This window comes from Pelophylax lessonae, assembly GCF_965119305.1.
Source record: "Pelophylax lessonae genome assembly, chromosome: 5".
NCBI lineage: Eukaryota > Metazoa > Chordata > Amphibia > Anura > Ranidae > Pelophylax > Pelophylax lessonae.
Window position 1 is genome coordinate 442,141,515 of NC_138772.1, and position 144,179 is coordinate 442,285,693.

The 144,179-nt window shown below is 43.2% G+C and overlaps 2 protein-coding genes across 4 annotated transcripts in view; both read right to left on the reverse strand.

Annotated features, from left to right (window-relative positions):
* Positions 1 to 23,121: 23,121 nt before the first annotated feature.
* Positions 23,122 to 85,470, reverse strand: PPP1R42 (protein phosphatase 1 regulatory subunit 42). Of its 3 annotated transcripts, XM_082259536.1 has the most exons (9): positions 85,401 to 85,470; positions 78,179 to 78,376; positions 71,925 to 72,091; positions 71,685 to 71,823; positions 68,556 to 68,672; positions 58,989 to 59,106; positions 58,677 to 58,805; positions 53,679 to 53,850; positions 23,122 to 23,355 (listed from the first exon to the last, which is right to left on the reverse strand). In XM_082259536.1, exons 2-9 carry the CDS (start codon positions 78,308 to 78,310, stop codon positions 23,271 to 23,273), a joined length of 1,059 nt encoding a protein of 352 aa, XP_082115662.1. In that variant the 5' UTR covers positions 78,311 to 78,376; positions 85,401 to 85,470; the 3' UTR covers positions 23,122 to 23,270. The 3 variants fall into 3 exon arrangements, with proteins under 3 accessions (XP_082115662.1, XP_082115663.1, XP_082115664.1); XM_082259537.1 differs by lacking the exon at positions 68,556 to 68,672; XM_082259538.1 differs by lacking the exon at positions 53,679 to 53,850.
* Positions 85,471 to 115,072: 29,602 nt separating this feature from the next.
* COPS5 (COP9 signalosome subunit 5) overlaps positions 115,073 to 144,179 on the reverse strand; it is a 38,889-nt gene continuing 9,782 nt past the window's right edge. Inside the window, exons 3-8 of the mRNA XM_082257288.1 lie at positions 141,278 to 141,406; positions 139,667 to 139,732; positions 137,130 to 137,215; positions 136,763 to 136,874; positions 118,541 to 118,689; positions 115,073 to 115,394 (exon numbers count right to left, since the gene is read on the reverse strand). Coding sequence (XP_082113414.1) covers positions 115,310 to 115,394; positions 118,541 to 118,689; positions 136,763 to 136,874; positions 137,130 to 137,215; positions 139,667 to 139,732; positions 141,278 to 141,406 — 627 coding nt within the window. The 3' untranslated portion in view covers positions 115,073 to 115,309. The remainder of the gene's footprint in view (positions 115,395 to 118,540; positions 118,690 to 136,762; positions 136,875 to 137,129; positions 137,216 to 139,666; positions 139,733 to 141,277; positions 141,407 to 144,179) is intronic.

Sequence of the window (144,179 nt, forward strand, 5' to 3'; positions counted from 1 at the left end):
TCACATGGGCTGGAGAGGTAACCGGTAACAATGGCAGACCCACATCAGGCCCAATGCCTGGAAAACCTGCTACACAGCTTACAATCTAAGAGGACAACATTTAAAATTACTTGGATGGTCCAGGCAAAGGCCACTGTAAGCAGCTTGTAAGGAAGACTACGATTGGGCAGATGTTGGCACCACGCAGTACAATTCCCTGCCCCGCTTCTTCTCAGATAGGATAACCACCCACCAGTTGTTGAATTAAACTCTCCTCCATATTAGTTCATACTCCTGGCCTGAGGCCTGCTCACGACATCCCTGGCCAGAGGCCCTAATATGTAGAATAAAGGAACGTCCACACATGTCCGCACTTTACTGTAACTTTTCCGTGACATATCACATTGACATTCTAGCAGTATATTTGACATGGAACGCCACATGCAAGTTTACACATTCTATAGCAGTCATTTCAGCACAGGGTGCACGTACACACCTTTAAGCCATCTTTCCTTTAAACCTCCATTCCATTCCTTGTGAGCACCACACATTGTCCTATATATTATAAATCCATAGCATTAAGCTTTCATCACCAAGTCACAGGACCTTCAGCTGAGGGTCAGGGGGATCAGGGTGCTTCCTTTACCATTCTCTTTACAATGTCCCTTCCATAGCTCTGCCCAGCCGGGAATGCTCCCAGATGGCACACACATTCCCATGCTTAAACATTACTCACATCAGAGGACTCTGTACAGGCCTCCAAGGCCTTATGCACCCTACAGCCGCACCTTTAGAAGAAGGTCAGGGGAGACAGGGCAACTACAGCTATTCCTCCTATGCCCTGTACCACCTTGCCTGCGACTTCAGTGCTACAAGGGGCCCTATAGATCAGTTCTGCAGAAGGCTACATCTTAGAAGCTCTGGGTTGTCTTTCTCCCATGCCTTGTCTGCCCAGGCTCCTCCCATGCTGGGATTTATATGGGCACTAACTACATCCATGTCATCACCAAGGAGGGACCTTTCTAAAAGGGAATCTAACTCCTAATTACAGCTTTCCCTTTCCCATACTATAATGGGAACAGAGCCAATTAGTGGCAGGAAAGCTAACTGCACCTGCCAACAAGATATCAAAGAAGAAGGCTAAGAAGATGCGCAACACACTTTGAGGAGGGAGATCAGAGATCTCTTTAGGACACCTAAACAGAAAGATAAGATCAAGAGACATTCAAACAGTCCCGAAAGAACCTTTCTTGTCTTCTATTTCAAGAGAAACACTGATTTGGAAAGACATGCAAAACAACCAGAGAGAAGGAAGAAGGCCAAGACCCTTCTGAACAATTAACAGCTGCAGTCCCTAAACCTGAACCTGTCATCTTGATTCAAAAATAGAAGATAGACAGGGGCCAAAGTCAGTCTTTCACCACTCAGTGGACAGATAGCTGCCACGACTGCCATAACAGCTGTACAAAAATGTATTTTTCCATGGTGTACTTGGAGAAGGGGTTTTAAAAAGTTCTATTGGCAATGGTTCATTTGTAAGGGGAAAAGGTGGCTGTAAAAATATCAAAAATACCAAAAAAAAAAAACACCTCATGATTGAGCACAGGGTCTTACAACTGTCAAATGAATGCCCCTTCCCAATTCATGGCTAAGGGGCATTCCACACACACAGCTATGTGCGTAATGTCATGGAACTGGCCAGATGTGGAACCCTACTTCAGTTAGTTTGTGAGAACAGATATCTGAAGATTGAAGTGGTAAGACATCATGGCGGAAAGAGTCTGTAGTATTAAGTTCATACACATTAAAGGAATCATCCATACGCATCTGAAGAGTGAGAACATTTAATTCACAAATGGCGGTCATGTAAAAGTCCCATATTTCATCCTTGCTGTGAAAAATGTTTTCGGAAGAGTGAAAAGGTACAGAATAACTGGGACATTGGGGTATGTGGCCCTGTAGATCCTAAAATGTTTGCTGTACAATGAGTGTGCAAACTGGCTTTCATTGAGTGTCTTGCTGTATGAGTTGATCCTTTGGGAGAAAAGGTGTAGTAGAAAAGATGATCAAGAGGATCCTGACTACAGAGCCTACAGAGAAGTTACAAGGCTCTTGACCAAAAAAAGGTTGATCTTTTGAAAGGGCTGCTGTGCAAAGACCCATCTCAACAGTTAAGGGGTTAATGGAAACATAAGGGGTCAATCATTTTTACATATATTTTGCATACACCACCCAGATCAGAGTACTTTAACATCATCCAGCACCTTTCAGAAGTACTAAAAAGAAAGGAACAGTACCTCCAACATCCATTAGTGGTAGAGAGCTCACTCCTGTGAATCATAGTAAATCCCCTCTGCCTCAGAGATCTCACTTAGACAGTGCAGTCATCACTGCGCCATAACCCCCCCCCCCCCCCCCGTAGGATTCAGCATCTGTGCACCAGCTCTGCTCACTTGTTCTAGCAAGGCCGTCTCTGGGAAGATATCAGCTTCCACTCACTAGTACTGTCTTCTCTTGGCCTAACCCTGGCTCCAATCCACATATCCTACTACCTGGGCCGTTTGAAGAAATTTGGGGGCCCCAAGCAAAATGGACATGGAGGCCCCCCCGACCCCCCGCACAAACGCAAAGCCTTTTTTTTTTATCAGCTAAAAGGTATAATGCATATATATTTCCATGGTGTCCTGTGTGCGGGGACGTGTCGGCGTCGCATACTGACGATCCCTGGCGGTTTCTGTTTGATTGTGAGTAGTTCTTGTAACATCTGGCCTCTATGTGAAATCCAGCTCAACTCAATGGTCTCTCCTGTGAGGAATGATGTGTACATACATTTGCATTATCCCACACAATTTTAATAAAAATATATGAATCATATATTTTTATTAAAATTGTGTGGGATAATGCAAATGTATGTACACATCATTCCTCACAGGAGAGACTATTGAGTGCAGCTGGATTTGAGGCCACAAGAACTACTCACAATGAAACTGCTGCCATGGATGGATGGATGAAGGGCTTGTTGAAGAAGACAATCGCAGGAATCCACTGAAGTTCTGTACTGGATCGTCGTACCCGATGGAGGCGGGGCACGTCAACGTCACGTCAGTATGCGACGCCGACACGCCCCCGCACACAGGACACCATCAGCAATGGAAATCCAGAGCTAGCCTGGGCCCCTCCTCCTCTCACTAAAGCAGCAACGGCCGCCGGGCCCCTCCCCACCTCACACAGAAGCAGCGCCGCCGCCGCCAAGGCCCCTCCCCAGCTCCCCTCCTCACACTGAATCAGCGCCGGGCCCCTCCCCTCCATCCACTACTTATTGCCGGCCGGGTGAGCTGATTTTATACTGGGCGGCGGGCCCCCTTGCCAGCCAAATAGATACAAAGTAAGTGACTGACCAGTCGTTGTCTTGGGGCCCCAGGCCAGCTCGGGGCCCCAAGCAATTGCTTGGTTTGCCTGCCTTGTTGCGACAGGCCTGCCTACTACCTCTGTTTTTTTTAGGGTTTATGCACTTTGTTAGTTACTATAACCCCTCCCACAACCACTGCGCCTGACTCTCACTACATCCTCCAACCTGACCTCCAGGTTGGGGGGATTCATCCATCCACTTTGTTTGTGTGGATGGCATAATTTGTTTTTGTTTTGTTTTTTGCTCTGCTCACTGGCTGAATTAAAAAAAAAACACTAAACCATGTAGGGCTAGCTTTAGACAGTACTCACTGGAACAAATGTCCCAATTGGACGGTTACCCCTATTTTCATTATACAACTCAACCTCAATCCCACCTAGTCCAATATGTTTAAAGCAACCAGGGATGGAGACGCCTTGCTTACAGCTTGGTGCCTCATCTAAAGTCCCACCGTGCGATTTTCGTGCGTTTTTGGTGGATGCAGTTTTGATTTGACCCTAGTGTTTTCCGTATACAGGGATGGAGACCAATAGCATGACCTGCTTGTCTCATATAAAGTCCCAAAGGAAATTAGGGATTTCAAAGGCAGTGTGCTTTACAGGCCATGCCCCATACATAAAATCCCTTCCTATCCATATACTGCATCCACCAAGGGGATGGAGGTGTAATGCTTTTCAGCTGGTCTTTTCCAGTTTGCACCATGGTTATATTATAACCTAATTATTTGAGCTTTTGAGACAACAGCCAGTCGTGCATGGGGATGGGTTGGGGGAGGTTGGGCTGTCTCCCTCTCACCTGTTCCCCATCCACCCATTAGCGGCCATGTGCCTCCAGTGTGAGGACACTAAATTAAGAGTGTAGGACTGCAGATTTAAACAGGGTGCCGTGAAGTGGCTCTGCAGCTTTCACATGCCTTTGCAAATGTGTGTCAACTAAACCCCTGTTCTTTGTACCAAGAGACAGGTTTTATTTGGTTGGTGACAGACTGGAGGGTAAGTACATCAGACTGGGGGCTGGCTGACTTTCATGCACCTCTTACAATCCTTCAACCTCATTTTACAACTCAAAATGTGTAGACAGTAGTCCCTAGAACAAGTGTCTCTACTAGAAGGTTACCCATGTTTTCATTATACAACTCAAAGGGTTGTATTTTTAGTCCTTTTCAGTTTCAGTGACAACGATCACCAGACCAAATAGAGAGAGTGAATCTCCCTAGTAGAGACAAAATATTGAAAACTGTATGGCTATGCATGCAAGAAACTGTTTGCTTCCTTGAGTTCATCAGCTGCACAAAACCACCAGCCACAGTATGCAATGATGTCCAGTACATAGTCAGCTCATATCTACAAAAACTGCAAGAACTATGGGGAATCAGAAAACCAAATATTTTGCTAAACGAATTCTGGTGTTCTAGGAGATTGCTCATACCAAACAATAAAATGATTGCAAATAGATTTGTGCTGTGCAGTGATCTATGACTAGACTTACACTCAAGTGTATGTAAATTTATTACAGGAAGAATTTAGTCCCAATGTAAATTTTATTGCTGCATTAAAAAAAACAATAAAATGCTAAAGTACAGTCATTAAACTATGTAGCACAATCAATCACAGAAACTCCTATTTATTGTTCCTCTTTCACGCTTTCCAGATGATCTAAATATTTGCAGGATGGATGTAAATGAGCAATAAGACATTATACTTACATGAAAAAAATGTGTTTGTGTTCACTGCAGAGTGCTCACAGAGGGAACTGTCTGCAGTCTACATTCATTTATGTCCGTACCCAGCAATACATGGGTTGATATGAAGAAAGTTCAATGTCCCGAGACATATGCACATCCTAATTTATTTTATATTTTTAGCAGCCAAGATAACCATTGCAAGTGCAACAGTGTGGCAGAGCCCTGTAGTCGACCTGGCCCTATTGAAGCGCAAGTTGACCTGGATTATGCTTAAAGTAGCAGTCCAGGCAAAAACCTAACTAATGCTAACCCTACTCTGTACCACATTCTAAATCTAATCTATCTAACCCTGTAAAGCATAAATCACTGTACTTACCTATTCTGCAGCCGATCCGGTGCGGTCCCAGCATCAGCTGTCAGCGGCGGTTTCAGCGTGGAGGTGGGTGCAGGAGAGACATTGGACAATGGAAGCCCCATAGTAAGTCTATGGGTGACATCACTTCCCAGGCATTTCCCAGCCGTTGTCGGTCCTCTCCTGCATAGAGCTTCCGCCAAGGGAGACCGAACCCGATTGGGTGCAGAAAATGTAGGTACAGCGATTTTTTCTTTGCAGGGTTAGATACTGTATATTAGGTTTGGAATGTGGCAAAGAGCAGGTTTAGCGTTAGTTAGGTTTTGCCTGGACTTATCCTTTAATGATAAGATACAGAAGCCCTGGCTTTCTTATTTATACAATGGGTAATGGCAATAGGATATGTGGTCAATGGGGAGCTTCTGGATGGCCAGTATTCTTTCCTTTTCTTTTACTTCTCTTTTCTCCTCTCCTCTTCCTCTTCCTCTTTTCTCCTCCCTCCCCTCTTCTTTTTCTCCTTACTTTTTATTTACCAACAATTCTGGATATTGTGTAGTCTTATGGTTACACCTTTTTGATGGATGAATATAATTGCTTTAAGTATATCTGTTATTATTGTCTTGTTTTACCATTTTTAATAAAACCTTTATTTAAAAAAAAAAAAAGTATATCTGTTATTGGTAGTTTTTGTTTTTCATTTATTTTTCTGCAAAAAGATGCCCTAATTTGGGCCTGGTGTCATGGTTAGCTACTCCCACTGGACTACTTTATGTTTCTTCAGCATGTTTTATGTTTATTGTTTTTCTTTTATATGTTGACCATTACATTGTCAATCAGTTTAAAATAATGGAAGACTGTTGTATACCTTTGACCCTTTTTTTTATTTGTTTTTTTATAATGGGTGTAAACTTTGCCTACTCATAACTATAAGCCCCCATTCACACTAGCGCGACTTGTCAGGTGACTTGGTTGCCTGACAAGTCGCGGTGGGTCGCTCGCCATTGAATAGTACAGGACCCGTTCTAATAGGAGCGACACAAGTCGCTCCGACTTAGAAAAAGGGTCCTGTACTACTTTGGGGCGACCTGGAGGCGACTTGCATTGACTTCAATGATATGAAGTCCGTGCAAGTCGCGCCGAGGTCGCCCCACCAAGTCATGTCGCCCCTGTCTGAATGGGGTCTAAGGGTGCTTTTCTTTTCCAGTTCTCCTACTAATATTTCCAGAATGTGCTGGATGTAAATAATAATATTATAGTTGGTTTTCTATTTTGTAACTCTTTATGATATAAAAATGATCGAAACAGAAGAAAGTTCAATAATTTTTCTGATAATGGTAGACAAAGTATTCTCCCTGACTGTTCATTCAAAAGCAGAGTTACCATATAGAAAAGTTTACCCTGTTAACCAAATTCGGCATCCTTTTAAGTTTCAACATAGTAAATTTATGAAGAACAATTCACTTGGTGGACATCAGTATGGACAATTCATCTTTAAGATAAAGGAAAGCATTTCAATACACATTTAGCCTAAGGCGAAAAAACTGAACACCAGGCAGGTATTAAAAAGACCACAGAATCTACATGTCCATTTATTAAAAAAAATAGAAGCATTTGCATTTAATACAGTTTGCCTGGATATCAGCCTCTTATATACCACTACGCAATAGAATTCAGGCTGTAAGGGGCATTAATAGGAGCCATGTTCTAGGAGACACGCATGCACTTGTATGGACATGACATAAGACAGGACACAGGAGAATTGAGCAGATGGATGAGCTTATCAGTCTGCTGTTGCTCCTTTACTGTCCAATCACAGGTTAGGGGGGGGGCAACCTGAATTAGAGTAGAGAAAAATCAGGTCACTAACAAAGCTGTGCTGTGTGGCAAGGCTGTATAAATCTCAGAGTGACCTGAGGAAGAAGGCTACGCCTTCCGAAACGCATTGTCATGGCAACTTTGTGACATCCCCACTCTCTTCCCCCCTCTATTCTGTTTGTGCGGGTTTGTGTGTTCTTGGAACACAGCGCCGGCTGGACTGGGCGCATGAGCAATAGGATCCGCACATCTATATACGTATATACTGCCAGGATGTAGGCAGCTAGATTGAACGTCCACAGCTCCCCCCTCCCCTGTCAGGATATGGAGGTGGTTTTAGAGTGTAACCACAGTGAAATCCTTATCCTGTATCTTCACACAATGTGTGTTTGACCATTGTAGTGCTTTTAACTTTAAAGCCAAGTTACCCTAGAGCAGCTTTGTGCTCTCTTCTTTTGTGTTTTTGTCTAGATGTGTTTATGCCACCCAGATGATTCATAGAGAGCAGCAGCACCCTTTCACTTGTCTAATTATCAATAGCCAGCTGGAGGGCTATACTAAACTGTTGATCAGCGCACTTGCTAGTTTTTTCTTTTGTGTGTATTTTAAATCTCAGGATTGGATGGAGATACAAATACTTTTGTGGGTAAAGCCACATATTCATATTTAAACTGGACATCAGCTGGTGTTCAGCATTTACAGTATGTGCTTACACATGTAAACTGTAAGTAAGGTACCTACAGCTGTTAGAGGATCTGGTTGTTAGGGGTCAGACTCAAGAAAGTCCTTACATCTCTAGGACATCTATGCTGTAGAAGCCTTCTTCATAGGTGAAGAAGCAACTGGGATAGCTTTTTCTGGCTAAACCCTGTTCATTAGTTCATGTAGCAAACTGACTCCTGGAGGGCTCTCCTTTCCTTCTCTATAGGCACAAACATGCCCAATGGCAACTGGAACATACATGTTGCCATTATCTTGTGTCAGGAGATACCTTTAGAATCACTACAGGATTACTTTTGATCAAAAATCCAAAAAAATCACATGAGACAAATGTTATAAATTGAGTTGCAGTTCAGTGAGTAAAATGAGTATTTGATCCTCTACCAACCAACAATAATTCTGGCTCCCACAGACTGGCTACAGTATGTGCTCATGTGGTACACAGATTGGTCCTGTCAATTTAAGAAGGTGCTCCTAAAGACAACTTGGTATGCGTATAAAAGACACCTGTCCACAGAATCTCTTTCTTCTATTCAAACCTCTCCATCATTGGCAAGACGAAAGAGGACATCAGGGAGAAGATTTTAGACCTGCGCAAGCTAGAAGACCATTAGCAAGAAGCTTGGTGAGAAGGAGACAACTGTTGGAGTGATTATTCGCAAATGGAAGAAATACAAAATAACCATCAATCGCCCTCGGTCTGGGGGAACTCGAGATGCGAGATTTCGCCTTATGGGGTAAGGATGATCATGAGAAACATGAGGAATCAGCCCAGAACTACACAGGAGGAGCTTGCGAATGATCTCAGGGCAGTTGGGACCACAGTCCCCAAACAAACCATTGTTAACACAATAAGCTGCTAAGGATTGAAATCCTGCAGCACCTGCAAGGTCCCCCTCCTCAAGAAGGCACATATACAGGCCCGTCTAAAGTTTGTCAGTGAACATTAAATGATTCAGAGAAGGATTGGGAGAAAGTGCTGTGGTCAGATGAGACCAAAATTTAGCTCTTTGGCATTAACTTGACTCGCCATGTTTGGAGGAAAAAAAATGCTGACTATGACCTTAAGAACACCATCCCCACAGTCAAGCACAGAAGTGAAAACATGATGCTTTGGGGCTGTTTCCCTGCTAAAGGAACAGGGCCACTTTGCGCATTGAGGGGAGAAAGGACAGGCCATGTATTGAAAAAAAAACGGATGAGAACCTTCTTCCCTCAGCCAGAACACTGAAGATGGGTCATGGATGGGTCTTCCAGCATAACAATGATCCAAAAAATGCCACCAAGGCAACAAAGGAGTGGCTCAAAAAGATGCACATTAAGGTCATGTAGTGGCCTAGCCAGTCTCCAGATCTTAAAGCATTTGTTACCCCAAAAAAAAAAAATATGAACCTGTTCCTTGAAAGCATGTTATACAGCACAGTGCTTGTGCTGTATAATTTGGCCCCTTCTGTTACCTAAAAAACCTGGCTGATCCTGCCTGGCTCTGCCCCTCCCTATGTAAACTGACCACGGTATATCATGGCTGCTGAGCCCTGACACCGTGGTCAGTTTACGTGCCTCCTTCATCTGCAGCCCTCCACTGTCCGCTCCCCTCTCCCCTCCCTGCATGTCAGGTCCTGTGTGTTAGCCCTGTCCTCCCTGCCCCTCCCCTACTAAGTACAATAACTATCTCTACTAACTAGAATCCCATCTGTTATATCAGGTTATATCGCTTAGTGCCTTTGTTTTATATAAATTATGCAGCGCAATAACTTATTGAAGACTGCAGCTGAGTGGTCACGTGATCACCCGAGCACTCCTCCTGGTGACGTCAGAGGGAAACTTAGCTCCTCCCTTTGCAGTCCTCAGAGTGGGGCAGGAGAGCGCTGCTACATCAGCTGACTGACAGCGGCGCTGCAAAATGAGGTATTGCCCTGCATCATTTTTAAAAAACAAAGGCACTGAGCGATATAACCTGATATAACACAGGGGATTCTAGTTAGTGACTTTACAACCACTTTAATCCTGTAAGTATGGAGGGAGATGAAACTTCGAGTTGCCAAGCGACAGCCAAGAAACCTTAAGGATTTACATAAGATCTGTAAAGAAGAGTGGACCAAAATCCCTCCTGAGATGTGTGCAAACCTGGTAACCAACTACAAGAAACGTCTTACCTCTGTGCTTGCCAATAAGGGTTTCTCCACCAAGTACTAAATCATGTTTTGCTTGGGGATCAAATACTTATTTGATTCACTGAACTGCAACTCAATTTATAGCATTTGTATCATGTGTTTTTTTCTGGATTTTCGGTTGATATTCTGTCTCTATCATTTACAATGCAACTATAATAAAAATTAGACCCTTCATCTCCTTGTAAGTGGACAATCTTACAAAATCGACAGGGGATCAAATAATTATTTTTCCCACTGTATTGGCCTTTTCTTTGTTGTGGTGGCAAATTAAACAGATAACTTACCATACGGATAGAGAATTAGTCTGACTGCTGCTCTCTTGGAAATAATTTCCTGGTATGGAGTGTTATCAGCATTTGTTAGAAATCCAAATTGGCAAGATAAGATTTTCCACAGAGTCTCAACATTAAGAGATATTGTGCTGATGTATTGAGAGCTGGGAATTAAACAACTTGCTGGATTACAGCCTGTGTCAATAAACTGGTCAACTTCATCAACATTATTACTCACTTTCCACTTGTCACTTTACATATAAGACAAAGACTGAGGCGCATTCTTTGGAGAAGCACTCTGGTCTAAACAAAAACTTTTCATACTTGGAATGACATAGCCGTTTAGGTTTCTAAATACAACCTATTAAGAGATTTGTCTCTTCTGGGATGGCTGCTATTTTTAAAATTCTGCTGATCTGCCAAACCAGACTTCCAGAATATCTTGTAGTCCATGCACGTCCTTCTAGACCAACTGCATTTGCATCCCCCACCCCCTCTAACACCCTCCTCTAACACCTACTCAAATGCCCATTATACTTACCTGAAGCCACGACCATGTGACGATCTTTCTCAATTTTGGGGTTCTTCTTCGGGTATCCACATCACTGCTGTACAATGTGTACACCTCCTCTTGATGGAGGTGACACTCCCAACACACAGCTCCCAAATGTCCCTGATTTTGGGGGACTGGCTGTGATTTGGAACAAAGTCCGTCTGTCCCTCATTTTAGGCTGATCTGTAAAATTGCATAAAAAATGCACTTTTACGCTTTCAAAAAGTGTTCCCCAGTGCTAAACCTTTTATCCAATTTCTAAATTGCTGCATTTCAAAAGCAGATATAGCGGAATAGAAGCAGGGAAAAAAGCACTTGTGAGTTTAATTAATCATATTTTTTTGGACAATTCTCCTTTAGGAGGCATGGCAGGGGTGCAGGGCCGGTGCTAGACTATTTTACGCCCTAGGCAAGACCAGCTACTTGCGCCCCCACCTCCAAAAAAATAAAATAAAAAGGGAAGGGGTTAAAAACTCCTTTATGTCATACCCAGTGACCCTGATCTGATGGCTCCTCTATGTTATGCTGTCATACCTAGTGACCCCCATATTCCTCCATGTCACACCTGGGGACCCTAATGTCCCTCTATGCCACACCAAGGGACCCTGATGATCCTCCATGTCACACCAGGGGCACCTGATGTACCTCCATGTCATACCCAGAGACCCTGATGTTTTTCCATGTCCCACCTGGGGACCCTGATGTTCCTCCATATCACACCTGGGGACCTCAATCCCCCATGGCACACCCAGGGACCCCAATTCCTCATGGCACACCTGGTGACCCCGAAACCCTGTTACACCCGGTGACCCCTATCCCCCATGGCACACCTGGTGACCCTGATTCCCTTTCACACCAGGGAACCTCCATGTCACACCCAGGGACCCTGATCCCCTGTTCTGGGGATACTCACTGGGCGGCATGAAGAGAGTGGCCCGCACTCTGCCCTCCTTCACGGTGATCCTGCTGATTCCTTCTCCTAGGATGCTCCTCTTCTGAACCACAGTGCACACCACAGCTCCAAACGGCTCCTGGTGAAAGGAGAAGCAGCACTTCCCTAATCCCCAACCTCCTCAGACCATTCCGGTGCCTCGTCGTTTCTGCTTTAGTAAAGGTGCCACCCTCCAGTGCCAAGCTTCGGGTCAGGTTCAGCTCTCCTCCGCTCCCTGCTTAATACCGACCAAGGGAAATGAACGGCTGCCCACCAGCTCAGTGCAGAGAGTCACTTCCTGCCCAGGGTTTACACCACTCAGCTCCAGCCAAAGAGGATCAATCATGCAGGCAGTACTCCTGTGGGCTCCCTTCCTGCCTCTTGGGCCCCCCCCAACAGTGGTGGAAAGCCAGGGCCTGGTAGTTCAGCCACTGCCCCAGACACCTGGCATCTTCCTCTGCCCATTCTTCCTACCCCACTGCTGCCCCCTCCCCTCAGCTCACTTTGCTTCAGTTTGCCTAGTGGAAGCACCGGCCCTGCAGTCCTATGCCTATAAAAACTTTTGCTAATAGGTGTCCCTTGTTCCCATCTCAAAAAGTTTGGAGGTATGCCAGTTCCACTTTCATAGGCTCCAGAGGCAGGGGAACTCATGAACACAGTGAGAGGGCCCAGTGTCCAAGGAGATAAGAAAAGTGCTTGGTCTTTTGGGCAGGAAATTAGCTTCGCTCATAGAGGACACTCTATGATCCATTATACTGGAGGATGGCTTAAGCTTGTCATAGATGGAGTGATTTTCTTTCCTGCAACCAAGGGTTGCAGAAAAGAAAATTGCTTAAATGATGGGGGAATCCTTCCCACTGAGCCATTGTGTTGCCCCCTGTGGGTGGGGGCAGGGGGAGCCGTTCCTGCCCGGAGAACACAGTGATTACCACTAGCTATAATAGCCGCTAGCAATAATCGCATATAAAATCTGACAGTCTGGGTACTTTCTTGGGTACATTCAGCATGCCCATACATTGTTTGAATCTCATCTGGTCCCTGCTGAACCCGCCGAGATTTGAACCGTCTATGGCTGGTTTGAAATCAAGACTGAGGGGTAAGGTAATTAACAGACAATGCACTATTTAACCACTTCTGGACCGGAAGGTTTTCCCCCTTAATGACCAGGCCATTTTTTGCGGTTCGGCACTGCATAACTTTAACTGACAATTGCACGGTCGTGCAATGCTATACACAAATAAAATTGATGTCCCTTTTTTCTCACAAATAGAGCTTTCTTTTGGCAGTATTTGATCACCTCTGCGATTTTTATTTTTTGCGCTATAAACAAAAAAAGAGCGACAATTCTTAAAAGAACAATATTTTCACATTCATAGTTACATAGTTACATAGTTACATAGTTGGTGAGGTTGAATAAAGACAAAAGTCCATCCAGTTCAACCTGTGTAGATGTGTGTGGCTGTAATCATCTTGCATACCCCTGAATGTTCTGATCCTTGAGATGTACGTCTAAGAGTCTTTTGAAAGCCACCATACTACCCGCAGAAACCACCTCATGTGGTAGAGAATTCCACAATCTTGTAGCCCTAACAGTAAAGAACCCCCCACGTTGCCTGAGGTTAAAACGCTTCTCCTCTAATCGCATTGTATGCCCCCGAGTTCTCATGCAATCCCTTCGACTGAACAGCTTTTTTTCTAAGCCTAGATCCCCATTTAGATATTTAAAAATTGCTATCATGTCCCCCCTCAGGCGTCTCTTCTCCAGGGAGAATAAATCAAGCGATTGCAGACGCTCCTCATAATCAAGGTCCTCCAATCCCCTAATTAGTTTAGTTGCCCTTCTCTGGACTCTCTCCAGCTCCAACACATCCCTTCTGAGGACTGGTGACCAGAACTGGACCGAATACTCCAGATGAGGTCGGACCAGAGTTTTATAAAGTGGAAGGATTATAGTCTTATCTCTGGAATACATCCCTTTCTTTATGCATGCTAATATTCTGCTAGCCTTGGCAGCTGCCGCTTGACATTGCATGCTGTTGCCTAGTCTATCATCAACCAAGACTCCCAGATCCTTCTCCATTTTTGATTCTCCCAAGGGTTCCCCTCCTAACGTGTATTGTGCTTTTATGTTTCTAGTCCCCAAGTGTAAAACCTTACATTTCACCACGTTAAACCTCATTTGCCATGTCTTTGCCCACTCCGTTATTTTGTCCAGGTCATTCTGTAGGATATCTGCTTCATGCTGTGCTGTTATTGCCCTGCCTAATTTTGTGTCATCTGCAAAAACTGATATTGAACTACTGATCCCGTCCTCAATGCTGTTTATGAATAAATTGAACAAGGTTGGTCCTAGGACTGAGCCTTGGGGGACCCCGCTTACTACCTCAGACCAGTCTCAGTACGCGCTGTTTATTACCACCCTTTGGACATGCCCTTTTAGCCAGTTCCGTATCCAAGAGCAAACCCTGCTGTCGATACCTGCAGACCTTAATTTATAAATTAAGCGCTTATGGGGAACTGTATCAAACGCCTTAGCAAAATCTAGGTACACCACATCCACTGGTCTGCCCCTATCTAGCTCACAGCTCACCTCCACGTAGAATGTTAAGAGATTGGTTTGACAAGAACGCCCATTTGTAAACCCGTGCTGGTTACTACTGATGATGCTGTTGTCCTTAGCAAACTCTACGATATAGTCCCTTATCATCCCCTCCAGAAGTTTACATACTACTGATGTCAGACTGACAGGCCTATAATTTCCCGGTATATGCCTCTGACCCTTTTTGAATATCGGAATCATGTTAGCTTTCCTCCACTCCCCTGGTACATCTCCTGTCCTAATACTGTCCGCAAAGATCAGGAACAGTGGTCTGGATATAACCTTACTGAGTTCCTTGAGTACTCTCGGATGTACGCCATCCGGGCCTGGTGATTTGTTAGTGTTGAGTTTATCCAGCCTTTCCCTGATTTCACCCTCTGTTAGCCATAGTGGCAAGTCCTTTGTATTACTACTAACCATACAGTCATGGTCAGTGTACCCCTCCGATTCCTGTGTAAAGACTGATGAGAAAAAAGCATTCAGCACGGTTGCTTTTTCAGTGTCCTCTGTAACCATCCTCCCATCATTGTTAATTATGTGTGCAATATGCTCTGCCCTAGTTTTTTTGCTGTTGATATACTTAAAGAATTTCTTTGGGTTTTTTTTGCTATCCTCCGCTATTTGTCTCTCAAAGTCTATTTTAGCCATCTTGATTTTGTGTTTACACTTCCTATTTGCCTCCTTGTATTGGTCGAAAGCCAATACTGTGCCCTCTGATTTATATTTCCTGAAGGCCAATTTTTTTCCCCTAATAAGTTTTTTAACGCTCCGGTTTAGCCAGCCAGGTTTGGCTTTGTCCCTTCTAAATTTATTTCCCATAGGAATGCACTGCAAGATGCCTTTGCTTAATATGTTCCTAAAGCATTCCCATTTTTCCTCTGTGGTCAGGGATCCCAGGGTTCGGTCCCAATTTACCCTTTCCATCAACAAGTACAATTTTGGAAAGTTTGCCCTTCTGAAGTTAAGGGTTCTTATGTTCCCCACTTGCCTTGCTATATTGTTATTTACGCTAAATGTGATCATCCTGTGATCGCTAGAGCCCAGGTTGTCCTGGACTCCTACCTCCGAGATAAGGTCTGGGTCATTAGTGATCAATAGATCCAGGATTGTGTTTTCTCTGGTAGGGGAATCCACCAACTGTGACATGCAATTATCCTGTAAGGTTTCCGTGAATTGACGGCCCTTATGTGAGTGTGTAGTCCCCTCTCCCCAGTCAATGTCGGGATAATTGAAGTCCCCCAATATGATGACTGATCCTAGCTTTGCCACTTTACCCAAAAGTGCTAAAAATTCCAGCTCTACCTCCTCCATTCTGCTATATAACATTACCAAAAAAATAAATAAAAAAAATTGTCATCATTTTAGGCCAATTTGTATTCTGCTCCATATTTTTGGTAAGAGTATATTGATTGGTTTGCGCAAAAGTTACAAACTAGGGGAAAGATTTATGTAATTTTTATTTATTTATTTATTTATTTTTTTACTAGTAATGATGGCGATCAGCGATTTTTAGCAGGACTACAACATTGTGGTGGACAGATGGGACACCTAACTGACATTTTTGACACTTTTGGGGGGACCAGTGAAATTACTACAGTAATCAGTTCTAAAAATATGCACTGTTACTGTAATAATGGTACTGGCAGGGAAGGGGTTAACACCAGGGGCGATCAAAGGGTTAAATGTGTCCCTAGGGGGTGCTTTGTAAGTATGTGGTGGATGTACTTCTATTTAGGAACACAGGAGCCCTGTGTTCATTCCATAAGGAACACAGGAACCCTGTGTTTACTGCTGACAGAACAGCGGACTGTCGTGTTTACAATGGCAAACCGCCGTTCTGTCTGCACAGGGGGCGACTGCGGATGCCGGCGGCCGCCGGACCTGCAGATCTGCTTCCCCTGTGGAGGTGGGGCAGGTGACCCTACTCACGGTCCCGTGAAGCGACGTACAGTTACGTAGTTTCGCGGGACAGAGCCGACCTGCCGCAGTATATGTACGGCTGGTGGTCGGCAAGGGGTTAAATTTCATTTTTGACTATAGATGGGCTTTAGGATCACTGGGTCTCAGTGAAACGTTTGTTGTGTATGTGAATACCTTCAACTCTGACAGTTATGGCATGCTAAGGAGGAGGAGTCGTCACAGCTCCTATGTTTTGATTTGCTCCACATGAGCTCTGACTGTTACAACAATGGTGATTCCATACATACCAAGGCTGCAGTTTATTAAGGTTGAGCTCATGCTTCTAGTAAGAAAGAGTAGGAGTGAATAGTATTATCTCTCCCTCTTCAGCAAAACAATACTTCAGTGGGCCCAGGGGGAGCCAATCAACGGGTCTGGCGGTCGCGATGTCCACCGGGCATCCGCGATCGCTCCACGTGGAGTAAGAACGTCGGTCTGCCGTGTTTACTGTTCTGTCAGTGATGAACACAGGGATCCTGTGTTGCTTCTATTTAGGAACACAGGTCTCTGTGTTCATCCAGCAAGTCCATCCCCCACACAGTAGTTAGAAAGCACCCCCTAGGGACACATTTAACCTTTTGCTCGCCCCTGGTGTTAACCCCTTCCCTGCCAGTGTCATTAGTACAGTAACAGTGCATTTTTCAGCAATGATTACTGTAGTAATGTCACTGGTCCCCCCAAAAGAGTCAAAAATGTCAGTTAGGTGTCCGATCTGTCCACCGTAATGTTGCAGTCCCACTAAAAATCACTGATCGCCGCCATTAATAGTAAAAAAATAAATAATAAATAAATTACATAAATCTGTCCCATAGTTTGTAGACGTGATAACTTTTGCGCAAACCAATCAATACACACCAATTGAGATTTTACCAAAAATATGTAGCAGAATACATATAGGCCTAAAATGATGAAAAAAACATTTTTAAAGGGAATGTTTTATAGTAGAAAGTAAAAAATATTATTTTTTTCAGAATTGTCACTTTTATTTTGTTTATAAAGCAAAAATTAAAAAAACGCAGAGGTGATAAAATACCACCAAAAGAAAGCTCTATTTGTGGGAAAAAAAGGACATAAATTTTATTTGGGTACAGCGTCGCACAACTGCGCAATTGTCAGGCAGCATGCAGGCCACGCTAGAACTATAAGTGAATCATGACCTGGAAGGACCCAGTACAGAAGGACTGCACCCTGTGTGCTTGGAACCAGACAAGTTGCGTTGCAAGTAGGAACCTTGGGTATTCAAAAACTGGCTGCTGAATTAGGAAAGATTCAAATGGCTGAAGGTGACCAGATCACTGTAGGTGGCAACAACAACCAACCAAGGTGGAACTGCTTGTCTCTTTGGAGCAGTGGCGGGAAGGTACCAGCTCACTGTGAATGGTGAAAGCATCAAATGATGCAGCACTCAGTTCCTCAGTGTTTAAAACCTTTCAGTAGAAAAAAATGACACTTAATGGTTCTAATACAGATTTTGTCATTAATTCAGGATACAGGATTCAGAGACAATTGAGTTATAGTGGCATACAGGAGAATTTGAACCATTCCCACCCGCAGTAGGCCCCGGCTTTTGCTGCGGTCCTGGGTGGATGTGTATAAAATTAAATAAGTGCGCAGGATCAGTAATGTGAATAGCTGCAACCTTCGAACCAAATGGTGATAAAAATGTGTAGAAAAGAAATCAGGTGCGCTAAAATTCACTGGTGTCACAAATCAGGAAAAGGTGTGACACATCCTGGGTGGATGGACTTGTTTTCTCTACTGAGAAAAATTTAACCATTTTTACTAGCCATTTTTTCCAAGATTATTTTCTCTGCAATAAAGTCTTCTCTACACCATTTATTGGATGCCACAGCACTTGCCACTTTGATAGATTTTTTACTTGATGCTTTAGCACTTTGTTACTTTGATTGATTTATTTATATATTTAATACCTTAGACTAGCGCAGCACCTTGGCTTTTACATGACTGTTTTATGTGACATAGGAATCTGTCATTTTGGTGTATGCAGCAATTCTTTATTTGGTGTCAATATTTTACTTCTGGAGCCAGAGAGCCCGTGGGTCCCCCCCCCCCCTTTTATTTATTCTTCTCTACATGCTATTTAAGCTGGTCTCTTTCTGTACCTTTCTGTATCAGTGTATCCTCAGCAGTAGTTTTGGGGGCCCTACCCAGACCCCGATGGACCGGACGATTGAGGGGCCTGCTTGGACTCTGACCTCCAAGCTTTGGGTTCCGCATTGTGGCACTATCCAGACCTTTGTGTACTGTGTTAGTTAGCCATGTGCTGTTTTCCAGGTCTAGAACTGTGGCACAGCCTCTGGAGTGATCTCTTCTCTAAAGACTCACTTTGCCCCCGTAGCTCCTTACACAGTTATATACAGCAGTTGGTAAGTTTGAATAAAGACACCGGCCCATCCAGTTCAATATGAAACTGGGTTTTTTCTACTGCCTACATGCCTATTTAATGAGTGAATAAGAACGACACCATAAAAATATGAGTTAACACTGAAATAATAATTAAGAAAAGCGATAACAGATCATTTTAGTATTTTATAAATACAATATTTATTTTGCTGCATAATGCACTGCACATCTTCAAACAGAAGCATTTAAGAATGCAACTTAACATGAAAATCCTGAAAGTAAAATAAACATGTTACAAAGTACTAAAGCTAAGAAAATTATTCTTTTTCCTTTTTTTATACTCTATTATTTACAGAAAAAGCTTTTCACATAAAGGTTCTCTTGACTCCTGGTCCTATTTATGTCCAAGTGATTGTATGGAGATGCCAAATTTCTTCTACTGGTGGCACTGTAGATTAATTTAGAAACCACAGCTTCTGCTACTCGTTTAAAGACAAACTCCAGTCTGAAACAGACACAAATAATGCAGCTCTTTATTCATAAATCCCCCCTAGTTTTCTTTTTAATTCAAGGAGTGTATTACCTGAATTTAACCCGCCTCCTACAATCCACTATAAAGCAAAGCTGGGGGAGTGAGAAGCTACACAAAAAGGCAATCAGAGTTGTAGTGCAAGCAGTATGCGGCTAGGAGAAGCAAGCAAGTGACAGGAGAGAGAAAATTAAGACAATCCAGGGCTACAGCGGGAGGAGCCGAGCGGCCAGATCGGCGGTCAGGTGACTCCCGGCTGACTTCCAGCTCCTCCTACTGTAGCCCTGGGTTGTGTTATCAGAGCGGCCGGGAGTCACATGACAGGCCTAAAGACACTTCTCAAAAAGGTATTTAGAGGCATTGTTTCTTACAAACAGTTATACAATGCAGGATAGGAGGTTAAAAGAGAGGGGCTGGCAGCAAGGCAATGGTTTAGGGTTACAAACCCTTCAAAAAGAGAAATGTGTGAAAGGAAAAAAAACAAACATAAAAAAAACAAACACCAAACACCTGAATGGCCGCAGTATCGATCCGATGCTGCAGCTGTCCCCAGACAGCTCCACACCGAGAACTGAGCGATCAAAGACTACTGATCGCTCAGTTCTTAGGTCCGCTCTGAGCAGAGAGCAGTGACTGTCAGTCACTGCTCTGCACTCTGCCCCTCCAGAGCTCACTGGAGCGCTGTACTGGGGAGGGGGCAGGAGCACTGAGAGGCTGAGCCAACTGCCAGTCAGGCATCTGGGCGGATCCTGACATTATTGTCAAGATCCCTGCAGAGCCAGGACAGGCTCTGTGACTTTAGCCTGCCGTCAACTGAATCTGGGTTCCAAGAGTGCAAAACTGAGTGCACTCCTGATATCCACAGGAGAAGTATGGCCAAAAGAGCTTTGTCCCAGACAGGAAGTTGAGTGAGGACAAGATGGCCCCCACTCGACTCTTTGGCCTTGGAGGACCGGAGCGACCCCATACGTCGCTTCCTCCCAACGGCCTTAAAGGGCCCATTTTTTTTCATGCTGAAAGAAAAATTACTTTTTTTTTGCTTTTAAGTGTAGATGTGAGATCTGGGGTCTTTTTTACCCCATATCTCACAATAAAGAGGACCTGTCTTGCTTATTCCTATTACAAGGGATATTTACATTCCTTGTAATAGGAATAAAAGTGATCAAATACATTTTTTTTAAAGGGACAGTGTAAAAACAAAAAATAAAATAAATAGGAACATTTTTTTTAAAGAGGCCCTTTCCTACGTGCTTGTGCGCGAACGCATATGCAAGTCACGCCCACATATGTAATCTGTGTTCAAACCACACGTGAGGTATCGCCGTGATCATTAGAGCGAGAGCAATAATTCTAGCCCTAGACCTCTGTAATTCCCAGCTGGTAACCTGCAAAAATGCTTAAAGCGTCGCCTATGCAGATTTTTAGGTACCAATGTTTATCACTATTTTTTTACGAGCATGTGCAATTTTGAAGCATTACATGTGAGGTATCTATTTACTCGCCGTAACATTATCTTTCACATTATAAGAAAAAAAATCGGGCTAACTTTACTGTTTTCTTATTTTTTTTATTAAAAAAAGTGTATTTTTGCCAAAGAAAATGGGGTTTGTAAGACCGTGTGACAAAGTATTGCAGCAATCTCTATTTTATTCTCTAGGGTCTCTGCTATGATATAAAGATTTGCCCTTGGGACTTTGAATGAGGTGCGACACGCCCAATGATACAATGTAAAAAGCAAGTTTATTGGAACATACAATGTCAGCAAGTAAACACAGACAAGCACTGTATTATGAAACAGATTTGTGATGTTGCACATAGTATATTATATATTCATAGTCAAGTTCAGTATTCCATAGAACAATCCATGGTAGGTATGAAAATGCATCCTGGTAACCCAACGCATTTCGTGAACAACCATTGACTTCTTCAGGGGTTGATGCAATACATGGTTTCTAAGAAATAAACAGTTTGTGGCATGTAATAAATATAGTAGATAATGTTATGCTAATGCAAAACACTAAGGGGCCACCAAGGGGCCCATACAAATCTGTTAAAAGAAATCGCATGCTCCTGATCCATTGGCTACCGCTGGGAATGTCTATCCTGGGAGCTGTGGGCCTGGGATCCACAAGGGCCCGGAAGGACAAACAGGGCCAAACGCAAGCACAGACCAACATAGTGTGGCATCCACGGTGATGGCTAAAGAAGACATATCTATGTATCAGACTCATATCAAAAGTGTATATGAATAATATCAGCAATCAGTACAAGGAGTATAATACTGTGCAGTAAGTAGGGGTATCAACTGGTAACACTAAGGCTAAGTTCACATGTAGGCGTTTGGGGCTTTTTGGGTAGTTTTTCTGCTCTAGGATCAGCTCAAAAAACGCCCAACAAGACAAATCCTATTCATTTTAATGGCCCCTGTTCACATCTGAGCGTTTTGACGTTTTAAGCAAAACGCCCAACGCTCAAAAAAAGTACATGAGCTTCTTTTTTGGGCAGATTACAGGCGTTTTTATTTTTTTCCATTGGTTACTAATCAACCTAAAAACGCCTGTAAAACACCTAAAAAAACGCCTAAAAAACGCCTGTAAATAGCAACGCCAAGATGTGAATGTAGCCTAAGAGTGAGCTTGAGTTCAAAAAGTATGTATCTGATGCTCAGATTAAGAGCCAGCTCACACTACCGCGACCAGAAAGTCGCCCCATGAAGGAGCGACTTTTTAGCGTGACTTTGAAGAGACTTGTTTAGAGACTTGGAAGAGACTTGTGCACTACTTTGAAGATACTTAAATGATAGGCGACTTTGTCTGTGGGGAATGCCTGGTTAATCTCCTTCTTCTTCCTGGAAAGTCTGATAACAAGTCGCTTGAAAATAGATAAGGTTACGACTTAGAGGCGACTCCCATTGAAGTCTATGTGCACAAGTCGGATAGAGGTCGCCTTGAAGTAGTACAGGAACCTTTTCTGAAGTCGGAGCGACTTCAGTAGTGCATATTAAGACGGCTCTCATTCATTTACATTGAATTTGTGATGACAAGAGACTTGGGGCGACTTGAGGGCACACAAGTCGTGTCCCAAGTCGGAGTAGTGTGAACCGGCTCTTAATGCTGAAAGTGAGCAATAAAGGAGAAGAGTATCAATGATGTGTGATTAAAGTTGAACAGATTTGTAAGCATGGGCCCCTTGGTGGCCCCTTAGAGTTTTGCATTAGCATAACATTATCTACTATCTTTATTACATGCCACAAACTGTTTATTTCTTAGAAACCATGTATCGCATCAACCCCTGAGGAAGTGAACAGTAGTTCACGAAACGTGTTGGGTTACCAGGATGCATTTTTATACCTACCATGGATTGTTCTATGGAAAACTGAACTTGACTATCAATATGTAATATACTATGTACAACATCACAAATCTGTTTCATAATACGGTACTTGTCTGTGTTTACTTGCTGACAATGTATGTTCCAATAAACGTGCTTTTTACATTGTATCATTGGGCGCGTCGCACCTCATTCAAAGTCCCAAAGGCAAATCTTTGCAACTTTCTATGTTATTGAGGGGTGGAGGTGCATCACTGGGTGCATCAGGGCATATTTTATTATTGTACTGCTATAATATAATGTTTGGGGGTTCTAAGTAATTTTCTAGCAACAAAAAAAAAATGATTTTAATTTGTGTATACAAGAAGTGTCAGAAATAGGCCTGGTCCTTAAGTAGTTAATAAACACTGCAGCAGCCAGAAATGGGGACACTTTATTGGAGGGAACCTGATTTTACTGTGCAAATATATAAAAGACATTTTGGTCATACTTCAGTTTTAAAACCTACTCCGTTTGCTTAGAGCTGCAGTGGGTGAACTAGCTGGCTGGGCTACTTTATGTATTGGAGGTGGATGGTGCAGCGCACACTTCTTCATGTACTCAGAGCACTACTTGACTGTGTAGGTGTGGTTCAAGAACGTCTTGTCCAGGCAGTGAGCTTGCAGGATCCTTTACAGCTAATTGTCTGTAATGACAAAACAAAACCACAACATTACAAACCTAATTGCACAGCTCAGACTGAAACAATAAACAGACAAAACCCCGATGCCAATGACAAATTGGTATTACACAGATAGCCACAAATTAATCTTTCTCACAATACATGTCAAGATACTTGGGATTCTGGAAGGCACAGTTATTTATTGAATAGAAGTTTATAGACAGGTCTTGGCAAGCAATGACTCATACTTCTTATGTGTGACTAAAAGAATGAGCGTATTGCTTATACCAGGAATCATTCAATATTTTCTTCTTTCATGCATTTCTTATAGTCGCACCTAGTATTGTATACAGAATATCCCAGTGCCCAGTTTCTAGTCAAATGTTATGCAAGGACAGATATTCCATCTTTAAAACTGGTCATTTGGACATTTCCACACTATCTACACTGGAGTCTTTTTTTTTTTTCCATTAATACACTTTTTTTTTTTTTCCTTTTAAATCAATTTTTTTTTTTTTAATGAGCTTTGCACGTGATTTTTTTCAACAAACAACCCATACAAACATTTGGAGCGAATGGTCCCATTACAGCGAAGTATGGTCCAGTAACAAGTGTATACAAAAGACAAAGATATGTAATGTACAGTATGCTGGTTTTTATATTCAAGAATAGTAGGTAGGAATTACCAGTCAAATGTACATAAGGAATTGTCAAAGTCAAAAACATGTAATGGGTGCAAGAAACAATAAAGTAAGCACATTTTAATAATATAAAACCCCAAACTAATATATATTTTCTGAAAGCAGAGACCCCGTAGAATACAATGGTGTCAGTTGCAATTCCTTATATCACACAGTACTTCCGCTACTGTTTACCAAATCTATATTTTCAGTAGAACAAACAAGCAAATTAATTTTACTGCACACCAACAAAATATAATATCCAAATTGTTGGGAAAAATGTAAAATACGAGGTTGTTTCAACTTAACAGTGAATGATGGCCCTAATCAGAGCCATCTTACCGAATGGGCACGCCCCAGCCAAGCATTAGTCCCAATTCCCGTGTGCATCTCGCTGCCGAACTTAGCAGGTGACAAGCGCCTGTTGGCCCTTAGCTGCTGTCAGGCCACTTGGGCCATGGAGGGGGAGTCCATAACTGCAGGAATGCCTGTTCTCCTCTACGGGAACAGGCACACACAGGACAATCGAGTCTGACTCCCATCCGTGTGTTTTTTCACCGGACCCAGCCGCAGATCTTGGAAGCTGTCATTAGCCTGGCACTGCTGTACCAACAAATATCGCCTTACCGATAATTTGCATTTTTATTCTCATGGGTGATTGTGTAGGCAGGGCCCAAGTGCACTGCATTGCCAGGGGCCCTTTAATACTCTTAAGATGGCACTGGCCCTAATATGATTGCCCTTACTCTGGCGTGCATGGCAATACTTTTAATATGTGTCGTTTTTGTATCCATGCACCCAAAGCGGACATATGAATGTGTACATCAGGGGGGGGGTTTAAAAAAATGTGTTTGTTTTTTTTAGTTATTTTATTAAACATATACACACGCATATACTGTATATATGTGTATATATATATATATATATATATATATATAGTGCCTTGCGAAAGTATTCGGCCCTCTTGAACTTTGCGACCTTTTGCCACATTTCAGGCTTCAAACATAAAGATATAAAACTGTAATTTTTTGTGAAGAATCAACAAGTGGGATACAATCATGAAGTGGAACGAAATTTATTGGATCTTTCAAACTTTTTTAACAAATAAAAAACTGAAAAATTGGGCGTGCAAAATGATTCAGCCCCCTTAAGTTAATACTTTGTAGCGCCACCTTTTACTGCGATTACAGCTGTAAGTTGCTTGGGGTATGTCTCTATCAGTTTCGAGAGACTGAAATTTTTGCCCATTCCTCCTTGCAAAACAGCTCGAGCTCAGTGAGGTTGGATGGAGAGCGTTTGTGAACAGCAGTTTTCAGTTCTTTCCACAGATTCTCGATTGGATTCGGGTCTGGACTTTGACTTGGCCATTCAAACACCTGGATATGTTTATTTGTGAACCATTCCATTGTAGATTTTGCTTTATGTTTTGGATCATTGTCTTGTTGGAAGACAAATCTCCGTCCCGGTCTCAGGTCTTTTGCAGACTCCATCAGGTTTTCTTCCAGAATGGTCCTGTATTTGGCTCCATCCATCTTCCCATCAATTTTAACCATCTTCCCTGTCCCTGCTGAAGAAAACCAGGCCCAAACCATGATGCTGCCATCACCATGTTTGACAGTGGAGATGGTGTGTTCAGGGTGATGAGCTGTGTTGCTTTTACGCCAAACATAACCTTTTGCATTGTTGCCAAAAAGTTTGATTTTGGTTTCATCTGACCAGAGCACCTTTTTCCACATGCTTGGTGTGTCTCCCAGGTGGCTTGTGGCAAACTATAAACGACACTTTTTATGGATATCTTTAAGAAATGGCTTTCTTCTTGCCACTCTTCCATAAAGGCCAGATTTGTGCAGTATACGACTGATTGTTGTCCTATGGACAGAGTCTCCCACCTCAGCTGTAGATCTCTGCAGTTCATCCAGAGTGATCATGGGCCTCTTGGCTGCATTTCTGATCAGTCTTTTCCTTGTATGAGCTGAAAGTTTAGAGGGACGGCCAGGTCTTCGTAGATTTGCAGTGGTCTGATACTCCTTCCATTTCAATATTATCGCTTGCACAGTGCTCCTTGGGATGTTTAAAGCTTGGGAAATCTTTTTGTATCCAAATCCGGCTTTAAACTTCTCCACAACAGTATCTCGGACCTGCCTGGTGCGTTCCTTGTTCTTCACGATGCTCTCTGCGCTTTAAACTGACCTCTGAGACTATCACAGCGCAGGTTCATTTATACGGAGACTTGATTACACACAGGGGCATTCTATTTATCATCATTAGTCATTTAGGTCAACATTGGATCATTCAGAGATCCTCACTGAACTTCTGGAGAGAGTTTGCTGCACTGAAAGTAAAGGGGCTGAATCATTTTGCACGCCCAATTTTTCAGTTTTTTATTTGTTAAAGTTTGAAACATCCAATACATTTTGTTCCACTCCATGATTGTGTCCCACTTGTTGTTGATTCTTCACAAAAAATTACAGTTTTATATCTTTATGTTTGAAGCCTGAAATGTGGCAAAAGGTCGCAAAGTTCAAGGGGGCCGAATACTTTCGCAAGGCACTGTATATATATACATAAACATATATTATGCACACACACATACATATATTTTATCGTTATCATAAAAAAAAAAAAAAACTTTTTGGGGAACTTATATTTAATGTATGTATTTTTGGTACCCATGCACCCAAAGCAGACATATGAATGTTTACATCAGGGTTTTTTTTTTAAAAATGTATTTGTTTTTTTTTGTTATTTTATTAAAAATATACACACACATACATATATATATATATATATATATATATATATATATATATATATATATATATATATACACACACACACATATATTATACACACACACACACACACACATACATAGACTTTATCGTTATCATAAAAAAAAACTTTTTGGGGAACTTCTATGTAATCTTTGGCACAGGCAGTTTGCACGTCAAAAAAAGTTCTTATGCCAGCCATACTTATACTGCTTGTTTCATAATAAAAGCATTTAGTCTGGTTTTTCATTCAAATCTAATCTGTTTTGTTTTAGATCCTTGTACTAGGGCTCAATCACTCATATCTAAATTTATGTTAAGAAAATAAAGCAGCTAATGCAATCTGAAAGTAACTGATTACTATGAATGAAGTCTGACTGCTTTGATAATGTAAAATATAACATAGAATGCATTAGTTATGCATAGACATCGTACAGCTCTATTACCTATATGATGCCTGTAACAGAAAACTCCAGCAGCAAAACATTTTCGTTTTAGACTGGGAATCCTAATGAGTAAATATAGCAACTAGACGGCAACATTTTGAAGCTAAATGAATGCTAAATTATGCAATGTCAGATTTATGAAGAATTACCTGTAGTAAGGATCAAAAAAACTGACTGGTTTCATTAACACTATTAATATATATAATTAGGCCACATTTGCCAAAACACTGCATTATTGTTTCTTATAAAACACATTTACAGAGTGTATTTATACAAAACCTTTTCAATTAATATCAGATGAGAAATGGGCTTTAGAAAAATGTCTTGGGGTTAATCTGAATGTAGTTGCATTCAGGCTGTGTGTGTGAACTGCAGAGGGTGATGTTCTGAGTAGTAAATAAGAGATATTACAAAGTATAAAGTATCAAAACGGAAAAAAAAAAAAAAAAAAACAACACACCACCACACACACCCCATGGTACGTATACATTTAAAAAAAAAAAAAAATGATATACATATATCACTGTCCCCGTAGGGCTTGCTGTATGATGACTTGTTGTGCCTCCTCTGATTACAAGCACACAGTCACTAAGGTACAGTTCACACATTCATCCTTACTCCCAATGGCTCGTTGCTCAATAAACAGTCCAGGGGTTTTTGGTTTTGGTGTCTATTTTGGAACTTGGATGGGAGGGGGGAATAGTGGGATACCCCAACTTTAACTATGCACAATGGATAAGGACAACTCTCACTTGGCCTCACCAGGTTGCTTGTGGAAGCAGCTGCACTGCTTGAACCGTACTGTCACATGTATGGAAAGGGTTAAGTCTCCTTGCTCTTTTCTCTCCAGCATTAGACTTGGTGAACTACATTCTCTTCAGGATACTCACTAGCATCCCCTTTACTGACACCCATCCACTGACTCTTCTAGCTGCAGGGGTGGCCCCCCTCAGGTCAGGACCCTTGACACAGATCTGTAGTCACTGTACTGCAGAATCAGATCCTCCAGTGTCTCCCCTTTCAGTCAGCTTCACAGGACCTCTGGGTTCAGTTCCTCTCTAGCTCTCTCTGGGCCCTCAGGTCGACTACCTGAGGCTGCATGCCACCTCTACAGAGGAGGGGGCAGTTGCCCCTCCCTCTGGGACTCCTCTATCCAGACGAAAGACCCAGAGCACATGTGCTCTGGGCATTTATACAGTATCCCAGCATGGACCGAGGCCCTTTTCCTCTGCCAAATCACCAGGGCTGTTCTAAATGACTATACTCTCTCTCTAGCACCTACCTAGGAGGATAATGGCAGTCAGGGTGCCATTGTCTAGCCTGTAGAAGTCTGCGCGTCCCTCCAAGGATTTGCCTCCCCAGACCATCACTGACCCATTACCAGACCTGTCATGCTGAATGATGTTACAGGTAGCATAACGTCCTCCATGGCTTCTCCAGACCCTTTCACATCTGTCACATGTGCTCAAGGTGAACCTGCTCTCATCTGTAAAAAAGCACAGGGCACCATTTGTGGACCTGCCAATTTTGGGGTTCAATGGGAAAGGACAATCAAGCTCCACTGTGCCAGGCAGTGAGCACAGGGCCCACTAGAGGACATCGGGCCCTCAGGCCACCCTCATGAAATCTGTTTCTGATTGTTTGTAAAGTACCATTTCAGTCTTGCAGATGACACCAAACTATGCAGTGGAAAAACTTCCTTACAGGATGTCTTCAACTTATAAGCTGACCTCAATGCACTGTCTAATTGGGCAAATATGTGGCAAATAAGGTTTAATGTTGATAAATGTAAAGTTATGCACTTGGGGGCTAGGAATATGCATGCATCATACAGTACATACTAGGGGGGGGGGGGGTACAACTAGGGGAATCCATAGCGGGGAAGGATTTGGGTGTTTTGGTATATCATAAGCTTAATAATAGCATGCAATGCCAAGCTGCTGTTTCCAAAGCAAGCAAAGTCCTTTCTTGGATTAAGAGAGGTATGGAGTCCAGAGAGAGAGATATCATTTGCCCCTGTACAAATCATTAGTAAGACCTCACCTGGAATATGCAATTCATTTTTGGTCACCAGTTCTCCAAAATAATAATCAGGGAACTGTAGAAAGAGCAGAGAAGGACAACCTGATAAGAGGCATCAAGGAGCTCAGCTATGAGGAAAGATTAGAGGAACTGAATTTATTCTCTCTTGAGAAGAGGAGATTAAGGGAGGTATAATCAACCTGAACAAATAGATATGGGGTCCATATTGTGAACTTGGTGTTGAATTATTCACTTTAAGGTCATCACAGAGGACAAGAGGGCATTCTTTACGTCTCGAAGAAAAGAGATTTTGCCCTTAAATACAGAAAGGTTTCTTCACAGTAAGAACTGTGAAAATGTGGAAAAAACTCCATCCAGAGGTGGCTATGGCCAGCTCAGTAGATTGCTTTAAAAAAGGCCTGGATTCTTTCCTAAGTGTACATTACATAACTGGGTACTAACATTTAAAAGGTAAAGTTGATCCAGGGATTATCTGATTGCCGCTCGGGGGATCAGAAAGGAATTTTTTCCACTGCTGTATCAAATTGGATCATGCTTTGCTGGAGTTTTTCGCCTTCCTCTGGATCAACTGTGGGTATAGGATTGTGTATATGGGCTCGTATGGTTGTGTTTTCTTTTTTGTTTTTTATTGATTGAGCTGGATGGACTTGTGTCTTTTTTCAACCTGACTAACTAGGTAACTATGTTTGGTCAGAGACATTCACACCAGTGGCCTGCAGGTGCAGGAACTTGACTGCCCTGCACAGAGTTCTGACCTCAACCCAAAAGAACATTAGAGCGGAGACTGCGAGCAAGGCCTTCTCGTCCAACATCAGTGCCTGACCTCACAAATTCTCTTCTGGAAGAATGCTCAAACATTCCTATAGACACACTCCTAACTCTTGTGGACAGCCTTCCCAGAAGAAGCTGTTATAGCTGCAAAGGGTAGGCCAACTCAATATTGAACCCTACAGACGAAGACTGGGATGCCATTAAAGTTCATGTGCGCATAAAGGCAGGCGTCCAAATTTTTTTGACATTATAGTGTGTGTATATATATACAAACCCGATTCCAAAAAAGTTGGGACACTGTACAAATTGTAGAACCAAACAGAATGCAATGATGTGGAAGTTTCAAATTTCAATATTTTATTCAGAATACAACTTAGATGACATATCAGATGTTTAAACTGAGAAAATTTATCATTTTAAGGGAAAAATAAGTTGATTTTAAATTTCATGGCATCAACACATCTCAAAAAAGTTGGGACAAGGCCATCTTTACCTGTTAGGGTGCTGGTGGTAACCTGGCGACAGAGATAGGCCCCGATGTCCGCTAGAGGGCGGAGCTTGGACGGAACCCCCAAGGTAAGTGACACAGGCTAGCCTGAGGTGCGGAGTCTAAGTATCCACCGGTTTTCGCCAGGGCCTCTAGTGGTGAGGATGGACTTCACTGCGTGTGGATACCAGGTCGTGATCCTCAGGGTCGCCCCACCAAGGGAGAACCGATCAAGGTCCGAAGGCAGGTAAACAGACAAGGGAGATCCGAGAGAATGGTCAAACAAGCCGGGGTCAGGACGGGCAGCAGACGAGCGGAGTCAGGAACAAGCCAAAAGGTCAACAGGAAATCAGCAGCAAACAGGTCACAGGTTCAGGAACAATGGCAGGAGCTGAAGACAAGACAGCACTGAACCTGTGTGCTGATCCAGCTTAAATAGTGATCTTCCTTGATGAGAGGGGTGGAGCCGGAATAGCCTGTGAGTCTTAAATCATCCTCTGCCAGAGCCTTCCTGACAGGTTCCTAACATTACCACTGTGTGGCACCCCCTCTTCTTTCTATAACAGTCTGCAAACATCTGGGACTGAGGAGACAAGTTGCTCAAGTTTAGGAATGTGAATGTTGTCCCATTCTTGTCTAATACAGGCTTATAGTTGCTTAACTGTCTTAGGTCTTCTTTGTCACATCTTCCTCTTTATGATGCGCCAAATGTTTTCTACAGGTGAAAGATCTGGACGGCAGGCTGGCCATTTCGGTACCCGGATCCTTCTTCTACGCAGCCATGATGTTGTAATTGATGCAGTATGTGGTCTGGCATTGTCATGTTGGAAAATGCAAGGTCTTCCCTGAAAGAGACGACGTCTGGATGGGAGCATATGTTGTTCTAGAACTTGGATATACCTTTCAGCATTGATGGTGCCTTTCCAGATGTGTAAGCTGCCCATTCCACACGCACTCATGCAACCCCATACCATCAGAGATGCAGGCTTCTGAACTGAGCGCTGATAACAACTTGGGTTGTCCTTGTCCTCTTTAGTCCGGATGACATGGCGTCCCAGTTTTCCAAAAAGAACTTCACATTTTGATTTGTCTGACCACAGAACAGTTTTCCACTTTGCTACAGTCCATTTTAAATGAGCCTTGGCCCATAGAAAACGCCTGCGCTCCTGGATCATGTTTAGCTATGGCTTCTTTTTTGGCCTATAGAGTTTTAGCCGGCAACGGCGAATGGCACGGTGGATTGTGTTCCCCAACAATGTTGTCTGGAAGTATTCCTGAGCCCATGTTGTGATTTCCATTACAGTAACATTCCTGTATGTGATGCAGTGCCGTCTAAGGGCCCGAAGATCACTGGCATCCAGTATGGTTTTCCGGCCATGGCCCTTATGCACAGAGATTCTTCCAGATTCTCTGAATCTTTGGATGATATTATGCACTGTAGATGATGATAACTTCAAACTCTGCAATTTTTCTCTGAGAAACTCCTTTCTGATATTGCTCCACTATTTTTCGCCACAGCATTGGGGGAATTGGTGATCCTCTGCCCATCTTGACTTCAGAGAGACACTGCCACTCTGAGAGGCTCTTTTTATACCCAATCATGTTGCCAACTGACCTAATAAGTTGCAAATTGGTCCTCCAGCTGTTCCTTATATGTACATTTACATTTTTCGGCCTCTTATTGCTACCTGTCCCAACTTTTTTGGAATGTGTAGCGCTCATGAAATCCAAAATGAGCCAATATTTGGCATGACATTTCAAAATGTCTCACTTTCAACATTTGATATTATATTGTGAATAAAATATGTTTATGAGATTTGTAAATTACTCCATTTCTTTTTTACACACAATTTGTACAGTGTTCCAACTTTTTTGGAATTGGGTTTGTATATATATATATATATATATATATATATACATACATATATATATATTTCTGTACAAAACTCTTAGGCAGGTGTGACGAAATGCTGTAAATTCAGAATGCTACCTTGTGCCTTGTTGGTGTGCTCAGTCTTGGCATGGTGTATGACCTGTGACATGAAACTGTCTTCCACAACCTCACTTTAGTAGCAGAGTTTGGATGTTCCTCACCCAATTTTAAGCCCCCTACATACAGTAGCTGTTTCTGCAATCTACATATGAAATTATACCAAGCAGGTGCTAATCATCAATTAGTTAATCATACACCTGACTGTAATCCTGCAAAATCTCAGACCTTGTGCAAGTTTACAAAGTGTGCAAGTATTGATACTGGTTTGAAGCCAACACTTAAAATATATATTTTTGAAAACATTCTTACTTTACAGCATTTCTTCACACCTGCCTAAAACATTTGCACAGTAATATACTATATGTATTATTTATAAAATGTATTTATTACTATAAACTCCAAATGTTGACAAAGGCGGGCAGCGCCACACCGATATGTCTACCTGAATACATTACACTTTTGAATATCTCTGTTGCCAAATCCCTTGGAGTTCATCTACTTACAGATTATGATTGTGCATACTTTTTATGGACTGCACCCAAACAATCACTCTTGTTAGAGAGTGCAGTGGCCACTTCTTTCTTAGATCATAAGGACTGTACTTTCAGAGAGACATCTTGATAGCTGTGCATAGCTAAGATATCTGTTTTTTAGCAACATTTTGAATACAGATCTTAATGAGGACCAGGGCTGGCCCAAGTCATTGTGTTGCCTGGGTCCAAGAATGAAATGCTGCCCCCCACCCCAAAAAAAAAAAAAAGCACACCAAAAGGTCCCCACATCCATCCATGATTATTAAAACTAAAATTACATTTATCAGGAAGTCAGATTTACGCAGATGCAGTGTGTGAGGAGAGGAGAGAGAGAGACACCGCAGCAGCGTGAGCTGAACCGGCAATGACGCCGGTTTGTTGAAAAGGGATCGCTCCATCATTGGACGGAGCGATCACGCAGTAAAGGGCCGCGTGATCACTTGTCAACAAACCGGCGTCATTTCTGGTCCAGCTCACGCTGCTGCGGTGTCTCTCTCTCTCTCCTCTCGTGCTGCATTGGTGGTAAAGGGCCGCTGTCATTGCCCTTTACCCGGATCCGTGATGCCCTAGGTCCTGCAGACCCAGCCATCACAGACACTTCCACGTGTGTAAACGGGGGGCCGCTATATGATGGCCTCCCAGAACTAGCCGGCTGCGCTGTAGCCATCAATCGGCTATAGCGCAGCTGGCAAGTGGGAAGGACTTGCCCTGAGGAGCTAAGTAAACACATTAAAAAGACCAACAAATTAAACCAGCCACTTACATTATTACCTATATTTATTAGAACTCATTTACCAGCTGGCAAAGTGGTGTGCCCGAGCCTTCTTGCAGCACTTGTGGTAAATAAGCGGGTACTTGAGCTGAGGGCTGTGCTATATGCTGCCTAGAAACCTGCTCTGCTCTCTAACTCATGCGCCACTCTGGCTCTGCCCCACAAGCCATGCCCACAGCCCGCCCACCCACGCTGCTCCAAACCAATGCCTTAGCTGCTTGTCCCGCTCGGCTGCTCCCCAGCTAGCAGCATAGTGGGAGATAAACTGCGGAGCCGAGACAGAGATGGTGCTGCAGCCGGACCAATGTATTTTGTACATTCCCATCCGCAACAACACTGACTAGTTTATTGTTACCCGGTTACAGGCAATTTAGCTTTTTTTTCTCCTACACTGGCTGCCTTTCTAGTGGGATGTAGAGGTGGCGGCCGCCCCTGCTCAACTGCCGCCTGCATTCAATGGACCCACTGGGACCCATTGTAGGGTCGGCCCTGATGAGGACCCCTTTGCAGTGAATTGTCCCACCTACATTCACCTCTCGTGAATTATAAACTGATTACCACTATGCAAACCTATTTTTCCCATTCCTGCTCCAGCTGTAGTAGGTAGGTGAAGCTGTACCTTCCAAAGTGCTCCCCTTTGCCTGCCACCAAATTATCACATCGGACCCACTTTGATGCATCAGTGTGATAAAGTCACTTCAGCCCAGCTGAACAGCTTGCCAGTTGAACGCACACGTCCTAATCATTAGAGCAGGCAATGTGCCAGCTCTGTGGCATTACAGGATTAAGCAGTAGTTAGACAAGCACTCATTTTGGGATCTGGGGGGATTGTAAAAATAAGTAAATGTATTTAAAGGGTAGTGGTGAGTAATTCTGGAACTGTCGGTTTCTCTTTAAGCTGCTTGCCATGTTCTCTTTCAGCAGAAGGCTGCATAAAATCAGAAACTACTTAACACTCTATGTTGGAAAAAAATGCAGATAATTATTCAAATAACTATCCAGAGTGATTTTAGTATTACATTGTAATGTTAATCAGCACTCTTAATGACTCATGGAAACATGTTTCTTTACTTTGTTAACTGCTACATATCATAACACTCGTTTTTGATGACACAGCCTCTTTAAAAGGGGAAACATTGGTATACGACAATTTTTTCCTACCATTTAAAAATCTTAAAGTTATCTTATAGTCAAGCAATTTACATTACAGTATTTACTGTACAGGTTCTTATCAAGCAGTAAACAAGCTTTGAAACAAGCCCCCTACCAACCACTGTGGTCGCAGACACTGTGGAGCAATTCATCCTTGAAGGAGTAATAAACCCTCAATATTTTTTAGCTTAAAGGGGAAGTCCCCCCTAACACTAAAACCTCTACATCTACAGATAGCCATGATCTAAGACTAACGTATCTAGTCATGTAAAGAAGAAATAACTATACATACCATTTCTGAAGCCGCTCCGGTCCCACACTAAGCTGTCAGCGGCGGCTTCTCTGTGGAGGCGGTTGCAGAGGAGGCAGCCGTCAAGGAAGCCCCATAGTAGCTCTATGGGTGATGTCACTTCCAATTCATTTCACAGTAGTTGTCGGCTGTCTCCTCTACACAGCTTCGACAGCTGGAGACTGGACCGGATCGGCTTCAAAAAAAGATATGTAGAGCAATTTCTTCTTTACAGGGCTATATAGGTTAGTCTTAGATTGTGGATGCCTGTAGATGTCGCAATTTTAGTGTTAGGGTGGACTTCCCCTTTAACCACTTGCTGACTGCTTATCGCATATATACTGCGGCAGTGTGGCTCTCCCAGGCAAACCAACGTAGGGATACGTCGGTTGCTTGGTGGCAGCTAGGGGGCGAGCGCACGGCGCTGCCGGCGCACTCCCGCCCCCAGTCGGCAGCGGGGAAGCCAATGCACAGTTTAGGCAGCTCTGATTGCCACCTGACACCCGTGATCATTCCCCACTGAGAGAGAAGAACGGTCAACTGGTGTAAACACAGCTGACCGTTCTCTCTGAAATGACCATAGAGCCCCTGTGATTCTTCTATATAGGGTCACATGTCTCTATGGTCATTTTAGAAGCTACACCCCCCACCGTTAGAATCACTCCCCTAGGCTCACATTTAACCCCTTGATCACCCACAGGGTTAACCCCTTCCCTGCCAGTGTCATTATTACAGTAACAGTACATATCTTTAGCACTGATTACTGTAGTAATGTCACTGGTCCCCCCAAAAGTGTCAAAAATGTCAGTTAGGGGTCCGATCTGTCCGCCGCAATGTCGCATTCCTGAAAAAAATCGCAGATCGCCGGCATTACTAGTAAAAAAAAAAATAAATAAATAAAAATGACATAAATATTTCCTGTAGTTAGTAGACGCAATAACCTTTGCGCAAACCAATCAAAATGTGCTTATTGCGATTTTTTTTTTACCAAAAATATGTAGCAGAAAACAAATTGGCCTAAAATGTTAAAAAAATTGATTTTTATATATATTTTTTGGGAATGTTATATAGCAGAATTTGAAAAATATTGTTTTTTTTTCAGAATTGTTGCTTTTTTTTTGTTTATAGCATAAAAAAATATAAATCGCACAGGTGATCAAATACCACCAAAAGAAAGCTGTATTTGTGGGGGAAAAAACGGAATTTTTGTAAAATCTTACCTGTAAAATTCCTTTCTCTGAGCCCTCCGACAGTCGCCGCCTCTCCATATTCGTCACAATGGGGTAATTGACCTTTGCTCCGTAGGAGTAGCTAGGCAACAGAATATGTCAATATTAAAGCTTTTAGCATATCCCACCCCCAGGGGGTGGTCCCCTCAGTCAATACCCTCCTGCTTCCTGTATCCATACCTCAGTTTCAGTAGAAAAGCAGTAGAGTACATAAACAAACCCCAAAAGAGGGGCGGGGGCGGCGACTGTCGGAGGACTCAGAGAAAGGAATTTTACAGGTAAGATTTTACAAAAATTCTGTTTTATCTTACGTCCTCCGACAGTCGCCGCCTCTCCATATTCGTCACAATGGGGACGTTCCAAAGCAGTGCATACATGAGGGGTGGGAAACGCAGCCGCGCCTAAGGCAACGCAGGACCCACATCAGAGAAAGGAACCTTACCAAAGGAAGGAAACCAGCTGGGCAGCATGAAAAAAACTTTGCTCAACAGGAGCAACAACCCAGGAAGAACAAATAACCTAGGGATAAAAACATCCCAAACAGCCAAGGGCCCAAAAATAAGGGACCCTAAGGTACTGCCGCACTAAGAACCTTGCGGCCAAAGGAAGCATCTGCCGATGCCTGAACATCCACTTTGTAGAACTTTGAGAAGGTGTGAACGGACGACCAAGTCGCCGCCTTACACACCTGGGCCACAGAAGCCCGATGATGACAGGCCCAAGACGTACTCAGAGATCTGGTTGAGTGCGCCTTCACAGGCATAGGGGGAACTTTTCCCTTCAAAACATATGCCTGCTCAATAGTCCGTCTGATCCATTTGGCGACGGTAGAAGCCGACGCCGCCAAGCCCTTCCGAGGTCCCTCAGGAAGGACAAAGAGAGAATCCGTCTTGCGAAAAGATTTAGTCGCTGACAGGTAAACCCTGATCGCCCGAACAACATCCAAGGAATGTAAAGCCACCTCCTTCGGATGCTTGGGCTTCGCGCAAAGTGAAGGCAAGACAATGTCCTCATTGAGGTGAAATTCCGAGATCCTTTTCGGAAGAAAAGAAGGATTAGCTCGCAAGACCACCTTATCCAAGTGAAGCACCAGATACGGAGACCTGCAGGACAAGGCTGCCAGCTCCGACACTCTGCGAGCCGAAGTGATCGCCACCAAAAAAGCGACCTTCTTAGACAACATAAGAAATGAGATCTCCCTGATCTTTTCAAAGGGAGCATGTTGCAACACGGACAGAACGAGGTTCAAGTCCCCTCCGAGGAGGGACCAGGTGTCGCACCCCTTGAACAAAGGTGCCAACCAGAAAATTAGACGCCACAGGGCATTGAAAAAGAACGGCCAGTGCAGAAATCTGAAATCTGACCCTTAATCGTGGCCAACGCTAAACGCTGGTCCACACCCGTCTGAAGGAAAGACAACACCCTAGACACCGAGTATGAGCGAGGGGAAAACCCCCTGGACTCACACCAGGCAAAATAGGCCTTTCCAAGTACGGTAGTAAATCTTCCCCGAAGAGGCCTTTCTAGCGTTGATCAAAGTATGAATGACCTCCGGGGAGAGACCCCTATCCTTCAGGACCTCGGTTTCAACAGCCAGGCCGTCAAAGCCAGCGACTGTAAAGCAGGATGGAATATCGGTCCTTGAGACAGAAGATCTTCTCGAAGAGGCAGACGCCATGGAGCGTCGACAACAAGATTCACGAGGTCTGTGTACCAAGACCGGCGAGGCCAGTCTGGCGCCACCAGAATCACTGTGAGCGGTTCCGAGGACAACCTGTGAAGGAACTGGGATAGCAACTGAATTGGTGGGAGCATACATCAGTCGATACTGATGCCACGGAGCCACCAACGCGTCCGACGCGTCTGCCCAAGGAACGCGCGTCCTTGCCACGAACCTTCCCCCCTTGTTGTTCAGACGAGACGCGAACAGGTCCACATCTGGGAGACCCCACTTCGCGCACAACATCTGGAAGACATCCGGGTGGAGTGACCATTCTCCCTGGTCCAGGGACTGGCGACTCAGATAATCCGCCTGCCAGTTCTCCACCCCCGGAATGTGAACCGCTGTTATCGCCGGGACGTGCGTCTCGGCCCAAGACAGAATGTCGGCCACCTCCCGAGCCGCCCGGGCACTCCTGGTGCCCCCTTGGTGGTTGATGTAGGCACCGCTGTGGCATTGTCCGTCTGCACCCGAACCGGACGGCCCTGAAGCCTGTCCGTCCAACGTCGAAGGCAGAGATTTATCGCCCGCAATTCCAGAATGTTGATCGGAAGGGAGGATTCCCCCTCCGACCAAGTACCCTGGGCGGACAGAACGCCCAGAACACCACCCCAGCCCGACAGGCTGGCATCCGTGGTGATCACCGTCCACGAAAGAGGACGAAAAGACTTGCCCCCCGACACCGCCGGGGACTGTAGCCACCACAGAGGATCCCTTCTGGTGCGAGGACTCAATGAGATCTGAAGATCCAGAGATTGCGGTCGCCCGTCCCACCTGGACAGGACCTCCGCTTGGAGACCACTCGTGTGAAACTGGGCGAAGGGAATCGCCTCGAAGGCCGAGACCATCAATCCCAGACACCTCATACATGTCCGGAGGGACAAACACGGAACGTCCCTGAGGGACCTGACTTTTTCCTGAAGTGTCCTGAGCTTGTCTTCCGGCAGGAAGACCTTCGCCTGAACAGAGTCCAGAATCATTCCCAGGTAAGGAAGACGAACCGACAGACACAGCGTCGATTTTGGAAAGTTTATCGTCCAACCAAACCCCTGTAGAGTTTGCATCGTGACTGACAGGTCTCTTACCAGACCCTGACTGGTCGCAGACCGAACCAGAATGTCGTCCAGATACCCCAGGACCGAGATTCCCTGGGCTTTCAATAAGGCCAGAACCGGTGCAAGCACCTTGGTGAACACCCGCAGAGCTGAAGCGAGACCAAAAGGCAGCGCCACGAATTGGTAATGATCCCCCGCAATGGCGAATCGAAGGTACCTCTGGTGACCCTCGAAAATGGGGATGTGAAGGTATGCATCCTTCAAGTCGATGGAGGCCATGAATTCTCCCGGAACTAGAGCAGCCACCACCGAGCGCAGGGATTCCATGCGGAACTTGCGAACACGTACAAAGCGGTTCAGAGCTTTTAAGTCCAGAATTGGACGTACCTTGCCCTCCTTTCTGGGCACAGTGAACAGATTGGAATAAAACCCCCGAAATCTGTCCCGATGAGGCACCGGAACCACCACTCCCTGAGCCCGCAGGTCCCGCACCGCCAGGTGCAGATCCCGCAAATGCTCCGGAGACAGTTGAAGGTTTGAGGGAAAAAATCTGCTCGCCGGCCGAGAGAGGAACTCGATCTTGTAACCGGACCGAACGATCTCCTGAACCCACCTGTCCCGAACGCGGGCCAGCCAGGGTTGAAGAAAACCGAGCAAACGTCCCCCCACCCCAGAACTGGGTGAGGGTGTCCCTTCAGGCCGCATTGTTATGGGCAGCGGACCCGGACTGGCCGGACTTCTGCTTACCTGTTCACGGCTTCTTTTGGGAGCCTTGACCTTTGAAGGGTTTGCCCTTATAGTGCGACCGAAAGGCACGAAAGGACCCCTGAGAGGGCCTAAACGAAGCATGCTTCTTACCTTGAGCACCCTTAGCCTTGTGAGACTGGGGCAAGAGCGTGCTCTTACCCCCAGAGATCTCCTTTATCAGCGTATCCAGGGAGTCGCCAAAAAGACGAGATCCCGTATAGGGCAGATTAGCTAAAGTTTTGCGAGAAGATTGGTCCACAGACCAACATTTCAGCCAAATCAAGCGGCGTGTCAACACAGCCACGCTGTGCACACGTGCAGCCAAAGGGATTACATCAAATTCCGCATCACACAAATACATGACACCCTGATGAATTTGATCCACCATAGCCAACGTTGTCGGCGGGGCAGAATCAGCCACCAGGACGCGCCTGAGCACCTGCGTCCAATCCGCGACAGCCTGAGCTGCCATAAGGGAAGCAAAAATAGCTTTTAGCATGGAACCGGTAACCGAGTAAGTATGGCGGGCAAGAGACTCCAGTCTCCTGTCCGTGGGGTCCCGGAACACCGGGGTATCTTCCGCCGGAATCGCAGTAGATTTATTCAAAACCGCCACCGCGTGATCCACCGGAGGCGGCACACACCAGCGTTCATCAGTGGCGGGCGTGAAGGGATAACACAGCTTGAACCTACTTGGCACAGCAAAAGGCTTCTTTATATTGCGCCTTTGTTCACTAACAGCGCGCTGAAAATCCTCAGTGCAAGGGAAAACCTGTGATGTTTTGCGTCTCCGCTGCGTCCCATAAGAGGCCAGGACGGCAGGAGGACACGGTTCATCCTGCAAATGCAGCGTTTGTTTGATAGAAGCAACCAATTCATCCATGATTGCAAGCTCTTCAGACGAGCCAGGGGGGGAATCATCAACCCCTTCAACCTCTGCCTCCCCTTCCGACCCTGCAAAGTCCAGGGACGAACGGGACCCCGATAAGGGGACCCCAGCCATAGCAGCCCCATCACCATCGCCCTCTGAATCAGAGGAGATTGAAACTCTGGGCCGTTTTGTGGATTGAGCAGCCACAAGCATCTGCACCTGAGCAGCCAGGTTAGCCACAATGGTAGCCAAATCGCCCCCCTCAGGGGGAGCAGCAGCAGCCCCTTGGCCTCCCATTAAAGTGGGAGGAAATTTGCTTTTCTGAGAATCCATGCCCCCAAAAGTTTGCAGGAAAAAAAGGGTAACTGCCCCTTTAAAATCGCGGCGAGCGCAGCCCACCGCACACACACAGCACACACCGACCCCCACAGGGAGAAGTAAAAACTTTAGGCAATGAATACAGGAATAAGAGAAGGTAAACCTGGAGAGACCACTTAGGCTGCTGCATCGATCGCTGTGCCCAGGGAAAAGGAAGTGATGCAATAACGACCGCTCCTATAAAGCCTATGGAAGGCTACCAAAAAATGGCCGCCGGAGGAGGATGTAAAGGCAGAGATCATGCAGCGCTGACATGAGGCCGGAGCGATCGCCGCCAAAATGGCGGCGCTTGGCGCCAAAAACGCTGCTCCCTGTACATAGTAATCGCCATCACACGCCTGCAGTACAATAAAACAATGGCGGACCGCAGCAGCGGCCGCCGCATGTATGCACAAACATGGTCACATCATGCCCCACAGCATACAGCCTGTCACACAGAAAAAACTACACAGTCTGAAACACAGAACAGTGCAGGATGGCCCCCCTCCTTGTAGCCCACAGAAGGCAGCAAAACAGACAGGGAGCCCAATAGTGTGTACAGAAAAAACAGGGTTACACAGTCCCAGACTGACACCCACTAAACAGACAGGTCCCCACACAGATACACTTACCTTCTGAATGGCGTGGGGAGCCCGCCCAAGCGATCAAGCCACTGTACAGAGGACAGGGAGAGTCGCAGCCAGGACGCAGCAGAACTGCGGTGCGAAACCGCATGGCGTCCAGTGAGGTAGCCACCTCACCGCAGCATCCCTGCAGCGAACAGGGATGGGTCGTTCACACATGCCAGGAAAAAAACCTGACTGAACGCTCGATGGCAGGCTGGGAAGCCACTGACCCACAACCTGCGACCAGGGGGGCCAGCCCGAGACCCAGCCCGCACGATCCTCTTCATCAGAAGAACTAACTAAGCTGAAGAAATAAACAGCTAAGTAAAGATAGAGAAAAAAACACTCAAATAAAATCAAAAAGAAGATAGAGGCTGAGACAAAAAGCCCCAGCACAGAAACAGCCTGCTACTCCTGATAGCTAGACAATGAAACTGGGGTATGGATACAGGAAGCAGGAGGGTATTGACTGAGGGGACCACCCCCTGGGGGTGGGATATGCTAAAAGCTTTAATATTGACATATTCTGTTGCCTAACTACTCCTACGGAGCAAAGGTCAATTACCCCATTGTGACGAATATGGAGAGGCGGCGACTGTCGGAGGACGTAAGAGAAAAAGGATGTAAATTTTGTTTGGGTACAGATCTTCCCTTTTCTTTCTATGCCTCCAACTTGCTGGTTCTATATAGAGCACATTTTTCACCAGGCTGAATTAGAGGAGCACATGCCCACCCCGGAATGTTCGACTCCTCTAATTGGATTCTCTGGCTTGGTCTTCCAATGCAGGAGCGGCTCAGGAAAGTCTACTGTGCTGGAGGAGGCCCGGAGGAAGGAGACGGACCCATCAGTCACTCCGTCCACTTACAGTGCCTTGCGAAAGTATTCGGCCCCCTTGAACTTTGCGACCTTTTGCCTCATTTCAGGCTTCAAACATAATGATATAAAACTGTAATTTTTTGTGAAGAATCAACAACAAGTGGGACACAATCATGAAGTGGAATGAAATTTATTGTATATTTTAAACTTTGTTAACAAATAAAAAACTGAAAAATTGGGCGTGCAAAATTACTTTCAGTGCAGCAAACTCTCTCCAGAAGTTCAGTGAGGATCTCTGAATAATCCAATGTTGACCTAAATGACTAATGATGATAAATAGAATCCACCTGTGTGTAATCAAGTCTCCGTATAAATGCACCTGCACTGTGATAGTCTCAGAGGTCTGTTTAAAGCGCAGAGAGCATCATGAAGAACAAGGAACACACCAGGCAGGTCCGAGATATTGCTGTGGAGAAGTTTAAAGCCGGATTTGGATACAAAAAGATTTCCCAAGCTTTAAACACGCCCATGATCACTCTGGATGAACTGCAGAGATCTACAGCTGAGGTGGGAGACTCTGTCCATAGGACAACAATCAGTCGTATACTGCACAAATCTGGCCTTTATGGAAGAGTGGCAAGAAGAAAGCCATTTCTTAAAGATATCCATAAAAAGTGTCGTTTAAAGTTTGCCACAAGCCACCTGGGAGACACACAAAACATGTGGAAGAAGGTTCTCTGGTCAGATGAAACCAAAATCAAATTTTTGGCAACAATGCAAAACGTTATGTTTGGCGTAAAAGCAACACAGCTCATCACCCTGAACACACCATCCCCACTGTCAAACATGGTGGTGGCAGCATCATGGTTTGGGCCTGCTTTTTTTCAGCAGGGACAGGGAAGATGGTTAAAATTGATGGGAAGATGGATGGAGCTAAATACAGGACCATTCTGGAAGAAAACCTGATGGAGTCTGCAAAAGACCTGAGACTGGGACGGAGATTTGTCTTCCAACAAGACAATGATCCAAAACATAAAGCAAAATCTACAATGGAATGGTTCACAAATAAACATATCCAAGTGTTAGAATGGCCAAGTCAAAGTCTAGACCCGAATCAAATCGAGAATCTGTGGAAAGAACTGAAAACTGCTGTTCACAAACGCTTTCCATCCAACCTCACTGAGCTCCAGCTGTTTTGCAAGGAGGAATGGGCAAAAATTTCAGTCTCTCGATGTGCAAAACTGATAGAGACATACCCCAAGCGACACACAGCTGTAATCGCAGCAAAAGGTGGCACTACAAAGTATTAACTTAAGGAGGCTGAATAATTTTGCACGCCCAATTTTTCAGTTTTTTATTTGTTAAAAAAGTTTGAAATATCCAATAAATTTCTTTTCACTTCATGGTTGTGTCCCACTTGTTGTTGATTCTTCACAAAAAATTACAGTTTTATAGCTTTATGTTTGAAGCCTGAAATGTGGCAAAAGGTCAAAAAGTTCAAGGGGGCCGAATACTTTTGCAAAGCACTGTAAATATACAGCCTCCACACATGTCCCCCGTCACCATCCTCAGGGGCTCCCCGTACTCTGTGCAGCCATTGCTCCTCTCACAAGGACAGCGCTGACTATGACATCATGCTGGAATGCTGTCATATTTGAGATTTTTGTATAAGTGGTTGAACACTTGGTGAGCAGCAGCTACAGGAGATTGGATGCACTGAGTTAAGCACATAGTGCTAGTATTTGTATTTTCTTTTTGGGTACATTTAGCATGCCCATACATGGTTTGAATTTTGTCCGATTCCTGCTGTACTGTCTGTGGGTGGCTTTACTTTAAAACCTTTCCGTCTGGACTATAGCAGATTGACAGCTGGGCAGGTCTTTCGTCCTGACTGAATGTCATGACATCCTCCCAGAATGTGCCTCTCGGGGGCTGCGCAGTTTGTCACTGGTTGTGATGACTGATCACTATACTGGCCTGCTGCCAGTATCATGTGATCTCTGTGGCCAATCACAGCAGATCACAAGACAATTGTAAACATTGTTGGCTTCCTTTCATGCCATCTATTGTATACAATTGTGTTGCTAGCTGTGATTGGTCACAGTGATCACATGGTACAGACAGGGCCAATCACATCTGTACCATGTGATTAGCTGTTGTCAATCACAGCTAACCACAACAAAAGACACTGAATGAATTAGTTTCATTCAGTAAAAATGCTTTCTTATACCAATGAAATTTGCTGGTATACGCAATCATAAAGGGGAAAAAAATAAAAAATAAAATCCTGATCACTTACCCAGAGTAGTACAGTTTTACAATGGGAATAAAAGCTAACTAATAAAAAAGTATTCTTTTTTTTTGTTTTTATATATACTGTCACCAGTCAGTATCTCTCATCACTGCCACACCAGTTATACAATAACGTTGTACTGCACTGGTGATGGTATGTAAAAATGAAAGAAATGAAGTGAATTATTTTTATTCCTCATTTTCCAAAAAATCGTGACAAAAAATTACAACTTCAAAAAACTCGCCATGCTTCTTACTAAATATTAAGGGGTAATTTAGGGGGTATTTGTACTGTCCTGGTGTTTTCGGGCCTCAAGAAATGATAGGGTATGAGTACATCAATGTTGATAAATTTTCAGATACAGTATCTGACAAAAGTGAGTACACCCCTTACATTTTTGTAAATATTTTATTATATCCTTTTATGTGACAACACTGAAGAATCTACACTTTTGCTACAATGTAAAGTAGTGAGTGTACAGCTTGTATAACAGTGTACATTTGCTGTCCCCTCAAAATAAACCAACACACAGCAATTAATGTCTAAACTGCTGGCAACAAAAGTGAGTACCCCCCTAATTGAAAATGTCCAAATTGGGCCCAAAGTGTCAATATTTTGTGTGGCCCAGTGGTAATTAAATACCACCAAAAGAAAACTGTTTGTGTGAAAAAAATTATCAAAATTTCTTATGGGCACAGTGTTGCATGACCGCGCAATTGTCATTCAAAGTGTGACAGCCCAGAAAGCAGAGAATTGGCCTCAGTAGGAAGGGGGTAAAAGTGCCCAGTATTGAAGTGGTTAACAGTCTAACCGGGCTAAACATCAACAGATTAGTTCTAGAGGCTATACACAGGCAGGCGTCTGACCAAGAATGATGTGTAGAGGAAGACCAGCCAGTATTTAAACTGCCGGATGCCATGGACCACTGAGCCTCACAGTGCATACGTACTGAAAACACTCTTGTGTCTTTTAAAAGGTAAGTAACCCTAATTTATAGACCTGGCAAAATTATCAATCATGTATTATAAGGGAGGGGTCTACCACCGAAACCTACAGAAGGATCTATGTGTCTCATACTTTCTTGAATTATTCGTACAATATATGTATATTTTTAAAAGCGTGATTGATTATACATGAAAAAAAAAAAAAAAAGGCATGTGCCCACATATATGGTTGCACTGAGGCTATAAGATGAGACATCATGTTTTTGTTCACTATAAGTACCATCAGAAAGTATAAATTACATATCTGTCATCAAAGCTGCGTGATGAACACAAAGTATATGGCTCATTAATTCCATCTGCAAGACTGGCCCCTGTAAGAATACAAAGCTACAATTTAATACTGGCACTCTGAAAAGGTCCTTTCTACTGCCACATACAACTCTTGGTTGGTTTTTTTTTCTTTAGCATTGCCTGTCGTTTACACAATATTGCTTTCATTTATCATCACGCTAAATAAACACATTGTAGAAGGGTTTTTCTGATGTCATCGCCAAGTTACCTGCTACCAATGCTTCTACTAAAGCAAAGAGGAAGGGGTTGAATATACACGCCATTGACTTCTGCCACATGCCAACAGGAATGCCTCCAAGTTCTTGTCATGGGATGATATATTCACAAGGGCAAAAAGAAAACAAATTATGCTGAAATTCGCTTCCACTTCTCACTCAAAGCCATAAAAGAAAATATAATATTTGCATATATTCTTCCAGGTTTTGGAAAAAGTCTAATGCAGACATTGAGTTTAAGCAGTGAAGCATAAAACGGTGGAGCGCAACATTTTCAGGCACAGCGGAAAGGAAAAAAATGCCTAGAAAAAAAAAAAAATACCTGTAGATAATAGGGAAGAATTCTTATCTGGAAAATGGTGCTATAGACCCCTCGTCAACACTCATACAGATGACAACTAACCATTCATGTGCTGGCAGATGTTTAAAGAAGTACAATTAATAATTTTAAATAGCTTTTACATATGTCTAAAAATGACACACATCTTTCTAAAGAATTTTTTATTTTATTTTTCTCATTTGAGTATAAAATCTAGAAGTCATTTTTTCATTTACATTTTTATTCACCTTTGAATAATAAGTAGCATACAGTAGAAAGATATAAATATGTAAACCAGTGACAAGTTCCAATAAAGCTGGATCAAGTCAAACACACACTTGTACATCATATTCCACCGTATAGCATCCAATTTAGGAGTCATTTTAACTAGTTAAAGAAATTGGATGTGCTACAAGTCACCAAAAAAGGTCATCAAAGTACACAGGATGTGGGTAGTACATTCATGCCTTTTGCCCCGCTGCCCATGCCCCTCCATGCAATTCTCAACTCTGAAAGTTAAGCCAGAAGTTGGTGTGCACATATAGCAGCTCTAGGAGCTGCTGCTGTAATAAGAAAAAAAAAAAGGAACTGTATTATAGACTCAGTGTTTATCAATGGTATTCAGGCACTAAATAGAGAAATACAAAGTATCTGCAGATCAATGGAATGAGCGTTTAGCTGCAGAAAAACAGCCTGAAAATTAAAAAAAAAAAAGTAAAAAAGGTTTTTTCTTTAAAAAAATAAATAAATAAATTGTCTGTTGAAATTATTGACTCATAGTTTACCCTAATTTGCTCTAATTAACTAATTCTTCCCCCTCTTCCCCCTTCTACAACTATTTTCCTGATGATTTGTTGTTCACTAGTATTTTATTAAACATTATTTTTAAACTTTTTTTTTCATTTGTTTTGTTTGTTCATTTTTAGGGTCACATTTAAGAAAGCGCAAAATTTAAAAAATGAATTGTACATAACTTTGCAATGCTTTGTACTTGAATCATAATTTTACTGTATATTTAAACAGGACAAATTATAGAATAAAATTTACAAATAAAATAAAATTGGATGTGCTACACGTGTCACCAAAAAAGGTGATCAAAGTACACAGGATGTGAGTAGTGCATTCATGCCTTCTGCCCCGCTGCCCATGCCCCTCCATGCAATTCTCAACTCTGAAAATTAAGCCAGAAGTTGATGTCCACATATAGCAGCTCTAGGAGCTGCTGCTGTAAAAAAAAAAAAAAAAAAAGGAACTGTATTATAGACTCAGTGTTTATCAATGGTATTCAGGTACTAAATAGAGAAATACAAAGTATCTGCAGATCAATGGAATGAGTGTTTAGCTGCAGAAAAACAGCCTCAAATTTAAAAAAAAAAGTAAAAAAAGGTTTTTAAAAAAAAAAAAAAAAAAAAAATTGTCTGTTGAACTTATTGACCCATAGTTTACCCTAATTTGCTCTAATCACCTAATTCTTCCCCTTCTCCCTTCAACAACTATTTTCCTGATGATTTGTTGTTTACTAGTATTTTATTAAACATTCATATTTAAACTTTTTTTTTTTTCATTTGTTTTGTTTGTTCATTTTTTAGGGTCACATTTAAGAAAGCGCGAAATTTAAAAAATGAATTGTAAATAACTTTGCAATGCTTTGTACTTGAATCATAATTTTACTGTATATTTAAACAGGACAAATTATAGAATAAAATGTACACTTTATTTTTTAGTAACACTATTAAATCTATTAGAAAAAAAAAAAGAATGATGGCAGATGTTGTATATTTGATAATATATTATTTTGCAGCAATTATTAACATTTATTCCATCACTGAAATATCTGCACAGGCTCATAAATAGCTGTAGCTTATAACAGAATATTAATATTGTATTTATATTAGTACTAATAATTTAATGCAAATAAGATTTTTTTTAAGGTATTAATGTATTAAGTTATTTAAGGACATGGACGAACTCTGTGAATATACCAAAGCTTCTGCAGGATGGGTTCTAAAAAAATTAAAGTTTCCTGAAGTAGCTGATATTCATTTTGAGCCATAGTCTTTTCTTTTTACACGGTGTACATGCACATTAGGTAACAGTATTCGCTCAGTTCTTATATTGTGCATGCTATGCTTTATATTAGGTATGTTCAGTGATTGCATTTTACTGTTTCTTTGATTGCTAAAATATTATTCTCAAGGCTTTACCTCCTGAACATAATACTGACTCACAACAGTCTTTCAGCAAGGATGCTGAATGGATTCTTTGACAAACATGCACTGAAGGCTCAATATAGTGAAAAATATTGTATACTGGTAACTGTATGGAGTTAATAATATTATTTAGTATATTAGTTCCTTTTGTATTTTATAGATCTTTTTTTATTTTTTTTCCAGCTTTAAATGCAGGCCAAGCTCTCCAGCAGAAGTGACAGTTATAGAGGTTTGAGATAAACTATAAAACAATGCTGGGGGGTTACTTACAGTGGTTGCCTTTAATCATGTGAGTTAAACCTTTTTAAATAAAAAAATTGTTGCTGTAACTGTCTAAAAAGTGTTAGGTGTATACACCTGGCAATCCACTAGTATATTTTTGGATGGGAATATTCATCACAAAATTCATGGTACATTCAATGACTGGACTGATTTTGCTAAAAAATTTCACTTGCTTTTAATATTCACTTTTAGCATGAATGCAATTCCTGAATGAAAACCACATAAACTGTATGACAATTTGTTAGTTTGAGAAAATTTTTCTATAATGCACCAAATTTTCTCGTCACTGCGATTAAAAATAAACACAAATTTGACCCCACTAATAATTAGAAAATCAAACCAACATTTTTAAAACAAACAGTTTTTAATGGAAATCTATTTGTATGGCCAGAATGAGGCTAGCATTGTCACTCGACTGGCAGGATCAGCAGATAAGCCAATGCTATAGAGGAGACTCAGAAATACAAAAAAACGCTGTGCTGATGCTAGTGCCAGACCACCATATACTGTACATTAGTTTCGATTTTATCTATAGTTTCCACATTAAAAGTCTGACTAAATCACAGTACAGTAAGCAACTAAACCACATCAAAGATAAAAATGAAAATGAGCAATTATTGAAATAAATAATTTATAAAGTAAAGTGAAATAAAATAAGTTAATGAAATAAAATAAGTTTCCTTTTATATTACAGAAAAGGGGAACTAAGATCCAAGTGTGTTTTGCCTTCTCTGACAGTCAAGAATCGTATCCACCAAAAATGTAAAAAAAATGTAAAATTAATATTATGTAACAAGTAAAAGCATTATTCCCCATATGTGTTAAATATAAGGAAATGGCATCACTTGTCACCTCTATTCACTAAATGCAATCTATGACATTACAACCATACACACACACACAAATATTATTTCCCCGTAGTGTTTATATATGCCTATATATTGTTCAGTGGGATGTCATATGGTTTTGCGTAACTTCTCTGTGATCTTTAAATAAGGTAAGGTAAATCTGAAATGAGTATTAGCTCATACTTGGAACTCCATGGAAATAAAAAAGGTTGCAGACAGAATGGGGTTGATTTACTAAAGGGAAAAAGACTGTGCACTTTGCAAAGTGCGTTTGCACTCTGCAAGTCCAGTAGCGTAGTAAATAAGCAGAAAATCTGCTGACTTCCATATCCAATTATGTGCAAGCAAAAATGCTGTTTTTTATTTTCTATGCATGTGATTGGGTATTCTTTGCAAATTGAATCTCTACCTCATTTACTAAGCTCTGGAGTAACTGTACTTGCAGAGGGCAACTGCACTTTGTAAAGTGCACAGTCTATTGGCCTTTAGTAAATCAGCCCCAATGTGTGGGCCCAGCAGGGAAAGATGTTGGCTAGGGGCCAAGTGGCTAGGCGATTGATTTAGCGATAGATCAGGGAATAAATTTAGCATAAGAGAAGGTAAGTAGCGAGTACTGAAAAATAAGCGTAACTTCACAAAAATTTACACTTTAAGGTTGCATTCACACCGGCGATTAGGGCAGGTGCAAATTGTAGTGGCAGTTTCTTCTGCAGCTGTCAACAGCTCTCAGTGTGTAGGTGTGCCGGGGGCCACAGCTATTCGTGGTTCTCTGCCAGCCAGGCCGTACCTATCCACTGAGAGCCATAGAAGGAACTATCACTAAAATTCACACTGGCCTTGATTGCTGATATGAATGTAGCCTAAATTACAGTTTTATCAGCTGGCGCCCCACCTACAGCAAACCCAGAATAATGGGATTTTTGGCTTACAGTAAAATCCATTGCTCTGATATTCATTGATGGACACAGCTCCTGATTCTTCTTAACCATTGGGCTATTGACCTCCATCCTTCAGCACCTGGCGTTCAACAGCCCAATGGTTAAGGAGAATCAGGAATGAAAGAGAAACCTATTTTCTAAAAGACGGCTTTTGCCACTAAACCTAAATTTTTAAGTGCCTTCACCCGCTTTACCTACACCTCAGTGGCAATGTTTAACACTGTGGGGCAATTTTTGCCTGTTGATTTTAGACACTGGCTGCTATTACAGTCTATAAGTCAGTCTATGTAAGAGTCATTGAAATTATAAAAAATAAAACAGAGTGTGCACGGGCTTAGTGCATTATCCTCAATATGATAGAGATATACTCACAAAAGTGCACTTGAATTACAGCATTACAAACAAACAGTAGCTTTTAGTCCACAGTTTAGCATAACAGATGGAAAGTCCCTCAGCAGAACTAGCTGATGCGTTTCGAGGTTTCACCAACATTGGCTCTGAGAAAGAGGCGAAACCTCGAAACGCGCCAGAGAGTTTTGCTGTGGGACTTTCCATCTATTATGCTAAACTGTAAACAGAAAGCTGCTATTTGTTTGTAATGCTGTTACCGCGATTTTACCACGATTTTTACCACGAATTACAGGCGTTTTTACAGGCGTTTTTTTTGTGCAGGCGTTTTTAGATTGAATAGAGACCAATGGAAAACGCCTGTAATCTGCCCAAAAAGAAGCTCATGTACTTTTTTGAGCATTGGGCGTTTTGCTCACAGCATCAAAATGCTCAGATGTGAACAGGGGCCATTGAAATGAATAGGATTTGTCTTGTTGGGCATTTTGAGAGCTGATCCTAGAGCAGAAAAACTCCCCAAAATGCCTAGATGTGAACAGAGCCTAAAGAATTCTATTGAGGATATATTTAATTATATAAAACTGCTGCTGTACACTTCTAGTGATTCAACCCCACTACAAATAAACATAAATATTCTTACAGTGGAGCACAACCAAAAATCACCCTAAAAAGTAATAAAATAAAAAATATTTAATAAAAAATAGTGTCTTCAAGCAAAGTCCTTTTAAATCAACAATACATAAAAAGTAATTTATATTACCATCTATGTATAGTACAATTATTATCCTATACTCAATACAAAAGAAGAATACCGGAAATAAAACAGTTTCAGGCTATTTCAAAAAGGTTCTTTGTCAAAACAGTAATAGAGAATGTTCAATAATCTAGGTGGGTACAGGAACATAGGGCTGATTTACTAAAGGCAAATAGTGTGTGCAAGTGCAGCTGCTCCAGAGCTTAGTAAATGAGACAAAGCTTTGCTCACTTCCATCATCCAATCATGTGCAAGCAAAAATGCAGCTTTTTAAAAAAAATGTCCTTGCATGTGATTGGGTATTCTTTTTAAAGTGACGTTTTAGCTCATTTACTAAGCACTGGAGCAACTGCATTAGTAAAGTGCAACCACACTTGTAAAGTGCACACTCTATTTGCCTTTAGTAAATCAACCCCATTGTGTTGGAGAACTTGAAATCAATTATTTCTAAGCATATTGCACTCAGCTCTATGCCATACTTCCAACGATCCCAACACTGAACACTCCCTCTTACACACCAGGACTGCTCAGGAGGGTGAAGCCCAGAACCCTGGTCCTGTATCTACTTATGCCTTGTTTCCACTGAGTGGTACGGTTCGGTACAGTACGCAATTTTTGCCGTTTCCATTGTCAAAAGTTGTGAATGGTACCCTAATGCCTCGTTTCCACTGAGCGGTACGGTTCAGTTCGGTACAGTTCAGTACGGTTCGTTATGGTACACCTTGATCAGGCTTGCGTTTCCACCGCCAACAGTACCTCAGCTCAACAGTACCTCAATAGTGTAGCTCTACCCTGTTGGTACGGTACTAATGTGCTTGGTACCCCAAACGAAAGGGTACCAAAAAAGTGGTACGGTTCGGAATTAGGGTACCATTCACAACTTTTGACAATGGAAACGGCAAAAATTGCGTACCGTACCGAACCGTACCGCTCAGTGGAAACGAGGCATAATTCCGAACCGTACCGTACCACTTTTTTGGGACCCTTTCGTTGGGGTACCAAGCACATTAGTACCGTACCAACAGGGTAGAGCTACATTGTTGAGGTACTGTTGAGCTGAGGTACTATTGGCTGTGGAAAACGCAAACCTGATCAAGGTGTACTGTTCCGAACCGCACTGAACTTTACCAAACCGAACCGTACCACTCAGAGGAAACGAGGCTAAAAGACCCAGACATACCTGCACATTCAGTGCCCTGGCTGTTCCTAAGACCTGGTCCCAGTATTGGAAATCTCACGGCTCCAGGTCCCCAACCCACAGAGAAAACTGAAAACACAGTCTCCCCCAAATTAAACAATCCTCCTGTAGCCTCTCAATCTGCCTATCTGGGCAACAAACACTAGGACAGGGATCCGTACTGTCACAATATATATAAATATCATAGCAGTGCTTTTATTAGCAATAATAATATCCACACTGATCTGCAAAAACCATAAGCAACACAAACACAACTACATACACAGAGATTGAATTGCATTATCATACCGTATGTCTTCACTGATGTTAATGATTTTCTTTACTACCGATTGTTGCATTTGGCTTTGTTTGCGATCGCTTATCATCTGAGCCATAAACATATAGCTTGTTTTTTCCTTGTCCAAATATTTGGTGTTATGATACTGAACAGGAAGAAGGGAGCCGGGATGATCTAAGTTATCTGTTTTCACAATAAACAATAGAAAAAAAATGGCTGCATTGATAATCAGAGGTGTAATTATAACATTAACGTCTTCTACATTACACCTAAAAACAATAGTAAGCAGGCTGAGGACATTTTATTGGTCAATGAATACTTTCAGGGCAGTGCAACTAAACTCATCAATTTAACTGTTTCTCAAAACAGTTACATCCAAGGCATGCCGAAAATGATAACTGTCGACATTGCTTTTGCTCTAGACCTAGGTGTCAAGCTATTAACCACTTTACCACCGGAGGATTTTGCTGTCTTCCGTCCAGGCCACTTTTTGCGATTCGGCGCTGTACCCAAACGAAATTTACGTCCTTTTTTTTCCCACAAACAGAGCTTTCTTTTGGTGGTATTTGATCACCTATGCGATTTTTACTTTTTGCGCTATAAACAAAAAAAGAGCGTTTATTTTGAAAAAATAACAATATTTTTAACATTTTTTTTATATGAAATTCCCCCCAAAAAAGATGTAAAAACCAATTTTTTTAAAAATTTTTGGCCAATTTGTTTTCTGCTACCTATGTTTGGTAAAAAAAAAAAAATCGCAATAAGCGTATTTTGATTGGTTTGCGCAAAAGTTATTGCGTTTACTAACAAAGGGAAAGATTTGTCATTTTTGGTGTTTTTTTTTTTAACGCGTAATGGCGGGCGATCTGCGATTTTTTTTGTGGGACTGCGACATTGCGGCGGACAGATCGGACCCTTGACTGACATTTTTGACACTTTTGGGGGTACCAGTGACATTACTGCAGTAATCAGTGCTATATATATGCACTGTTACTGTAAAAATGACACTGGCAGGGAAGGGGTTAATTTTCTCCTCCCCTGGCCCGACTCCAGCTGTGAATGAAAACAACGGGAGCGAGCCTCCGGCGGCGCGCAAGCGCCGCCCAGAAGGGGGAGTGTCTGACGACGTTAATACTACGTCGTCAGACGATAACGAGCCACTCTGCCGCAGTAGTATTACTGTGAGCAGACGTAAAGTGGTTAATGTCTGGTGTCATAACTGAGCATGTGCAGCACCATGCCAACTGCAGAACAAACAGAGGCTAACATTGCAGCTTCCTTGGCTGAAAAGGATAGGAGAGGTTTAGTTCCACTTTAAGACATATTGGGCTTCAATAAAAAACGGAAAGGTCCACATTCTAACAGACACTTTTCCTTTTCACGTTTAAGAGAAGCAGGCAGCGAGCGATTTCACGCTCTTGTACTGCAAACTATAAAAGGAAAAAATGAAGCGCTTACCAGCCTGCGGGACAATAAATCAGGGCAAAGGAAGATCCTTCATCACCTCTGTCACTTAAAAAAATAGAACTGCTTACAAGTTTATAATGCAGACACCTGGGCTGTATTTGTAAAATAAAATCTGCAGAACTATTTATTTTGTGAAACTGCATGTACATTGTTCTGTGCAAATGGAGGCAAAAACAAATGTTATTAAAGCGGAGCTCCACTCAAAAGAAGAAGTTCTGCTTTAACCACTTTGGACCAGAAGGTTTCATGTTGTTCATTCATAATGGAGGGAATTAGGAAAATACAGAATTATGGCCACTAGATGGAACTGAAGATCATAGGAAATGAAAATGTAAGTACTTTGATAGTCAGTTCCACCTAGTGGCCACAATACTGTATTTTGCTGATTTACTTTATTCTTATAAAAAAAAAAACAAAAAAAAAAAACACAACATTCGATCTACAGAGAAAATATCCTAATAACATTTGTTTTGGCATGCATTCAAACTGAATGAATGTAGAAACAGTTTCAAAGGATTTATAGTTCTACAAATTTGTTTATAAGTACACACCCCCCCCCCCCCAGAGATGCACTTAAAGTGTTACTAAAGGAAAAATATAAAAAATAAAACAAACAAGTTATACTTACCTGCTCTGTGCAGTTGGTTTTGCATGGAGCAGCCCCGATCCTTCTCTTCTCGGGTCCCCCTGCCGGTGCTCCTTGCTTCCCCTTGCTTCCCTGCTGATTGTCCCCATAACAAGCTGCTTGCTATGGGGGCACTTGTGTATGCTCGTTTCTGAGCCCCTCCCGCTCCCTCCTCACTGGCTGTCTCTGAGCCAATGAGGAAGATGCGAGCCGAGAGAGAAGCTGCGCTATTGCACATTGCTGGACCAAGCTCAGGCTCAGGTATGTATTAGGTGGGCTGGGGGGGCTGCACAGAGAAGATTTTTTAACTTCACGCCTTCTATAAAAAAAACTTCAGCCTTTAGAATCACTTTAACAGCAGCAACTTTCACTCCAAAACACATCACCTGAATCTTGAGCTATTCTGGGCTCTTCTTGGTCATGTCAGAGCTTTCCTGCTCAATCCCACTTCGCACACATTACTTGTCGCACGCACTTTGCCCAACTTGCGGACCACCCACCATACATTTACTGTGGCAGGGTGGCCGCTCTGTGCCAGATCACGTACCTAGTACATGATCCGACACTTTCGGGTCTAGGGTGCGCACACGTGCCGCCGACAACTTGCTCTCGCTGTGATCACACACAGCAGTAGCCTAGCGGTGGGTACCATGGACTCAAGGCCTGCTGGCACCCACCAAATACACAGGCAGAACAACAATCTGCTTATATAAACAAGGCAGATTGCTGTTTTGTCTGAAGGAAGGGTATTGATCCTGTGTTTCTGCAAAGCAGGAACAGAGATCTTTGCCTTCCCCTAGTCAAATCACCTCCCAAACAGTGAGTAAGCACAGGCTAGGCACACAGTTAACCCTTTGATTGCCCCTGATGTTAACCCCTTCCCAACCAGTGTTATTAGTACAGTGACAGTGCATAATTTTAGCACTGATCACTGTATTGGTGTCACTGGTCCTCAAAAAGTGTCAAAAGTGTCAGTTAGGTGTTCCGATTTGTCTGCTGCAGTCCCGCTATAAGTCGCTGACCGCCGCCATTGCTAGTAAAAAGTAAATAAATAAATAGATAAAAATATCCCATAGATTGTAGACGTTTTATCTTTTGCGCAAATCAATCAATCTATGATAATTGGGATTTTATTTATCAAAAACATGTAGCAGAATACATATTGGTCTAAATTGATGAAGCAATTTGATTTTTACATTTTTTTATTGGTTATGTTTTATAGCAGAAAGTAAAAAATATTGCTTTTTTTCTCAAAATTGTCGGCCATTGTTTATATTTCAAAAAATAAAAACTGCAGAGGCGATCTAATACCACCAAAAGAAAGCTTTATTTGTGGGAAAAAAAGGACATTTGGGTTCAGTGTCGCACCACTGTGCAATTGTCAGTTAAAGTAACGCAGTGCCGTATCGCAAAAAAAATGGCCTGTTCATGAAGTGGTTAGGATGGGCATCCTTACCGGCCCATAGAAAGGTGTGGAACTGAATAAAAAAACATGTAAGTTTCAACACTATGGGGCTGATTTTACTAAAAGTGGAGAGTGAAAAATCTGGGGCAGCTGTGCATGGTAGCGAATCAGCTTCTAACTTCAACTTGTTCAATGAAGCTTTGACAAAAAAAACTGGAAGCTGAGCGGCACTAGTTTTTACACTCTCCAGTTTTACAGTAGTAAATCAACTTCTGTGATTGCAAGAGCTCTGTTGATTAAAACAGCCTGAGTTTTGGCAGTATTGGCAAAGTGCTGCATGTACCGTATATACTCGAGTATAAGCCGAGTTTTTGAGCATGTTTTTTCATGCTGAAAAAGCCCCCCTCGGCTTATACTCGAGTCACGGTTTCACTTCTCTTTTCCCCTGTCAGTGCACATGCTCCGCCACCACTCGGGAAAGCCTGTAAACGTTCGGCTATTCCCGGGCAGACGGCGCATGCGCAGTGACGTGTTGGCGCTGGACGGCGCCACTTTTAAATGTAAGGTGGAAAGGTAAGTGAGACTCCTCTGCAGCACTGCAGGTAAAGGTAAGTGAGACTCCTGTACCATGCACGCAGCACTGCATCTCCTGTACCATCAGTGCCATATATGTGCCATGCCTATACCTTCTGTGCGATGCCTGTACCATATCTGTGCCATGCCTGTACCATCTGTGCCATATCTGTGACATGCCTGTACCATCTCCTGTGCCATGCCTGAACCATCTCCTGTGCCATGCCTGTACCATGCCCACAGCCCTGTATCTCCTGTACTATGTCCGCAGCCCCTGCACCATGCCCGCAGCCCGTTTTGGGTCTCGTGGTAGTCCAGTTGGGTCAAGTAGCTGCTTCATTTCCCATCCTAGGCTTATACTCAAGTCAATAGGTTTTCCCAGTTTTTTGTGGTAAAATTAGGTGCCTTGGCTTATATTCGGGTCGGCTTATACTCGAGTATATATGGTATGTTTTTTTCAGCTAGGGTTGGCAGGAACCTGCTTCCCCTTCCGACTTTGCAGGATAGTTTCTCCACTAGATTGCTAGGTTATGGAATCTATTTTGTTCTGTGGTAGAATACAAGACTCTTAAAATGCCTGCTAGTATAACAACAAATGTTTGAAGTTTTGCACCACAATTTACCCAATTGGAAATCACTATCTTATGGGGTTAAACTGTGGCCTATAATATGATCTGGAGACTACTTAATAAATTTGTACCATTGCTTGGTAAGGAGGTCAGACAGAGGCTAAGTAGGCTAAATAAAATGACAGACTTGAAAGTTATGTGGAATACACTGGAGAACAGAATACTGAAAAGGGAAATGAGGACACTTAAACCAAGAGGAAGATAAAATGACCAACATATGAAATACCCGTGCCAAATGCATGAGTCAGCATGTACAAGGAACATACACAACTGTCTGAAAAATGTTATTATCGCTTAATACTTGACATACATAGCTGCTGGTAAACTAATTGTCCGTCCATGGCTTCTTCCCTGCTTTTCTTTCTGGCATCCCTCGAGGCTTTCCAGTTAACCAAGAACTGTCTGGCCGTTTCTTTTATTTCTTTACCATCCAGGATTTCTGTCAAAATGATAGTTGGTCACAATTACAATTACAACGCAGCAATAAATCAGTAGAAGACATTGGCCTAATTAGCATCTGCAAAGGTAAAAACTGCAATACTGGGAAAAGGTGGAACTTGGGCTTACAAATAAAGGGATCTTTCTAAAAGTTTGAAAATTGTTTGTATATATCTTCATTTACCCAATGTCTTTGAAATGACAATAACTTTATCTCTGTATTTTGGCTTTTGGCAAAGTGGGTTTCCACTTAGATCCATTCTCCAGAGCTTTGGCCATGTCCTCAAGACCATCTCCAAGTCCTGTAAAAAAGACAAACAAATCAAAGGAAAACTATACATTTAAAGTGATTGTAAACCTCTGTAAAGGGAAATATACATAGCATATCCATGTATTATGTGTACTTGTCTCTATCCAAAGCACCTAGTGTGATTTCTGTCTGCTCTCTTATTCCTCTGCATGACTCACTTCTGACAGTCTATGACCCTGGTGCCCAACATGCTGCCCTTTGGTATATGATGTGTGGAGCAGTCTGTAGTGGGAACATTAATTAGGGTAATAGCATTGATCTCTACTAGCCTAATGTAACATGTTCCCAGTTTCGTATTGTCTTCTGCAGCCATCCCCAACCAAAATTAGAGCATCTTCACACTCTCTGACCCTCAGTTTCTGACAGTCCTCTCAAGTATTACATATATTGAACATTATATGTGGCCCTTTGATGATGTCAGGGGCCCAATTCGAGGCCTCCTTTAGCTCATACATTGACAACTGGTCTATAAGGATGCCAGACAATCCCGGAAGATAAGCCCCCCCCCCCCCCCCACCAGCACAGAGCAGGTGACTGACAGCCTCAACTATGCATGCTTCTCTATGAGACTGTGTAGAGAGGGTGTCCTTTCCCTGCACTCAGGTCTCAGATTACAACCTCCTCTTGCTGTGCAGTGTGTGACATCAGACCCCGTCCCCTGCCTGCTGTAGCTGAGGTATATTGTCTAAATTCTGTAATCTGAATGGCTGTAGGGGAGAGGAGCTGCAGATAAACAGGTACAACTTATGTAGAGGACTTGCTTCCTCTCTTTGTATCACATGAGGCCAGTCACTTCACTGGGTATATATAAGGGTCTACTACTTTAAAACAGCCTACTTCGACCACATGAGTCTGTGCATGATGAAGGTTTATATCTGCCAAGTCACTTGACTTCCATGTAAGTATAAAAAGTATATGCATATTTATTCATGTTTTAGGAAACATTAAAGAGCAATTCCAAGCTACGTGGGAAATCAATCACAAAAATACTGTTGCTACACAGGAAATTTGGCAGCTGTGATTAACGCTTGCCATACACAGCTCACCATTTTCATGGGAATAACGGAAGAAAATGAACAGATTCTCCATCCATGATAAACAGTGTGGATAGAGGAATCTCAATTGGCAGCTATTGTATTCAGCAGCCATAACATCCAAATGAGTAGACAGTGTGCACACAATAGCCAGGTATAGTCATGATGGCATTACAATGGCAGCAGCATTAAGAGTTATGAAGGTACACCTGTGGATAGGTCATTATCTTATTAACATCAATGTTTTCTTTTACCTTTAGGCTGCACTACCATTATGCCTTCAGCTGCTCATCAGGCCAAACAGTTGCCATATACTGGACCCTTTTACACATTGGGGTTCATTTACTAAAACTGGAGAGTGCACCATTTGGTGCCGCTATGCATGGTAGCCAATGAGCTTTTAACTTCAGTTTGTTCAATTAAAGTGATTGTAAAGTCTTGTTTTATTTTTTTAACCAATATGTTATACTTACCTGCTCTGTGCAACCTCCTTTTCTCAGGTTCCTCTTCAGCGCTCCTGGCCCCTCCCTCCTGTTGAGTGCCCCAACAGCAAATAGCTTGCTATGGGGGCACCCAAGCTGAGCCGCAGCTCTGTGTGTCCATTCAAACATGGAGCTGCGGCCTGGCCCTGCCCCCTCTCTCTCCTCATTGGCTCACCGAATTTAATTGACAGCAGCGGCAGCCAATGGCACCGTGCTGCCGTCTTAGCCAATAAGGAGGGGGGAGTCTCGGTCAGCTGAAACACTCCTGCAACATCACTGGATAGAGATGGGCTAAGGTAAGTTTTAGAGGGGCTGAGGGGGGCTGCTGCACACAGAATGCTTTTCATCCTAACCACTTGCTGACCAACCACCGTAATTATACTGCGGCAGGTTGGCTCTGTTAAGTGAAACGACCTACCTGTACGTTGTTTCATGTAGCAGTTAGTGGGGGCGTGCGCACACGGTCAGAGGCGCGTGCACACACAGATTAGCTAGAGGGGAAGCCAATAATTGGGTCTGGTGGACGCGATTGCCCCAAATGGAGACAGAACGACGGTCTGCCGAAGTAAACACGGCACACCGCTGTTCTGTCAATGATGAACACAGGGATCCTGTGTTCCTCCAGTTTAGGAACACAGGTCTCAGTGCTCATGCCGTTAGTACAACCCCCACACAGTTAAAAGGCACCCCATAGGCACACATTTAACCCTTTGATCGCCCCTGGTGTTAACCCCTTCCCTGCCAGTGTCATCAGTACAGTAACAGTGCATATTTTTAGCAGTGATTACTGTAGTAATGTCACTGGTGCCCCCAAAAGTGTCAGTTAGGTGTCTGATCTGTCTGCCGCAATTTCGCAGTCCTACTAAAAATCGCTGATCGCCACCATTACAAGTAAAAAATAAATAAATAAAAATGACATAAATCTTTCCCCTAGTTTGTACACGCGATAACTTTTGTGCAAACCAATCAATATACACTTACTGTGATTTTATTTTTACCAAAAATATGTAGCAGAATACATATAAGCCTAAATTAATGAAAAATTTGATTTTTCTTTTTTTTATTGGGAATGTTTTATAGCAGAAAGTAACAAATATTGTTTTTTTTCCAGCATTGTCGTTGTTTTCTCGTTTATAGCGCAGAAAATAAAAACCAATTAAATTTAAATGGGACTGCGAGCAATCTATGGCGGTGTAAATTTTAGGATGCCGCTAGCACTGATCACTCCCTTGTTGTGAGTGTGTTGTGAATGAAATAATATAAATATGTGCTGCGCAAACTTGTGTTAACATTAAAAAATAAATTAATTTAAACTACGTCGCCAGACACTCCCCTTTCTCGGCGGCGCGCGCGCGCGGCCGGAGGCTCACTCCCGCTGTATTCAGTTGCCGCTGCTCTTCCCCGATCGTCAGGGAATCGAGTCTGGAGATCCGCCTGCTTGTGTAAACAGAGCGGGCGGATCTCCTAAGTGACAGGCAGGGTCAGATTGCAGGGTTCAGCATAGCTGAACCTGCGATCTGTCCTTGTGTCACACAGTCACCTCCCCCCACACACGTTAGTAAGCACCAGGCATACATTAACCCCTCCCTCTCCAATAAAATTAACCCCTTCCCTGCCAGTGTCATTATTACAGTAACAGTGCATATTTTTAGCACTGATTACTGCAGTAATGTCACTGGTACCCCCAAAAGTGTCAAAAATGTCAGTCAAGGGTCCGATCTGTCCGCCGCAATGTCGCAGTCCCGCAAACAAAAATCGCAGATCGCCGCCATTACTCGTTAAAAAAAAAACACCAAAAATGACAGAAATCTTTCCCTTAGTTAGTAAACGCAATAACTTTTGCGCAAACCAATCAAAATACGCTTATTGTGATTTTTTTTTACCAAACATAGGTAGCAGAAAACAAATTGGCCAAAAATTTAAAAAAATGTAGATTTTTACATTTTTTTGGGGGGGAATTTCATATAAAAAATGTGAAAAATATGGTTATTTTTTCAAAATTTACGCTCTTTTTTTGTTTATAGCGCAAAAAGTAAAAATCACACAGGTGATCAAATACCACCAAAAGAAAGCTCTGTTTGTGGGAAAAAAAGGACGTACATTTCGTTTGGGTGCGGCATCGCACGACCGCGCAATTGTCAGTTAAATTCGCACAGTGCCGAATCGCAAAAAGTGGCCTGGACGTAAGACAGCAAAATCCTCCGGTGGTAAAGTGGTTAAGTGTGAGGTCACAGGCATAAAGGTGAGGCACTCACCTGAAAGGGGGGGGGAGCACAAAGATTGGAGGTGAAATCAAGTTTGCTCACGACCATATTTGAGCACTGGTGAGTGGGATTTAATCTCCATACAGAGGAGCATACTTTGTTTGGACACTTATAATTTGGATACCAGGCATAAGGAATTGGACACTAATTCACTACGTCACTTTGCATGATTTATATGTGTTTGAATATTCATTGTATGGGTATATTGGATATAGAGAATTATTAATTGTGTTTAAATTGGATTTAATCAGTGCACAACTGTTGATATATACACATATATTTTTTCTACACGGAGTGAAAAAAAAAGAAAAAAAAATTCACTACAAATTCATTATTTGTTTAAATTAATTTATTATTAATATAAGCTACACAAGTCTGTGCAGCACATATTTATATTATTTCATTCAGAAAAAAAAAACCACAGAGGTGATCAAATACCACCAAAAGAAAGCTCTATTTGTGGGGAAAAAAGGGACATCAATTTTATTTGGGTACAGCATCGCACAACCGCGCAATAGTCAGCTAAAGTAACGTAGTGCCGTATTGCAAAAAAAATGGCCTGATCATGAAGGGGGTGAATCTTCCGGAGCTGAAGTGGTTGAAGGGGAAACCTGCACTAAAGACAAACACAGTGGGGGGACAAACTCCAACCAGCCTGCCCCCCTCCTTCATCAAGAACTCCTGGGCTGCACATTGCGGTAAAACCTTCCGGGTCCTTAAGTCTTTAATGCACAGAATGCATTAAGATAAAAAACCATCTGACTTACTTTACAACCCTTTAAGCTTTGACAAAAAACCTGGAAGCTGATTGGTTTCCATGCAGAGCTGCACCAGATTTTGCACACTCCAGTTTTAGTAAATCAATCCCAATGCCTTTAAAGTACACATAAATGGAACTGCGTTTAACCTCCCTGGCGGTTTGATTCTTTCTGATTTTAGGTGCTGAAAGCGGTACCATTATTTTCCATGTAATTCTTAAGAATGAGCAGCCCAAACCAACTATTTACTTATGATTTTTTTTTTATAACATCTCGGGTATGATAACGTTTGAAACACAAAATCATAAATTATAATATAATAAATAACTATAAATAAGTTAAAGTATGTATGTATATACTGTAAACACACATATATACATATATATATGCACATAAAAAGTACAGTAAAACTGTAAAGGGCACTGGGGGGAAATTGAATGTGAATTTATTTTATTTTGCTATGTATCAGTGTGTTTGGTGTGTTTTACATTTGAATTTGCCGCCGGTACCACCCCCCTGCGAACGTCACGTCGCAGGAGACGGAAGCCGGGGCACAGAGAGCATTGGGAGGAAGATCCGCCGCCGCACACCGCCCGCATACATCGCTGGATCCCGGTGACAAGGTAAGTAACCCCTCTACCAGGATCCAGCGATCTTCCTAGCGGTACCCCGAGTGTGGCTCGGGGCTACCGCTTTTGGCACTGAAATGTAACCCCGAGCCACACTCGGGAATACCGCTAGGAAGGTTAATGAAAAGGACATCTGCATTCAAAATCCTATAATACTATGCTAATTACGGATTTGTAGCTAAAAAAAAAAAAATACTTTTGTATGAGCAACACAGAAAACTATGTTCTGCAGTCAGTGTCATTTTCCCTGACCTCATCTTTCTAATTTTCACAACATATACTTAAAGAAAATTAGTTATGTTTATTTTTGTGGTTTTTAGATTAATAATGTTCATCAGGGAAAGGAGAAAGTCATACATTACAAAGAAACGCACAATTTGTAGCACCAGCCTTTGATAAATCTATTGCTACTCTGAAGCATTTTTTACTAACTGCTACTCACTTGATAAATGACCCAGAACATGCTGGTCCCGGTGTATGTTTATCTTAGAATACTCTAATTCTGTGGTGAAATATGATTACTTCTTTGGACACGCTCTGGTTGTTTATTGCCTTCCTGTCTCTAATAAAGTGCTCTCACTTTCCAGCCTTTCAATAACTATTACTAGAGGGACCAGCGTCTTTTTATGCAGGCTCTATTTGATAAATGATCATGTCATAGCATCACTTAGAAGTTACTAAAAAATCACAAGTCATACACAGGGGATGTAACACTGGCAATAGCCTTCTCCCCTCCTAATACTGCCCATTATGAACTTGCATCTGAACAATGGAGTGTGATCCTTATTGGAAAAATTCCTAACTTGGGATCCTTAACTAGGACTTCAGACAGCAATTTGTCACCGGTTTGACTGCTTGTCATAATCTCTGTGGGAAAAGAAAATCTATATGTTGTACCCTGGCCCTAACCAAGACAGGAAGAAAATGAATCCATCTTTTCATGATGCTCTTCCAATAATCAATACAGGGCAGAGTTTGAATACATTAAAGTCATCATGATGATAAAGCTATCTAAGTGGAAATTTGACAGCGTGACCATAAAAAAGTAAATACAATGAAATAAAAGTGGTTCTAAAGGCAATTTTTTAAAATTTAAATAAAAAAAGAGGTTTCTACTAACCTGCTCTGTGCAACAATATTGCACAGAGCCGATTCCTTACCTCATTTTTGGTGGTCCCCCACCAGCAGAGATGTATAGTAACTAAGTAGAACTACTTCACTACTGTACTTAAGTACCGAAATGCGGTATCTGTACTTTCCTGGAGTAGAATTTTTTTCTCCTACTTCCACTTTTACTTCACTACATTTTTTCGATGATTTCAACTTCTACTCCAATATTTTTTTTTTGTGCTGCATAGTTACTCGTTACTATTATAAAAATTACCACTGCCAGAACAGTAGATGGCAGGTTTCATGAAGCTCAAAACATGTGTATTATCAGCGCATACGAAAATAAATGCTACTGTATGTTTAAATAAAAGCTGCATTTGAAATAATAAAAAACAATATGATGTTCAAACTTTTGACTTCTTTCTTTAATAACTACATAACACAGTACTTGTACTTTTACTTTCAGTACTTGAGTAGCAATTCTTTTTTCAAAACTACTGGTACTTTTACTTTCTGTACTTAAGTAGCAAAATTTTTTAAAAAACTACTTGCAATACTTAAGTACAAAAAATGTTGAATACTTTAGTACTTCTACTAAAGTCACTTTTTGATCGAGCACTTCCACTTCTACTCAAGTCACTTTTTGATCAAGCACTTGTACTTTTACTCAAGTATGGGTTTCGAGTACTTTATACAACTCTGCCCACCAGTGCTCTCCCCTCCTTCTTCTTATGAGTGCCCCCATAGCAAGCCATGTGCTATAGGGCACCAGTGCAGGCACATTTCCAAGCCAGCCTGTGTGCATCTATAGAGTAGTAGCCTATGAGAGCAGGAAGAGGAGAAAGAAGAGCTACAGCCAGGTACATTGCTGGACCGATAGAGGACTCAAGAGTTTTGTGGGGGAGGGGGGGGCAGAATACAATCTCGCATCTATAAAAAGACTGGATACTGTATGTAACTGGAAGATTACATGGTTGCATAGACAAGCTGGAGTTTATCTGAAAATGTTGGTCTGGGGAAAAAATACAACTCTGGTCAAAGCTTTTGCTTCAGTTATTTTAGTGTGGAGAAGGCTTAGAACATCTTTTGGGGTTTTACTGCAATCAGCATCTTTTTCCCCTTATCTCTTTTTCCAGTGACCTCACAGCAAACATAACAGAGACAATAAACACCTGGCTGAGGGTCTAACCCGTCCCTACTCTAGTCAAAACAAACCAAAAGGTTTTAATTGTGGTCCTACTTTAAACCTCTAGTCCCCCTTGGATGGCTGCTCCAGTAGGTTATTTTCACTGAATTATTATTCAGTCTATACACCTGTAAACATGTGCATTCATAAATTATTTTATTCAATAAAGTGCCAGGTAGGGTATACAAATTTAATATTTTCAATTAATGTGCCAATTATTCTGTGCAAAGCATAAAAAACATCAAATATTGTTCACTCAAAATGCCAAACCTTCAAATGTGGCATAAAATTGGTGAATCCCAATTCCAAATAGTGGTGGTGACACAGGTGCTCCACATGTGCTTAATTACAGACCAAAAGTACTTTAACCACTTAAGCCCCGGAAGATTTTACCCTCTTCCTGACCAGGGCCTATTTTGCGATTCGGCACTACGTGATTTTAACGGACAAGTGCGACGATGTACCTAAACAAATTTGACGTCCTTTTTTTTCCCACAAACAGAGCTTTCTTTTGGTGGTAATTGATCACCTGTGCGATTTTTTGATCATGCGCTATAAACAAAAAAAAGAGCGTCAATTTTGCAAAAATAACAATATTTTTCACATTTTTTTATATGAAATTCCCCAAAAAAATGTAAAAATCGAAATTTTTTAACATTCTCGGCCAATTTGTTTTATGCTACATATGTTTGGTAAAAACCGTATTTTGATTGGTTTGCGCAAAAGTTATCGCGTTTACTAACAAAGGGAAAGATTTTTGTCATTTTTGTTGTTTTTTTTTTTAACGCGTAATGGCGGCGATCTGCGATTTTTTTTGCGGTACTGCAACAGATCGGACCTTTGACTGACATTTTTGACACTTTTGGGGTTACCAGTGACATTACTGCAGTAATCAGTGCTATACATATGCACTGTTACTGTAAAATTAAACTGGCAGTGAAGGGGTTAACTTTTTTTTGAGAGGGAGGGGTTCTGTGTCTCCCTAGGGGCGTGCTTTCTAACTGTGATTGGCGGTGGTTTGAGGTGTAGGAACAGTGATCAACGGTCCTACATAGTAGAACCGTATAATCACTATTCCTACACAGGGGAGAATGACAGACGGCTTGTTTACATCAGCCGCCTGCCTTTCTCCCTCTGCACCGACGATCGCCGAGTGACTGGAGGACATCGGGTCCGCCGGTCACGCGCGCGGGGGGGTCCGTGACCGCGCGGGAGCTCCCTAGACCCTCACAGGCTAGCGACGTAGTACTACGTCGCTCTGCCTGTGAGTGGCTGACCGCCGCAGTAAATAGTTGTGCGACGGTCGGCAAGCGGTTAAGTGATGCCTTGTCGGTGCTCCACCATATACAGTACCATGGGCCTCTTGGCTGCTTTTCTGATTAATGCTCTCCTTGCCCGGCTTGTCAGTTTAGGTGGACGGCCAAGTCTTGGTAAGTTTTCAGTTGTGCCATACTCTTTCCATTTTTGGATGATGGGTGGAACACTGCTCTGCTCCTAGAGATTCAAAGCTTGGGATTTTTTATTTTTTTTTTAAATCTAGCCCAGCGCTAAACTTCTCCACAACTTTATCCCTGACCTATGTGGTGTGTTCCTTGGCCTTCATGATGCTGTTTGTTCACTAACGTTCTTTAAAAAACCAAGATAGAGAGAAATATAGAAAGATAATGGTTTCTAGGTGGCAAATTGCTGCTTCTTTTTTTCTTTTGTTTCCCCACACAAACGTCTTTTGCCTTATAACATTCATAGTCCCTCTTCTCCCTGATAATCTTATTGATGGAACCTTGCCTTCACACAAAGATTTGATAGAAGTTAGGTTCCCATGTTTACAGTATTTGATTGCACTGTCTGTCTTTTGAGAAATTTGCACACTTTTCCATTCCATTATGTTTGTTAAATGAATGTTTTCTGGTCATTATAAATAAAAAAACAAGACCTTTGACATATACTGAATTTCTAAATTTCTGGAAATGATCATTACCTTAATATCTGCAAGATGATTGTCTATGGCCACAAGCTGTGTCAGATTTTCCAAGACTGCAAGCTCCTTCAGTTCATCAATATTGTTATTGCTGATATTCAGTACACAGAGAGACTTCTGTAAAGAAAGATTATTCAACTTCAACAATAGCATTAGGAAATCGAAGGTAGATGAATTGTGCATGTATGTTCATAATGCAGAAGAGCCCAGCACAAGCTCTTTCTGAGGTAAACAGTGAAATACCAGGCTGGATCATTTGTATCAACCTTCTATGAAGTTAAAACCTGTCTCCACGGCTTCATGTTTAACAAGAAGTTATCTAGAATTCTGTCAGATATTTATGACATATTTCTTAATAGCTGACCCTCTTTGGGTATTATGAACTTACCTCCATGGATCCAACTACATTCACAATGTAGAGTTTTGTGGACAGGACCAGATTGCAATTGTTTTTTTAGCACCGAAATTCCATAATATCGTAAATAGGTAGCAAGCAGTGTTGGAAAAAGGGACTTTAAGCCCCCATTCACACTACCGCGACGCTACTTCGCACCGCGACCTCCGAGGTCGCGGTGCGAGCAGCGCGCCGCGACCTCGGAGCGGCCGCCACGGACTTCATAACATTGAAGTCTATGGCGGTCGCCTCCTGGTCGCCCCAAAGAGGCTCCGGACCCTTTTTCTAGGTCGGAGCGACTTGTGTCGCTCCTATTAGAACGGGTCCGTAGCTTCCCTATGGGAGGCGACCTGCGGCGACCTGTGAGGCGACCAGGTCGCCTCACAGGTCGCCCTAGTGTGAACCGGCACTTAGGTGCAGAAAAAAAGATTTGTTTACAAATTGATTTAAAAACATTTATACAACCATGTGTTGCCATACACCAAACAGAGGAGAATTGTATTAATCACGCATGTAATTAAACATGTTTCGCTGTTCTGGCTTCTTCAGGAAAAAAGCATGGTGAAATTTTGGAGATAGGGAATCCTTCTTTTGGGAACTATAACTTGCACGTTTTTGCACCAGGCTTTTTTCCTATCTTCATTAGGTTCCACTACCTCTAATCAATTTTGGAGATAGGGAATCCTTCTGTTGGGAACTATAACTTGCTTGTTTTTTTCACCACGCTTTTTGCCTGAAAAAGCTGGAATGGCAAAACATGTTAAATTACAAGGGTGATTTAATACCATTCTCCTCTATTTGGTGTATGGCAACAAATGGTTGTATAATGTTTTAAAATCACTTTTGTAATTGTAATTTCTACACTGACAATACTTTAATTACCTGTAGTTTTTATTACCTGGAGCTTGACTCTTGGCTTGGGCTATGGTCTTCATGCCTCCCTCTTCTCCCAACCATGTTTCCCTCCCCTTTACCTTCCTTTCTCCTTTCCCCCTCTTTCTAAGCTCTCTTTTGTTTTCAATTTCCAAAAGATTTTTGTCTTCTGATTTATGTTGTTCCTCTCCAAATCTACCACACATTTGCTCTATTTTTATGAAGTAGACTGATACTTCTGTTACCATTCAACCATTGTTAGGTTAGTAGTTTGTTGGCTACAACTCCAGGGTCTAAGATAGTTAGCCAATTTTCATGCACTCTCATTTTTTAACTGGGTCCCATATGTATTGTTCTCAGATTCTGAAGATGTAACTCAGGAGTGCTCAACCCGTGGCCTGTGGGCCACATGTGGCCCGTGGAGCCCTCTGATGTGGCTTGTGACCTCAAACTAGGGAAATGCATGCCCATGCTCTGGTATAGTGGGTCAGTTAGCCCAGATTGCACGACCAAGTTGCCGACCCACCATTTCAGAGCATCAAGGTGCTTTATAGGGGGAGCTCAGGACAGTAACATTTGTGGTTTGGGGGGTAGTAAAACCCCATAGTTCATTGTGGTCTGGGACCGGTTACCAAATCACTTAAGTGGGCCTTGGTCTTCAAAAAGTTGAGTACCCTTGATGTAACCTCTCAGCTATGATCCCATCATACTTGTTGGGGCCCTGTGCTTTTTGGCCATCTGTAACAATGTTCTGTGCCATACTACTGTAATAAAAATCTTTGAAATTGAATTATTTGGATCAATCCACTTTTTGTACAAAACAAATGGCCAGCTTTGACTACGATCATCACAAAGTTCCCAGTGACATTATGATCTATATTTTAGTGTAATGCTTTTTAGTGATGAACAAGGAAAACATTTTGTCAAAGTGATCTTTTTTGGAAATACATTTTTTATTGCAAACTCATGGGAAACAGCAGAGAGGGACCAACACAGACACAATGAAGACAAAGATAAAAAGGTAAAATGAAGGGAGAGATAATGATCTGCTTTAAAAAATAAAGCTTTATTTCCAACTAAAAAAAAAATGACATTAAAAACTTTCAAAGCACCGAGACCTGTTCCTCAGACACATTCACAAATAAGGGCTGAACAGCCAGATAGAGCAGAAACTGTACATGAATTAAAAGTTTAGGACACTGTGAATAAGATGTAAGAGAACAGTTGATGTACAGGCATGATAAAACCTTCCTCTAGCATATGTTTCAGCTGAATTCTAAGCATCGCTAAGCTTCTGGGGTTATAGAATAGTGCGTTGTAAGTAGACAATGTGTTAATGCTTTAGAAGTGGGGGGGAACTTATAGTACCTACTGGAACCTGTCTGGTTTCCCCCACCTTGAGAGAAGTGAATTGCAGGGCATCTATCGGACACATTGATGTGTACAGTATATCTCTCTGTTTTTGGAGGAAACATCCAAAGTATGTATTGCATTCTTTCCATCCTCTAAAGTATAAATTGCAACCTCTGTCATAATCTTTGTGACACATGATACCAGTACAGTAAGGCTTTATGATACAAGCATGTGCATTTAAGAAACTTGTACAAAATGGGGCAGATAAAAAATGTAAAATGTCATGCTACACATTTAGGACAAGCAAATATCATGCATAGCCCACTCTGTCTGTCCAACCTATTCAATGAGGTAAGGATAAATTTGTAAAGTGATGTAAACCATAGCAATTCCTTACTCTTCTTATGACAGTAAATTGATATTTGGCTACTACAGGTTACTGCAATTTGGAAAACATTGTGCTTTTTGCCTTATAGAACAAGTGTATGATATGCAATGTGGATACTTACAGCAAGGGAATGGAGTGTTCGAGGATCAAACAGTAACCTCTCTCCTGGTGGGATATGCTGACTCTCCATGTGCAGTTCTCTCAGTTCATGAAGACCCTCTAAACCTTCAACCACAGTGAGATAATTGCCACCCAAGTACCTGCAGAAAAATGTTTATTCCAAAATGTCACTACGCAACACATTAAAAGTTGGAAGGTGAAATGTTATGGTGAAATGTTATGGTATGGTGTTGCAACTTACAGCTTTTCAAGTCTCTTAAGCGCACTCAGGTTTTCTATGCTGGATATGAGGTTATTCTGGAGGTACAGGTGTGTTAGGTTTGTTGCAAATCCAAGATTTCCAATGCGACTGATGTTGTTGTCATACAGGTATAAAACTGTGAGGTTTCTGCAGATGGATAGATCCTCCTGGGAAAGAAATGCAGCGTTATATCTGTTCTTTTAGTAGATAGTGGTCCAAATGGCACTAATACAGTATAGGGCTGCACGATATTGGGGAAAAAAGTACATTGCGATATTTGATTTTCAACTATATATATATCGCAATATTTCTCTGGGTGGAATGCAGATGACACTGACAGTGTGGATTAGGCAGAGTCGGGACTCACAGTGGTGATAGGAGGTAGAAAAAGTTAGAACACAGTCCGACATGAGTGGAGCAGCCACAGCTCCGCACTGTTATCCTGTCTGGAGCACAGGATCAGATGGTGACCGTCAGGCACAGGGTCCCGCCCACTGGCGGGTGGAAGGGTCGGTACAGGACCACCTTGTCCACCCGGGGGGTGCGAACTTCATAGCGGACACCGGAGGATCCCCGTCACCGTCCTCTCATCACCGGTACTACACCTAACACAGCGCTCCCCCTCCCTCACCGGAGACGAGTTTCCCCTTGCTTTCGGCTGTGATCCCAGCTCTGCCTCTAGTCTCCAGCCGACCATTACTCCGCCCTGCTCCGCCCATTGTCTCTCCATTGACTCTATTTACAACACATTACAGCCTGATGCCGCCCCCGTGCGCGCCCCCGATGCAGCCAGGAGAGACAATGGGCGGAGCAGGGCAGAATAATGGTCGGCTGGAGACTAGAGGCAGAGCTGGGAGGGCTGGATTGCATCGGGCTGTTGGGGCGGAGTTCCGATCACAGCCGAAAGCAAGGGGAAACTCGTTTGTGTCGGCTGCCTGCACAATATCGTGTCTTCGGCGATATCACATCGACTATCGTTCAGCCCTAATACAGTATCCATGTTATTACGTCAGCACTGCTCTAAGCGGTATTGTACTGTAAGCCCTGGCTGATGTGGTGATGCACCAACCCAGGAGGTGTGTCCATGGTAACCTGGGCTCACAGAAGGTGGATTGAAGCCGACTATCAATCCTGGAAAAGTTTCAATAGCCACCACCAAAGCAGACATTTTTCAAGGCGCAGTGCCAAAGAAGAAGTGAGTATTGCAGTGGAAACTGCTTTTCTTCATTTTTGCAATTTCTACCCAATTTATAATTTATGGTTTATAAAACTGTCCAAACTTGTCTGCTTTAAACAGAACAGATTTCTGATGGCTGGAACATTCAGAAAGGAATTATTCACATCCCTAATACACATCCAGTAACGTCTCCTAGAAGCACTACATTCAAAAGAATGAAGCTTTAGGGAGAAAATCTGCACAGCACAAAATAACTATGAAACCCTTCTCAGAAAATTTGTATGAAAATTCTCAGTACATTCAAATGTCATTTCAAAGTAGTTCAATATTTTGTTTGCTTTTAACAATCAATTTTGGAACAAATGGACTTTAGCAAACAAAAAACCACATACATTATTAGGAAAGTCATACATTCCAGACAAAAAATTTCCATCCTGCTCCTTGGAATTTTCTCGCCACTGTAGCCAAAAAACGAACGTCGATTTGACTCCATTAACAATTAGAAAGTTAATGATTGTTTGTACGAAATTCTTCTAGTGTATATCCAGCTATGGACACCAGCACTGGGGTCATGTCTCCATCACTGTCTATGCTGACCAATGAGTTTTGTGAATGGCAAAGTGTAGATGGAGGTGAAGGCATGACCCTGGCACTAATGTCTATCATATCTGCAATGCTGCCATCAATGTGTGGGGGTTGAGTGACAACAGCAGGGGCTGTATAATATCAAGCATATAACACAGGGATCTCCAATCTTTCACAACAAAGAGCTAGTCTACTGTCCATTAAGCCTAGCCACACACGGGCTGGATTTTGGCCAGTATCAGTCGGTTCAATAGAAACCAGCCGGCATTCGGTCCACGTGTTTGGCAACTGGTCCGACAGAAGCTGGCTGTTCAGCCGGCTTCTATGGAAAACTCATGATCGAAAAAGGTCTGCCAACCGTCTCACAATTAGCACTCTCAGCCAATGGCTGAGAGAGCTGACCAGAGTGTTCTGGTAGGGGGGTGTCCCCCTGTCAGAATACAATAGCACAACAGGGGAGATCAAGGTCAGCTTTTCTCCATACAACCCAGTGGTGTGTACGAGGCTTTAGGGCTTTAGTTGGGCTGGACTGTGACCAGTGGGAGTAGACATCATTCGTATTAGTAGGAGAATTCATGCCTCATTATTGGTGTCAGTGGGAGGAATTATGCCCCATTGTTGGTGTCAATGGGAGGAATAATACACCACTGTTGGTGTCAGAAGAAGGATGGAACCTCATAGTTGGTGTCTGCGGGAGAAATAGTGCACGAGGGCCGAATAAAGTGAAGCAAAGGGCCACAACCAGCCCACGGGCTGCAGTTGGGGGGGGGGGGGCACAAATCTAACAGATGGAATGGCCAGTAACAATGAGAGAGGAAGTGAGGGGAATCTCCTTAATAAAGACATATACTAATGTAAAAACTAACAATAACACTTTGCATTCTATTGAAGGTTGTGATTTATTGCTATATGTCTGTGTCTCTGTAAGAGAGATCTTTTATCACTTATCTCACAAACCATTTAACCATTTCCTACCCCTCAATCTAAAAAAAAAGTTATGTCTGCAGTGTCACTTTAGGCTTTGGGGCAATGTAAATTTTAATGGAGCTTTTTACTCATTGATTGAAGTTGTTCTTTATATCGGAGAACTACAAAATTGTCTCTAAGTTAGACAATTTTTTGCAAAGAGCAAAGTTTATGTTTTTAGGTTTGTAGCCCCTCTATAGAAGCACTGCATGTCACCTGAAGTGCAATTTGGAGAGTCTCCTAAGACAATGTCTAACCCAGAAATAACAGGAAAAGTCTACTGACAGGGGTGAACAAGCCACAGTGAGCAAACCAATTACCATTTTAAAGTGTTGTTCTGTTATATGAAGAAAGGAAAAAACCTCAAATGTTAAGTCGTCACTGTAATGCATTGTGAAGGCAGAGTGAAAGATGAGGTGTCTGGGGAACACAAGTCCACAAGAACTATGAGGAGAAGCATGTACAGCCCACACAGATATATATGTAGGGCTTGTATGCACTGTACAATTCATGCATTTATATTAATGAAAAGTTTCCTTTTTCTCTTTTCAAATAATTTCATACTTCAGGGGGCCCACGCAGATTTCTTTTCATTTATATAGCACTATACAATGCACATTAAAGTAAGGCAGCCCATTTGTTCTAAAAGGGCTCCCAACATACTACAACAGATCCAGTACGCCTTTATTCCCAGTGTGGCATTACACACAGATGGTTCACCTCTGTATGTTGTTGTGGGCTAAAATGAAGGTCTGCTCTTGTACATTGGCATGCCATTCAAAATAAATGGCACCTAAATGGACCCACCAAGTGCATAACAGAAACAAATGTGAATTGCCACACAATACTGCAACGCAACGGTCTAAAGCCTAGTACACACGCAACGATTATCGGCCGACTGATCGTCCGTCTTTTGTCCAGAGTGGTATTTTGTTGGTTGGAATGTGCCTAGACTGCACACAAATTTTCTCGCCCGACAAAATTCTACTTCAGAAGTGATGTCATGTGTTGGATTGCTTTCTTTGTGTTCTTTCTTCTCTGAGCATGCCCAGTCTTGCTCATTAGATTTTTCCCTGTAGAAATCTGTACTGACTGCACGAAAATTGGCCGTGTTTTGACGGCGGACAAAAATTTTATAGCCTGCACACCAGATTTTTTTCGGCCAAAAAGTCGGAGTCGGTTGTCGGAAGCATCATACTAACAAGCCGAAAATCGGCAGATCGGTCGTCGGACGAAAATTCCCTGTCGAATTACGACGCGTGTGTACGAGGCTTAAATCCAAAGTAATTGAACAATTTCCTGAGAGTGATCACCCCGTCATACTAGCACATCACATCCCACAAAGCCACACAAAAAAAAAAAAAACATGCCTATGCCAGAGAAACAGACTTACTATGTGTAACATCAGACATTTGTTTTTGCAATTATAGGACCTGGGATTTTGTAAGATTTGATTCCCTATGTGAGCATCTAATCTTGCTGTTCCTTGAAGTGTTTATATCTCGACTGGAAGGGTTTGACTTTGGCTTCTCTTTACTGGCGCTTTTTTTTGGGGGGAGGAGATCCCCCTGAACAATCGGATGCCAGTTACAGTGTATGCACTCATGTATGTTAGCTTTGTCTCCAATTGCACTGGATACATATTGTCATCACAAAACATGTTGAGATTAGGAGGTCGTCCTCATCCAGAAACCAGCATTAAGGATATTACGTTATGATACATATATATATTTTTACAACTGATATGAGAATATTTCTGGAATTTTAGGCGATCTCCATTTTGGGTGTTGATTCTTAGATTCAATCTTAGATTGAAAAATTGTCTAATAATGCCCAACTTTGCACATTTTTAAAAGCTGTATATAGTAAAGACATTGTTTTATATAATTGTAATGGAAGTTCAGTTGTTTATTTGTCAAAGAACCACAGCTTCAAAGTTCCCTCAATACGGTTTTATTTTCTTTTTTTATGTGTAAATCCAAACAAATCGAATAGTTGTACATAATGTATCATTAAGGTAAACCGAATCTCCAGCACCAAAAGACCAGTATGGGTCTATGGTCATGCTCGTGCGCATTGCACACATGCTCATATTTCTAAGTGAACGAGCAAGGTTTAGATGTGCTGGTTTGCTTTGTCACATTCGCATTCATGTGTGCACAGACGCACGTGCGCATACCATTTAGCGTTCGCAGTTGGTGCCCAGTAGACTAGACTAAATTGGTCTGTTACTAAGAGCATTTGCTGAATGGTCTTCAGCTTGTTCCTGAGACCTGATCATCTGTACCTGCTTTCCAGTGTATGACCCGGCTTGACTTTGGACTTCACTTTTGCTCCTGCCTCAACTTGTTCATCTGATTACTCTGACCTCAGCCTGCTTACTGGACTTGTCTTTGCCTACAGATTCTTCACCGCTTGCCTGGCTGTTACTGACCTTGGCTTTGCCTTCTGATTTGGTCCCTCGCTGCCCGGTTTTTGCTGACCGCTGCCTGTCTCCTGGTCTAGCTTCTGTCTCCTGCTCTGGTGCCAAGCTGCTTCTGCATTATGTTCTACGGACTGTGACTACCAGCTCTACCCACTTAAAGAGTGGACATCAGCAGCCAGCCACTCCAGCACTTGTGTCACTCCTTGCCCTCACACTCTCTGTCTCCATCTCCAGGAGTGTTGGGCGGGAGGTGTAAGGGAGGCCTGCACAACATTTCAGCCTTTACCAGGTATGTGATAGTATAAGTATCCACACATGTAGGACACCCAACATTAGAGGTGATTTATTTTTACAAAGCAATATACCTTTGGACGCCAGTACTTTTTTTCCCAGTGTTTCCCTTTTCTCTCATTCAGCTAATGTGCTAATGGAGAGAGGCGGGGAGGGGCAAACAAGGACACCCTCAGGTGCCTGATGTCCTCCCTATCAACCTATGATGTCCTTAGATGTTAGGATGCCAGCAGCTGGCCCACAAGGTGCCTAAGGTTGTAATGCTGCAACATAAAAACCTGTGGCTTTATGTAACTAGACAAAGACAGACTTGAGCCACTTGCTAGCCTGTTAACGATTTTTGGGCAATTTTTCGGCATTTTGCCAAGGCACCCCTGAAGAACCCAGAAAGCACCCCAGTAGAAAAAGGTTGCTCTACAGTCACTAATAGGAAGCAAACTCCCATCAATCAGAACTCAATGTATTTTTTTAGAGTTCTGCTGTTCCAAGTTTCATTCACATTCAGTTGTAATTGATACATAAGGGGTTGATTTACTAAAACTGAAGAGTGCAAAATCTTGTGCAGCTCTGCATAGAAGCCAATCAGCTTCCAGGATTTTTCGTCAAAGCTTAATAGAACAAGCTAAAGTTAGAAGCTGATTGGCTACCATGCACAACTGCACCAGATTTTGCACTCTCCAGTTTTAGTAAATTAACCCCATAGTGACAGACACAACTGTGGCTTGTATATGGATGCATGGAACCATGAAAGTCGTATTTCAGAAAAAAAAAGAAAACTATACATTCTATTCACAGCATAGTGGTACTTACAACATTGTCAATGTTTTTATTCGAATAATTCAGATGAGTCACTCTCTTCAAGTATTGGGCTATGGACTCATCTTTTCGGCTACGCAGATGACTGCTTGTTCTCGCAATCAGATCAACTGATAGACGCACCATGGTTGGCTGAAGGGTTCAATAGCTTGGAGGAGTATGATTCTCTAGAATGTATCCTTTATCATTTTCCTGAAGGGACAGAAACACAACACATGTAACTGTTTTGCTTTTCTTTTTACCATTGCATCTTCCATGTTTATTGATATAATATATGACTTTTTACATTAAAAAAAGGAATTTGTATGATAGATATTCTTGGGGTCACAATGATAGCATCAAATTTAAAAATGTGTTGTTTTAATTGGATGCCAGATCAGTGTGCTTTATATAAACCACCATAGACTTCTGCATGCAGGAATTAGGTCATAGTGCAGCACAGATAACCTGAACCACAGCATTGCTGGTAGTGGCACATAACAGTGATGCTCATTTACATACAGTAGGCAGGTACAGTAAACTGTACTAAAATGCATATGTTTGCTTCCTGGGTTAGATACGCTTTAAAATAAAAAAAAAACCCTCATATCTTCTCCTCGCTGCTCCATTGATCCTGATGTTATCAAGGCCAATGCTTTTTTCCATAGCCCCCGCATTGGATGTGATGACGCTGAGGCACTGATATTGATTTTCCAAAACTGGAGAGTGCAAAATCTGGTGCAGCTCTGCTTAGAAACCAATCCGCTTCCAGGTTTTATGGTCAAAGGTTAATTGAACAAGTTAGAAGCTGTTTGGCTAACAAGCACAGCTGCACCAGATTCCGAGTGCTCCCGTTTTAGTAAATCTCCCCACAATCTACCGGTGAAGCACGGGGGAGCACTATATTCCAGGGGAGCGGAGGATCTGGTAAGTTAAAGTGCTTCTCTTGACAAAATGAGTGGATAATCCTTGTAGGATGGGCCCAACAGCAAGGAAAATGTTTACGTTTCTTGGAAATGTGCTTTAAAGTGGACCTTTACCCTTAACTAAATATAATGTGATCAATGCAATGCTGCCCTGCCTCCTCCTCCCCCCTCCCTCGTTCACAATTGGATATCAATAAAACTTTGTTTCATTTTTAAATTTCTTTGTACTGCAAATTTCTCATCTTGGCTAGAATGGCATGCTTTAGGTCCGAAGTGAGCCCTGCAGCACACCTGTACACACGCAGGCTCACCCAAATATCTGCACATGTGTATAAGGTCACAAATATGAAAGTACCAAGCCACTTAGTCCTTGCGCCTGTGACCGGATTGTCCTGTGTGCCCATAGAAGTGCTGAAGGGCTTTGCCAGGACCCAAAGGTCAGGCAGAACCCTTGGGCACACCTACACAAGCACCATAATGGTGGTGCTGGGGGGCCTAGCAAATGTACAGAAGACTGACATTTTTAACACTACAGAATAAAACACTGTTTGCTGAGGTCATAATCCTTTTTTAGTACTTAGTGTACAGGCACCCATCACTCAAAGGTTAGAAGAAGGGAGGCTTAAGGCGGTATTATTAAACCCAAAACCAAGAATGTATTACATGTGATACCTGTATTTGTTTTCTTTTCTTAGGCTTTTTTCCATCTGTGCTCATATAGTTATCTGGCCAGTAACACACCTCCTGTATTAGAATGCCCCCATTCTAGATGAAGGAGCACAGGAGGCACAGCAGTATAGTCAGTCTGGGGAGAGGGGAAGTTTAGATGTACTGGCAGATTTAGATACACTGAGCCCCGGTTCACACTTGTGCGTGTGCGGGGTTCTCATGTAATGTCGGAGCGCACTGCTCCGACATTACATGCGATCGGCTGTGCGGTGCAAGTTTAGCCATACAGTTTGTATGGCTAAATTCGCACCGCAGCCGCACCAAACACGCACAGGACCCTTTTTGGCAGCCGCATCAGGATCGGATCGCACAGCGGTTCACACTTGTGCGATCTGATCCTGTGCGAACTGCACGATCGCACTGCGATATGCGATCAAACTGGGGGTGTCGTTAACATTACATTGACACCCCCAGTGTATCGCATATGGCAGTGTGAACTGCCGGGGGTGCGTGTGCGATGCGGGAACAGGCTGCGGATTCGCAGCCTTCCCGCATCGCATAAATGTGAACTGAGGCTAACAAACTGAAGTCAAATGCTAGCAAACACTTTATACGCTGTTACAGCAGCAAGTTTTTTTCCTTTTAGGATAAAGGTATCAAATGAATAAACAAAATCAGATCAATTGTAAGCACTCATGCCAGTGTTAAATAGTTTGTCTCATCTCTGTAAACTGATACATCTTAAAGCAAGCTTGTTCTTTCGAAAAACAACAGATAAAATAGAAGAAAGAAAGCCTAAAAAGGAAAACCAATGCAGCCATCACATCTAAGAACGGAGCTGCAGCTCAACTCGGGTGCCCCCATAGCAAACTGCTTGCTGTGGGGGCACTCAACAGGAGGGATCGGCCAGGAGCAGAAACGAGGGACCTGAGAAGAGGAGGATCCAGGCTGCCCTGTGCAAAACCAACTGCACAGAGGAGGTGAGTATAATATGTTAAAAACGAGACTTTACAATCACTTTAATGCTCACACTGGCACGTGATTCTTGCGCAGTGCCATGTAGGCTGTTTTGACAGCCAATTCATTTGCATTGGCTGCAAAATGCACTAAAACATGGAAAAACTAGCGCAAGCACAACTTTTTTAGAGTTCATATTGCACAATACTGCAGTACCAAGCGATTTTGTCTGCAAATGTGCTGCGTTTGTGAGATGCGTTTGGGGTTCCATTAACAATTCATTGGCATCGGCATGCAGATTGCAAAGACAAGCACGTTCACCTGTGATGTGGGAAATGCCCGTGGAACATGCCTTTCCCGCACCATGTTTTGGTGCCAAATGGCCCTTAGAGTAGTTCAAATTTGGACCCCCCTCCCCCAGGAAGTGATGCTAACAACTTCAAAAAACGCTGCCTTTCTCAGGAAGCAGAACATAGAGGTCTATGGGAAAATCACTCCCACACACAAGGCTGCGGTGGATGAAGCTGTGTCTTTTTTACACAATGTATCTAGAAGTAACTATGAATCTTCCCGGCACTTTTATGTATCTTTTTTCTCCATTTAGCGAATATATACTCCACAATCCTCTTAGCCCCGGTTCACACTACTGCGTGTGCGGGGTTCGCATGTCATGTCGGAGCGCACTGCTCCGACATGACATGCGATCAGCTGTGCGGTGCGAGTTTAGCCATACAGTTTGTATGGCTAAATTCGCATCGCACCCGCAGCAAACACGCACAGGAGGCATTTTTGCTGCCGCATCAGGATCGGATCGCACAGCGGTTCACACTTGTGCGATCCGATCCTGTGCGAACTGCACGATCGCACTGCGATATGCGATCAAACTGGGGGTGTCGTTAAGATTACATTGACACCCCCAGCGGATCGCATATGGCAGTGTGAACTGCCGGGGGTGCGTGTGCGATGCGGGAACAGGCTGCGAATTCGCAGCCTTCCCGCATCGCATCAGTGTGAACCGAGCCTTATAGCTGCACTAAACCCAAAACCAAAAATGTAATGTATTGCAGCTTACCAGTCATTAGATGTGGTGGCTGCATTAGCTTTTTCTTTTTTAGGCATTTTTCCCCCTTGGTTTTCACCTGGTGATCTGACCAGTAGCACCCTACCTGTATTAGAGTGCCCCCACTCTGGATGAAGGAGAACAGGGAGCACCTTTGGACAGCAGCATTGTCAGTCTTGGGGAGGGAAGTGTTAAATGTACTATCAGATTTGAAGAAGAGCTGTAGGCTCCTTCAAAAAAAAAAAAAATCAGCAGCTACAAATCCTGTGACTGCTGACTTTAATATTAGGGCACTTCCCTGTCCAGGGATCCTGCGGTATCTTCACCCCAGCCGATTTTTCTATCAGCTCTCGGGTGCTGCCGCCGCCATTGCTTGTAAAGGAAACCGGCAGTGAAACCTTGCGGGTTCCCTTCTGTGCATGTGTATAGCGTGCTGCGCTTTGTGAATTACCCGGCGGCGGCGGGGGGGGGGGGGGGGGTGTCGAATTTCTGGCTGATCTCGCTATGTCAAAACCAAGTACCCACTCCCCCCTAAAAGGTGCCAAATGTGGCACCAGGGTGGGGAGGAGGCAGAGAAGCTGAGCTTCCCTTTTGGATGGGGCTCTGCTTTAAATATAGTAACAATATGAAGCCAAATTCCAGAAAACACTTTATAATCAGTTACAGCAAACAGTTGTAGCTTTTTGGGATAAAGGATTAACATAAATCAATAAAAGCTGATCATTATAAGCACCCCTGTCAGTGGTAAATGGTTTGTCTCATCCCCTTACCGGACGTATTCTGCTGGAGAGCTTGTTTTTTTCGAAAAACATCAGACTTACTGTCTGAATCACCAGATAAAAACAGAAGAAAGAAAGCCTAAAAAAACCACAAATGCAGCCATCCCATCTAAGAGTTAGCAATATAATAAATGTTTGCTTTTGGGTTTAATATTGCTTTAACCACTTAGTGACCACCTGCTCGCACTGTGCTGTGGACGAGTGGCCGCTGTAGGCAAAGCCACGTACTGGTACATCACTGCCTACTTCTGGGTTTATGTAGGGCCGGATTTACATCTCAGGAGCCTATAGGCAGAGAATTCTGAAGAGTGCATCATACTGCCCCCTAGCTGCCTGCAACGCAGAGTGGCTGGAGTGCCGAATCGCTACGGCTGCTCTGCGATTTCACGCTGTTTTCAGAGTGAATTCACCCTAAGAGGGAAAGAGGGGGAGGAGGGATAGAGACAGAAGGGGGGGGGAGAGGGAGGAGAGATAGGAATAGGAGGGAGAGAGATGATGAAAAATTAGGAGAGAGATGGAGGAAGTAGAGACAGGGAGGGATTGAGAGAGAGAGGGGGGTGGGGGTGAGAGAGAAAGAGGGGTGGAGGTGACAGAGAGGGGGGTGACAGACAGGGGGGGTGACAAAGAGAGGAGGGTGGGGGTGATAGAGAGAGAGGGGTGGGCTGTGAGAGAGAAAGAGAGAGGGGTGGAGGTCAGAGAGAGGGGGGTGAGAGAGAAAGAGGGGTGGAGGTGACAGAGAGGGGGGGGGGTGACAGTCGGGGGGTGACAGGGAGAGGAGGGGGGTGACAGGGAGGGGAGGGTGGGTGTGACAGAGAGAGTGGGGTGGGCGGTGAGAGAGAAACAAAGAGGGGTGGAGGTGAGGGGGGATCACAGAGAGAGTGGGGTGGGGGTGACAGAGCGAGGGGGTGGGGGTGAGAGAGAGGGGGGTGAGAGAGAAAGAGGGGTGGAGGTGACAGGGGGGGGTGGTGAGAAAGAAAGAGGGGTGGAGGTGACAGAAAGGGGGGGGGGGGTGACAGAGAGAGGGGGTGGGCGGTGAGAGAGAGAGAAAGAGGGGCGGAGGTGACAGGGGGGGGTGACAGAGAAAAGGGGGTGACAGAGAGAGAGGGGGGGTGACAGAGAGAGAGGGTTGGGGTGACGGGGGTGTGAGAGAAAGAGGGGTGGAGGTGGTAGTGAGGGGGTGACAGAGGGAGAGAGGGGGTGGGCAGTGAGAGAGAGAGAAAGGGGGGTGGGAGTGACAGAGAGGGGGGAGAGAGAAAGAGGAGTGGGGTGACAGAGGGGGGGGTGAGAGAGAAAGAGGGGGTGGAGGTAACAGAGCAGGGGGTGACAGAGAGAGGGGGGTGGGCGGTGAAAGAGAGAGAAAGAGGGGTGGAGGTGATGGGAGGGTGACAGAGAGAAGGGGGTGACAGAGAGAGGGGGTGAGGGTGACAGAGAGGAGGGGTGAGAGAGAAAAAGGGGGTGGAGGTGGCAGAGAGGGGGGTGACAGAGAGAGGGGGGTGGGCTGTGAGAGAGAGAAAAGGAGGGGTGGAGGTGACAGAGGGGGGGGGAGAAAGAGGGGTGGGGGTGATTGGGGGTGAGAGAGAAAGAGGGGGTGGAGGTAACAGAGAGGGGGGTGACAGAGAGAGGGGGGATGGGTGGTGAGAGAGAAAGAGGGGCGTGGAGGTGGAGGGGGGGGTGACAGAGAGAAAGAGCTGAGGGTGGAGGTGACAGGGGGGGGGTGACAGAGAGAGGGGGTGGAGGTGACAGAGAGAGGGGGTGACAGGGGGGGGGGGTGACAGAGAGAGGGGGTGGAGGTGACAGAGAGAGGGGGTGGAGGTGACAGAGGGGGGGGTGACAGAGGGGGGGGGGTGACAGAGAGAGGGGGTGGAGGTGACAGAGAGAGGGGGTGGAGGTGACAGGGAGGGGGGGGTGACAGAGGGAGGGGGTGGAGGTGACAGAGAGAGGGGGTGGAGGTGACAGAGAGAGGGGGTGACAGAGGGGGGGGGGTGACAGAGAGAGGGGGTGGAGGTGACAGAGAGAAAGAGCTGTGGGTGACACAGAGAGAGTGATGCCCGTACACACGTGCAGATTATCTGCAGACTTACCAAAACCATATAATATGAGGTCAAACCTAAACACTTTCAATTTGTATGCAATCCGGCAGGCCCTTGCACTACATAGAAAAGGTAAGTCTGCAGATAATCTGCACGTGTGTACGGGGCATTAGTTAGTGTCGCTACAATTACTATTATAAAAAATAAAATTCCAATATATATCCCATAGTTTGTAGGCTCTATTTTCACGCAAACCAATCAATATACAGTAATTGGGACTTTTTTTTACTAAAAACATGTAGCAGAATACATTTTGGCCTACATTTATGAAGAAATTTGACGTTTTTATTTTTATTATTGGGTATGTTTTATAGCAAAAAGTAAAACATTTTTTTCCTTTCAAAATGTTCTGTCTTTTTTCGTTTATATCAAAAAAACCCTGGGCTGATAAACTATCACCAAAAGAAAGATCTACTTGTGGGGAAAAATTATACAGATTTTCTTTGGGTACAAGGTTGCATGACCGCGCAATTACCACCAGTATAAGTAGCGCAGTGCTAATATGGCCTGGTAGTGAAGGGGGTATAACTTTCCGGGGGTGAAGTGGTTAAGTTTCCTGTGATAAGATCTGAACCTATCATGTCTAGTTGGGAGACTTTTAGGGAAAAGAAGGGGTCAGATGATCCCACCCCGGACTCCTCATCACTCTGCATACAGGGTGGAATATATAAACTGCCTAGCATGTGGGTGAAGATCGGAGCTCCAGGCCAGCACAGGACATACACTGTCTGGATGTAATGAGTCGCCGTTCCTCACCTGCACACCGGCACCGATCTCCTCCCTCTCTGTGTTCGCACGATGTTGACAGTCCCGGGATCGGCGTTGGTTACTATGGAGATGACGTAAAGCGCAGGCGCACAGAGCAAACTTTGTCTAACTTCGCCTGCCCGGGAGGCACTTCTATGGGGGACATGCCGAGGGACATGCTGGGGTGTGCAGTGCTCAGAGGGACATGCTGGGTGTGCAGTGCAATGAGGGACATGCTGGGGTGTGCAGTGCCCCCAGGGACATGCTGGGGTGTGCAGTGCTCAGAGGGACATGCTGGGGTGTGCAGTGCTCAGAGGGACATGCTGGGGTGTGCAGTGCTCAGAGGGACATGCTGGGGTGTGCAGTGCTCAGAGGGACATGCTGGGGTGTGCAGTGCCCCCAGGGACATGCTGGGGTGTACAGTGCTCAGAGGGACATGCTGGGGTGTGCAGTGCTCAGAGGGACATGCTGGGGTGTGCAGTGCAATGAGGGACATGCTGGGGTGTACAGTGCTCAGAGGGACATGCTGGGGTGTGCAGTGCTCAGAGGGACATGCTGGGGTGTGCAGTGCAATGAGGGACATGCTGGGGTGTGCAGTGCCCCCAGGGACATGTTGGGGTGTTCAGTGCTCCGAGGGACATGCTGGGGTGTACAGTGCTCCGAGGGACATGCTGGGGTGTACAGTGTTTCGCGGGACATGCTGGGGTGTACGGTGCTCTGAGGAACATGCTGGGGTGTGCAGTGCCTCCAGGGACATGCTGGGGTGTACAGTGCTCCGAGGGACATGCTGGGGTGTACAGTGTTTCGCGGGACATGCTGGGGTGTACGGTGCTCTGAGGAACATGCTGGGGTGTGCAGTGCCTCCAGGGACATGCTGGGGTGTACAGTGCTCCGAGGGACATGCTGGGGTGTACAGTGCTCCGAGGGACATGCTGGGGTGTACAGTGCTCCGAGGGACATGCTGGGGTGTACAGTGCCCCCAGGGACATGCTGGGGTGTACAGTGCTCTGAGGGACATGCTGGGGTGTGCAGTGCAATGAGGACATCCTGGGGTGTACAGTGCAATGAGGGACATGCTGGGGTGTGCAGTGCCCCCAGGGACATGCTGTGGTGTGCAGTGCTCAGAGGGACATGCTAGGGTGTGCAGTGCAATGAGGGACATGCTGGGGTGTGCAGTGCCCCCAGGGACATGCTGGGGTGTACAGTGCTCAGAGGGACATGCTGGGGTGTGCAGTGCCCCCAGGGACATGCCGGGGTGTACAGTGCTCTGAGGGACATGCTGGGGTGTACAGTGCCCCCAGGGACATGTTGGGGTGTTCAGTGCTCCGAGGGACAAGCTGGGGTGTACAGTGCTCTGAGGGACATGCTGGGGTGTACAGTGTTTCGCGGGACATGCTGGGGTGTGCAGTGTTCCGAGGGACATGCTGGGGTGTACAGTGCCTCCAGGGACATGCTGGGGTGTACAGTGCTCCGAGGGGTATGCTGGGGTGTACAGTGCCCCCAGGGACATGCTGGGGTGTACAGTGCTCTGAGGGACATGCTGGGGTGTGCAGTGCTCTGAGGGACATGCTGGGGTGTACAGTGCAATGAGGGACATGCTGGGGTGTACAGTGCAATGAGGGACATGCTTGGGTGTGCAGTGCCCCCAGGGACATGCTGGGGTGTACAGTGCGCAGAGGGACATGCTGGGATGTACAGTGTTCTGAGGGACATACTGGGGTGTGCAGTGCCCCCAGGGACATGCTGGGGTGTACGGTGCCCAGGGGGACATGCTGCAGTGTACGGTGCCCAGAGAGACATGCTGGGGTGTACGGTGCCCAGGGGGACATGCTGGGCTGTACAGTGCCCCGAGGGACATGCTGGGCTGTAAAGTGCCCCGAGGGACATGTTGGGGTGTACAGTGTCCCGAGGGACATGCTGGGGTGTATAGTAGCCCATAACAGCCCCATTCTATCCTATACTGCACTGGTAGAATGTACAGACAATCAGACTGCTTGCTATAGGCAGCAAAACAGTTCTTCCTTTTAAACAATCTGCTAATTCTAATAAAAAGTGTTTTTTTTTTTAAATTATAATCTCCTAAATAGGACTCCATGTGAATTCATCTCCCTATGTAAGCGATCTATTATTATGTGCCCCAACATTTGTTCTGTGCCAGGAATTACATTGTGGGGGATTGCACTGCCTTCTTTTACCCAGGTCAATTCTTTGTACATACCATACAGTACTATTGGTATTCTGGTTCCAGTAAGCAAACACAGTCTTAGATAGTTATTTGGTATTTTCTGCTATTGTTTCAGTGCATTGTATGCATGGATTCCCCATGCTGAGCATGTCAGGTTACATACAGTAGGTACATCAATTAGAGAGGAGCTCAGTTACACTGGGGAGCTTCTCCATGGTGAGCAGACACACTAACTTGTAGGAATCCCTTAGTTAGAGGCCAGCCAGCACATTATTTAGTCATATTAAATTCCCTGCAACTAAAGCTGGTCATTTATAGGAAAACACAATCGCATTATTTTTGCTGTTACCACCCACTGCTAATACACTTCTAACACAGGTGTGCAATAAAATGGAATAATAGAATTGTTTCATGAAGTCTCAGGTTCTCAGTTGTATTCTGCATCTTTGTCTTCCAGCTCAGCAAGGCTTAGGACAGGTACATTTGATCAGAGGTATAGTGGCGCTTTATTGTTGGAAACATAGATTAGGCTTTGTATTCGGTTGAATTCTCATTGTATCTCACAATGACAGTTCCTATTTTATGATCCATTTGTTATATACAGTATTTGTTTTACTCAAATATTGAATCAGACAAATGCAGGTTAATCCTTTATTTATTATTGTGAATAATAAACAATATTGAAACTGAAAATGTGTATTGTAAGGTTAAGGCCCCTTTCACACTGTCCGCTCCGTCTGTGGACTCCGTTTTTCTCAGCGGGGGATCGATCCGCCGATTCCCCCACTGAGCAGGCGGATGGCAGCTCTGTCTCCACTCTGTGTGCGGAGACAGAGCTGTCAGGTCCCCGCTGTCCTCTATGGGGGAATCGGATGAGAACGGACCACCTGTCGGTTCTCATCCGATCCGCCAGATGGATGGAAATTAGGGTTTCCATCCGTCCGGATTTGATGGACAGGATCGGATCGGATGTCAGCGGACATGTCTCCCCTGACATCCGCTGCCCCATAGTTTTTCAGGCGGATCTGAATGGATGCCCCATGCATCTCTGACAGGCGGAACTGAATGGTCCGCATGTGGGAAAGGGGCCTTAGGGCCCTTTCACAAGAATGATCTGATCGGATCCGCCAGTTTTTTGATCCGTGTCAGTTTTTTAGGCGGACCTGATCGGATCCTCCATGCATCCCTATAGGGCAGCGGACACCCGCTGCTATCCGATTCCGATCCTGTCCGTGAAATCCAGACGGATGAAAACCCTATTTTCCATCCGCCCAGTGGATGGGATCGGATGAGAACGGACAGGTGGTCCGTTCTCATTCGATTCCCCCATAGAGAACAGCGGGGATCTGACACCTCCCTCTCCGCACACAGAGCGGAGATGGAGCTGTCATTCGCCTGCTCAGCGGGGATCGGCGGATCGATCCCCCGCTGAGCAGCACGGAGTCCGCCGGCGGAGGCGGACCATGTGAAAGGAGCCTTATGCCTCGTTTCCACTGAGCAGAACGGTTCGGGTCGGTACAGTTAGGGAGGGTTAGAATGGTCCAGTCTATTCAGGTGAGCGTTTCCACTGCAAGTCGGGCCACCAGGGACCATGCGGGGTTTACACCAAATGAGGTGTTTGTTTTGCTCTTTCATTTGACGTGAGCATTGAAGTTTTCCTGTCCGCCAATCAGTGGAATCTATCGTGTGACGCCAGTAGCTCCGCCCTAACCGTACCGTACCATTTCCTATGGCCCTACATCTGAAGCAGGACCAGGAATGGTGCGGTTTGGTTCGGTTGTATGGGCCACTTTCATAATGGAAACACCCAAAATAGCGTACCGTACCGAACTGACCCGAACCGATCCGCTCAGTGGAAACGAGGCATTAGTGTACTTCTTCTGTGGATACATTTCTGATATTACAACTTGTTCTGCTCTTTTACAATATTTGAATACATCCTCGCTCATATATTCACTTTTACACCCCTATCATTGTAAACATTGGAACTTTTAGTAACTTAGAGTAAGGCAGGCCATACATACAGTATTTCCAATCTCCGCTGGTTCCTGCTGAACCTAGATTTGAATTGTGTAAGGGCAGACTGAATGCACCAAGTTTATAGATCGATTAACTTGGGTACAACCAGTATGCTGGGTTTTACCTGCGATTATCACTAGGGGCTGCTATAGCTGCTGGCAATAATCACTGTCTTTTAATGGTGGGAATGGCTTCCCCCACCTCCCTGCTGGGAGAAGACAATGGCCAGAAGGAGGGATTCCTGCTTTAACAATGTCTATGTTGATGGGAGGAATTAAGAAATGCGCTCCGTGTATGGCCCTCCTAGGAAACTATTGCTGTACAGCAGAGGTGCCCAACCATTGGCCCATGTAGCTCTCTGATGTGGCCCATGACCTCCTGCTCTGGGATAGTGGGTCAGCAAGCCCAGATCGCGGGTTCCCGACCCACCATTCCAGAGCATCAGTGTTGAGAATGGAGCCGGCAGTAGAGGAAGCATGGGGTTTTCAGTAGAGAGCAGAGCGCCAATGCTTCCTGTATAGCGCCGGCTCCTGTCACAGACGGCGGAGTAATACCAAAAACACTCCAACTTGGACAGCAACAGCCGGTGTTCTGCCAAAAACTCCAACTTGCCGAGAACTCCAATTACTTCCAGTGACTGTACATTATGAATAATTAGAGATTTAGACAACTTGGTGTTTTCACAGAACAGGCGGCAACGAATACACTCCTCCTGTACACGCTATAAGGAGTGGACATTGTTTGTCCACCCGCTAGTAACCAAAAACATGGCCGCCAACAACAAGCGACTAACAATGTCCACTAATTATAGCATGTACCGGAGTGTAAAGGCTGCCGGTGTTCTGTGAAAACACCAAGTGGTCGAAATCTCCAATAATTCCTGGTGTACACTCACAGGAAGTAATGTCGTTGGGGTTCTCGGCAAGTTGGAGTTTTTGGCAGAAGACCGGCGATACCTGAAGGGGGATTGTGTGTAACCACTTTAAGACCGGAAGATTTTACCCCCTTCCTGACCAGGCCCTATTTTGCGATTCGGCACTGCGTTAATTTAACGGACAATTGTGCGGTCGTGCGAAGCTGTACCCATATGAAATTTACGTTCTTTTTTTCCCACAAATAGAGCTTTCTTATGGTGGTGTTTGATCACTTGCGTGATTTTTATTTTTTACGCTATAAACAAAGAAAAGCGACAATTTTGAAAAAAAATAAAAATATTTTTCACATTCTGCTATATAACATTCCCAAAAAAAATTTAAAAATCAAATTTTTTTTAATATTTTAGGCCAATTTGTTTTCTGCTACATATTTTTGGTAAAAATAAATTGCAATAAGTGTATTTTGATTGGTTTGCGCAAAAGTTATCGGGTTTACTAACTACGGGAAAGATTTATGTCCTTTTTATTGTTTTTGTTTTGTACTAGTAATGGCGGCGATCTGCGATTTTTTTTTTTTTTTTTTTTTTTTTTTTTTTTTGCGGGACTGCGACATTGCCGCGGACAGATCGGACCCCTAACTGACATTTTTGACACTTTTGGGGGGACCAGTGACATTACTACAATAATTAGTGCTAGCAATATACACTGTTACTCTAATAATGACACTGGCAGGGAAGGGGTTAACACTGTTGGTGATCAAGGGGTTAAATGTATGCCTCATGCTTTATGACGTGTGGGGGGAGGGGGTTCTGTGACAGAGACAGAGATCGCAGGTTCAGCTATGCTGAATCCTGTGATCTCTTCCTATCTGTCACTAAGAAGATCTGCCTGCTTTATTTACATAAACAGACGGGTCTTCTCACAGTTTCCCCAACGATCAGGGAAGGGAGGCGGCGATCGCCGTCTCTCCTCCTCCCGCCCAACTTCCGCTGTGTCGTCGCTGGACCCAGGAGAACCGCACTGCCACAGTAGGATTACTGTGAGCAGTTGGCAAGTGGTTGAAGGTCAGTTTTTTTATTAAAATCACATAGCGAAGGGCATATCTATTCTAGTTCTGCACTGGTTACTCTGGGCTGCTTTTAAATTGATCAAAATAAAAGGTCTTCTAAATATGGGATGGCCGAGATCCCTTTTAGTCTCAGGGGGGCTAGTGCCTCCGCCAGGACCTTTGTAAAAATCCTGGGGGATGAGGACAGGCCGAACGGCAGAGCCCTGAACGAGAGGTGGCAGACTTTCTTCCACCACTTGATTGCCACTCTTAAAAATGTTTGCGATTCCTCATGGATCGGGATGTGCAAATAAGCGTCCCGCAAATCGAGGGAAGCCATAAAGCAATTTGGGGGAGAATACATTTTGTCGTAAAGATTGTTTCCATCCAGAACTTCTTGTAGACCACCCAATTGTTCAGAGACTTCAAGTTCAAAATTAGGCGGAATTTGCTCGATGGTTTCCGAACCACAAAAACGTATGAATAGAAACCCTGGTTTGACTCTTGCTGCGGCACCGGAATGAAGGCACGCTGGTCTAAAAGGTCAGGAATTTGAGACAGAAGGGCTGTCACCTTCTGAGGATCCCTGGGAGGGGAGGTTACGAGTACCCTTGCGGGCAGAGTGCCCTTGAAGTAAGTTCTAAAGCCCTCCCTGATTCTCCTCAGTATGAACCCATTTGGGGTAACCTTTTCCAACTGTGTGAGGAACCCCCCCAAACTTCCTCCCACCGGTACCAAGTCATTGTTTTTTATTTTGGAGAGGGAAAAAAAGGATGCCACTTTTCTGTTTTCTCCTCCCCCCACTGCTTCTTAGTGGCTGGTACTATAGGGGCCTTCCCCTGCAATCTTTGGCAGCGAAAAAAAATGGCTTTCTTCTAGAGGCTTTGTGAGGCCTTAGGCAAAATTTAGATATGAGGCCCCACTGAAGCCCTTTGCAGGGGTTAGGGAAGAATCCCGAGGCGGAGCGTCTTTTTAGTGCTGCTGCTTGTGTGGGTGGGATGTGCACTGTGTCAATCAAATGGAATGAAAAGGAGAGGAGGGTCATAAGGGATTGGGGCAGTACACATCCCACCCACACAAGCTTCAGCTGTAACAAGACGCCTCAGGGTTCTTCCTTAGCCCCTGACAAAATGGGGATGGGACTGGGAATCATGGGTTAGTGGAAAAGGAGGAGGGGGTAAAAAGGAGGGAGTGGGTATTAGATAAGGGATGGGTAGAGGAGAACTGGAGTGATACTGGGGGATCCTGGTCTGTATAAGGTTAAACAAAAGAGGGGGGGGGAGAAGGCAAGAAGATGGTTGTCAAGGGGACTGAGTCAAGGGGCCTTGAGGGTGATGGGGAATATTGTCGGCTGGTGAGGAATAGCCATAGTATAATTCAAGCAAATGGGCTGGCTGGCTGGCAGGGAGGGAGAGGAGGAGGGAAAATAAAGGAAGAAAGAAAAAGAGATGGAGAGAGAAAAAAGGAATGAAAGAAAGGTATGGAAGGAGGGAGGGAGAAAAAGAAAGAAAGAAAGAAAGGGATGGAGGAAGGAAGGGCACCCCTCACATCAGAGTACTCACTGGGAGGCAGGAGAGATAAGGGAGGGACTGGATGGATGGATCAGGCTCAATCTTTCCTCTTCTGGCTGCCGGGCTTCAAACCTCCCACTCACATATCCCCTTCTTTGAGGCAGAACACTGCCAGTGAGTGTGTGCAGGGCAAGCACAGGAGGAGAGGGCGGGAGGAGGAGGAGCAGAAGGAACTGTCAGCCCTGGCTCTCCTGAGCGGCTCTACCTCGCTTTAATCCAGAGCTGTTGGTGAGCTCCCGTCGCCTGATAAATTAGTCCTGATCGCAGCCCTCAATCAGAGCGGATTGTACAATTTACAGACCAGCCGGGACTCCGCACTGTGCTGATGGCAGGGAGATCCGTGGTTCAGTCTAAGACTTTCTCCAGGTCCTGTGCGAATAACAGGTCTCCCTGGAAAGGGATGCAATGAAGTCTTATTTTTGAGGCTGGGTCCCCTGACCAGGATTTCAACCTTAAAGCTAGGCGAGAAGAATTTACCAGGGCTGCGGCTTTAGCCAAGAGCTTGACAGATTCCGCTGAGGCATCTGCCATATAACCCATGGCTTTCTGTAACAAAGGTAGGGAATCCAGAATTTCCTTCAGTGAAGTACCCCCCCCCCCTCTAAATTGGCCTGTAGCTGGTCCAAATTGCGAGCTACCACTGTTTGTAGCCATTGCAGGCTTTAAGTTAACCATGACTACTTCCCAAGATCGTTCTAATACCACCACCATTCTTTTGTCCATGGGCTCCCTAAGGACCCCCATGTCCTCAAACGCGAGGTCCGTTGATTTAGCGCACTGCGAAAAAGATGTGTCTAATTTAGGGACTTTGTTCCACATGCAGGAGGGATCCTCACTTTGCCTGAGGAAGAAGTATACATGCTTCGAATGCGTGCACCTCCCACTCCACCTTCTACCCGGAAGTGAAGTCAGCGGCTCTTCTCTGAGGGACACTGTGTACCCGGAAGTGCTGAGCGCCACCAGCATAGCCGGAACCCGCAAAGATTCCCTGGATCCCCGCTGCTCATTCTCCCACTGGAGTAAATGAACCCTTTACATGCTGGTTTATCATGTTGTTATTAAACGCATCTTTCTCTTACGTCCTCTGACAGTCGCAGCCCAGTCCAATCAGCCTTCACTATTGGGTAATGGCAACCTCCGCAGGAGTAGCTAGGCAGTGAAAAAGTTAATATAACCAGACTTTTACACGTGACATGCCCCTAGGGTATCTCCCTCATACATTACCCTGCTCACCTCATCCCATGCTCTCAGTTTTTGTTTTTTCCTCTGGCCCGGTTGACACGTTGCCTTTTTTCTAGATGAGGTGAGCAGGGTAATGTATGAGGGACAGCCCCTAGGGGTGTGTCAAGTATAAAAGTCTGGTTATATTAACTTTTTCACTGCCTAGCTACTCCTGCGGAGGTTGCCATTACCCAATAGTGAAGGCTGATTGGACTGGGCTGCGACTGACAGAGGACCCAGAGAAAAGAGTTTTACAGTAAGTTCTTACAAAAACTCTATTTTTATACTGCACGTAGATGGCGCAGCTCTCCTTTCTCCTTTATCCTCACTAAAGGGGAATCTCCTCTTTTGACTTTTGGGGGAAAAAACGTTTTCTTAGGCTCCACCCACTCCTTTTTAATAGTCTGACGCAATAGTGCGCTGTGGAAATACCCTGCCTCGATCCTCTTTCAGGGTCTGGTACATCTGATCATAGAGGGACAGAGAAGCTTGTTCTTCCTTAATCTCCAAGGTTTCAGAAATCATGGATTTAGGTGATTTGGTCCCTTGTTCCGGAGTATATTTGGACGAGGCCGCTTCACTTAGCTCCTCCAGGGAATCCAAGTCTTCCTCCCCGTTTCATCGCCCTCCTCTGGGGCTGAAGCGAGAGGTACTTCAGCTGGCTGTTTAGGGTTCTCAAGGTTTGACAGCATAGATTTAATTGCCTTAATTTCTTTCTTCACGTCCGAAACCAAGTCCTTACATGTGTAACGCTTCTGCGTTTCTTATATGGTGTGGATTTTCAGCTGCAGAAATAGTTCCACGTCAGTAGTCATGTAAGAGATATACTGAGATACCATTCCCAACCTCAATGACTCATCATGTGTGGAAGGTCTTATTTCAGCCAGTAAATACACACAATTAGCAAGCTGGTTCCTAGAGTGACTTTATGTATGTGGTAACACAATGATGAAGGTTGAGGGATAGGTTGAGTGGAGGTGGTAGGTGATAGACACTTGAAGGTGAGACAGTAGCAGATGGATGCAGGAAGGTTTAGCAATGTTGTATGATAGCAGATGATAGAATAGCAGGTGGACATACAAAAGAGATCAACCCAGTGCAGAAAAGTAGCAGTAGTCTCAAGAGCTAGCAATCTAGTTATGCAGATGTGATAAACAGTCTTTACTATGCAGAGCTAGATAGTGTAAGCTTAGTATAAGTTTATAGAGAATTCCCCTGCGGGGTACTTAGCACTATTAGCGGTACAGCCGAAGGGTGGTTCAGGAGAGGCGGATGATCCAGTAGCGGGATACAGGGATCAGCGCAGCGAGGTTCCGTCAGCGAAGTAAGCTTGCAAGCATGGAAGCTTCAAGCAAGGTTAGCATCCAGGTAAGGGTGTTTGAACGAACACATGTGAGTGAGAACCGGCGCTTTAAATAGCCATCTAGTCCGGCGCTGGGTGATGACAGCTCCAGTCTTAAAGGTGTATGCGCACCTTTCCAAAAGTAAATGGTGGGGCGCATACACTTGTGGAAAGTGTAATTTAGGGTACCAAAGGTACCGGAACATTACAATACCCCCCCCCCTTAAGGCCTGCTCCTGAAGGCCTCTGGAGCTGGTTTGTCTGGGTATCTCGCATGAAAATTGCGGATTAATCTAGGGGCATGTATGTCAGAGGTGTTTAGCCAGGTGTCGTCTTGGGGCCCATAGTTCTTCCATCTAACCAAGTACTGAAGTCTTCTTCTGTAGATACGAGAATCCAGAATCTCTTTTATCTCGTATTCTTCTCCACCTTCAACTTGTACAGGAGGGGGAGGTGGAATATTAGGCCTTATTCCTTGGTCCGGAACATGGGGTTTTAGTAGCGACACATGGAAAATGGGATGGATTTTTAGGTCCATTGGCAATGTAAGCTGCACTGCAGCTTTTCCAATAAGTTTCTTGATTGGGAAAGGTCCCAAGAACAGAGGTCCAAGCTTTTTGCTAGGGATCTTCAGTCTCAAGTTTTTTGTTGAGAGCCAAACGAGGTCCCCGATAGTATACTGTGGAGAAGGTCTTCTACGAAGATCATAGTACTTCTTTTGTTGACTGTGAGCGTGTGCAATGGTAGTATTTAGTAAACCCAGAGAATCCTTTATTTGGGTAAGATAGTCTGAGGCTACTGGGTTATTTGAAGGAAGGATGCGTGGAGGGAGAATAGAGGGATGGAACCCATAGTTCAAGTAGAACGGACTCTGCTTGGTTGTACTGTGAGTTGCGTTGTTGCAGGCAAATTCTGCCAGGGGGAGAAGATCCAACCAATCATCCTGTTGGTAAGAAGTGTAACAACATAAATACTGCTCGATGCATTGGTTGACTCTTTCAGTCTGTCCGTTGGTCTGCGGATGGTAAGGAGAAGTGAGCTTCCGCTCAATCCGTAGTATGTGACATAGTTCTTGCCAGAATTTAGAAATAAATTGGGATCCACGGTCAGACAGAAGAGTTTTTGGGATACCATGTAATCTGAAGACATGTTTCATCAGGAGTTCTGCCGTTTGTTTGGACGAAGGTAGTCTGCGAATAGCAATGAAATGTGCCATCTTTGTCAGATGGTCCACTGACACCAAGATGGTATTAAATCCTTTGGAAGGAGGCAATTCTACGATGAAGTCCAATGACAAAACCTCCCATGGAGTTTGGGGTATTGGTAGACTGCATAGTAGACCGGATGGTCTCGTAGTGTCAATTTTGGACCTGGCACAGACATTGCATGAAGAGACGAATTTTTGTATAGATGTTTTCATGTCAGGCCACCAGAATTGTCGAGAAATCAAATTGAAAGTCTTTGTCATACCCATATTTCCTGCCATAGGCACATCATGCGATAATTCCAAGATCTTGGTGCGTAGGGTAGGTGGTATGTAAAGTTTGTCGTTGTAGTAGAGGAAGCCTTCTGCATCAGTATTTAGTTGTGGTGGGGGTGAATCCAAACTTATACCATGCAGAACCTCTTCCTTTAAGGAACGGACAACTCCAATAATGCGTTTGTGAGGTATTATAGGAACGGAAGGGATTTCAAAGTAGTTTTCTTCAGTTAGTCGTGATAGTGCATCCGCCTTTTTGTTCTTATCTGCAGGTGTGTAGGTCACTAGGAAGTTAAACCTTAGAAAGAATAGTGACCATCGTACCTGTCGATGCGAGAGAGTTTTGCTAGTCTGAAGATGTTGGAGGTTTTTATGGTCCGTGTATATAATTATTGGTAATTGGGTGCCTTCGAGTAAATGTCGCCAATTCTCCAGAGCCAATTTTATAGCAAGCAGTTCCTTTTCACCCACGGGGTAATTTATCTCGGGACTGCTCAGGGATTTAGAAAAAAAAGCGACTGGATGAAGTGGTGAAGTGTGGGTAGGTCGTTGGGAGAGTATTGCTCCTACTGCCATGTTTGACGCATCTACCTCCAGAATGTATTGGAGGGATGGGTCTGGATGGCGTAATATGGGAGCGGAAGTAAACCTTGTCTTTAACAAGTGGAAAGCCTTATTTGCTTCTTCTGACCATTTAAATGGTATTTTTATGCTAGTGAGCTGTGTGAGGGGTCTCACAATAGCAGAAAAGTTTTTTATGAACTTCCTGTAGAAATTTGAAAATCCCAGGAATCGCTGTAGCGCCTTGCGTGTAGTTGGTGTAGGCCAATCCTGAATGCAGGATATTTTACTCATGTCCATCTCGATTCCTGTTTTGGATATGATGTAGCCTAGAAAGAGTACCTCATCTTTATGGAACAAGCATTTCTTCAGCTTCACATAAAGATTATGTGCAAGCAATCTCGATAATACAAGTCTTACATGTCTTATGTGTTCAGACAGAGTCCGTGAATATATAAGTATATCGTCCAGATATACCACAACACAAACATCTAGTAAGTCTTTAAAAATATTGTTTATAAATCGTTGGAAAACTGCAGGGGCATTGCATAGGCCGAATGGCATCACAAGATATTCGAACAATCCGTATCTAGTTCTGAATGCAGTCTTCCACTCGTGTCCATCACGGATTCGAATGAGATTGTATGCTCCTTTCAGGTCTAATTTTGAAAAATAGGTAGCTCCACGCACCTGCTCAATGAGCTCAGGGATAAGCGGTAGAGGATAGCGATCTTTTATTGTGATGGCATTCAATTTCCTGTAGTCGATGATAGGTCTGAGACTTGAATCTTTATTGCGAACAAAAAAGAGTCCTGCTGCTGTGGAAGAAGTGGAAGGTCTAATAAAACCTTTTTCCAAGTTCTCATCCAAATAGGTTTTGAGATGGGCAAGTTCATCCTGTGAAAGAGGATAAACATGACCGAACGGCAATTTGCTATTTGGGAGTAGATCAATGCTACAATCATAGTCTCGATGAGGAGGTAATGCTTGAGCATTTTTCTCAAAAAAACCTCAGAAAGATCCTGATAACATAGTGGTGCAATCTCATCTGTCACCACAGACAGAATCTTCCCGGAAAACGGGAGGTTACACGTTTCCTCGCAATAACAAGAAGGGAAGGTCAAGGACCGTTTCTTCCAATCTATGGTTGGTTGGTGTGTGTGCAACCAGGGAAGTCCCAACACAATGGGAAAGTGGGGTGAAGGTATTAAATCAAAGGTAGAAGTCTCCCTATGAGACTCGTTAATAGTGACTAGAAGTGCTTGTGTCTGATCGGACCAGAGGATAACGGAACACCGGTAATAAGACTTACTGAGACAGGTTTGAGTTTAGAAATAATAGGAATTTTATTTAAAGCAGCAAAACATATATCCATATAATTTCCACAAGATCCTGTGTCAATCATGGCCTTAGTAGTAATCCTGTTCTGGTCCCACTGTAATGTCAAAAAAACAGAAATGTAGGGGTTAGTGAATGAAGTTGTCAATCCTCCTAGGGAGACATGTGAACACTCACCCTTCTTTTTGTTGACTAGGGGACAGACGTTTATCTTGTGATCCGGGGATGCACAGTACAAGCAGAGATTTTCATTTCGTCTTTTGGCTTTTTCCATAGTTGATAGCGGTGGGCGTATGGTTCCTATCTCCATAGGAACGGGGTCAACGGCCAGACTCCGAGAGGAAACGGATAATGTCATTCCCATCTTTTCAGCCTTTCTTTCTCGTAGTCTTCTATCTATGGTAATACTGAGTTGTATTAGTGCATCCAGGGTTTTTGGCAGATCCGCTCGGGCGAGCTCGTCCTTAATGGCTTCTGATAGGCCAAGCCTAAATTGGGTTTTCAGAGATGCATCATTCCATTCTGAATCAAGGGTCCATCTCTTGAACTCTGCGACAAAGTCTTCTACAGGCCTCCTTCCTTGTTTCAAGGATCTTAACTGAAGATCAGCAGTACTCTGCCTATTGGGGTCATCATATAGGCTAGTGAGCTCTGCCAGGAACAAGGCATAGGAGTTGAGAAGCTGGTCGTTTTTCTCAAAAAGAGAATCTGCCCAGGCTCGAGAATCGTTTGATAGGTAAGAAATAATAGTACAAACCTTAATGTGATCAGTAAGGTAGGTACGAGGTTTTAGCAAAAAAAGTAACTCACATGCGTTTTTAAATTCGCGAAATTTTTTGCGATCGCCTGTAAATACCAAAGGGGGATTTATCTTGGGTTCAGGGGACTGAGCAGAGGTAAGTTGTGTCAGTCTAATTACCTGCTGCGACAGAGCCTGATTATCTTCTTTTAATTCAGCAAGTGCGTGTATTAACGCAGATACTTGCTGTTTTAATTGTGTCACCTGAGTGGTTATTTCTGCTGAATCCATTTTTTGGTTCGTTCAATCTGTAACGCTTCTGCGTTTCTTATATGGTGTGGATTTTCAGCTGCAGAAATAGTTCCACGTCAGTAGTCATGTAAGAGATATGCTGAGATACCATTCCCAACCTCAATGACTCATCATGTGTGGAAGGTCTTATTTCAGCCAGTAAATACACACAATTAGCAAGCTGGTTCCTAGAGTGACTTTATGTATGTGGTAACACAATGATGAAGGTTGAGGGATAGGTTGAGTGGAGGTGGTAGGTGATAGACACTTGAAGGTGAGACAGTAGCAGATGGATGCAGGAAGGTTTAGCAATGTTGTATGATAGCAGATGATAGAATAGCAGGTGGACATACAAAAGAGATCAACCCAGTGCAGAAAAGTAGCAGTAGTCTCAAGAGCTAGCAATCTAGTTATGCAGATGTGATAAACAGTCTTTACTATGCAGAGCTAGATAGTGTAAGCTTAGTATAAGTTTATAGAGAATTCCCCTGCGGGGTACTTAGCACTATTAGCGGTACAGCCGAAGGGTGGTTCAGGAGAGGCGGATGATCCAGTAGCGGGATACAGGGATCAGCGCAGCGAGGTTCCGTCAGCGAAGTAAGCTTGCAAGCATGGAAGCTTCAAGCAAGGTTAGCATCCAGGTAAGGGTGTTTGAACGAACACATGTGAGTGAGAACCGGCGCTTTAAATAGCCATCTAGTCCGGCGCTGGGTGATGACAGCTCCAGTCTTAAAGGTGTATGCGCACCTTTCCAAAAGTAAATGGTGGGGCGCATACACTTGTGGAAAGTGTAATTTAGGGTACCAAAGGTACCGGAACATTACAACATGCCCCTGTAGCCTCCTTGTAAACCAGTTTGTCTATACAAGGCTTGCGGAGCGGTTTGTTTCATCCCTCCTTCTTTCTTCCGGGTCTGCGGACTCCGGCTGTATTATTGGCTGGAGCCGCGTGACGTCATGCGCGCGGGAGCCGCCAGTCATGGCACAGGGCTCTGAAGAAACCGCACGGGTGGCCGTTTCTTCAGAGTGCATGCGCCGATGAAGTCATCGACTGCATGCAATGTAAGGATCTCCTAAACTGTGCAAGTTTAGGAGATATTTACAGCACCTATAGGTAAGCCTTATTGTAGGCTTACCTATAGGTAAAAGTCATCAAAGTGGGTTTACAACCACTTTAAGACATCTGCAGTGATAATTTGTGTTCAAATGAATGGGGCAGATGACGTCATGACTGATAGCTCTCAGCCGTAAGACACATGACAACATTAGCCATGTTTATTTCCTCTTGTTGATCTGGGGAAAGCCACGTGTGTGACCACTAAGTGACATTGTTACATCTATTATATTAGGTTTCATTCATTTAATTATAAAATGTATTTTCCCAGTCGCATTTGTTTTTATTTAGCTCTGTTTTCCGATTGTTTAGTTGTCCTCCCTTTCACTCACTTCAGGGCAAATAGAACACAACTACTTTCCCTAAATGGTGTAAATGGATTCCACAGTTCAGATGGATGTAATTATTAGTGAGTGTGTGTCCTGCCACTGATGCACAGAACAACATTTCCTATTTAATACATTAATGCCTGTGTAGTGATATACAAGCCCTAAGGTAAATCAGTGTAAGGTAAACAGAATATTTCACAGTGGAAATGATAGATGGGCTGGGTGAAAATCTAAAGCATATTTACATACTCTCAGGACTTTACATAAAATAAGGCAGAATGTCATCTTCTCACATGGTCCAATTTGTATGAAAATAGTGAAAGTTGTAAAATCTTATATCACTGATTGAATAAACATAGAGAAACTTCAACATAAAGAAAGACCCTGCTTCTTATTTTGCTGTATCTGGTGATCTTACATTTCCAGTCTTTTGTTTATGTTGCCAGCCTGCTTTAACCACTTTACCACCGGAGGATTTTGCTGTCTTACATCCAGGCCACTTTTTGCGATTCGGCGCTGTGCGACTTTAACTGAAAATTGCGCGGTCGTGCGACGCCGTACCCAAAGTAAATTTACGTCCTTTTTTTCCCACAAATAGAGCTTTCTTTTGGTGGTATTTGATTACCTGTGCGATTTTTACTTTTTGCGCTATAAACAAAAAAAGAGCATTTATTTTGAAAAAATAACAATATTTTTAACATATTTTTATATGAAATTCCCCCCCCAAAAAATGTAAAAATCTATTTTTTTTTAATTTTTGGCCAATTTGTTTTCTGCTACATATGTTTGGTAAAAAAAAAATCACGATAAGCGTATTTTGATTGGTTTGCGCAAAAGTTATTGCGTTTACTAACTACGGGAAAGATTTCTGTCATTTTTGGTGTTTTTTTTTTTTAACGCGTAATGGCGGCGATCTGTGATTTTTTTTTTTTGGGGGGGTACCAGTGACATTACTGCAGTAATCAGTGCTATATATATGCACTGTTACTGTAAAAATGACACTGGCAGGGAAGGGGTTAATTTTATTGGAGAGGGAGGGGTTAATGTATGCCTGGTGCTTACTAACGTGTGGGGGGGGGGGGGAGGTGACTGAGTGAGTCAGGGACAGATCGCATGTTCAGCTATGCTGAACACTCCGATCTGTCACTCCCTGTCACTTCGGAGATCCGCCCGCTCTGTTTACACAGGCGGGCGGATCTCCAAACTCGATTCCCCGACGATCGGGGAAGAGCAGTGGCGATCGCCGCCGCTCCTCCCCTGGCCCGACTCCCGCTGTGACTGAAAACAGCAGGAGCGCGCCTCCGGCGGCGCGCGAGCACCGCCTACAGGGGGAGGAGTCCAGCAACGTAGGTCTGCGTCGCTGGACGATAACGAGCCACATTGCTGCAGTAGCAGCAATGTGAGCAGTGGCCAAGTGGTTAATTCCCAATTTCCTCCAGTGGGGAGATATTTTTTTTCTGAATTCCTGTTTTAGTTGAATAGATATGAATTAAAGTGGTATTAAATCATTTTTTTTTTAAATCAGATTCAAACAACATAACTCACATGAATTTGATGTTTTTGATACAGTAAATTCCAGACTTGGAGCTTACTTTTGAAATTGCCCATGGCCTTTGCTGCTACTTTGCAGTTATACTTGAACACCACTCTAATACCACTTTAAGGATTAATCTCTTAAAGTGTTACTAAGACCAGGAGCCTGCATTCGCTATATCTGGTCTCCCACAGTACACAGAACATGGAAATGCAATTATTTTAGTAAATATAAACCGCTTAATACCTTTTCTCATCAGCAGTATAAAGCTTTATATAAGTGTCTGTTTAAAGCTTGTAGGAGGAGTTTTCATTCTGCTCTGACTGTCCTATGAGGCTGCAGGACCCCTGACCCTCTGTCTGGACAGTGCTGATTGGCCCTGTGCTGATCACATGCATTCTCCCAAGAAAAAAAAAAACTCTATTGCAATACAAACCAAACTGAGCATGTGCAGTGTGCCTCCAGGGCTCTGTTCTATCAGGAGATGGTTTGGGGACAGTGGAAGAAGGGGAGGATCAGAGAAAGTAGGATCAAACAGCCTTTTTACACAATGTGGCACAATTGCAGAATATAAATAATATTAGATTTTATTGCAGAATAACATTTTTATAAAAAAATATATAAAGTATAAATAATAGTTAATCAGCCCTAACTATCCAACAATTATAATATTGATATTAAACCTTATTTTTTATTTTTATTTAGAAGAGTATATTTACACTAATATTATACAGTATATTGGTTCCTTTTTTAAAATCGTCTCTTTATTTCTGCTGACCTGCCCCCAAGCAACCGTTTCCCCCTCTGGTATCTTCTTAGCTAGCAGGAAAGATCCTAGCTTACCTAAGGAGACATCCTTGTGTGTGTGTGCTTCTGGCTGGTGCTTTAAGATACACAGGGGTAATTTACTAAAACTGGAGAGCGCAAAATCTGGTGCAGCTCTGTATGGTAGCCAGGGCCAGGACAAGGGGTGGGCTAGAGGTGAAGCTGCCCTGGGCGCAATGGTTTACTAATGGGATGAGAGTTCCTTCCTTCTGTTACAAGGTTGACAGAAGTAATGACAATGGCGGTGATTTTGACAAGCAAGAGACTGCTGGGCATAGGATCCCTTCACCTTGCACATCCTAAATGGGAGAGGGGGGCAAAGTTTGGCATCTTTGCCCTGGGTGCTGGATGACCTTGACCTGACATTGATGGTAGCCAATCAGCTTCTAAGGCTGGCCATACACTATACAATTTTCTTATTCCATTTCCTTTAGATTTACCTTAAACTATGTAATGCAAGGGCCTGCCTGGCTGCATACAAATTGAAAGTGTTTAGGTTTGCCCCTATATTACATCGTTTTGGTAAATCTAAAGGAAAGTTGAACAAGAAAATTGTATAGTGTATGGCCAGCCTAACTCTAACAGCTTGTTCAATTAAGCTTTGACAAAAATCCTGGAAGTTAATTGGTTTCTATACAGAGCTGCACCAGATTTTGCACTCTCCAGTTTTAGTAAATAAACCCCACAGTGCTCAGCAAGTCATGCTCCTGTTCTCTCCAGCAATTTGGCTGATGGCAGCAGGGGCTTATAGCTATACTGCTTTTAGTATTCTCCTCTGCATCCTGGAAGATCGGGGAAGCAGCACAGATTGTGGGGAGCCAGCAGCTCTGAATATAGACTGGTACATTTTTGGGGATAAGGGGGCCACAGAATAGTAATGGGGCATTTTTGACCTTTTAGGTAAAAATCACCTAGCGTTTAGTAGCACTTTAAATAAAACAATATTTTCTCTTGTGTTCTGTGGATGAACGTGAAAAGGTTTCTCAACAAACAAAAACTTTCGTACGACAATACAACAAGTGATGTAAGGTGTTGGAAATTGTTTTGTATGTATTCTTTCATTTCCAAGCATGCGTAGTCTTGATCTTACGATTTTTTTTCCAGTCAAAAACTGTACTAAGTAAATGAAAATTGGACGTTATAAATATTTTACAGCCTACACCAGGGATCCTCAAACTACAACCCTCCAGCTTCTGCGGAACTACCCATCCCATGAGGCATCGTAAAACTCTGACATGCCCAGCCATGACTAGGCATGATGGGAATTGTAGTTCCTGAACAACTGGAGGGCCATACTTTGAAGAACCCTGGTCTACACCTTCAGTTTTTGTCACCTGAAAAGTCGGAATCGGCTCTCGAAAGCACTATACTAATGCCCCGTACACACGCGTCCAGGGGAGGACTGGGCCAGGGGGCAGGGGGGCAATTGCCCCCTGGGCCACTCTGATGTCCCATATAAAGGCTGCACTGCTTCTGCTACAGACATGCCTAAAGGATTCCTGGTGAAGAGAATTAAAAAGTCACAGCTGCTGACCTACTGAGTGTGGGATGAAGACAAGGACAGAGCGCAGGCCTCCCATCCCCAGCATGGAATAGTGTAAACTGTGTCTGAGCAAAAGCCAATTTAATGCTACACTGGAGACTCTCCTCCCCCAGCCAGCCCCAACCAAGCTGTCCCAGCTCCCCCCAACTGACCCCTGCTGGCCAGGTCATGAACCAGGATTCAGCTGGTAAGTAGAGAGTACCGGGAGCGGAACTTCAGCCTGGAATGGGAGTCAGGATGAGGACAGGAAGAGGGAGAGTGGAAGCAGGGCTGAGTCACTGCATGATGGCCTCTGGTTTGTTCTAGCCCCCTGGGCTGAAAGTTGCCAGTCTGCCCCTGCACGCGTCGATAGTTGGCCGTGAATTTTCGGCCAACGTCCGATCGGCCGATTTTCGGCTTGTTAGTATGATGCTTTCGACAACCGACTCCGACTTTTCAGCCGAATATAATCTGGTGTGCAGGCTATAAAATTTTTGTTGGACGTCAACACAAACGGCCGATTTTTCGTCAGTCAGTACAGATTTCGGCAGACAAAAATCTGATGAGCAAGACTGGGCATGCTCAGAGAAGAAAAAACACACGGAAATGAAACCAGCACATGACATCACTTCTGAAGTTGATTTTTGTTGGCCGAGAAAATTTGTGTGCAGTCTAGGCACATTCCAACCAACAAAACACAACTCTGGACAAAAGTCGGCCGATCGGTCGGCCGATAATCGTTGCGTGTGTACGAGGCTTAATGATCAGAAAATTGGCAGATTGCTAGTCGGATGAAATTTTACTTCCACTTTTCTTATCGTGTGTACTGGTCTTTATCTAGATATTTATCTTGATTGGATGACTTTATAAAGATGGGGAAAAAAAAAAAAAAAAAAAGAGTACATTCGAGTAGCAAGTAATGGTAAACTGGGGGTTAAACACTGAAACAAACCATAACCTTCCCTCATCCTTCAACTCTTCCTTCCCTTGGCAGGGGTGCCTCAGTCAGGAGTCACCACATTCATTGGCTCTATTGTTTTCTGTTGAACTGACATCACTACATATAGATAGAAAACAGAGCAGAGGCCTATCAATGGATTCCCATACACATGCATAATTCTCATTTCTGTAAAGTATCACTTATGTGACAATCTGTTAATCAAAAAGGTTTACAGGTTCAGTCTTGGTCCCTTCTTGTTATGCTGTGTTTATTTGCACTCTGTGGAGCATACAGTAGGATAATGTATGATATCGTTACATAGCCCTTCGCTGTGTGCTTTCTCAATATAACAATACCCCAGACTAAGATTTTATAAGGCGTTGCTTTGTACAAGCGAAGTCTTCTGGGAGTGGAAACCTCTTGGCATGTTATAAATCATACATTGTAATGACTTCAACATTTATAGATTATACATGCTTACAACTTTTCATCCGTTGTATAAGATACGAGTTACAGTTTCTACATTCGTTCTATAATATAGGACAATAGTGAATGCTTTCGGAAGCTCTTGGGGAGGGTTTTCCATGCATTTGTTATCCTCTAAAACATGATATTAGTTGCTTTTACATGAAAACAGGTAATTTGTGGGTTGGGCTAATATTAAAGTGTATGTAGAGTCACATTTTTTTTTGCTTTGGGGTGTGGAAGGGTTATAAACTGTTAGTTTTATTGCTGTATGTGTACCTACTGTGGTGGCTCCAAAACAGAAAGTGATTGGAAATCCAATCTTTTCTTTCAAATGTTTTATTAAAAACTTTTTAGCAAACCTAAGGTACAGAACAATAAGCGAAGTACAATGGCTGTATGGATGACAGTATGAAGACATAGGTCTATAAAATAACTGAATAAGATCATAGGAGATACAGGTACGACCTTAGTGCATTGAATAAAAATAGACCCAAGGCCGTGCTTCAGTTGAAGGGTTATTCCTCAGGTTCTATACCAATTTGCAGAGGTACTCGTCAGGGATGCCCCTTGTCTCCTCTCCTTTTTGTTTTAGCACTAGAACCGTTGGCAATCAAAATTCGCGCTTCACCGGACATCCAGGGAGTGGTATGCGGTAGAGTCGAGCACAAGTGCGCCCTTTTTGCAGACGATCTTTTAGCCATTGTCTCTTCTCCTATCACAACCTTACCTAATTTGTTTGCGCTGTTGGATACTTTCTCACACATCTCAGGGTTGCATGCTAATCAAGCGAAATCTCAAGCAATGAATATTTCCCTTGATAGTCGAACAGTGGAAACACTACGGCACTCCTATACATTTATATGGCATACGGACGCATTACCCTACTTGGGCATTAATTTAACACCATCCCTGTCCACACTGTACACGAAAAACTATCCTCCTCTGTTTGCACGTCTGAAGGTTGACATGGAAAGGTGGTCGATTCATCCCCCCTCATGGTTTGGCAGATTTTACTCAGTCAAAATGAACATCCTTCCGAGGGTGTTGTATCTATTTCGCACTCTGCCAGTCGCGCTGAAAAGGTCTGATTTGCTTAAATTCCAGGGTCATATTCTTTCATTCATCTGGGGGAACCAAGGGTGAAAAAATGAATGCTCTATACCCCTAAAGCCAGGGGTGGTGGTCTAGGGGTGCCGGACCTGCTGAACTGTTACTATGCTGCGCAGCTGACCCAGTTGGTACGATTTCACTCTAATAGGTCCCCGACGGCCTGGATGGAGTTGGAAGCTAGCTCTGTCCCTGGTCTGGCGATCTCTCATATTATGTGGATGTCGCCTAGAGATCGCCCTCCCATTCTGTGCCCGGCCTTATCTCATTCCCTGGCCATGTGGGATCGATTGTCCAACTTACATGGCTTTAGGTCCCGCATGCCTCCTTGGCCCCCATTCTTGCCAACAGCGGGTTCCCCCCGGTCTCTCCCCCAGATCCTTTCAGTTGTGGACGAATAAGGGACTGATCCGCATAGCGGACTTTTGTGACCATAGGGGTATCCTCAAACGTCAGCAGTTGATTGATAAACATGCCTTGCCTGTATCTGAGTATTTTCGGTTCGCGCAAATTGATCATTACCTGCGGTCCCTGTCTCGCCTTTCCGACCTGACCACCATGACTTCTATGGAATATTTGTGCCGTAGACACGACAAACTACAGGGCTATATTTCTATGATTTATAATATGCTCACTGACTCGCCTCTGAAGCTTCCTTATATGGAGCGGTGGGAGGCTGATGTCCAGGAAGTCGTGGAGTTGGCGGCTGGCGTGCCATGGCCCAGGAGGCCTCCAGGTCATAGAAGCGAATTACAAGGTACTCCTGCGTTGGTACATGGTGCCAGCCAGGATTGCATCCTTTGTGCCTGTGGCATCTCCCCTGTGTTTTCACGGTTATGTTCAGGAAGGTACGATGTTCCACATTTGGTGGCAATGCCCCAAGGTCAGACGCTTTTGGATTAGAGTGTATAATTTCATCTACACTCTTACGCAAGTAAACTTGACCAAGTCCCCTCAGCAGGCCCTCTTGGGCAGGAAGGTGGACGCGGCCACGAAGGCACAGAGGCGGCTCATTACGTTTATATTTACCACAGCTAAAATAACGATTGCAAGATCCTGGAGGTCTCCTACTCTACCGTTCGAGCAGCTTAGGCATAAATTGACCTGGATCATGGTGAATGAGCGCTTATCGGCTCAATTGGAATATAGAATGCGCAATTTTGACAAGGTGTGGGAACCTTGGCTTAGCTACCTAACGGGGGGGGGGGGCCTGATGGATCCGGGGGGGACTGGGGGCGGGGTGCAGGGCGCGGAGTTGGGTCCGTTTCCACTTCTTCCTTCTTCTCTTGTCTTTTCTTCCATTCATCTCTAGGCCTTCTTTTCCATTTCACTCTTTATACTGTTTTCTCACCACCGCTTTCATAAGGTTTTCAGTGGTAATATACTGCAGCATCATTGTAACTTCTGATCCCAGCTTGTGTCTCTGGCAGGAGTCTGTAGGGTCATTATTCTGCAGTTAGCCCTGGGGCTTGTATCAAAAGGTGCCAAATATCTGGGTTCGCAGTACCTGCCTACCCATTGGAACGGCAACTCTTGGCACCTTATGTTTAATGATTTTCCTGTTGCATACAATATAGGCCTTTAATACATTCTTATGTTGGCCTTTCTAGGGCTGTATTAGCTGTTTTATACTGTTATACCACTGTTCGTTGTTATTCTTTACTGATTCCTATGTGCATTTTGTAAATTTTTCAATAAAAATCATTGAAAACGAACTATAAAAATAGAAGCGTATAACTGGAGCCTGGCGTAAAAGAAAGTGGGCAAACACTTAGTTAGATCAGAGTCCAGGCATCTCCAGGGGGATCACACTGTGACTGAACCCAGGGAGAGACCACTTTGACGGAGGTTGGGCCAACCATCTAAATACCTAGGGGCTGAGGATTGACGGGGAATGCCCTTGTGCCAAGTATAAAGAAAAGGAGTTGGGGAAAGAGATGGACTAGAGCAGGGATTCTCAAACTACGGCCCTCCAGCTGTGCAGAACTACACATCCCATGAGGCATTGTAAAACTCTGACATTCACAGACAGAACCAGGCACGATGGGAATTGTAGTTCCAGAACAACTGGAGGGCCATCGTTTGAAGACCCCTGAACTAGAGGGTGGTCCAATCTTTTAACTTGTCACACAAACAGGATGTGAGAGCAAATCTTTCAATAGGGACGCCTATTTCAGTGACAACTGTCTAAAAGGGGTTATTCTCCCACTGCCCGTTATGGATTATGGACAGAAAGTGAAGGTAAACCTCCCAGGTGGAACACAGAAAAAAAAAAAATCTGAAGGGGATCATAACCATTCCTTACTTAGTATAAGTAAGTTTAAGGGCCAATTCACACTGTAGCAGTGTCAGACATCACATGTGATTCGCACCTCACTGCTGTGCAAATCACATGCAATGTCTGTGCGATGCAAATTCAGCCATACAGATTGTATGCCTGAATTCACATCACATTCGGACCAAACAGGTGCAGGACCCTTTTTTTGGGCCGCACCAGAATCAGAACGCATGGGTATTCACACCCATGCGATCCAATTCCTGTCTGAATTCAGTTTGCGCTGCGATATGCGAACGGATCTAGGGGTGTCATTAACTTTGTATTGACACCTCCAGTGGTTCGCATACGGCAGTGTGAACTGCCTGTGAGTCGGGTGCGATGTGAGAACCCACAGTGGATTCGCAGGGTTCCTGAATCACACCAATGTGAACCAAGCCTAATGGAGAAGTTGACTTTTTGTAACATGTTAAACCCATATTGAGGGTAGAACATGTATTATATGCACTGGCCCACGATCCCAGCTAGCGAGGAACTTCTCCCCCGCTAGCTTTCACATTCTGAAAGAAAACTCCACTCCCATCATCCATTCACAGTGTTCTATGAATGGAAAAACCTCAATGACTGACAACCTTTGCAGCTGTCAGCTTGTAGTTCTCAATGATTGCTGTTGATTGCTCTAGGACTAGGTAGTTCATTGAGCTTGCTGTCACAGTGTAACTACCCGCCCGTATCAGAGGTATGGGCAGACAGATACACAGACAGTATGCAGGACCATGGCATTACACCCACAATCTGCTCATCATGGGTGCAATGCTTTACAGGTTCCCCCCAAAAAAAAAAAAAATATGTACAGGTCCCTCTCAAAAAATTAGCATATTGTGATAAAGTTCATTATTTTCTGTAATGTACTGATAAACATTAGACTTTTATATTTTAGATTCATTACACACAACTGAAGTAGTGCAAGCCTTTTATTGTTTTAATATTGATGATTTTGGCATACAGCTCATGAAAACCCAAAATTCCTATCTCAAAAAATTAGCATATGTCATCCGACCAATAAAAGAAAAGTGTTTTTAATACAAAAAAAGTCAACCTTCAAATAATTATGTTCAGTTATGCACTCAATACTTGGTCAGGAATCCTTTTGCAGAAATGACTGCTTCAATGTGGCGTGGCATGGAGGCAATCAGCCTGTGGCACTGCTGAGGTGTTACGGAGGCCCAGGATGCTTCGATAGCGGCCTTGAGCTCATCCAGAGTGTTGGGTCTTGCGTCTCAACTTTCTCTTCACAACATCCCACAGATTCTCTATGGGGTTCAGGTCAGGAGAGTTGGCAGGCCAATTGAGCACAGTAATACCATGGTCAGTAAACCATTTACCAGTGGTTTTGGCACTGTGAGCAGGTGCCAGGTCGTGCTGAAAAATGAAATCTTCATCTCCATAAAGCTTTTCAGCAGATGGAAGCATGAAGTGCTCCAAAATCTCCTGATAGCTAGCTGCATTGACCCTGCCCTTGATAAAACACAGTGGACCAACACCAGCAGCTGACATGGCATCCCAGACCATCACTGACTGTGGGTACTTGACACTGGACTTCAGGCATTTTGGCATTTCCCTCTCCCCAGTCTTCCTCCAGACTCTGGCACCTTGATTTCCGAATGACATGCAAAATTTGCCTTTATCCGAAAAAAGTACCACTGAGCAACAGTCCAGTGCTGCTTCTCTGTAGCCCAGGTCAGGCGCTTCTGCCGCTGTTTCTGGTTCAAAAGTGGCTTGATCTGGGGAATGCGGGACCTGTAGCCAATTTCCTGCACACGCCTGTGCACGGTGGCTCTAGATGTTTCTACTCCAGACTCAGTCCACTGCTTCTGCAGGTCCCCCAAGGTCTGGAATCGGTCCTTCTCCACAATCTTCCTCAGGGTCCGGTCACCTCTTCTCGTTGTGCAGCGTTTTCTGCCACACTTTTTCCTTCCCACAGACTTCCCACTGAGGTGCCTTGATACAGCACTCTGGGAACAGCCTATTCGTTCAGAAATTTCTGTGTCTTACCCTCTTGCTTGAGGGTGTCAATGATGGCCTTCTGGACAGCAGTCAGGTCGGCAGTCTTACCCATGATTGCGGTTTTGAGTAATGAACCAGGCTGGGAGTTTTTAAAAGCCTCAGGAATCTTTTGCAGGTGTTTAGAGTTAATTAGTTGATTCAGATGATTAGGTTAATAGCTCGTTTAGAGAACCTTTTCATGATATGCTAATTTTTTGAGCTAGGAATTTGGGGTTTTCATGAGCTGTATGCCAAAATCATCAATATTAAAACAATAAAAGGCTTGCACTACTTCAGTTGTGTGTAATGAATCTAAAATATATGAAAGTCTAATGTTTATCAGTACATTACAGAAAATAATGAACTTTATCACAATATGCTAATTTTTTGAGAGGGACCTGTAAATGCAAACTTGTAAAGGTGAACTTTTACATTAATGAAGATGTGACATATACACCTAAATTATATCAATTAAGAATGGGCAGATATATTTCTAGTTTGGTTTTTGAAATTGAATCATTGTATTTTTCCTTGGGTAATTAACACACAAATGTGCTGTTATAGCACAAAGTATATGTTGTCTCATAAATACACTTATTATTTGTATGAACAGGATGTGTGAGCAGATTGACAGGACTGGCAGGGTTCTCAGGCATTAGGCTACATGGTGGAGATGAACAGTTTTTTTTTTTTTAAATATAATCCATCATCCCTTAATGCACTCATGTGTACTGATAATGACAACTGCTGACCTAGCAGCTGTTCTCGCCAAAACACATAGGATCATGCACAGTCTAATGCTGGCCATCAGTGCCACTGATGGGGGGGGGACCACCAGTCCTCCTCCTGTAGGGGGGCCCCAACAGCAATCAGTGCAATCGGGCAGAGGGGCAATTACAGACGGAAGCCCTGGGTAGCTCTCTGCAGCAGCTGAAAACCAGTTTCTGCCCTACTGTCAGCTTTCAGCTGCTGCAGGGAGAGACATAGACACAGGGCATCGTTCCTGTAATTGCTTCTCCGACACTGTGGACCGTTTTTGTGGACACCATCACGCTATCCAGCAGTAGAGAAGTGTTCTGGAGGCGAGCGGTTCCCATTTCCTACATATCTTATGTTTGTGAGTATATGGTACGCTACCCGTTTGGATTATAATAAACTTTTTAGTGGTAATGCACGAGGTCGGTGCACCCTTCTCTTGTTATTGTCTTACAAAAGGAAACTCTTCTTCCGATTCTTGCATAGTGTAAAAGGTAGAAAGGAGTTTTTTTTGGCCTCTGGAATCTGAGGTTAAGTTCACTTTTACAAAAATATGAATATGGGTGTAACATGTTACAAAAGGTGAACTTATTCTTTAGAAGCAAAATTATTTGTAGTGTTTTATGTGCCACCTAGAAATGTTACTTATACCTAAGCAGTATCCTGAAAAAAATTACCATTAGTCTGCAATTCCTCCTGAAAAAAATAGGAACACTTATCATACCAGGAAGTGGTTTGCTAAGTCCTCCTGTGCTTACAACCTTAGTTGTATACAGTAGCTTGAAAAAGTATTCATACCCCTTGAAATTTTCAACATTTTGTCATGTTACAACCAAATACGTAAATGTATTTTATTGGGATTTTATGTGATAGACCAACACAAAGTGGAAATAGTTTTTAAATTTTTTACAAATATTTTAAAAAAGTGTGGCGTGCATTTGTATTCAGTCCCCTTTACTCTGATACCCCTAACTAAAATCTAGTGGAACCAATTGCCTTCAGAAGTCACATAATTAGTAGAGTGCAGCTGTGTGTAATTTAATCTCAGTATAAATACAGCTGTTCTGTGAAGCCTTCAGGAGGTTTGCCAGAGAACCTAGTGAACAAACAGAATCATGAAGGTCAAGGAACACACCAGACAGGTCATGGATAAAGTTGGAGAAGTTTAAAGCAGTTAGGTTATAAAAAAAAAAATATCCCAGGCTTTGAACATGGAGCGGGCGCCGATCTAAGTGTAGCAATAAAACATTTAATAGCAATAGCAAGAGTACTACTCACAGGAGTACGTTAAAAACAGGCATCTCAAGGCATCTCTACGGACCCACGCTGCCGGATCAACACAAAGAGATCAGCACGTCCCGCACCAGGAGACCGCAGCTTATCCCTCGCAGCACCAGTTCCAACAGGACTTCTGGAGGACCCCCCGGACGAACTCTGCACACCCACTATTGAGATGCCTGTTTTTAACGTACTTCTGTGAGTAGTACTCTTCCTATTGCTATTAAATGTTTTATTGCTACACTTAGATCGGTGCCCGGTCTTTTCTCTTCTTGTTTTGGGTCATACAGGGTTACTTCACCCTTCACTGGAGGCAGCCATCGAAGTGTTTAGCAAGCCACACCGGACTTTGTGTACCGAAGCCCACCTTGCCATACCTTGCTATATGCATAGAAACTGTTTACAGTTCTGACCATCTGATTGCGCCAATCTCTCCTCTCCTCCTTTGAACATGGAGCACAGTTCAATCCATCATCCAAAAATGGAAACGTATGGCACAACTGCAAACCTACCAAGACATGGCCATCCACCTAAACTGACAGGCCGGGCATAGAGAGTATTAATCAGAGGCAATCAGGAGGCCCATGGTAACTCTGGAGTAGCTGCAGAGATCCACAGCTCAGGTGGGAGAAGAATCTGTCCACAGGACCACTACGCTGTATAGGTGGGGATCGTCACAAATTTTACAAACATTATGATTGTTCAGAGTAATAGGAGTAGGCTAAAAATAATTAAAATGCAATTTGTAAATATATAATTTTACATTTTGAGCACAGATATGCTTTAACCATTTAAAAGCTAAAATACACGGAACCTCATACATTTTAAAAAGTGGCTTTATTCACCCAGAAAGCAACAAAGGTTACAATGCTGTTATTGCTGAAAAGTTGCAATAAAAAGGTCCTATGCTTTCCATTTTCTGATCAAGGGAAATAAGTGCTACCTGGTGACAACATTGTACAGCTTCTGCATAAAAGAAGCAACGTATAAAAAAAACACAACAAATAGCTGAGTACGAGCCAGAGAATAAAGGATTCTTACAAAGAGTTAAATGCCTATGAAGTGTTTATTTGATTAAAGAGTTTATCCTTAATCACTTGTGACATCAAGCCATGAATTGCTTCGATTGTTGTTTTACAGCTGAAAAGAAAGAAATAAAATTATTAGATATAAAAACGAAGATGAAAGTGATAGAATGATATAGACACAAAGCCTAAAAACTTCCAAATAGGACACTCCCCTTGTCTTCCTATACTTTAGCAATCACTGCCTGGGCGGCCAATTGTCAGGTCCAAGAACTGTTGCACAGGACGCTGGGAATGACTGTATTTACCAAAATGATCGTGGGAGCAGAACCAAGGTTGAAAATTCACAATTTGATACTTATTTTTTTTGTGTAATAAGGCTTTTGTTCCAGCTTTGACCCAAGGGCCACATCCTTCCCGATTCACCTTATAGGTGGACTCTATTTCGGTGAAGTTCCAGATAAATCGATGGGTATTCTATACAGTACATATACACAGGAGTTTCATCAGGTAATAAGTTACCACCTTCTCTTTCTATAGAAAGTCCAATTATGACTTCAACAAAATTTTTACAAGCAGCACTGTATAAATACAAAAATAATCCACTAGTCTGCTGGTTCAGCAATATACAACCAATGCTTGTCCAGGTTATTTAAACAGCATTTCTTAAAGCACTGGTTCTCAGATTGTGAGATGAACCTCACCACTAGAGGACTAAATGACCAAGCCCTTGTTCACACTGGTGCAGCTTTGCAATTAGCCTACTTCAGTGCAACTTCAAAGCCGCAGATCTGTGTAATTTGCACCTCCAAATTTCATTGCGGCTTGCAACTTTGGTTAACAGAAGTCTATGCAAGTTGCAATGAAAATCTGAAAAAAAAAGCAGGAACCTTTCAAAGTTGCGGCAATTTGAATGGTTCAAGTGCCGGCAAGGAGGTGAGATTTGTCATGCTATTTGGAACTGTCAAATCGCATGTTAAATCACACCGGTGTAATTGAGGGCTTAAAGCTGAATTCCAAGAATTCAGCAACTTTCTAAAATGTGCTGGCTTACTATGGGTTAATTCTAAAGAGGTGCTTGGCATCTCATGGCTTCTCATTTACAACTGACAGTTTTGCTGAGCACCAGGAGTACAGCTATCACTATATGCCAATGCTCTGACAGGAGAGATGCTAAATTCTCACACAGCAGCAGCTCTGCCAGTCCCTCCCCTCTGCTGTCCATTCAAAGAAGGCTTTGTATTTTGTGAATAGGATCAAATAATACAAAGCACCCTGTGATTAGGGGACTTTGGAGCGGAGACCAGAGGGCCCAGCTTTGCTCTGCCAGAAGTATAGCAAAAGCTATATTCCTGGCACTGACAAAAAGGTCAGTTGTACATTAAAGGCATAAGTCCACAATAAAGTATGCATTTAAATTAATGTGTTGTGACTTTTTAATGTAGAACTATGGACTTCTGTGTCCTACACCTAGTCCTGCCCACCGTTTTCTGGATTGACTGCACTGCCTCTGTTAAAATACTCCGTGAGCTGAGGGGTGTTTTTGCACCCCGACTGCAGTTCTGCTTCTAAGTTATGGTCTATTTTATTCCTTCTTGGCTTTAGGCTGTCACACAGGAGTCTTAAATTATGCTTTAAAAGTATATCTAAAGCCAAAACCTTTTTTTCATTTTGGACAGACTAGGGAATGTTTACTTATTTAGGTTCCCCTTCCCTATCTGTGTCCCTTTGGGGAGAAATACCTTCACTTCCTGTTCCAAGGACCCAAGTGGGAAAAAATAAAATAAATAATGTCCCCCTCTATTCCTGCTTCAGTGATAAATGCAACTTGAATTTATCATCAGTTTGGGCCCTGGTGACAATCGTTACAAGGACACAGAGAGGGGGTAAGCATGCCCAATAGGGACACAGCAAAAAAAAAAAAAAAAAATATGCACCACACTGCCTCCTACCACCAGGGCTGTTAGGAATGACAGGGCCCAGTACAGACTACCTGTACCCCCCCCCCCCCCAGTATTAAAAATACACCAAAATCTTTATTAGCGGATAACACCCAAAATAACTTACAAAATCCCTGCTGAATCTGTGAGATAAAACTGTATTGAGTTAAAAAAATAAAGCTCTGTGTGTGAGGTCTTGAGGCTCATTCACATGGGTGCTATGGCCCGTACAGTGTGAATCGGCTTCTTTTTTTTTATGATGTGGCTGGATATGCGTGAAGTCAGCCTACCTTACGCTATGGGGATGCAACAGTTATACAAACACAGCTGCAGGTCCTAATTTGAGACTTGACCCCAACTTTTATTTTTTGCTTTTTTTTTTTTTTATTTAATAATTTTTTCCCACAACGCTGTTGGGGGGGGGGGGGGGGGTGCAGATTTGGTGAAATATCAGGGGCCTAAAACAGACCCCCTGATTTCTTACTTTTGAAACCGAGAAAGGGACTGGGGACAAAAATTCCTCCATCCTGATCTCTGCAGCCTTAGCTGCACTGAACAGTAAATAAATAGAAAGCGCTGTACAGAGGCTCTTGTTCATTCATAACCTGAAGCATAGTAAACAGTTTACAATGCTTCAGTTATGAACTAACTGAGTGAGAGATCAGTATAGATCACTCACTGTGTTGATTCATTTACAAAAAGGGGCAGTAAATATGACCTTTATGTACCAACCCGTTCCCACTCTCCTTATCCTGAACCTAATTCCCATGTGTCTGCAGTAGCCATTGGGATAGGAGAGGACAGACAGCTAGCTACCGGAGAGGAAACCACTGCAGTTAACCACTCAGGCAGCTGTCCGTTCTGTATGAATTAGCCCTAAATGTATATCAGCCAGGTTAGACCCTGAAGAAAAAGAATGACGAAGAAAAAAAGAATGACGAAGAAAAAAAGAATGACGAAGAAAAAAAGAATGACGAAGAAAAAAAGAATGACGAAGAAAAAAAGAATGACGAAGAAAAAAAGAATGACGAAGAAAAAAAGAATGACGAAGAAAAAAAGAATGACGAAGAAAAAAAGAATGACGAAGAAAAAAAGAATGACGAAGAAAAAAAGAATGACGAAGAAAAAAAGAATGACGAAGAAAAAAAGAATGACGAAGAAAAAAAGAATGACGAAGAAAAAAAGAATGACGAAGAAAAAGAATGAAGAAGAAAACCTGCTCTAGGGTATTTTTAAAACAGCGTTTACATAGTCGCTGTAAATTTTGCATCTATGATAAAACAGATGATTTTTAGTTTAAAAAATTAAATAACTAAAATACCTGTCTCTTGTAGCTTTGGCTAGTTTGTCTTCAGATTTCCTATCGTGAGTTTCTAATCCCAGCATAAAACTGCCACGTCCAAGCTGGGCTTCTGATTGCTCTAGTTTTTCAGACAAGTCGAATACCTGTCCTGTTGTGTAATCAGCATTCTAAAAAAGAAAGAGAATGAGCATAAGAATAAGCAGACATACAGCAAAAGATGGGAACAAACCTTTTGGTTACATACATTAGAAAGGCCACCTTGCTTAATCTGAATTCCTAGCACAGAACAATGAATTGATCTACATTTGGTATTTACTGACAATTTTTCCATTTCACTGCATTAAAGGACCACTAAAAAAATAAAAAAAGGAAAAAGGCCAGCTTCAGTCGGACCGGCTGCCGTACACATGGGCTGAATGTCGGCCATTGCTTTTCTTTTGAACCGATTCTGGCCAACATTCGGCCCATCTGTCAATTTCTTTAGACTGACTGAAAACAAGACCTTACCACTCCCCCCCCCCCCCCAATGATCCAATTCACTGCAATGTATATTAAAACATACCTAAAAAACACAAGTTCATTGCCTTAGTGCAGTGAGGTGTCATTCAGATTGAACGGCACCAAAATTCACTAATGTGTGCATACTAGGGATAGACCGATTATCGGCAAGGCAGATTTATATATTGATGGCTGATATTTCCCCGATATATCGGTATCGGCCCTGGAGCTGGCCGATATTGCCGATAAATTTGTGATGTCATTCTGCCTTCTTAGGCCGCCTCCCTCGCCTTGGACAGCCCCGTCTGGAGTCGGGACTAGTCTCACGGAGTGTATCACAGCCATACACCCACCAACAGCAACCCGGTGCCAGCCAGCCACCCACATCCACAGGCCCTGTACCAGCCAGCCGCTGTACCAGCCAGCCACCCACCCACCCACCCACCACAGGGTGCTAGCCAGCCACAGGCCCTGTACCAGCCAGCCACCCACCACAGGGTGCCGGCCAGCCACCCACCACAGGGTGCCAGCCAGCCACCCACCACAGGGTGCCAACAAGCCAGCCATTAAGCATTAAACAAAAATGAACATGTTCAGTACCAGTATAGGCCCATATCAGCCGATACATTGTGACCAAAATATCGGTATCGGCCCTGAAAAAACCATATCGGTCTATCCCTAGCGCATACTACAGTACTGTACACTGCAGTACTGGGCGTGTTACTGCAACCAATAGGTGTGAAGCCAGCCTACAACGGCGCTGTCCAGATGACAATGCTGCTGTGTGATTTCACTGCAGAACAGATAATTTTGTGTTTCTTTCAAAAAAGGTAGCACTACTAACAGACATATTAGCAGCATCAAACTGTAATAAAGATATGTTACAGGGGAGACTCTTATTTTTCCAACTGTTGCACCTTTAACCACTTAACGACCGGCGCACGACGATCTACGTCGGCGCTCAGCCCCGGCCAGGCAAACTGACGTAGGCCTACGTCAGCACTTTTTGCCGGCCCTGTGCGCGCTCCCGCGCCCCGCCGCCGCCGCCGATGACTCGATTGGGTTCAGAACCGATCAGTCATCAGGTCCAGGCCAATCATTTTTGGTCTGGACCTGTTGATCGGTCCTGCCCAATCAGATCTCCCTCTAAGCCTGTGAAATGTAAACACAGGCTTAGAGGAGATGTGCCCTCCCCTCCCAACGGTCTTTTCGGATCCAGCGTGAGAGGAGAGCACATCTTACTGTGAGTAATTGCACCAAGCACATCACACACAGCTAGATAGGCACATTTCACCCCCGATCGCCCCCCCAATTAACCCCTACAGCACCTGACACAACACACACTATATACAGCATATAGCATATACCTATATACCTGTATAAGTGTGATTTGTGAACAGGTGTAGCCCTTGCGACCCCCCCTTTTCCACTCAAATTACCCCCCACCCCCCCCTAATAAAGATTTAACCCACTGATCCCCCCTGAACCCCCCCTGATCACCGCCGTTAACCCCTACACCCTCTGTCACATCAGCACTAATACAAACGCAATATACGGTGTTATTGTATTTTTGTATTAGTGTCATTGTGATCAGAATTAGCGCAGGCGACTAAGTTTCTGTCCCAAGAAGGTTTAGGGTCCCCGCCACCCGCCCAATAAAGATTTAAGCCCCTGACCCCCCCCTGATCACCCCTACACCCCCTGCCATAACACACACCGTATACAGTATATAGCATTTTGCTATATACCCGTATAAGTGTGATTTGTGGTCAGGTCTAGCGCTTGCGACCCCCCTTTTTCCACTTGAATTACCCGCCACCCCCCCTAATAAAGATTTGAGCCCCTGATCCCCCCTGATCCCCTCCTGATCACCGCTAGTTAACCCCTACACCCTCTGTCACATCAGCACTAATACAAACGTAATATACTGTGTTTTTGTATTTTTGTATTAGTGTGATTGTGATCAGAATTAGCGCAGGCGACTAAGTTTGTGTCCCAAGCAGGTTTAGGGTCCCCGCCACCCGCCCAATAAAGATTTAATCCCCTGATCCCCCCCTGATCACCCCTACACCCCCTGCCACAACGCACACTGTATACAGTATATAGCATTTTCTATATACCTGTATAAGTGTGACTTGTGACCAGGTTTAGCGCTTGCCACCGTTCCTTTTATCCTTAGGATACCCGCCAGCCCCTTCCAATAAAGATTTAAACCCCTGATCCCCCCCTGATCACATCCCGTTAACCCCTACACCCTCTGTCACATTAGCACTAATACACACATAATATACTGTTTTTACTGTATTTTGTATTGGTGTCATTGTGACTTGAGGTTGTGCTAGCTAGCTAGTTTCTTTCCCAAAGGAGGTTTAGGGTCCCCGCCACCCCCCCCAGATCCCCAGCGCATAGTTTAGAAATAACCCCTTGATTGCCACACACACACGCACGCACCTACACTTCCATTTCTAGTATAGTGTTTGAACAGATCAATATCTGATCTGATCAGAGCTATACTAGCGCCCCCATAGTTTAGGGTTCCCAAAACGCAGTGTTTGCACGATCAGCACTGATTCCTGCCAGCACCTGCGTTTAACCCTTTCACCCAGGTAAGTGTAGTAATCAACAGATTACTGTCACTTACAAAAAAACACAAGACACAAAACCGCTGTGTTAGCAGAGTCAGGCCTGATCCCTGCTAGCATTAGCAGTTTTTTTGGTAGCGCTTGAAATAGTCTTCGACAACCAGGTGCTTTTATTACCTGTGAGTCGCATCACTGTACGGGTAAATTTAGTTACCAAAATGTCTAAACGTTCGTACAGTGATGAAGCTATTTACAGTATAATGACCATGCCAGGTGAGAGCGATGGGGAAGCCTCACCGGCAGAATCAGGGTCAGTATACGAACCAAATGACAGCAGCGGCTCCCTGACAGATAGCTCCGACGACAGATGGGTCCCTGTTAGACCCAGGCGTACCCGACCCCATTCTGGTGTTGTTGAGATGCAGGAATCGCAGGGTGCTCGTATGGAGCAGAGTGTGGGTACTAGTGCCGCTCATCCTTCTGGCGACCTGGCAAGCGCCAGCGGCCTAGTACACCCTGGACCTAGTACAACCAGCACTGCAGTAAGACCTGGTGACGTGGCGAGTCCCCTAAGTGCAGTTGAAGCTGGTGCGGTGGCTAGCACAAGTAGTGGCCCGCAGCCACCGCGTATTCGAAGACAGGCCCGTAGAGCCCATAGTGCCCTCCCTGATGCGCTGGCATTTCCTAATTGGCAACCCACTGATACTACAGCGCCAGTACTTCCCCCATTCACCGCCCAACCTGGAATCCACGTGGAGACAGCTGGTTTTACGCCCCTGAACTTTTATGAGCTGTTCTTCACGGAAGATCTTTTCAGATCTATTGTGGATCAATCAAATTTATATGCTCAACAATTTATCGCCGCCAACCCAAATTCGCCCCTTGCCAGACAATTCGGCTGGAAACCTTTAACGGTTTCCGAATTTAAGATCTTTCTGGGCCTTTCCCTCCACATGGGCATAACTAAACAGAGTGAATTGCGGCTATATTGGTCCACTAGCCCACTTCACCATATGCGCATGTACTCTGCCTCCATGTCCAGGGCGAGATATGAGCAAATTCTGCGATTTATGCATTTCAGCGACAATGAAATCTGTCGTCCTCGGGGAGACCCTGCATACGATCGGCTCCACAAAATTCGGCCCCTCATAGACCACTTCAATCAGCGGTTTGCAGCCTTGTTTACCCCCGAACAAGTTGTCTGCGTTGACGAGTCCCTGATTAAATTTACTGGCCGCCTTGCTATGAAACAGTACCTCCCCAGCAAGCGTGCCAGATACGGGGTCAAACTGTATAAATTGTGTGACAGGGCCACAGGCTATACAGTTAGTTTCCGGGTCTATGAGGGAAAAGATAGCTGTGTGGAGCCCCCCAACTGCCCAGACTACATAGGGAGCAGCGGTAAGATCGTTTGGGACTTGGTGTCACCCTTATCCGGAAAGGGGTACCATTTGTACGTGGACAACTTTTATACAAGCGTGCCACTATTTAGTCACCTGCTCGAATTACAAATTGGCGCATGTGGCACCGTGCAACATAATCGCCGGGGCTTCCCCCAACGGCTTGTAGATTCCCGTCTTAGTCGGGGGGCGAGAGCCTGCTTGAAAACGGACAAATTGCTTGCGGTGAAGTGGAAGGATACACGGGATGTTTATGTTCTGTCCTCCCTTCACGCAGACACGACAATCCAAATCACTACGGCAACTGGCGTTGTGGAGAAACCCCTCTGTGTCCACGAATATAACCTTAACATGGGAGGGGTGGACCTTAACGACCAGATTTTGGCGCCGTATTTAGTTGCCCGTAAAGCCAGACGCTGGTACAAAAAAGTGTCTGTTTATTTATTCCAATTGGCGATGCTGAACGCCTTTGTCCTATACAAGGCGTCAGGACGAACTGGATCTTTCCGGGAATTCCAGGAAGAGATCATCCTTGCCTACCTGTACCCAGGAGGCATGCCTGCCCAACTTCCCCTTCCAGATGCAGTGAGCCGGCTGCATGAGAGGCATTTTCCTTATGCCCTCCCGAGTACCCCTACCCAAAGATGGCCCCAAAGAAGATGTCGTGTCTGTAGCAGGCGCGGATTTAGGCGTGACACCCGTTATTATTGTCCCAAATGTCCTGACCAACCTGGTCTCTGCATCGGGGAATGTTTTGAGCGCTACCATACACTAGTGGAGTTTTAGTGTAGGGTACAGCACGACACAGTGTAGGGCACACAAACACAGGGTCTCGAAGGATGTTGGATGTCCATCGACATTTTGAGAGACCCAAGCTGGAAGAGAAGATCGCAGAAGATCGCAGTCCCTCCCAAATCAAGACATGAAGAAACAGTTAGAAAGAAAAATAAAAGGATCCAAAAACTGTTGTTGTGTCAGTCATTTTATATGTCCTTCTACTCTTCTTACTGTACATTTAAATGTCCTTTGTTTGTTTTTTCATTCTTTTGTGACCTGTTTCTCCTGCAGGTACTCGTCGGCTACCACGCATTGATTTTATATATTCTGACACAAACAGTGTTTGCGCTCAGTATATATGGATACCTTTGCTGATAGCAGGTGTGGTGATTTTCTGATTTCAGCACTGCAGTTAAAATCCTATTTTGGTATACGTGGATAGCGCCGTGTATACCCATCATTAAATTCAGTGGGTGGTTGTTTGGGCGGTTAATGATGAAGATCCAAAAACTGTTGTTGTCAGTCATTTTATATGTCCTACTCTTCCTAATGTACTTTTTTTAATGTACTTTGTTTTTTCATTCTTTTGTGACCTGTTTCTCTTGCAGGTCCCTCGTCGGCTACCACGCATTGATTTTATATATTCTGACACAAACAGCGTTTGCGCTCAGCATATATGGATACCTTTGCTGATAGCAGCTGTGGTGATTTTCTGATTTCAGCACTGCAGTTAAAATCCTATTTTGGTATACGTGGATAGTGCCGTGTATACCCATCATTAAATTCAGTGGGTGGTTGTTTGGGCGGTTAATGATGAGTAATACTACGCATTATTCTTGTGCTGATTTCTGATAGGTTCTCTTTTTTTCCGTTCAGCCCACAGGCTGCATGAAAAAAAAAAAAACCTATATGCCAAACAAGGACTAGCAATGTACTGGTACGTTGCTGGACTTTGAGTGGTTATACCAGGATGATGCCTGCAGATTTAGGCATCATCTTGGTATCGTTTTTTACAGCCAGCGGTCGGCTTACATGTAAAAGCAATCCTAGCAGGTAATTGGCCGCTAGACTGCTTTTACATGCAGTGGGAGGGGCCTCCCCCCCCCCACCGCCGCCTTCCGCAGCCTTCCGTGGTTTTTCTCGGGCTCTCCTGTCCCACCGGTTAACCCGAGAGTGCAGCCGGTGGTTCAGTTATCTAACCATAGAGCTAATTGAAGATTAGAATGGCTCCAATCATCTCTATGGCCTAAGATGCCGGAGGCTACGAGCATTTCATGACTTCTTTTTCGCCAGAAATAAACAGGGCCATTGGGAAATTGGGAAAGTATTTTATCACACCAATTTTGGCGTGGTCAGAAGCATTAAGGTCAGAGGAGAGATCTAGAGTATAAAAGACCCCAATTTTTAAAAAAAAGAGTACCTGTCACTACCGATTGCTATCATAGGGGATATCTAAATTCACTGTGATAGCAATAAAAATGATTTAAAAAAAAAAAATTAAAGGAAAGGTGTCAAAATAACATAAAAGAGCAAAAAAAAAAAATCGAGCTCCGCCCCCTTTCCCCCGTGCTTGCGCGCAATGGCACACGCACGCGTTGGTCTAGTGTCATATGTAAACCGCAATTTCAGCATGCATGTGAGGTATCGCCGCGATCGCCAGATCGAGTGCAGCAATTCTTGCAGTAGACCTCCTCTGTAAGTCTAAAGTGGTAACCTGTAGAGACTTTTAAAGGTTTTTAAAAATGTACGTACGTTTTTGCCGCTGCGCAGGTGTGCGCAATTTTTAAAGCATGTCATGTCAGGTGTCTATGAACTCGGCATAAGATCATCTTTTAAATTTTACCAAACAAATTGGAATTATATAGTGTATTTGTGCAATAAATTTAAAAAAAATGTATTTTTTTCGCAAAAATTGCGTTTGGAAAATCTGTGCGCAAATACCGTGTGACAAAAAAAATTGCAACATCCACCATTTTATTCTATAGGGCCTCTGCTTTAAAGAAATATATAATGTTTGGGGGTTCAAAGTAATTTTCTAGTAAAAAAAAAATATTTTTTCATGTAAACAAAAAGGCACAGAAAAGGCTTGGTTTTCAAGTGGTTAGAAGAGTGGGTGATGTGTGGCTAAGATTGAGCGTAAAATGCCGGGACTGTTCAAACACCCCCCAAATGACCCCTTTTTGAAAAGTAGACACCCAAAGCTATTTGCTGAGAGGCATGGTGAGTCCATGGAATATTTTATATTTTGCTACAAGTGTCGGGAAAATTATTATTTCTTTTTTTTTTGTTGTTTTTTTACAGAAAGTTGTCACTAAATGATATATTGCTCACACATGCCATGTGTATATGTGAAATGACACCCCAAAATACATTCTGCTGCTTATCCTGAGTACAGGGATACCCCATGTGTGAAACTTTTTTGCAGTCTAGCCGAGTACAGGTCCCCGAAAACCAGTCCCCACTTTCAGGCTTTCCAAAGGCGTAAATTGTTGATTTCACTCCTGACTACCTATCACAGTTTCGGAGGCCCTAAAATTCTAAGATAGCACAAAACCCCCCCAAATGACCCCATTTTGGAAAGTAGACACCCCAAGCTGTTTGCTGAGAGGCATGGTGAGTCCATGGAATATTTTATATTTTGCCACAAGTTCCGGGAAATATATATATATATATATATATATATATATTTTTTTTTTTTTTTTACAAAAAGCTGTCAGTAAATGATATATTGCTCACACATGCCATGGGTATATGTGAAATGACACCCCAATATACATTCTGCTGCTTCTCCTGAGTACAGGGATACCCCATGTGTGAGACTTTTTTGCAGTCTAGCCGAGTACAGGACCCCGAAATCCAACCTCCACTTTCAGGCTTTCCAAGGGCGTAAATTGTTGATTTCACTCCTGACTACCTATCACAGTTTCGGAGGCCCTAAAATTCTAAGATAGCACAAAACCCCCCCAAATGACCCCATTTTGGAAAGTAGACACCCCAAGCTGTTTGCTGAGAGGCATGGTGAGTCCATGGAATATTTTATATTTTACCACAAGTTCCGGGAAATATATATATATATATATATATATTTTTTTTTTTTTTTACACAAAGCTGTCAGTAAATGATATATTGCTCACACATGCCACGGGTATATGTGAAATGACACCCCAAAATACATTCTGCTGCTTCTCCTGAGTACAGGGATACCCCATGTGTGAGACTTTTTTGCAGTCTAGCCGAGTACAGGACCCCGAAATCCAACCTCCACTTTCAGGCTTTCCAAGGGCGTAAATTGTTGATTTCACTCCTGACTACCTATCACAGTTTCGGAGGCCCTAAAATTCTAAGATAGCACAAAACCCCCCCAAATGACCCCATTTTGGAAAGTAGACACCCCAAGCTGTTTGCTGAGAGGCATGGTGAGTCCATGGAATATTTTATATTTTACCACAAGTTCCGGGAAATATATATATATATATATTTTTTTTTTTTTTTTACACAAAGCTGTCAGTAAATGATATATTGCTCACACATGCCACGGGTATATGTGAAATGACACCCCAATATACATTCTGCTGCTTCTCCTGAGTACAGGGATACCCCATGTGTGAGACTTTTTTGCAGTCTAGCCGAGTACAGGACCCCGAAAACCAACCTCCACTTTCAGGCTTTCCAAGGGCGTAAATTGTTGATTTCACTCCTGACTACCTATCACAGTTTCGGAGGCCCTAAAATTCCAAGATAGCACAAAACCCCCCCAAATGACCCCATTTTGGAAAGTAGACACCCTGAGCTATTTGCAGAGAGGCATGTTGAGTGTTTTGCAGATCTCACTTTTTGTCACAAAGTTTTGGAAATTGAAAAAAAGAGGAAAAAAAATGCATTTTCCTGTTTTTTCTTCATTTTCCAAAAAAAATGAGAGCTGCAAAATACTCACCATGCCTCTCAGCAAATAGATTGGAGTGTCTACTTTGCAAAATGGGGTCATTTGGGGGGGTTTTGTGCCATCTTGGCCTTTTATGGACTTCAAAAGTGTGATAGGTAGTAAGGAGTGAGATCAACAATTTACGCCCTTAGAAAGCCAGAAGGTGCAGATTGGTTTTCCGGGTCCTGTACGCGGCTAGACTGCAAAAAAGTCTTACACATGGGGTATCCTTGTACTCAGGAGAAGCAGCAGAATGTATTTTGGGGTGTCATTTCACATATACCCATGGCATGTGTGAGCAATATATCATTTACTGACAACTTTGTGTAAAAAAAAAAAAAAAAAATATATATATATATATATATATATATATATATATATATATATATATATATATATATATATATATATATATATATATTTCCCGGAACTTGTGGCAAAATATAAAATATTCCATGGACTCACCATGCCTCTCAGCAAATAGCTTGGGGTGTCTACTTTGCAAAATGGGGTCATTTGGGGGGGTTTTGTGCTATTTTGGAATTTTAGGGCCTCCGAAACTGCGACAGGTAGTGCAGAGGTGACATGAACAATTTACGCCATTAGAAAACCTGAGAGTGTTGATTGGTTTTCGCGGTCCTGTACACAGCTAGGCTCCCAAAAAGTCTCACACATGGGGCATCCCCATACTCAGGAGAAGTGGCAGAATGTATTTTGGGGTGTCATTCCACATATACCCATGGCATGTGTGAGAAATTTATCTTTTAGTGACAACGTTGTGTAAAAAAAAAAAAATTAAAAAAAAAAATTGTAATTTTCCCGAAACTTGTGGCAAAATATAAAATATTCCATGGACTCACCATGCCTCTCAGCAAACAGCTTGGGGTGTCTACTTTCCAAAATGGGGTCATTTGGGGGGGTTTTGTGGTATCTTGACATTTCAGGGCCTCCAAAACCGTTATAGGTAGTGAGAAAATGCAATGAAAAATGTACGCCCTTTGAAATTCTGATGGTGGTGATTTGTTTTCCGGCTCCCGTACACAGCTACGCTCCCAAAAAGTCTCACATATGTGGTATCCCTGTACTCAGGAGAAGCAGCAGAATATATTTTGGGGTGTAATTACACATATACCCATGGCATGTGTGAGCAATATATCATTTCAATGACAACTTTGTGTAAAAAAAAAAAAAAAAAAATTATTTTTGTCATTTTTCAAACACCTGTGACAAAAAAATAAAATATTCAATGAGCTCAACATGCCCCTCAGAACATTCCTTAGGATGTCTACTTTCCAAAAAGTGGTAGTTTGGGGGGGTTTTGTACTGCCCCATTTTAGCACTTCATGAAATGAGATAGGCAGTCAGAAATTAAAGCTTCGTAAATTTCAGTATTTACACCATAGTTTGTAGACGCTATAACTTTTGCGCAAACCAATAAAAATACGCTCATTGATTTTTTTTTTGTCAAAGACATGTAGCTAAATATATTTTGGCCAAAAAAAATGACATAAATTGAGTATATTGGATATTTTTTAAAAGACAAAGTTGAAAATGTCATTTTTTTGCAAAATTTTCGCTCTTTTTTTATTAATATCGCAAAAAATACAAAGCGCAGAGGTGATCAAATACCACCAAAAGAAAGCTCTGTTTGTGGGAAAAAAAGGACGTAAATTTCGTTTAGGTACTGCATTGCATGACCGCGCAATTATCAGTTAAAGTCACGAAGTGCCAAGTTGAAAAAAGGGGTCTGGACCTTTAGCAGCCAAATCCTCCGGGGCTTAAGTGGTTAATGAAACCTCAATGAAATGTATAACCTGCCACTGGTAATATTCTACTAAAGTATTAGTTGCTGGGTGTTACTCATCCTCTGGCTTCAATATAATTTTAGGTAACAGAGTAATAAACCTAAAGTTTAGGTATGAAAGCTAAATGTGAAGTTAATAATGACAGTATGGAGGGCTTTAAAACTCTATAGGCCAAAATGTATTCATTATCTGTGCACAACAGCAAGGATGGGAGTCACAGGTTATACACGTTTTGTAGCGGCAGCATGTTTACACAGACATTAATGCACATTAGGAGTGTTAGAAAGCATAGCTAAACACACACTATTTAACAAGTATCACTCGGAGCAAGATATCTGATCCAATCACTCTGCAAGCCTACAACTATTTGCAGTGACCACAACAGCCTCGATAAACAAGTCCTAATACTGCTGCCCCTCCTAGAGGTTTTAGCAGACCATTTGCCTTTCGTAAATCTCTAATTTTGTTTGGTTTGCCTGCACATAACAAGACTGTGCAATGTAGAACAGTAAGAGGGGTATGCAGGAGAAGAGAAAGGGATTAGCAGTGTTTACCAGCCCTTACCGCTGAGACACGGAGCTATTGGCCCATAAACACACATACAATGCATAGAATGTTTAATCTATGGAGAAGCTGGAACTTTCCCTAACTTTTTTTTTTTACAGTTTACATAACACAATACCTGTCACTAAAACTAATTAGTGACTAGTCTAGGCACATACAGGAAGACATTTTGGACCTAATAACTTGCCGTGTGACCCCACATATTCTCAATAGCCCTAAAACAATCTACCAAACTGACCAATATAATGTGAAGGCATGGGATCAAGCTTTCGTGCGCAGAATCTGGTGCAGCTGTGCATAGTAACCAATCAGCTTCTAGATTTTATTGTTAAAGTATATTTGAACAAACTTTTTAGTTTTAGCAAATACCCCCCAGTATGTCTACAAGAGATCTCACAATATACCAAAAGTGCAACAAATGTAGAAAATTAATCTAATAAACACAGCATGCATGTACTGTGAAAAAAAAAAAAAAAAAAAAAATGGAAGGTCCACTTTATTTTTTTAACTAAGGCCCCACTCCACGCAGCCATGCTTGCCAAGGCGAGAATGGCATGCATCTGCTCACAGCTTTCTGAGATATGCATATCACAAATCCCTAAGGGATGGGCTGCCTGAACAGAGGGCAGATACTGCAGCTCCCATTTAAGATTAAAAGTTCACCTTAACAAAAAAAAAAAAAAAAAAAAAAAAAAAGAAAGAAAAGAAGAAGGGGGATGATCAGTGGATCATGGGTGCAATGCCAGGCTCATGCAGAATCTATCTCCAGCTCTCTGCCTGTAGTGAGGTATAGGCTTTTAGTTGGAAAGATAGAGGAAGTGTCAGACTTACGCTGGATACACACTATACAACTTTTGCTGTTAGATTTCCTTTAGTATGTAGTGCAAGAGCCTGTCTGATTACATACAAATTGAAAGTGTTTAGATTTGACCTCATATTATATGGTTTTGGTAAATCTAAAGACAATTGCATAGTGTGTATGGCCCATTAGAGTGTGGTGATTACTGCTCTTTTATTCAATTTAGAATTACCCCCCCCCCCCCCCCCGGAGGCAGACAAGACTTGTAGTTCATTCATTAACAGATCTCGGAGGTGGAAGGTTTGCCCTGCAACAGGTTACATCCTAAATACGTTATAATGCCTGGTACAACACTATATGTTTTTTTTTTCCCCGTTCAACCTAGCGGGCTGCATGAGAAAAAAAAAACAACTGACAGATCGCTGTACTGTTTTAGTCTGACAGGGGGACACACTGATCGGCCGTTGCGGCCATTGGCTGTGAGCACTGATCAGATGCCATCCGGCTACCGGTTTTCCAGTATGCCCGTTTGACAGATGCCGGACTTTAAGCTGCTGTACACACTAGCTGAATTTTGTCCAGCTTCTGTTGAACCAGCCGATATTTTGCTAGTGTGTACCAGCCTTACCATGTAACATTTTGCAAAAGGTGGAGTGAGCCTTTAAGAGGCATTTTTAAAGACGTTTTACAGGTATGCCTTTTTGCTATTTTGACTGTGTCCTATGGTTTAAAATTCAATCACTCTGGTTTAGTAAAGTGAAAAGCAACTGAACATAAAATATTCAATCATATGCAAGAGAAGCTCTATTTTATTTTTTTACTGCCCTGATCATAATTGGTTTGTGTTCACCTCACTTCACATTACAGTAAAATCAGGGCCAGTTTGTGTGTGTGTTGAAAATGTGGGGAACATGCTGAAGCGATAATATAGAAAGTGTTTGTCTCTTGATCTCTTTTACAAGTGTTGGAACTACAAAAGCCAGAAGAACAACACAGATCAGTAGAATAGGGGTACAGAGGTGAATGATATTACCACATACAAGGGCATTCTGGAATTGGGCAAATACTCCAGAAAATGTCAACTTTCAATTTGCATAAATACGTACATGTATATTTGATGGGAATTGAACTGCCTTGATTCAAATACAAGACAACACATTGCGGAGCATATAAAGCATACATATGCATTAAACACTTTTTTCTGCTGGCAGAACAGAAAGAGTGACATGGTTATCTGTTTGCATAAAGTACCATCCTGGAACAAAGTGCGGTTGACTTAGCAAAACTGGAGAGTGCAAAATCTGGTGCAGCTCTGCATAGAAACCAATCAGCTGCTAGGTTTTATTGTCAAAGCTTAATTGAATAAGCTGAAGTTAGATGCTAATAGCTAATAGGATTCTGTGCAGAGCTGCACCAGATTTTTCACTCTTCAGATTTACTAAAATTAACCTCAGTGTTTATTTGTACACTTCATTTATCTTTTCTATTATTCCTTCTGTGACACACCATTACTAAATTGTCTGACAATGCAAGCATCGGGACACATGCATGCTGAGACTGCACAGTGGCATCAGATATAATGCAGTAACAATGACAGCCCCTTTCACAAACAGTATCTACACTGACCCAGATGGAAACATTTTTAATCGGTTTCCAGAAGTGACAAAATAACCGTAAGAGGATCTGGCAGACTATTTTGTACACACAAGAAAAATATTTTGTACACATAAAATGATCTGGAGTTAGGGCCCTTTCACACACGGAGTCCGTCAGACGGACTCCTCAGCGGGGGAATCGATCAGCCTATCCCCCGCTGAGCAGGAGGATGACAGCTGTGAGGTCCCCATGCATCTCTTTGGGGGAATCGGATGGGAACGGACCGTCTGTCCGTTCTCATCCGATCGACGGATGGAAAATAGGGTTTCCATCCGTCCAGATTTGACAGATCGGATGTCAGCGGACAGGTCTCCGCTGACATCCGATGCCCCATAGAGATGCATGGAGAGTCCGTCTGTGTGAAAGGGGCCTTAAACACAAACTCTGGGCTCTGCCTAAAAAAGCAAGAAAATTAGGTTCAGTATTGATTATCTAGGAAGGTTTCCCAGCTAATGAAATGATGGCACTATCCTTTATTACCCTCCCAACCACGAATATAGAAAGAACCACATTTGTGCAATACATCTTTTCCTAGATGTACTAAATGTTGCATCAGGACTAAATTAACAACAATCACTGGTTCAAATTACAACCAAGGTCAATAATAAAAAGGTAAGCTGCAACAGTGACCAGATGACCTGCTTGTGCAAAATGAAGCACTGAAAACTTCTACTATGAGAACGCGCGCGCGCGCGTGTGTGTGTGTCTGGGGAGGTGTACTTCCTCACTCCACTCTAAACTGATAGCTTGTGAAAAAGAGTTCTGCAGAAACTAAAATTCAAACAAGGTAAAACTTTTCCGATTATATTAAAGCATGTTTTGAATACGATAAACAGATATATTCTGACAGTGAAAACAATGACACAAATATGGGGTAGCAATATTGTTGGCATGTTGAGCCATGCGTTTCACTTTGAAGGGAGGGGAAAGAAAAAAAAAAAAAAAAAACATCCTGCCAAAGCTGAACACTTGGGATCATAATGGTATTACCTTCCAGAAACTATAAAGCCTAAATCTGAATCTGGTTGCTACTGCTCAGTCAGTCAAAGCAGAGATCACAATGATGGCCCTGGAGCTTTTACCTTCAGGTCACCACTGGCAGCTCTCATATTCTCATCCTGACAGAATCCCTTTACCCTTTAAAGTGGAAGTAAAGGCGTTTTAATTATAAACTACAGTTAAAAGGATAAGTCCAGGCAAAACCTAACGCTAAACCTGCTCTGTGCCACATTTTTAAACCTAATCAATCTAACCCTGTAAAGCAAAAAAAAAAAAAAAAAATATATAAAAAAAAAAAGTCGTACTTCCCTTTTCTGCACCTGATCGGGTCCAGTCTCCAGCGACAGGACATGTGTGCAGGAGAGGACCGACAACGGCTGTGAAATGAATGGGAAGTGACGTCACCCATAGATTTACTACGGGGCTTCCATTGACAAGTGCCGCTCCTGAACCCACCTGCAGGCTGAAACCGCTGCTGACAGCTCAGTGTGGGACCGGAACAGATCGGCTGCAGAATAGGGAAGTACAGCAATTTTTGCTTTACAGGTTTAGCGTTAGTTAGGTTTTGCCTGGACTTATCCTTTAACCCTTTTATAAGGCTTAGCCGTTAGGTTCTGTAAATATCTCCTAAACGTGCACCATTTAAAAGATATTTACTTTAGCAGCGTCAGTGACGTCACCAGCGCATGTGTACTGCATGCCGTCTATATAGAAAGAGCTGTGCTGTCCATAGAGAGAGCTATGCCACTAAAGTAATGTCATTAAGGCTCGGCCAGTCAATAGGCCGCGGCCCATGAACCCAGAAGAAAGATGGAAGCCCTCTCAGTGGTGACAGCATGCCGCTGGAAGGTCTTTGTTTTCAGGCAAGTCTTTCATAATTTGCTAGTATTCAATGCACACTAGCACATTATTACATTAATTTGCAGGAACATTTTTTTTCCCCTCTTTATTTGCAGTTTACCACAGCTTAAGAGAGGAGGACCAGCCTCCTTCAGAAAAAATAAATCAAAGTCAGCAGTTACAAATACTGGTTATTACAAATATTAGATAGAACACTTACCTGTCCATGGATTCCGCAATGTCAGTACCACAGTCAATTACCTACTGCACAAGCGCAAAGCATGCTGCGCTTTCTGAATGGCCTGGCAGCAGGGGAAGGAGGGGGGGGGGGGACAAACTTCGAGTGATCTTGTCGTAGTTCAGTCTCCTGGAAGTGGGGACAAGCGCTTGTCAAAAACAGGTACCCGCTTCCCCCACCCCACGAAAGGTGCAAAATGTGGCACCAGATGGGTGGAGCTCCACTTTAAGGACAAGTGTCCAAACAAGGAAAATGCTGTGCGTATCTTGCAACTACTATATCCAGTTGAATTATAAATTGTTTTTTCCAGGATAAACTGGGCCTGTATTTGGTGAGGTTATCTGACACCTGATTTTTATATTTTATTCATATATCATATCCATTATATTTATCTCTCCATCTCAAAAGAAAAAAAAAGGCCCAAAATACTTTACCATTTACTTGTATTTTTCTTACCAGCATCATAACACACCGAACGAACAACCCACAATAAATTCTCCTACAGATGATAGCAATACCATATGTTTATACAGTAGGGCCCAGAAACAAAAGTGTGCATCTCACTTTTATCCTACCAAAATAAAAAAAACAAAAACAAAATCACACTAACCCTGATCTAGCCATTTTACTTTTACAGACCTTTTAAAAAAAACTTTTAATTTTCTTTTGTTCAGTTAAAGCAGAGTTCCCCCCAAAAGTGGAACTTCCACTTATACACTACCTCCCCCCTCCGATGAAACTGTTTTTGACAGGTACCCTTCCCCACTTCCGGGAGACAGCGCCGTGGTGCCATCCCTCAGAAGTTTGGGCCCCCCCTCCTCCACCGCAGGGCCAATTAGAAAGTGCAGCACGTTTCAAGCATGCGCAGTAGGGAACCTGGTGCAAAGCGGCTTCAATGCCAGTTTCCCTTACCTTGAAGTGGCGGCAGCACCCGAGAGCCGACCCGAAAATTGGCTTCAGGTGCCTACATCTCGGGAACCCTGGACAGGCAACTTCTACTATTAAAAGTCAGCATCTAAAGCATTTGCAGCTGCTGAATTTTTTTCGTGGGGGGCTGAACTCCTTTAAGCTTTAAAAAAATAGGACAGAATCTGATGGGTTACTATACACATCTGCTCCAGATTCTATTTGCTCCAGCCTTAATAAATCCCCCAAAATGTATATTTTTCTCCATCCAAGAGGACACAAAGTACAGGGGCGGGCTGTACAGTTACTGATCATTGTGATAGCCAATCATGTGACTGCGAGCCGGTCCTCCCAACTCACGATTGTTCGTAGGGGACTTGGAGCTGTCAGTGATATATGTGACCCAATGGAAGAAGTGAGGCCAGGTACGTGCGTATATCAGCAAGTTACAATACTTCTGTTTAATATGGTGCCCCTTCCCTCTATGTGTGAAAGAAATCATCTGCTGATCCGAGGTCTCTATAGCAAGGTGATACTGAGGAGCAGCTGGCCAGACACTTACCTTTCGACATTCACACACTGCCCTTAACCTATTCTCTGATGCAGGAAAGGAGAAAAACATTTTTGCAAGATTTGGTAAAAGGGACTTTCTAGTTAAAGCAGTACTAAACCCAAAATCAAAAACATTTATGTTTTGCAGCTCATTAGATGTGGTAGCTGCAACAGTTTTTTTTTTTGGCTTTTCACCCTCCATTTTCACCTAGTGAAATGGCCAGTAACACCTCCTGTAATCTAGTGCCCCCAATATGAAGCAGCACAGGGGCACAGCAGCATTGTTAATCTGAGGGGAGTGTTAGATGTAGTAGCAGATTTAAATGCACTAACAAATTGAAGCCAAACTTCAGCTCACAATTTATAATCAGTTACAGCAAAAAAAAAAATTCATAAATAAAAAAAAATGATTGTAAGCACCACTGTCAGTGGTAGATGGTTTGTCTCATTCCTGTAAACTGATACATCTAGGAAACAGCTTATTCTTTTTTTTAAAAAAAAACACACACACACACACACACACTAGACTTACTGGCTGGACCACCAGATGAAAATACAAGAAAGAAAGACTAAAAAAAAAAAAGAAAAATGAATGCAGCCATCACATCTAAGAATCGGTAAGCGCAATATAAGAAATGTTTGCTTTTGGGTTTAATAATTCAATAACGACCTCACAGTGAATATACCATGATGGATACTTACAGTTAGAAGGCTGGAGGAGCTCAGTGTATTCACCCAGTACTTATTCCACAAAAGCTCCAGCAATTTACGGTCAAGAGAGGACTTGAAATATGCGACCTCCAGTGCATAATACCTTAAAATAAAAACAAATTCAAATACTGATCACCTACCTAGCAAATTAATGCAAAGGCAATTTATAAAAGCAAAGTAACAGTATTTTGTTCATGAACACAGGTCTGCATTGGGATACCACATTCTACATTATACAGAACACACACACACACACACACACACACACACACACACACACACAGTTTAGGCAGTATAAAACTGTTTCCTCAGTAGGCTTAAGATGAGGAGAAAAAAAAAAAAAGTGGGGGATACTCACTGTTTGCAATGCACACCAAAGTCTTCTATTTTGTTTAAAGGAATAGTCTGGTACTCCGAGGGACCTTCATCTGGCGGCTTGTACCCCTAAAATTGGTAGATAACGCAACATTTGTATTTTAAAATAAGTCATTTATTAAAGCACAAGAAACCTAGTGTAAGTTAGAAGTGCATAAAATATTACATATAGGAGGTGCACCAAACAGAAATTCTGGTGACGAAATCGAAAATTTAGGATGCATTTGGCTCAACCAGAAAATGACAGTTTAAAAAAAAATGTATGTATGTATGTATGCATGCATGTATATAATATATATATACATATATACACACTTTGCAAAATTATTCGGCCCCCTTGAGCTTTGACCTTTTGACACATTTCAGGCTTAAAACATAAAGATATAAAAGTGTAATTTTTTGTGAAGAATCAACAACAAGTAGGACACAATCATGAAGTGGAATGAAATTTATTGGATATTTCAAACTTTGTTAAATAAAAAAACTGAAAAATTGGGCGTGCAAAAATTATTCATCCCCCTTAAGTTAATACTTTGTAGCGCCACCTTTTGCTGCGATTACAGCTGTAAGTCGCTTGGGGTATGTCTCTATCAGTTTTGCACATCGAGAGACTGAAATTTTTGCCCTTTCCTCCTTGCAAAACAGCTCGAGCTCAGTGAGGTTGGATGGAGAGCGTTTGTGAACAGCAGTTTTCAGTTCTTTCCACAGGTTCTCGATTGGATTCAGGTCTGGACTTTGACTTGGCCATTCTAACACCTGGATATGTTTATTTGTGAACCATTCCATTGTAGATTTTGCTTTATGTTTTGGATCATTGTCTTGTTGAAGACAAATCTCCGTCCCAGTCTCAGGTCTTTTGTAGACTCCATCAGGTTTTCTTCCAGAATGGTCCTGTATTTGGCTCCATCCATCTTCCCATCAATTTTAACCATCTTCCCCGTCCCTGCTGAAGAAAAGCAGGCCCAAACCATGATGCTGCCACCACCATGTTTGACAGTGGGGATGGTGTGTTCAGGGTGATGAGCTGTGTTGCTTTTACGCCAAACATAACGTTTTGCATTGTTGCCAAAAAGTTCGATTTTGATTTCATCTAACCAGAGCACCTTCTTCCACATGTTTGGTGTGTCTCCCAGGTGGCTTGTGGCAAACTTTAAACGACACTTTTTATGGATATCTTTAAGAAATGGCTTTCTTCTTGCCACTCTTCCAAAAAGGCCAGATTTGTGCAGTATACGACTGATTGTTGTCCTATGGACAGAGTCTCCCACTTCAGCTGTAGATATCTGCAGTTCATCCAGAGTGATCATGGGCCTCTTGGCTGCATCTCTGATCAGTCTTCTCCTTGTAGGAGCTGAAAGTTTAGAGGGACGGCCAGGTCTTCGTAGATTAGCAGTGGTCTGATACTCCTTCCATTTATATATTATCGCTTGCACAGTGCTGGGATGTTTAAAGCTTGGGAAATTTTTGTATCCAAATCCGGCTTTAAACTTCTCCACAACAGTATCTCGGACCTGCCTGGTGTGTTCCTTGTTCTTCATGATGCTCTCTGCGGTTTAAACTGACCTCTGAGACTATCACAGTGCAGGTGCATTTATACGGAGACTTGATTACACACAGGTGGAATCTATTTATCATCATTAGTCATTTAGGTCAACATTGGATCATTCAGAGATCCTCACTGAACTTCTGGAGAGAGTTTGCTGCACTGAAAGTAAAGGGGCTGAATAATTTTGCACGCCCAATTTTTCAGTTTTTTTATTTGTTAACATAGTTTGAAATATCCAATACATTTTGTTCCACTTCATGATTGTGTCCCACTTGTTATTGATTCTTCACAAAAAATTACAGTTTTATATCTTTTATGTTTGAAGCCTGAAATGTGGCAAAAGGTCGCAAAGTTCAAGGGGGCCGAATACTTTCGCAAGGCACTGTATTTATATATTTTATAATTGTATTATATTTGACTTTTTCATTAATATTATGAATTTACTGTCGGCTATTAACGGCCCCTTTAGCGCAAGAAAAGCTCAATAAAAAAACGCATCCCTTTAAATTGTATGTCTTCACACTGGTCTGTTGCGTTTTCGTTGCGGTATTAAAAAAAAAAAAAAAAAAAAAAAAGGAAAAAAGAAAAATCAATAATGCACCCGGGTTACATTTTTGATGCAGTTTTTAGAGTCTCATGATGTATGAAGAACACACCATAAGCACAGTAAGTTTGTGGCAAAATTGCGCGAGTTTTCGGCAACATGCCAAAAACGCTATTTTCAGCTGCTAAAATTTTGGTGCATCTCTAATTAAGATATTGCAAAATACAAAAAAAAAAAAAAAGAGAAAGATAGATAGACAACAAAAACAGACATAGCATTCATACAGACAAAAAAAAAAAAAAAAAAAAAAAAAAAAAAAAGCATAATGGATAAGTTTCATAAGGACTAATGACAATATCCTAAGTATAGGTATATTTTTCATCTCTTTACTAAGAAAAGAAAAATGAAACATTTTCTTGAATTAGATTACCTTTGGGTAAGTTCTGAAAGCCCCGAGATTAACTTTGCCTGCAGATATAGTCCTGGTTGGGTCAATCTGAAAGAACAAACAAGAACAAAGCAGGACCTGGTAAAGTGAAAAGCTCATTTGTTTGTACATCGGATTACTTGGCAGGTAAATAACACAAATACGTGTCGTATCATTAAAAGGTGGTCTTAGTTTACTTCCCCTTTCATGTAAGGGTGAGAAAAATTCAAGACATAAAATTTCTGCAGCAAAAATCAGCAGATAGTTGCAGACAGCTGCAGTTAGGAAGCCGGTATAAAGCAAACACAATGCATCCAGGAATGATCATCTCATTTTAGCCACAGGTAACCACAGAATGTGTGGATACATGAGAACAGCATCCAACAGCTGTCTGTAAGCACAGGCATTTACTGCCACAACCGCTTCCTCGATGAGGCCATACAGTGTAGGCTGTATATCTTTCCTTATAGTGAACCTGTGCTACATTTTCAACTAGCACTCCCTTAAAGAATATTATAAAATAAGAGTGAAAATAAAACAGAATTTATAGTGGTATTCAACTCAAAAGAAAACATTACATTGCAGTTTACCAATTCTTAGATGTGGTCGCTGCACTCATTTTCTTTGTTGGGCTCTCTTGTTTTCACCTGTTGATCCTGCTAAAAAGTATTTTTTGCCAACAGAACAAGCTATTCTGCAGACGTAGCAGTTACAGGGTTCAGACAAACGATTTAACACTGACAGGGATGCTTACAATGAAAAGCTTTTATTGAAGTAAACCTTTATCCCAAAAAGAAACAAAAAAACAAAAAAAAAAACTGTTGCTGTAACTGCTTAAAAAGGTGTTAGCTAGAGTTTGCCTTCATTTTTTCAGTGTATTTAAATCCCCTAGTGCATCTAACACTCCCCTCCCCCCAGACTGACAATGCTGCTGTCCAGAGGAAAAAAAAAAAAAAGAAAAACTAATGCAGCGATCACATTTGAGGTTTGGTAAGGTGCAATATATTACTTTTGGGGTTTTATACTGCTTTAAGAATTCTTTAAATCGATTACTGTATGCATTTTACTCTCACAAGGAGAAGAAATAAATATAAGGCTTCATTCACATGTCAGCGTATCGATCGCGGGCAGAATCACTGCGATTCTTCCCGCGATCGGGAAATCATTGCAAATCGCGGGGCGCCTGTGCGTTGCCCGTGATTTGCAATAGCACCCCAAATGCTGTGCGATACTGCCACGATTTGCGCCTGCTGAATCGTGGTAACCGCACAAAAAAAAAAATAAAAAATCGCGGGACGCATGACGCCCAAAAAAGTTACAAGAGCTTTTTTGGGGCGTCATGCGTCCCGCGATTTTTTTTGCGCGATGTTACCGCGATTCGGCAGGCGCAAATCGCGGCAACGTCGCACAGTGTTTGGGGTGCTATTGCAAATCACGGGCAACGCACAGGCGTCCCGCGATTTGCAATGATTTCCCGATCGCGGGCAGAATCGCGGTGATTCTGCCCACGATTGATACGCTGACATGTAAATGAAGCCTTAAGGGCTGTTGCAGAGCTAAAACAATGAAAATGCTGACATAATTTGTTTTATGCAAATAGTTCATAATACCCACCACAACAGCAACAAACGGTTCCTGAAATTGCTGATTAAGCATCTGTGTACTGACATCAATTCCAGACAACCAACAGCCATAACCTGGATGACTGTGGTACCAGCCGATTGCATTCTCAAGGCGGCCAACCTAAAAGGGGGAAAAAAAAAAGCATAGTAAAAAAAAAAAAAAAAAAAAAAAGGAGCATACCGCCCTCTAGTGGTGTACTTAAATAATTGATGAGCTTTGCAATATAGTACCCAAGTCAGAAACAAACCTTGCAATATAAAACTAAAATCTGAAAAAAAAAAAAAAATATCATTAAAAAAAAACGGATATATCAAGTTTTTTCCCCCTGTTCCTCTAAGGCCCTTTTCACCCGAGCGGACCAATCAGTTTTTCAGACGGACCCGATTGAACCCTCCTTTCTAATCTATGGAGCAGCGAGGGTACATGTCCGTTTACACCTGCCTACATCCAATCCGATTAAAACAGAAGGATAGGGATTAGTTCCCCTTCCGTCTAGCGGATTGGATCAGATGGCAGTCGGGTGTAAAACATTAACATGCAATCATCGATAGAAGAGAGAAGGCTGTGTCTGCATTTGATCTGCATAAGCAGAGCAGAGACAGACCAGCCATCCGCCTGCTCAACGGGGATCAACGGTGATCCGCCCTGTGTGGAAGGGGCCAAAAAGAGAAACTCAAATTTAGTGAGTAATCCATTATGAAAGAAAATGTAATCTTAACAGTAAATGTAGCAAAAATGTTTAGTAGACAACTTTAACAAAAGCATATAATTGATACAATAGCCCTTTATTCACTTCTGGACTGGAAGGTTTTACCCCCTAATGACCAGGCCATTTTTTGCGATACGGCACTGGAATACTTTAACTGACTACTGTGCGATTGTGCGGCACTGTACCCTAACAACATTTAGGGCCTTTTTACCCCCCCCCCCCCCCCCACACACACACACAAATAGAGCTTCCTTTTGGTGGCATTTGATCACCTCTGCGGTTTATTTTTTCAGCTATAAACAAAAAAAAAAAAAAAAAAATACAATATTTTTTGCTTTCTGCTATAACACAGCCAATGAAAAATAAAAAAAAAATAAAAAGAAATAGATTTTCTCATCAATTTAGGCCAATATGTATTCTGCTACATATTTTTAGTAGAAAAAAAAAAAAAATCTGAATAAGTCTATATTGATTGGTTTACACAAAAGTTATCGCATCTACAAAAAAAAAAAAAAAAAAAAAAAAAAAAAAAAACCTACCATAAAAAAATGGCATCATTTTACTAGTAATGGCGGCGATCAGCGATTTTTAGCAGGACTGCAACAATGCGGCAGACCAATCTGACATCTAACTGGCACTTTTTGGGGAGCAGTGACACCAATACAGAGATCCATGTTAAAAAATAGAAATGCACTGTTACTGTACTAATGACACTGGCAGGGAAGCGGCTAACATCAGGGGTGATCAAAGGGTTAGGTGAGTCCCTAGGGGGATGTTTACTAAGGGGGGGGGGGGGGGAAACACAAAGATCTGGGTTCCTGCCTAGCAGGAACACAAGATCTCCATCTTGTCCCCTTGCAGAACAGCGGTCTGCTTTGTTTACGTAGGCAGATCGCCGTTCTGATTCTCCCGGGGACGATTGCGGGAGGCCGGTGGACATGAGGTTCGCTGGATCCCTTGATTGACATGCCCGATAGAAAATCATGGCACAATCACGCCTCCGGCGGCGCGATGGCACCATCTAGTGCATGGGTGTCCAACCTTTTGGCTTCTCTGGGCCACATTGAGTGTAGAAAAAATGTCTTGGGCCGCATATAAAATATATACTATAGTTAAGGTATATGAGTAATAAAACCTAATTTTATATTATGTTATTTAATATATTTAAAAAAAAAAACACAACACACACAGGGCAACATAAAACTATTGGGATATTTTTATTTTTTATGTCAATCTCTTTATTAAGGCAAGTAGATTGACATAGCATGTAATACATGGATCAAAAACACAATGTACTAGGTCCTGCGGACCCAGCCATCACGGACACTTCCACGTGTTCGGACTGGGGGCTGCTATATGATGGCCTCCCAGAAATAGCCGCTGTAGCCTTCAATCGGCTATAACGCGGTCGGCAAATGGGAGGGACTTGCCCCGAGGAGCTGAGAAAACATACAATAAAAAGATGTGTAAAAGTGCTGATGTGCAAGTGAGTGGTGGCACTGCCTAAATAAATATATAAAATTAGTGATATAAAGTAAAAAAATCCTTGATATCTTTTGCCTTGGGTGATAATCAAACCATATATTAGTAGTGAAACCTATGTTAATTTGTCAATGAACTAGGTAAAATATATAATGAAAATGATATGCAATAAAAATCAGTGATCAAACCTGTGCTTATTAATCAATGAGCTGGTTGCGATAATTGCCACAGGTGTGCAGTCGGAAACTTTTTGCATCAGCTCTGTCGTGCTGTGCAGCCAATTTCTCTTTACTCCTTCTCCAGTAGTTGGAGCATACTATATATACATACCTACAAAGTAGGGCTGAAACAACTAATCGATTATGAAAATTCCGTAGTTGTCAACTATTTTCGTAATCGATCAGCCAATTAGTTGTCCTGCATACAGAATGCATTATTTGTTTACATATCAGAACATACAGTGCAACGCACATACAGCTCAGTACACCGTTCATACATGTCAGTAGATGGCAGAGAACTTGTGAATGTGTGAGGAGCAATGCATCACGGGAAATGTAGTCCTGGGCAAGAGAAGGAAATCAAGTGATGGAGTTTTTTTTTTTTTTTTTTTTTTTTTTTAACCTTGCTATATACCTTGCTTACAATCACTTTAAGGGCTCTGTGCAGGGAAGATGAGCATCTGAACCCAGAGAAGGTGGAGGC

What these genes read in the sequence shown, in the direction of transcription:
- PPP1R42 (XM_082259536.1), bottom strand. Translation starts at nt 78,310, where the DNA reads ATGGTGCGTCTATCAGTTGATCTGATTGCGAGAACAAGCAGTCATCTG. An exon ending in GAACACTCCATTCCCTTGCT is followed by an intron (nt 68,673 to 71,684) that starts GTAAGTATCCAC and finishes CTTTCTTTACAG; the next exon opens with AAGTCTCTCTGTGTACTGAA. An exon ending in TGTCATTTCAAAGACATTGG is followed by an intron (nt 58,806 to 58,988) that starts GTAAATGAAGAT and finishes TCATTTTGACAG; the next exon opens with AAATCCTGGATGGTAAAGAA.